At 42.0% G+C, this 144179-nt stretch overlaps 1 protein-coding gene, 2 long non-coding RNA genes and 1 pseudogene across 4 annotated transcripts, besides 4 other annotated features; 3 read left to right on the forward strand and 1 right to left on the reverse strand.

Moving 5' to 3' along the window:
• Positions 1 to 18511: 18511 nt before the first annotated feature.
• On the reverse strand, positions 18512 to 39381 carry LOC105372114 (uncharacterized). The gene is made up of 3 exons (XR_935466.3): positions 39098 to 39381; positions 20361 to 20455; positions 18512 to 18947 (listed from the first exon to the last, which is right to left on the reverse strand). It is a non-coding gene; the product is annotated as an uncharacterized LOC105372114 (long non-coding RNA).
• Positions 38042 to 38336: a silencer, noted in NCBI's record as "tiled region #4563; HepG2 Repressive non-DNase unmatched - State 2:TssF". NCBI's record gives its function as "represses a minimal TATA promoter and a strong SV40 promoter by Sharpr-MPRA in HepG2 cells {active_cell/tissue: HepG2}" and the evidence as "EXISTENCE:reporter gene assay evidence [ECO:0000049][PMID:27701403]".
• A 167-nt stretch (positions 39382 to 39548) lies between the features above and the next one.
• SKA1 (spindle and kinetochore associated complex subunit 1) lies at positions 39549 to 58671 on the forward strand. 2 transcript variants are annotated; one of them, NM_001039535.3, is made up of 7 exons: positions 39549 to 39742; positions 40323 to 40421; positions 44629 to 44753; positions 46632 to 46729; positions 49719 to 49856; positions 55627 to 55796; positions 56602 to 58671. In NM_001039535.3, exons 2-7 carry the CDS (start codon positions 40334 to 40336, stop codon positions 56748 to 56750), a joined length of 768 nt encoding a protein of 255 aa, NP_001034624.1. In that variant the 5' UTR covers positions 39549 to 39742; positions 40323 to 40333; the 3' UTR covers positions 56751 to 58671. The 2 variants fall into 2 exon arrangements, with proteins under 2 accessions (NP_001034624.1, NP_659497.1); NM_145060.4 differs by having other exon boundaries at positions 39549 to 39697.
• Positions 62524 to 63223: an enhancer, noted in NCBI's record as "H3K27ac hESC enhancer chr18:47924391-47925090 (GRCh37/hg19 assembly coordinates)". NCBI's record gives its function as "activates a minimal SCP1, AML or CMV promoter by ChIP-STARR-seq in naive H9 embryonic stem cells {active_cell/tissue: H9 hESC(naive)}" and the evidence as "EXISTENCE:reporter gene assay evidence [ECO:0000049][PMID:30033119]".
• Positions 64830 to 65347: an enhancer, noted in NCBI's record as "NANOG hESC enhancer chr18:47926697-47927214 (GRCh37/hg19 assembly coordinates)". NCBI's record gives its function as "activates a minimal SCP1, AML or CMV promoter by ChIP-STARR-seq in naive H9 embryonic stem cells {active_cell/tissue: H9 hESC(naive)}" and the evidence as "EXISTENCE:reporter gene assay evidence [ECO:0000049][PMID:30033119]".
• On the forward strand, positions 65406 to 73190 carry LOC105372115 (uncharacterized). The gene is made up of 2 exons (XR_007066368.1): positions 65406 to 65718; positions 69678 to 73190. It is a non-coding gene; the product is annotated as an uncharacterized LOC105372115 (long non-coding RNA).
• Positions 89558 to 90178: a transcriptional cis regulatory region, noted in NCBI's record as "candidate enhancer chr18.1136 targeted for multiplex CRISPR interference". NCBI's record gives its function as "positively regulates SKA1 gene expression with high confidence in K562 cells {active_cell/tissue: K562}" and the evidence as "EXISTENCE:mutant phenotype evidence [ECO:0000015][PMID:30612741]".
• RPLP0P11 (ribosomal protein lateral stalk subunit P0 pseudogene 11) lies at positions 122317 to 123371 on the forward strand (annotated as a pseudogene).

Genomic DNA, 144179 nt, shown 5'->3' on the forward strand with positions numbered 1-144179 from the left:
TTTGATTATAATTGAGGGTAGAATTGCAATAGGCTTGTGTTAAAATGCCTAGAAAAGGGCCGGATCCCTCAGATTTTCTGATGCAGAGGTGAACCTTACAGGCCATCTCTGGTGCCTTCCCAATCTGCTCTGTCACGGTGGATGACTGCCACGAGGGATCAATTGGCCTAGGTTCCCCTACTAAACCTGTGTTTTTGGTGTGCGTGTAAATGGTGTAGTTGAATCCAGAGTATCTGGCTTGTTAATAATTTCTTCTGTAGATAGCGGAACTGCTAGGAGTATAATGTTATCCTCGAGTGTCTGTCTGTGTGGGCATATCCAGCAGTTAGTGCTGTGCGTTATGTCAGCAACCTGACATTACTGGGAGGAGTAAGTGCCTGGCTCCAGCCATAGAGGCAACAGTTAGCCGTGGTAGAATAAAAACAGAGCCACATTTAAAGAAAATGACAATATATAGTAAACTCAGGGAGATACGAGAGAAGAAGGGCTAACACCTAGTACCTCAGCACATTGATGTTGTGGTGTGGGAGTAAATGACATTACTAGGATAAATATAAAAAAATTTCATCTGGGTGGTAGTCTTGGAGGTTCCCCTGAAAATATCAATTGTATACTACCTCTCTTATAAAAGCATCAGTATTAAGAGGGTGAAGTTGCTCGAGAGAGACAGGTAAATAATTACTGAGAGCCTGTAGTATTAGCTTGGTGCAAAAGTAACTGCAGCTTTTGCCATTAATTTTAATAGAATTGAATAAAAATAATCAGCTTGAAGAATAAGGTCTAAAAGAAGTATTGGATTTATTTTTATTAACTTTAAGTAAGGTTAAAAAATTCTAAGTTCTTTGGTTTAACAAAACCTCTTTTACCTTTTTTTTAACTTTAAATGAGTTTTTAATGTTTATATTCTAGTTTGACCATAAATAATGTCTTATCTCAGTACCAGCCGCTTAGTAACAGCAGATTTAAAGCAGGGAGAGAAAAAGAGAGGAAGATAGAGAGCTTTAAAAGAGTCTACTTAAGTCTATGGCATAGGTTAACCATTTGAGCTCTGAATTTTTCTTGTAATTTGCCTATCAGTTTAAAATGTACACAAAAATGAGCCATAATATGTAATCAGCTATAGTTTCAAAGGGAACAACAAAATTAGAAGATAGGATGTTCGAAACCGTTTTTTCTTTTCTTTTCTTTTTTTTTTTTTAAATACAGAGATGGGGTTTCACTATGTTGCCCAGGCTGGTCTCAAATTCCTGGGCTCAAGCGATCCACCTACCTTGGCCTCCCAAAGTGCTAGGATTACAGGGATGAGCCAACATGCCCGGCCTGTTTTTCCCTTTAAGTCTGAGCTCCTGGATTGAACAGAAAAAGAGAAAAAGAAAAGAAAGGAATGCAGAGGAAAAGATTAAGCTTTATAGGAGGGCTTGTGAGCCTTTCAGCCACTGCATGATGTGGGGCCAGCACCCCTGCCATCCTTGTTTATCTCGTGTCACAGAGAACCTTAGCACCCCAGACCTACACAGTGTGGAACAAATTCCTTCCACCCCTGCAAGTCACTAGTTAAGGTGAGCTGTTTACAGGGGGAGTAGAGAGCCCCTTCAGCTCAAGGCCATCAGGTGTTGGCATTTTGTCCTGGGGGCCCTTTGGCTCTCATGACAGTCCTATTTCTAGTGGTCAAGCTTGTGGCAGAGGGGCAAGCCATGCAGGGCTTTTTCCATTTCTTTTATTGGGGCAGTTTGCTTTTCAGTGGCCTGGCCTTCTGTACCGATGGCAGTAACCTGGAAGAGTGTTCTTAGGGAAACCTGGAAGGGGCTGGTGCTTGTAAAGCAGCCAACAGTTGAGTCTGTGTTTTGCCTCTGCATTTGTTTTTTTCTTTCTAACCCTGTTCTACTCTTGGTTATAAAAGACTGAGGAGGCTAATTAGAGGATTTTCTGCATAGGAGCCATGCTGTAGTACACAAGAAAAATAGACATTTCTTTTTGAGAGTCTCAGGGTTAAATTTCTCTTAATGTTTTAGGACGCAACCCAGAGGTGAATCTGAAGAAATAGACGGGGTTTGTCTCATGGTAGGACTGGAAAATGAGCCTCTCGTGAGCCTGTCGGGGCTAACTGAACCGCACTTCCACGTGGGGCATCCCGTCAATGAAAAGGGTTCCACTCAGGTCTGCTGAGGGACTCAAGTGCACTTTCTAACGGGGTGTCTCACCTATTAGGAAAGACCTCTCAGTTGCCTGTGGGCCTTACACTGGGTGATCAGCCCACCTATGGGGAAAAAGGGTAAAGGAAGAGGTCTGTCTGGTGCCCGCCCAGGAGATGGGGGTGGGTAAAGGAAGACTCACTGTTCTGAGGCTGTTTGAGACCACTTGATTTAGCAATGCCCAGAACAGTTTGGCTCCACAGGAGAATCCAGAGTGAGAAGGAGAGGGTCTAAGTCACCTAAAACATGTATGAATTTGCCCTTAAGGAGCTTCCACTGTCAGTCATGTCACAGGTAGGGATTAGGGACTTTTTACTAGAAAAGAAAGGGGAGAGTCTTTTTCCCTTTTAGGCAAGGCAGCCAGCCCTGTTCACCCTTTGGCTTCAGGCAACACTGGAGAGTGGCCCTGGCCAGTTATCATTAATTTCCAGAGGGATAATAGAAGCCAGCTGCTGGGAGACTGAAAAGAGAAAATAAACTCAGGTCCCTCACCTGAAAGGGCAGTGGTGGTCAGACACTTCCACACAGATGCCTTTCAGTCCCACCAGAGTGTAGCTCTAGCCAGGGACCTACAGCTGTCTCTGTGTTTAGACACTGTCCACTGAGGATTGCAAGTTGGGAAAGAGGAAGAGAGAGAGGAGAGGGTTCCCCATAAAGAGAGTTCCCCATATGGGCCACCAAAATGTCACGGATGATTAGCGACTATCTGGGGCCAGTGGCATGGGGTTAAGAATTTACCAAGACAACTGTAGGTAAAGAAAAGCAGACATGTTAGAGAAAGTATGAAAATATGTTGTAAGGGTGCAACAGGCAGATTAGCAAGAGAGGAGCTGACAGCAAGGAAACAAAGCCTTGCTGGGGATTTTACAGGATGGTACTTCTGTGTGCTGAAGAGGGCTTTGTGCAGTACTGACAATGCCAAGATTGCAGTGAGCTAACTTGAATTTTTCTATTAGTAGAGAGTCTGGTGATAGCTGGGCACGGGAAGATTGTGAGTTATTTGCGCAGGAGGGCTATGTGTCCTGGACCATGAAGAAAGGCAGACTTATAGCTTATCTGATTTCTCTTTCTGCTTTCCTTTGGTCCTGCCAGCTTGACTCCGTTTCCCTAATTAGGACTCCACACCAGTTGTTTTCACTTTAGATTAGAAGTTCCTTGAAAACAGAGAGGAGGCCCCTAAGGGGTGAAGGGTAAACTATTCAGGGCTCATTGTATTCACTATTCTGCCTCCATGGAGCTCTGCACCGAGCAGGGGCTGGATCAATAACTCTAATTGCCTAAGTGTGGATAGAGGAGTCTGGCCTGTTGGAACTGGTCTGCACTAACAAATGAATCCAGGTCCTTAGGTCAGTAGTTCATGTGACTTGTCTGGACATCAACATTCTTCAGGAGAGGCATCTCCCTGGCCTCCTGCCACCATAGTCCTTTTATGCACCCATCCTTCCCGCCCAGCAGCTGCCTTGGTCTTTCCTAATAGGTGAGACACCCCGTTAGAAAGTGCACCTGAGTGCCTCAGCAGAGCTGAGTGGAACCCTTTTCATTGACGGGATGCCCCACGTGGAAGTGCGGTTCAGTTAGCCCCGACAGGCTCACAAGAGGCTCATTTTCCAGTCCCACCGTGATTGAGGTGATAACTTTAAAGCAGTAATAATATAGAAACCAAAAATGCTCACAGTCCAATCACCTTCCACAGAGGATGGTTCACAATGTAGAGGGAGAGTTCCAGATATCTTAACTGCATAGCCAATTCAAGGCTTGAAGAAAGGCAGACTTATAGCTTATCTGATTTCTCTTATTGCTTTTCCTTGGTACTGCCAGCTTGACTCCTTTTCCCTAATTAGGACTCCACACCAGTTGTTTTCATTTTAGATTAGAAGTTCCTTGAAAACAGGGAGCAGGCCATGGATGTGCTGCATCCCAAACAAGCACCCTTCTGTGACATGCTCCCATCCTCATCTCAGGAGACACTCCAAGGGTTGTCTGGGACAGTGAGAGCCCTTCAAGACCCCAAATTATGGTTGTCCAAATAGAGAACTTATTTATAAGATTGGTCAAGCTGATTATGGTGGATGAGAAAAAGCTTTCCTTATCTTTCAAACAACTCGTACCTAGTCACCCTCTCATGTTAAATGGAACCATGACTGTTGAGCTAGGCTGAGCCTAGGGACCCATGTGTATCCCCAAAGGCATTGTTACTATGAGGACAACATTGAGAGTGGGACCTTTCAGCTTTTGCTGCACAATGCCAAACAGCTGGCTGGACACTTCTGGTCCTTGAAGGACATAACCGTTTGGTTGTCATGGCAGCCCCACGCGGAGAAGGGTAATCCTCTGAGAGGGAAGGCCCACCGGAAATGGGCCCCATCACCATGGGAACCAAAGAGACTAGAACCTGCCATTTTGTCTCATGCAAGTAGCCCATCCTGCACTGTCCCGGGAAGCCCCACAGCCCGGATGGCCCTCAGGGGAGCCTCGCGGCCCTTCACCGTCGCGGGAAAAGCCAAGTTGGTGGCAGGAGGAGCCCACCACCAAGGCGATCTCACTGCGGAAAAACTCGACCCTCCGCCTTCACGTCTAGGGCGGCAGGTGGTAGAGCTGGGCCTCTCAGGCCCATGCCCGAGGGCAGGCGAGACAAGGAGCGCCCCCAAGTGGCCATGCGGTGTCCTCACGGAAGGCAGGGAGGGCGTCACGGGCCTTGGGGACCTTGACACAACCTGGAGCACGAGGCTGAGAAACCCACCACGCAGGCCAGCTGGAGGCTGCCGCCCAGCCGGGAGTCAGAAGCTGGAGCCACTGGGTGCTCCCGAAGCCATCTGGAGCACCTGAGGAACCTTGTGACTACAGTAGTCCCCATAGTCCCCACTGTCTTGTGGGCCTTGAGGACAATCAGAGGAGGAGGAGGGATCCGGTCTACACCATCAGAGTCGTGCTACTCAAGGCTGCTCTTCAATTTTTCCTATTCTCTGCCAGGAGCCACCTATCACACCACAAAAGTTTTCAATCACCATGTGGCAGTTTTTCTTTCCTGGCATTTTATCAAGAGTCTTCCTGCTTTTGTCTTTGTACTTTCAAGACAGTTTGTTATGTATCAGGTGCCATTTATCATCTTGCTTTGTGCTGTATAAAATATGTAATTCTGGCCAGGAGTGGTGGCTCACGCCTGTAATTTCAGCACTTTGGGAGGCCGAGGCGGGTGGATCACTTGAGGTCAATAGTTCGTGACCCGCCTGGCCAACATGGCGAAACCCCATCTCTACTAAAAATACAAAAATCAACCGGGTGTGGTGCCATACGCCTGTAATCCCAGCTACTCGAGAGGCTGAGGCAGGACAGTCACTTGAACCCGGGAGGCGGAAGTTGCAGTGAGCCGAGATTGTGCCACTGCACTCCAGCCTGGGGCACAGAGTGAGACTCTGTCTCAAAGTAAATAAATAAATAAATACACAAAATGTGTAATTCTTCCAGCATTTAAATTACATATATATAAACATAAAATTTAAATTACATCTGCACAAACATGCCCTGACATTTAAATTATATATATGCACACACACACATATATCTGTAAACCACCAGATAAAAATAAAAATGATTGCTTCTGTTTCAATAAAACTTTTTTTCTGCCTGTTAAATTAGAACGGGTGGCAGGTGAGGTAATTTTATTTGAACTATGTCTGCAGCCATTTAAGCCTAGTTAGAACTCTGTCATAATAAGGTAACTGATTTTGATCTCCATCTCTTAAAAAGGAGGGAGCTCAGCCCACTAGAAGAAATGTTGAAAACAAGACTCTGCTTGATAGAATTTTGGGAACCTCTCCATTGAGAAGTGTCAACAATGATGCTGTTTATCAGATTCTAGAAAGTGAGCAACCAAAGAAACATGCCAGAAAGTCTTTCTGCCTTGTATAAATTTGTACAACAAGCATTGCAGACCTGAAGTACTTTGCCCAATTGCTGTGGAGAGCAGCTACAAGTATGCTTAACATTAAGTGAATGTTTCAGTCACTGAGTACAAACTGGCATCAAAAGGTAATTTGGTAATTTAGATAGTTCCTCTGTCTGGACATGGGGACGATGTATGATGCCTCCAGAGGAGAACCAGGGAAACCCATCCGCTTTATGGTGCAGACTGGGAAGTGGGGATGTAAGGAAGCCAGAAAATAGGTTTAAAAAATTGACCATTCTGATGGGACTGAGTTGATAAAATATGGCAACCTGTATTTGTGATCTACATTTTGTATGTGTTTTCTTGTATTTTGTTATTTTGTTTATGTTCTCTCTCCCTTAACACCTAGTGAAATTATGTTTCACCTGAAAATGTCAGGTTGACCAACAGGAAATCCTTGAGCCTCCTCACCTTCTCAGGCCTACCTCTGGCACCCTATAGATGTCCCAGACTTGTCTTTGCTACTACTTTCTGTGATGTTGACAATCTTTTCCCTTCTTGTCTTCAACCCACTTCTCATTATCATTCTATCTTTTTCTTACCCTCCCTTATATCTGTTCAATTTTGTTCAACTGTGCATCTTCACACATATGCACTCTATAGGCTATGCTCTTTTAAAAGTAATAATGAAAATCCTCTTTGTATCTCTGAAAAGCTATCATTTCATTGACAAAAATGAACAGTAAGTGGACTTTAATTTTTTCTGATAAAACTGAAACTCTTACATTCCACTATTTTCTCCACTTATACTTTGAGTATCACAAAGAAACTTTCTGAACACATAGAGATAACAGTTTTTATGAATAGTTTTCCTCAATTGAACATTTTAATCTCTTTTTTCTCTTGAGACTTCCTCTTTGACCCACCCATGTGTTTAAAAGTGTGTTGTTTAATCTCCAAATATTTTGAGATTTTCTGACTTTTCATTATTGAGTTCTAGTTTAATTGTATTATAGTCTGACAGCATACTTTGTATAATTCCTATTCCATTAAATTTGTGAGCTGTCTTTTATGGCCCAGAATACACTCTACATTGGCAAATGTCTGTGTGAGCTTGAGAAGAATGTGTATTCTGCTGTTGTTGGATGCAATATTCTGTAAATGTCAATTAGCAATGGTTGATTAATGGTGCTGTTCAGCTCAACTAAGTCCTTACTGATTTTCTATCTGCTGGATCTGTCAATTACAGATAAAGGGGTATTGAATTCGCCAACATAAGAGTGGATTTGTTTATTTCTCCTTGCAGTTCTATCAGTTTTTACTTCACATATTTTGATGTTTTGTTGTTACCTTCATACACATTAGGAATTGTTATGTCTTCTTGGAAAACCAACATCTTTATCATTAAATAAATAATATTCCTCTTTATCCCTAATAATTTTCCTTGCTCTTAAATCTGCTTTGCCTGAAATTAATACAGTGACTCCAGCTTGGTTTTGATTAGTGTTAGCATGGCATATCTTTCTCCATCCCTTTACTTTTTTATTTTTTTATTTTTATTATTTATTTTTTATTTTTTGAGATGGAGTCTCGCTCTGTTGCCCAGGCTGGAGTGCAGTGGCGCACTCTCGGCTCACTGTAACTTCTGCCTCCCGGGTTCAAGAGATTCTCCTGCCTCAGCCTCCTGAGTAGCTGGGACTACAGGCGCATGGCACCACATCTGGCTAATTTTTGTATTTTTAGTAGAGACAGGGTTTTGCCATGTTGGCTAGGTTGGTCTCAAATTCCTGACCTCAGGTGATCTGCCTGCCTCAGCCTCCCAAAGTGCTGAAATTACAGGTGTGAGCCACCACACCCAGCCAATTTCTTTACTTTTAATCTATGTCCTTATAGTTAAAGTCAGTTTCTTGTAAAAAACATAGTTGGGTCTTGGTTTTTCATTCACTGACACTGTCTTTTTTTTTTTTTGAGATGGAGTCTCACTGTGTCTCCCAGGCTAGAGTGCAGTGGTGCAATCTTGGCTCACTGCAACCTCCGCCTCCCAGGTTCATGCGATTCTCCTATCTCAGCCTCCTGAGTAGCTGGGATTACAGGCGCACACCACCACACCAGCTAATTTTTGTATTTTTGGTAGAGATGGGGTTTTGCCATATTGGCCAGGCTAGTCTCGAACTCCTGACCTCAGGTGATCCACCCAACTCAGGCTCACAAAGTGCTGGGATTACAGGTGTAAGTCACCACGCCTGACCTACTGTCTGTCTTTTAATTGGTATATTTAGACCACTGATGTTTAAAGTGATTTTTTATATAATTGGACCAGTATCTACCATATCTGTTACTGTTTTCTATTTTGCCCTTCTTGTATGTTTTTTTTTTTTTTTTAATTTTTTTTTTTATTATACTCTAAGTTTTAGGGTACATGTGCACATTGTGCAGGTTAGTTACATATGTATACATGTGCCATGCTGGTGCGCTGCACCCACTAACGTGTCATCTAGCATTAGGTATATCTCCCAATGCTATCCCTCCCCCCTCCCCCGACCCCACCACAGTCCCCAGAGTGTGATATTCCCCTTCCTGTGTCCATGTGATCTCATTGTTCAATTCCCACCTATGAGTGAGAATATGCGGTGTTTGGTTTTTTGTTCTTGCGATAGTTTACTGAGAATGATGGTTTCCAATTTCATCCATGTCCCTACAAAGGACATGAACTCATCATTTTTTATGGCTGCATAGTATTCCATGGTGTATATGTGCCACATTTTCTTAATCCAGTCTATCATTGTTGGACATTTGGGTTGGTTCCAAGTCTTTGCTATTGTGAATAGTGCCGCAATAAACATACGTGTGCATGTGTCTTTATAGCAGCATGATTTATAGTCCTTTGGGTATATACCCAGTAATGGGATGGCTGGGTCAAATGGTATTTCTAGTTCTAGATCCCTGAGGAATCGCCACACTGACTTCCACAATGGTTGAACTAGTTTACAGTCCCACCAACAGTGTAAAAGTGTTCCTATTTCTCCACATCCTCTCCAGCACCTGTTGTTTCCTGACTTTTTAATGATTGCCATTCTAACTGGTGTGAGATGATATCTCATAGTGGTTTTGATTTGCATTTCTCTGATGGCCAGTGATGATGAGCATTTCTTCATGTATTTTTCGGCTGCATAAATGTCTTCTTTTGAGAAGTGTCTGTTCATGTCCTTCACCCACTTTTTGATGGGGTTGTTTGTTTTTTTCTTGTAAATTTGTTTGAGTTCATTGTAGATTCTGGATATTAGCCCTTTGTCAGATGAGTAGGTTGCAAAAATTTTCTCCCATGTTGTAGGTGGCCTGTTCACTCTGATGGTAGTTTCTTTTGCTGTGCAGAAGCTCTTTAGTTTAATTAGATCCCATTTGTCAATTTTGGCTTTTGTTGCCATTGCTTTTGGTGTTTTGGACATGAAGTCCTTGCCCACGCCTATGTCCTGAATGGTAATGCCTAGGTTTTCTTCTAGGGTTTTTATGGTTTTAGGTCTAACGTTTAAATCTTTAATCCATCTTGAATTGATTTTTGTATAAGGTGTAAGGAAGGGATCCAGTTTCAGCTTTCTACATATGGCTAGCCAGTTTTCCCAGCACCATTTATTAAATAGTGAATCCTTTCCCCATTGCTTGTTTTTCTCAGGTTTGTCAAAGATCAGATAGTTGTAGATATGCGGCATTATTTCTGAGGGCTCTGTTCTGTTCCATTGATCTATATCTCTGTTTTGGTACCAGTACCATGCTGTTTTGGTTACTGTAGCCTTGTAGTATAGTTTGAAGTCAGGTAGCGTGATGCCTCCAGCTTTGTTCTTTTGGCTTAGGATTGACTTGGCGATGCGGGCTCTTTTTTGGTTCCATATGAACTTTAAAGTAGTTTTTTCCAATTCTGTGAAGAAAGTCATTGGTAGCTTGATGGGGATGGCATTGAATCTGTAAATTACCTTGGGCAGTATGGCCATTTTCACGATATTGATTCTTCCTACCCATGAGCATGGAATGTTCTTCCATTTGTTTGTGTCCTCTTTTATTTCCTTGAGCAGTGGTTTGTAGTTCTCCTTGAAGAGGTCCTTCACATCCCTTGTAAGTTGGATTCCTAGGTATTTTATTCTCTTTGAAGCTATTGTGAATGGGAGTTCACTCATGATTTGGCTCTCTGTTTGTCTGTTGTTGGTGTATAAGAATGCTTGTGATTTTTGTACATTGATTTTGTATCCTGAGACTTTGCTGAAGTTGCTTATCAGCTTAAGGAGATTTTGGGCTGAGACGATGGGGTTTTCTAGATAAACAATCATGTCGTCTGCAAACAGGGACAATTTGACTTCCTCTTTTCCTAATTGAATACCCTTTATTTCCTTCTCCTGCCTGATTGCCCTGGCCAGAACTTCCAACACTATGTTGAATAGGAGCGGTGAGAGAGGGCATCCCTGTCTTGTGCCAGTTTTCAAAGGGAATGCTTCCAGTTTTTGCCCATTCAGTATGATATTGGCTGTGGGTTTGTCATAGATAGCTCTTATTATTTTGAAATACGTCCCATCAATACCTAATTTATTGAGAGTTTTTAGCATGAAGGGTTGTTGAATATTGTCAAAGGCTTTTTCTGCATCTATTGAGATAATCATGTGGTTTTTGTCTTTGGCTCTGTTTATATGCTGGATTACATTTATTGATTTGCGTATATTGAACCAGCCTTGCATCCCAGGGATGAAGCCCACTTGATCATGGTGGATAAGCTTTTTGATGTGCTGCTGGATTCGGTTTGCCAGTATTTTATTGAGGATTTTTGTATCAATGTTCATCAAGGATATTGGTCTAAAATTCTCTTTTTTGGTTGTGTCTCTGCCCGGCTTTGGTATCAGAATGATGCTGGCCTCATAAAATGAGTTAGGGAGGATTCCCTCTTTTTCTATTGATTGGAATAGTTTCAGAAGGAATGGTACCAGTTCCTCCTTGTACCTCTGGTAGAATTCGGCTGTGAGTCCATCTGGTCCTGGACTCTTTTTGGTTGGTAAACTATTGATTATTGCCACAATTTCAGAGCCTGTTATTGGTCTATTCAGAGATTCAACTTCTTCCTGGTTTAGTCTTGGGAGAGTGTATGTGTCGAGGAATGTATCCATTTCTTCTAGATTTTCTAGTTTATTTGCGTAGAGGTGTTTGTAGTATTCTCTGATGGTAGTTTGTATTTCTGTGGGATCGGTGGTGATATCCCCTTTATCGTTTTTTATTGTGTCTATTTGATTCTTCTCTCTTTTTTTCTTTATTAGTCTTGCTAGCGGTCTATCAATTTTGTTGATCCTTTCAAAAAACCAGCTCCTGGATTCATTGATTTTTTGAAGGGTTTTTTGTGTCTCTATTTCCTTCAGTTCTTCTCTGATTTTAGTTATTTCTTGCCTTCTGCTAGCTTTTGAATGTGTTTGCTCTTGCTTTTCTAGTTCTTTTAATTGTGATGTTAGGGTGTCAATTTTGGATCTTTCCTGCTTTCTCTTGTAGGCATTTAGTGCTATAAATTTCCCTCTACACACTGCTTTGAATGCGTCCCAGAGATTCTGGTATGTGGTGTCTTTGTTCTCATTGGTTTCAAAGAACATCTTTATTTCTGCCTTCATTTCGTTATGTACCCAGTAGTCATTCAGGAGCAGGTTGTTCAGTTTCCATGTAGTTGAGCGGCTTTGAGTGAGATTCTTAATCCTGAGTTCTAGTTTGATTGCACTGTGGTCTGAGAGATAGTTTGTTATAATTTCTGTTCTTTTACATTTGCTGAGGAGAGCTTTACTTCCAACTATGTGGTCAATTTTGGAATAGGTGTGGTGTGGTGCTGAAAAAAATGTATATTCTTTTGATTTGGGGTGGAGAGTTCTGTAGATGTCTATTAGGTCCGCTTGGTGCAGAGCTGAGTTCAATTCCTGGGTATCCTTGTTGACTTTCTGTCTCGTTGATCTGTCTAATGTTGACAGTGGGGTGTTAAAGTCTCCCATTATTAATGTGTGGGAGTCTAAGTCTCTTTGTAGGTCACTCAGGACTTGCTTTATGAATCTGGGTGCTCCTGTATTGGGGGCATAAATATTTAGGATAGTTAGCTCCTCTTGTTGAATTGATCCCTTTACCATTATGTAATGGCCTTCTTTGTCTCTTTTGATCTTTGTTGGTTTAAAGTCTGTTTTATCAGAGACTAGGATTGCAACCCCTGCCTTTTTTTGTTTTCCATTGGCTTGGTAGATCTTCCTCCATCCTTTTATTTTGAGCCTATGTGTGTCTCTGCACATGAGATGGGTTTCCTGAATACAGCACACTGATGGGTCTTGACTCTTTATCCAACTTGCCAGTCTGTGTCTTTTAATTGCAGAATTTAGTCCATTTATATTTAAAGTTAATATTGTTATGTGTGAATTTGATCCTGTCATTATGATGTTAGCTGGTGATTTTGCTCATTAGTTGATGCAGTTTCTTCCTAGTCTCGATGGTCTTTACATTTTGGCATGATTGTGCAGCGGCTGGTACCGGTTGTTCCTTTCCATGTTTAGCGCTTCCTTCAGGAGCTCTTTTAGGGCAGGCCTGGTGGTGACAAAATCTCTCAGCATTTGCTTGTCTATAAAGTATTTTATTTCTCCTTCACTTATGAAGCTTAGTTTGGCTGGATATGAAATTCTGGGTTGAAAATTCTTTTCTTTAAGAATGTTGAATATTGGCCCCCACTCTCTTCTGGCTTGTAGGGTTTCTGCCGAGAGATCCGCTGTTAGTCTGATGGGCTTTCCTTTGAGGGTAACCCGACCTTTCTCTCTGGCTGCCCTTAACATTTTTTCCTTCATTTCAACTTTGGTGAATCTGACAATTATGTGTCTTGGAGTTGCTCTTCTCGAGGAGTATCTTTGTGACGTTCTCTGTATTTCCTGAATCTGAACGTTGGCCTGCCTTGCTAGATTGGGGAAGTTCTCCTGGATAATATCCTGCAGAGTGTTTTCCAACTTGGTTCCATTCTCCCCATCACTTTCAGGTACACCAATCAGACGTAGATTTGGTCTTTTCACATAGTCCCATATTTCTTGGAGGCTTTGCTCATTTCTTTTTATTCTTTTTTCTCTAAACTTCCCTTCTCGCTTCATTTCATTCATTTCATCTTCCATTGCTGATACCCTTTCTTCCAGTTGATCGCATCGGCTCCTGAGGCTTCTGCATTCTTCACGTAGTTCTCGAGCCTTGGTTTTCAGCTCCATCAGCTCCTTTAAGCACTTCTCTGTATTGGTTATTCTAGTTATACATTCTTCTAAATTTTTTTCAAAGTTTTCAACTTCTTTGCCTTTGGTTTGAATGTCCTCCCGTAGCTCAGAGTAATTTGATCGTCTGAAGCCTTCTTCTCTCAGCTCGTCAAAATCATTCTCCATACAGCTTTGTTCTGTTGCTGGTGAGGAACTGCGTTCCTTTGGAGGAGGAGAGGCGCTCTGCGTTTTAGAGTTTCCAGTTTTTCTGTTCTGTTTTTTCCCCATCTTTGTGGTTTTATCTACTTTTGGTCTTTGATGATGGTGATGTACAGATGGGTTTTCGGTGTAGATGTCCTTTCTGGTTGTTAGTTTTCCTTCTAACAGACAGGACCCTCAGCTGCAGGTCTGTTGGAATACCCTGCCGTGTGAGGTGTCAGTGTGCCCCTGCTGGGGGGTGCCTCCCAGTTAGGCTGCTCGGGGGTCAGGGGTCAGGGACCCACTTGAGGAGGCAGTCTGCCCGTTCTCAGATCTCCAGCTGCGTGCTGGGAGAACCACTGCCCTCTTCAAAGCTGTCAGACAGGGACACTTAAGTCTGCAGAGGTTACTGCTGTCTTTTTGTTTGTCTGTGCCCTGCCCCCAGAGGTGGAACCTACAGAGGCAGGCAGGCCTCCTTGAGCTGTGGTGGGCTCCACCCAGTTCGAGCTTCCCGGCTGCTTTGTTTACCTAAGCAAGCCTGGGCAATGGCGGGCGCCCCTCCCCCAGCCTCGTTGCCGCCTTGCAGTTTGATCTCAGACTGCTGTGCTAGCAATCAGCGAGATTCCGTGGGCGTAGGACCCTCTGAGCCAGGTGTGGGATATAGTCTCGTGTTGCGCCATTTCTTAAGCCGGTCTGAAAAGCGCAATATTCGGGTGGGAGTGACCCGATTTTCCAGGTGCGTCCGTCACCCCTTTCTTTGACTCGGAAAGGGAACTCCCTGACCCCTTGCACTTCCCAGGTGAGGCAATGCCTCGCCCTGCTTCGGCTCGCGCACGGTATGCACACACACTGGCCTGCGCCCACTGTCTGGCACTCCCTAGTGAGATGAACCCGGTACCTCAGATGGAAATGCAGAAATCACCCATCTTCTGCGTCGCTCACGCTGGGAGCTGTAGACCGGAGCTGTTCCTATTCGGCCATCTTGGCTCCTCCCTTGTATGTTTTTTTTTGTCTGACACTGGTTTTTTGCCTTCTCTGTTTTTAATTGAGAATTTTATACAATTTTATTCTCTCTTTTAACATATTAATTATACTTTTAAAACTTTTAAAAGTGGTTGCCTTAGACTTTGCAATATACATTTACAACTACTCCAAGTCTGCTTTCAAATAATGTACTACTACTTCATGGGTAGTGCAAGTATCTTATAAGAGAGTATTTCCAATTCTTTCCTCACATCCTTTATAACATTGTTATAATTCATTTCATTTATTTATAAGCTATAATTACCAAATATAGCTGTTATTTTGAACAAATTGCTATCTGTTAGATCACTTAAGAATTAAAAAATAAATTTTATTTCTCTTCATTTATTCCTTCTCTAATGTTCTTCTTTTCTTTATGTAGATCTGAGTTTCTCATCTGTAATGTTTTCCTTCTTTCTGAAGAACTTCTTTTAACATTTCTTGCCAATCAGGTCTACTGGCAAAAATTTCCTCAAATTTTGTTTGTCTGAGAAAGGCGTTATTTCTCCTTCACATGGAATGATGATTTTGCTGGGTACAGAATTCTAGATTGTTGATTTTTTTCAACACCTTAAAAATTTCAATTAACTCTCTTCTTGCTTGCACAGTTTCTGAGGAGTGGTCCAGTTTAATTATTTTCCTTATTTCTCTATAGGTAAGGTGTTTTATTCCTCTGGCTTCTTTGAGGAATTTTTTGTCTTTGATTTTCTGCAGTTTGAATATGACATGCCTAGGTGTATATTTTTTTATATTTATCTTACTCGGGCTTTTCTGAGCTTACTGAATCTGTTGTTTTGTATCTGACATTAATTTGAGGAAATTCTGTCACTGTTACTTCAAATATTTATTCTGCTCCTTTCTCTTTTTTTTTCCTGGTATTTCCATTATATGTATGTTACACCTTTTGTAATTCTCCCACAGTTCTTGGATTTTCTTTTCTGACTTTTTCATTCTCTTTTTGTTCTTGGCATTTCCATTTTGGAAGTTTCTACTGACGTATCTTCAAGCACTGATTCTTTCCTTGGCATGTCCAGTCTATTGATGGGCCCATCAAAGCATTCTTCATTTCTGCTACATTGTTTTTCATTTCTGCTGTTTCATTTTGATCCTTAGAGTTTCCCTCTCTCTATTAGAGTACCCATTTGTTCTTGCATGTTGCCTACTTTTCCCATTAGAACCTGAAAACATATTGTAAGATTAATGGTAGCCGTAAAGACCGCTTAATCATGCCACAGGGATGGCACTATGTGTTACTCAGCAGTATGATGCAAACTGACCAGGGATTTCCAACCTGATATGGTGATTTCCAGAAGGCAAGGCCTAGAGCACAAGGGTACCTCTGTACAGATACAACTTTCAGAAGCCTTAAAACAAAACTTACCCTTACAAAAATAGCTTAAACCCCCTTTATGAAAGAATAATCTGGTAATTAACCTGGACTGAACACAGATATGAAAAAAGTGGGAAAGATTCCCTAAACTTTGAAAATGTTGTCTGGACAGAGACCCTCCCAGTCAATCAGTCATCTGACCCTCTGGTTTTATCTAACCCATGCCACTGGCCTGCTTCTGCTATCATCCTTGTAAGAGCTCTACCAGAACAAACTTCTTGAATAGCAGATGGTGTCTAGGGCTCATCATTGGTGCAGATTGAATGGAAGGGGAAACAGTATGCTTCGGAATAAATGGTATGCTTTGAATGGAGCTATTGCATCTTGGTCCCTTGGTAGAATGTGTGGCTGTGTTCAGGGTTGAGATATACAACCTTTATATCAGAATGCATGTCACTGATACATTGTGAATGCCCTGGAGCAATATTTAAGATCAGAAACATCTTGAATGGGATATTGTATTTCCTACAATAGTCTCTTGCCTGCAGAATGAAATAGTCAAAAATTAGTCTTCAAACAATGCAGATGTCACCCAGGCTTCCTTGTTATGATGACAATAATTAGGAAATGTCTGCTTGCTCACATTCTTGGATGCTCTAGAGTTATCTGAGTGTTAGGTTAGAAAAGACTTTAATTTGAACTCCTCAACATTTCCACTCAAAAGCAGAATGCAAAACGGTCTTTGAATGTGCTGAATCCTGGCATTGTCTTGGACTCTTCATAAATGTGTGTATGCTCTGACATATACTCCTAGAACAACCTCATTTCATCAACATTAAATATTGGTTCTGGAAAATATTTCTTGTCTATAATTATCCTGTGCAGCTCTTCCTTAAAAGCTTTAGCACCTTCAGTATTGGCACTTGCTGCCTCACCACTGGCCTCACATTATGAAAATTATGACACTTTTTGAAGCGTTGGAACTACCCATGACTTGCTGTAAACATTTGCATATATCTAGGATCATCTGCATATTCTTTTAATGTGTTGAAAAGACTTCTTGCCTTAGCCTGGATCATCAGTAGGTTAAATGGTATGTTCGTCTCTATCTGGTTTTCCATCCCGATGACAAATAATTTTTTTTCATATAATCAGTTAGCCCAGCTCTTTCCTTTGTGATGAGAGTGGATTTAACCAATATTGATAATTTCACTGCATTAGTTATTTGCTTCTTATCCTTTAAGATGGTTGAGATTGTCAATTGTGAAGGTTCTAACATGTGCAGTGGCCATTACTGGCTTAATGCCTTTATGCTGGGCAATTAAGTAAAATTTTACCTTAAAGAGTAATTGTGGCTGGGCATGGTGGCTCATTCCTGTAATCTCAGTGCTTTGGGAAGCCAAGGTGGGTAGGTCGCTTGAGTCTAGGAGTTCGAGACCAGCCTGGGCAACATGGTGAAACCCTGTCCCTACAAAAAAATTAGCTGGCATGGTGGCATGCACCTGTAGTCTCAGCTACTCTGAAGGTGAGATGGGAGGATCGCTTGTGCCTGGGAGGCAGAGATTGCAGTGAGCCATGATTGCGCCCACCGCACTCCAGCCCGGGCAACAGAGCTAGACCCTGCCTCAAAAAAAAAGGTAATTGCTTTCTTCTTCTTCTTCTTTCTTCTTCTTCTTCCGTCTTCTTCCTTCTTCCTCCTTCCTTCTTTCTTCTTCTTTTCTTCTTTCTTCTTCCTTCTCCTTATCCTTCTTCTTCTTTTTCTTCCTTCTTCTTCTTTCTTCTTCTTCCTCCTCTTCTTCTTCTTCGAAGCAGGAGACACAGATGGACATTTTGTATACATGATGGTTTACAAAAACACAAAATTATTTGCAACACAGTACACCTTAGAGTATCAGTTGTTTACCCTTGTGATCATGTGGCTGACCAGGAGCTGTGGTTTGCTGCCACTGCCCAGCACCAAGAAAGATTATTGTGTCTTATATTGCTAGCCCTGGAAAAGATCAAAACTCAAAATTCAAAATATAATTTCTACTGAATGCATATTGCTTACACACTATCATAAAGTCAAAAAATTATAAGTTGAACCATCCGTAGAATTCTCTGTGTACATTTCAGAATGACTACTTTCTCCTCCCCATGCCAGAAACATGGGGAGATTTTTTTTTAATTCTCATTGTGAGAACTTAGTAGGGATACTGAAGACAAAATGTACGATTGTGTGGGACCCCTTAAGACTTGACCTTTGAGAGGTCAAGTTTGTCCACACTGAAACTCCAGCAATTTATCCATTATAGTTTATGTTTTCCTACCCTGGTACTGGCTCCAGCAATGATTTCACTCCCAACTTGGGAAGCAGTGGTTAGCCCTGTGACCTCAATTATCTGATGGAGCTACAAAAAATGGTTAATTTTCAGTTTTTTCAGCTTTTTACTTGTTGTGAAAATGGGAATGACAACTTCCAACCTCCTTACAAGACAAACTGGCAACTTCAATCTGGGATTTTTATATACTAGAATTTACAACCAATAATAATTATTATTATAGTAATAATAGCAAATTAGTATTTGCCAGATATATAAATTCTTAAATGTATTAACTCAATTAATTCTCACAGCTACCTTGTGAGATTGGTATTATTGTTATTTACATTTGAGGATGAGAAAATTGGGACACAGAGAGGATATGTATTTACTAGAGTTTTGATTAGATCCTTTCAGATTTAGACAGAAGTGATTGACACTAAAAAACAGACACTGATATTTCATAATGGTGTTATATGCCAGGCATTGTTTTAGTTCTCTAAACATAATAACTCAATAAACTTCAACAATATTAAGAGGTAGTGACTTTTGATAAAAAGAAAACATGAGTCCATACATCCAAGTTGCTGAGCAAACTCCACGAAGGATAAACTCAAAGGGATACATACCAAGACATACTATAATAAACCTCTCAAAAGACAAAGACAGACAGAGAATCTTGAAAGCAGCAAGGAATAATTGACTCATGATGTACAAAGGATCCTTGATAAGTTTAACAGCCAATTTATCATCAGAAGCTAGGTCGGCCAAAAGACAGTAGATTACATATTTAAAGTGCTGAAATAAAAAAAAAAAAGCTGTCAACCAAAAATTCTATATGTGGCTAAATTCTACTGCAGAAATGAAGCAAAAATTAAGATATCCCTATTAAAGTTGAGAGAGTTCATCACTAGCCAACCTGCCCTACAAGAACTATTAAAAAGAGTTCTCCAGGATGAAAAGACGTAAGATTGGAGTTAGAAGGCATACAAAGAAATAAAGCTGGGCATGGTGGATCATGCCTATAATCTCAGTATTTTGAGAGGCTGAGGTGGGAGGATCACTTGAGCTCAGGAGTTCAAGACCAGCCTGGGCAACATAGGGAGACCCCATCTCTGCAAAAAATAGAAAAATTAACCAGGCATGGTAGCACATCCCTGTGGTCCCAGCTACTTTGGAGGCTAAAGTGGGAGGATTGCTTGAGCCTGTGAAGTTGAGGCTGCAGTAAGTCAAGATCATGCAATGCTACTGTAGTTCAGCCTGGGTGCAAGTCCTTGCCTAAAAAACAAACAAACAGACAGACAAAAAACCCAATGTAGTTACTTTTACCAGAGTAGTTCTTTCTTTCTTTTTTCTTTTCCTTAAAGAACTACTCTGGTAAAGGTAACTACATTGGTAAATACAAAAGCCACTATTATGTTTTTGCCTTGTAAATTTTCTTTTTGTTTCATATATAATTTAAAAGACAAATGCATAAAATTATTATAAATATGTGTTAATGGGAGACAATGTATAAAGATGTAATTTAGGAAGAGACAGCTGTATAGGAGCAGAGTTTTTGTATATTATTAAAGCTAACCTGATACAAATTTCAATTACAGTATTGAAATTTCTTCATAATGATAATAATTGTAATTATTTCTCAGTACCTGCACATTCTGTACCTGAGGATTTGACCAACCAAAGGTCAAAAATATTTGAAAAAAATCAACACAGATAATATGACTAGAAATCATATGGATTTGAAAAATAGTACAGCATAACCGCTATTCATATAACATTTACATTTTATTAGGCATTGTAAGTAATCTAGAGATGGTTTAAAGTATACAGGAAGATGTGTGTACATTATATGCAAATACTACACCATCTTATATATAGACTTGAGCATCTGAGGATTTGGGGTCCAAGGGAGGTCCTGGAACCAACCTTCCATAGATACAGAGAGATAACTATTGATTATTTTAAAAAAAAGTTAGGATGTTAATTGAAAGTACATGGCAGCTCCTAAGAAAATAATTTTTAAATATTCAGAAAAGAAAATTAGGAGGAAATCCAAACTTTGTATTAGAAAAAAATCAATTAAACAAGAAAGCAATATTGAAAGAATTGGGGGGAAAACATAACAAATATATAAAACTAAGAGCAAAGTAGCAAAAGTAAATCTTTCCTTATCAGTAATCACTTTAAATATAAATAACTGAAACTCACCAGTTAAAAGACAAAAACTGGCAGGATGGATTAAAAAATAAAAGCATGTTGTCTGCCCACAAGAGACTAACTTTAGGTCCAAAGATACAAATAGGCTGAAAATAAACAGACAGAAAATGATATTCCACACAAATAGTTGCCAAAACAGAGCTGGTATAACTACACTAATATCAGATGAAATAGACATGAAGTTAAAATTACAAAAGACAAGCAAATTCACTATTCATTGATAAAGGGTCAATTTATCAAGAAGATGTAACAATAATAAACATATATGCACTGCTATGATTTGGGCATGGTTTTGCTGTTGTTGTTGTTCCTGCCAAAGCTCGTGTTGAAACTTGATTCCCAATGTGGTAGTGTTGGGAGGTGGGGCCTAGTGGGAAGTGTTTGGGTCATAAGGGCAGATCCCTCATGAATGGCTTGGTGCTGTTCTCAAGATAGTCAGTGAGTTCTTCCTATTTTAAGACTGGATCTGGATTAGTTCTCACAGGAATTGATTAGTTTCTACAAGTGTGGTTGTTACAAAGCCAGGTCACCCCTCATGTTTCTCTTTCTTCACACGTCTGCTTCCTCTTTGCCCTTCTCTGTCATGTTGTGACTCAGCACAGAAGCCCTTGCCAGAGCCAGGGTCATGCCATTGAGATCCTCAGCCTGCAGAACCATGAGCTAAATAAAACTCTTTTCTTTATAAATTACCCAGTCTCAGGTATTCTTTTATAGCAACACAAAAGGGACTGAGACATGCACCAAACAACAGAACTCCAAAATGTATGAAGCCAAAAAAATGACAGACTTGAAGGGAGAAATAGACAGTTCTGCAATGCAGTGGGTTGACATCCTGGGACTGCTGCTCCTGGTGGTAGGGGTTGACAGGACAAGCTATCTGCCCACATGGTGCTCACGGACTAGCAGAGGAGGCAGTGACAACTGCTGTGAAATAGTAGTGAGTGTTAAGAAGAAAGATGGGGAGAGGCACGTTAGGCAGAGTGAGGAAGTGAGAGAGATAAGGCAGGAGGGGTGTTGCAGAGCAGGTGAGAGAGGGGTATCCTAAGCAGGTGGCATTGGCAGAGAAGGCTGGGAATGGTCTACACATCCCATGTTTGTTTCTGAGTGGTGGGATAATGAATTTTTTGTTTTATTCTTTATATTTTTCTGTGTGTGTGTGTGTGTGTGTGTGTGTGTGTGTGTGTGTTTGAGACAGGGTCTCTCTTTGTCACTCAGGCTGGAGTGCAGCAGCACAATCTCTACTCACTGCAGCCTCCACCTCCTGGGTTCAAGTGATTCTCGTGCCTCAGCCTCCTGAGTAGCTGGGATTACAGGTGTGTACCACCACAGCTGGCTAATTTTTAAATTTTTTATAAAGTCAGGGTCTCACTATGTTGCCCAGGATAACATTTTCAATTAAAAACATGTGCTACTTTGATTTTCAGAAAAAGGGAGTGCTTAAAAAGAGAGCGAAAGTTCAACTTCATAAACTTGAAGAGCACTGCTGACTTCCTACCTGTGGCCACGTAGTCCTAGCTGCGTTTTTCTGGTGGCTTCCAGAAGAATGGCACTGCCCTGCCACCTTGTGGCCATGTGGCAAGTAAACCTTCCAGCCAGCATTACAATAAAGCCAAAATCTGTTTTCTCACGTTTGAGGAAGATGACAAATATTCAGCATTCTAAGTAAGCTATGATTTGGATGGAGCTTTATTGATAGCACTCAGAGATAACGTGTTCTGCTTTATGGTAATACTTCATCCTTTTGGCATCATCAAGAAACAGCCTCTCTACTCAAAGCTTAACTCTTAAGGACCTACATAAAGATTATCTGAACATTCTTATTCATTTCTTACAGAGTGTATTGAACACAAAAACCTTTCCTTTAGAGCTCATGATTTTTAAAAACAATATCTCCTCAATGCAAAGATAAGTTCAATCCATCACCAGGAAGAGCCCAGGCTTAGCTCATAGGAAATACAAGTGAATCCAGGGATGGTGGAGAATTTTTTTTTTCTTTTTCTTTTGTTATTTATTTATTTGTTTGAGACAGGGTCTTTCTCTGTCAACCAGGCTGGAGTGCAGTGACACCATCATGGCTTACTGCAGCCTCATCCACCTGGGCTCAAGCGATCCTCCCATCTCAGCCTCCTGAGTAGCTGTGACTACAGGTGCGTGCCACCACTCCTGACTAATGTTTGTATTTTTTTTAAGAGACCTGGTTTCACCATGGTCCCCAGGCTGGTCTTGAACTCCTGAGCTCAAGCAATACGCTGGTAGGGCTTTTTCTTATTGTTACCCTCTGTATTGATTTGTTCAGGTTGCCAAAACAAAGTACCACAAACTGAGTGGCTTCTTACACAACAGAACTTTATTGTCCACAGCGCTGGAGGTAAGAAGTTTGAAATCAAGGTATTGGCAGGGGTTGTTTCCTCTGAGGGGAAGGTCTGCTCCAAGCCTCTCTCCTTGGCTTGTATGGCCATCTTCTCCCTGCCTGTTCACATCACCATCCTCTCTGCATGTCTTCATGTCCAAATTTCCTCTTTTTTGTAAAGACAATAGTCATATTGGTTTAGGGCCCAGCAAATGACCTCATTTTAACTTGATTACCTCTGTAAAGATCCTATCTGCAAATAAGTCACATTTTGAGGTATTGGGGGTTAGGACTTTGAAATATGAATGTGGGGTGAGCACAGTTCAACTCCTGACACCCCTCCTGGTGTTGCATTTCAGTAGAAGACCAGTGAGCCTCAGGTAGGAACCTGGAAAGCCCCACCGTCTTGTTTCCTCCCATCTTCCCTTTCTTTTCCCTCAATGGCTTTCAACTCTGATTCACATTAGAATTATCCAAGGAGTTTTTAAATTTCTGATTCTGAACCCCACCCCTAGACCAACTAAATCAGAAGAAAACTCGCAGGGAAACTTAATCCAAGAAGGGATCAAGGAAGGCTTCCAATGGGAGGGGATTCGTTCACTACATTTTGAAAAATGAATGGATGATTGAGATAGAGAATAATGAGAGGTGTAGAAAGAACATCATAACCAAAGACTTAGTGGGGTCAGACAACATGGGTGGGCTGGCAGGGCTTGTGTGTGTCCTGATGGCAGAGGGAGGGGTGGGGGGTCACACACAGGGGCACAGGAGCAACCCTACAGGCAGCTGTTGCTGTGAGATAAACGTCCAAGCAGGAGGTGCTGAAAGATGAAGCTGATGAGGCAGGCAGGGGCCAAATCAAGAGAGGATGTGTGCCTCATGCAAAGAAGCCTGGGTTTCCACATCAGCATTTCAGAAAGGGAGCTGCCATCACCCCCAAGCTCACTACTGACCATAATGTCAGGTGTGGCTGCCCTCCTGTCAACTGCATCACCATTGTGATTCTACTTTCATAAGCAATGACAAGTGTGAGTTCACTGTTACGACAAAGGATGTCGTTGCCAATTCTGAAGCTGCTGTGGATGGCAGTGAGGCAGGATAGAGTGGAAGAGGCAAGACCAGGAGCTGGGCAAGACCAGTGAAGTATAATGGATGGCAGAGAGGTGTAGACCCTAGTCAGGAGGACAGACAGTTAAGAAATGCATTGGGTGGACCGGGCGCGGTGGCTCATGCTCATAATCCTGCACTTTGGGAGGCTGAGGTGGGCAGATCACCTGAGGTCGGGAGTTTGAGACCAGCCTGACCAATGTGCAGAAACCCTGTCTCTACTAAAAATACAAAATTAGCTGAGCATGGTGGCACATGCCTGTAGTCCCAGCTACTCAGGAGGCTGAGGCAGGAGAATCGCTTGAACCTGGAAGGAGGAGGTTGCAGTGAGCCAAGATCCTGCCATTACACTCCAGCCTGGCAAACAAGTGCAAAACTCTGTCTCAAAAAAAAAAAAAAAAAGAAAAAGAAAAAAAAAGAAATGCATTGTGTGGAGTGGGGCTCGGGGGTGAGGTGACCAGCTTGCCTCTTCCACTCTATCCTGCCTTACTGCCATCCACAGCAGCTTCGGAATTGGCAACCACATCCTTTGTCATAACAGTGAACTCACACTTGTCACTGCTTATGAAAGTAGAATCACAGTGGTGATGTTCCTGCCCAGGCACTGAGGTGAAGTGAATGGTTTGGCAACAGGGTACAAGCGAAAATGCAGAGGTGAAAATCTGGGCCTTGGAACAGCTTCATCAAGTCTGGCAAGGGAGACCCAATCCACTCAACTGCAGAATGTGCATGTGACCACTACATGGTGAACAGAGTACTGAGCTTTGCTGCTCTACCAACCATCATGGTAGGGGCACACATTCTACTCCCCTGAATGTAGCCAGGCTCTGGGGAGCTCATTTGCAGCTTTGACTCATTCTGGGCAGCCTCAATTTTTCTCAAACACCAATTGCATCTGGGAAGGTGAATTCACTGTGCCTAGGTTTGTCCCCTCTGCTATAACAGTGATGCAATGTCACGTGAAAGATTCCTATCATAATTTAACCATTTTCTAAATTATCTGGGAAGTTTATTTGGAGGTTTGGGAGTGCTCTAATGATGTATGATAAATCTTTGATGCAAAGATCTACAATCTTGCAATTTACTATAAGCATCTTTGAAGTACATGTTATTAATTTAACCTTATATAAAGGTTATATACAGAATCTGTACCTCAGTATGCTTAGTTGTATCCACATAGAGGACTTCTAAAACACCAAAACTGCCTCATTATACATTATATAGACTTGCACATCATAATGGCAGTTAATAAAATGAAATTCTGTGTTTTCCTTTTTATAGTTAAATTTTTCCTTAAAAAAAATAACTTTCAGGAGATAAGCAAGAAAAATGCCTTGGCCTGGGAGATTAAAACCTATCTGGCAAAATGAAAACATTGATGTAAATGACATGAAAATGGTTCTGTCTGGCTTTGCTGTGGCCCGTTATTAGAGATCAGATTGGCAGCTGCTTCCACAACTAATTGATTCTAGGAAATTTGGCAAGCCTTATACTTCTCTATCTCAGAAACTGGACAACTGCCCACTTTGTAAATACCAACGTAACAATATCCTTTAAAGTGCTTAAAATGCATTGGGAAAAATCCCTATCAAATAAAAGATATACTTATGTAACTTATTATAGTACTTGATTTCAAATATTTATATGTAAAATACTAATGACTGTTCTGATAAATACTTTATCAAATTCACAAAGTATGTCAGTATGTGAACAGCATAATCTAAAGGCTTGTGCTGGTGTCTTCCATTTGCCCCCTAAGATCCACTCTCTGTGGTTTTCCAGCCAGTCCTGGACCCAGTGGGGGAATGTGGGTGCTGACCTAGGGTTTCCTTTGCCTTCTGGCTTCAGGTTGGGTTCAGCCAACCAGTGTAGGGTTATCAGCAAAAGATCCATAGGTGGGAGGAGAATGGAGGCAGGTATTTATTCTCCCCATGAGTGTTCTCTGAATTGATACTGAAGGCCATAGTTCCTGTCAGGTGACCCATTCCATAGACCCCTCACCCCATGACCTTCAATCTTTGTGCTTAGAGGTAATAATAACTGTTCCCTGAGATTGCAAGCCCCAGAGAACTCCATCATCATTTGCTATCTTCTGTAAACTACCCATATATTTTAAATATTTCTTTTTATTAAATTCTCCTCCAGTGATCCAAATTGAATTTTCCACCTTGAATGGTAACAGTGCTTTTACTCTTTTCCTTTGTGTTGAAAAGGAAGCATGGGCAAAAGGTGCTGAAATACAATCTCTGCTTATTAAAACAAACAAATAAACAAAAAAAAAAACAAGCAATTCAGTACCACAAAGCTGCTATGTTAATACATCTCTTTTTCCTTCTTTTTCTTTTTTTTTTTTTTTTTTTGAGACAGTCTCCCTTTGTTGCCTGCGTTGGAGTGAAGTGGCGCGACTCAGCTCACTGCAACATCCACTTCCCAGGTTCAAAGGATTCTCGTGCCTCAGCCTCCGAAGTAGCTGGGACTACAGGCATGCGCCACCAGGCCTGGCTAATTTGTTTTTTTTTTTTTTGTATTTTTAGTACAGATAGGGTTTCACCATGTTGCCCAGGGTGGTCCTGAACTCCTGAGCTCAGGCAATCAGCTTGCCTTGGCCTACTGAAGTGTTAGGATTACAGGTATGAGCCCCACACCCAGCCTCCTTTTCTTTAAACAGAAGGCAGTGCTCCAATTTCCAGTCAGCTCTGAATCACTCTTTATTGTTGTTTTTTAAAATTTTTTTAAAAAATAGAGATGGGGGGTCTCGCTATGCTGGCCAGGCTGGTCTCAAACTCCTGGTCTCAAGCAATCCACCCATCTCAGCCTCCCCGAGTGCTGGAATCACAGGCATGAACCACCATGCCCAGTCTCTAAGTCACTCTTGAGGTCAGTGCACCTATAGCCTGTGAGGGTTTGTGGGATTATTCAGATATTGTTATTGCTTGGGTTGGACATTTTATACCCCCTTATGCAGCAGCCATCCTCTAACGTGAACTAGAAGGAGGAAAGTTTTTCTTTTTTTTTTTTTGAGACAGAGTTTCACTCTTGTTGCCCAGGCTGGAGTGCAATGGCACAATCTCAACTCACTGCAACCTGAAGGAGGAAAGTTTTTCTTACTATAATTGGACATCGTTAAATAAATTTTGTTGTGTGTGTCTTTGTTCCTTCCCCCCTTATTTTATCCTCTTATTCTCTAAACACATTCTGTCACATTAAAATGCTAGACACTAACAGCTGGAGACATAAAAGTTTAGCCTTTCATAGTAAAACAAAAAAATTATATGTATGTGCTATAGACTGAATTGTGTTTCCCAAAAATTCACATGTTGAAGCCCTAACTTCCAACATGACTGACTTTGGAAATACAGCTTTTAGGAGGTAATTAAAGTTAATGAGGTCTCAAGAGTGGGGCTTATAGGATTAGTGGCCTTATATGAAGAGGAAGATCTCTCTCTCTCTCTCTCTCTCTGTTCACCACGTGAAGACACAATGACAGCTACCTGGAAGTCAGGGAGTGGGCCCTTATCAGGAACTCAGTCAGCTGGCACCTTGATCTTGGACTTCCCAGCCTCTAAGACAGTGAGAAATAAATGTTTGTTGTTTAAGCCACCCAGTCTATGATATTTTCTTATAGCAGCCTGAGCTAAGACAGTGTGTGCCTCACTTATGTCTATTGAAAATACAGGCCAGGTGCAGTGGATCATGCCTGTAATCCCAGCACTTTCGGAGGCTGAGGAGGGAGGATCGCTTGAGTACAGGAGTTTGAGACCAGCTTAGGTAACACAGTGAGATCTCGTCTCTATTTATAAAAAATAAAGTAATTAAATAATTTTTAAAAAGGAAAATACAGAAAACATCCTATAATGTCATAGCAATGTGTGTTACCTGATTGGCATATTTACTTCTTGTCCAAACTCCCTTTTTTGTTTGTTTTTTGTTTTTTTCTTTTTAGAGATAAGGTCTTGCTCTGTCACTCAGGCTGGAGTCCAGTGGCACAATCATAGTTCACTGTAACCTTGAACTCTTGGGCTCAAGCAATCCTCCCACCTCAGCCTTCTGAGGTGGGACTGCAGGTGCATGCCACCCAGGTAATTTTTTTTACATCCAGCTAATTATTAAATTTTGTTTTTTGTAGAAATTGGGTCTCACTGTATTGACCAGGCTGGTCTTGAACTGCTAGCCTCAAGTGATCCACTTGCCTCAGCCTCCCAAAGTGCTGGGGTTACAGGTGTGAGCCACTGCACCCAGCCCAAACTTCCTTCTTTATAAAAATTCATGCTGATTTACTTCCTTATTAAAATGATAGATGCTTACAAATAAAAACTCAGAGTGCATAAAAATGCAAAAATGAAAATAAAAATCACACCACATCCCATTGCTGAGAATTAATCGTAGTTATTAGTTGAGCACCATTTGACAGAACATTTTTTAAAATCACGTATGTGATTAAAGAAATACCTAGAGAGGAGGAAATACTTTTGTAAAAATGGGGCCATATGATAACTGTTTCATTGTTTGTTATTTGCCCTGAGGACCATTTTCAGAGGCTTCAAGTCATTGCTTTTTAATACTTTTAATGCTTTTTAATAATTTCACTGGGGATAGAATCAGCAGAGGTCCTCAAGCTGTCATGCCAGAAGTCAATCTGTCAGGCAAATTAAAACAAATTTGAAGTTTGTTTTAATCCCAGGAGGACTATTCTTGGTTATCTCTTGTTTCTCTCTGGTGAACTAGATGGTTTTGTTCTGATTAATTAAGAGGAGATACCAACCTCCTCGTTTGCTTTACACCAAAATCTCCATTGTTTTCAAGGCACCCTTAGGCTTGAACGTCCCTACACCCTGTCTCAAAGTCAGTTCCTTTCTGCAGAACTTCAGGACTCTCTGTTCTTAAATGCTATCTCTCTCCTCATGGGCAGAACGTTTGAACCAGTACTGTGGTGCTGGATGAGGATAGTGGCTGCTGGTCTTTTTAGCTTGCCTATCTTGGCATGGAACCTCTGCTCAATGAGTGAGCTGCAGCAGGGGTGATTGGGACCATGGTAGTCTTGTTCTGCCAAGCCTAGGGTAGAGCCTCTATCCTGCGAGTAGGGGCTAGGTAGACAAGGGAGTCCCCAACCTTTGGCCACACTCAGCAGAAATTTAGCTATCTTATTCCATTCAGGCTGCTGTAACAGAATACCACAGACTGGGGGCATATATACCACATAAATTTATTTTTCACACTTCTGAAGGCTTGGAAGTCAAAGATCAAGGTGCTAGCATATTCAGTGTCTGGTGAGAGCCTGATTCCTGGTTGATAGATGGCTGTATATGGCAGAATGACCTCACATGGCAGAGGGGTGCAGCAGTTCTTTGGGGTACCTTTTATAAGAGCACTAATCCCATTCATAAGGTGTGCCCGCATGACCCAATAACCTCCCAAAGGGCTTGTGTTCTAATAACATCACCTTAGTGGTTAGGTTTCAAAATAAGAATTTGAGGAGGGACATAAACATTCATTCTACAGCATAAGCCTTGAGAAACAAAGTTGAGTGTTCTAATATAAAGAGAGAGGTGTAAGCTGTACCATTTTCTATGAACTAGCCTTGGAATTCACAAAATATTGCTTTTGAAATAGTCTATTCATTGGCAATGATGAACTAAGGCCAGACTTTTTATTTTTATTTATTTATTTTTATTACACTTCAAGTTCTAGGGTACATGTGCACAACGTGCAGGTTTGTTACATATGTATACATGTGCCATGTTGGTGTGCTGCACCCATTAACTCGTCATTTACATTAGGTATATCTCCTAATGCTATCCCTCCCTCCTCCCCCAACCCCACAACAGGCCCTGGTGTGTGATGTTCCCCACCCTGTGTCCAAGTGTTCTCATTGTTCAATTACTACTTATAAGTGAGAACATACGGTGTTTGGTTTTCTGTCCTTGGGATAGTTTGCTCAGAATGATGGTTTCCAGCTTCATCCATGTCTCTACAAAGGACATGAACTCATCATTTTTTATGGCTGCATAGTATTCCATGGTGTATATGTGCCACATTTTCTTAATCCAGTCTATCATTGATGGACATTTGGGTTGGTTCCAAGTCTTTGCTATTGTGAATAATGCCACAGTAAACATACGTGTGCATGTGTCTTTATAGCAGCATGATTTATAATCCCAGTAATGGGATGGCTGGGTCAAATGGTATTTCTGGTTCTAGATCCTTGAGGAATCGCCACACTTGTCTTCTACAACAGTTGAACTAGTTTACAGTCCCACCAACAGTGTAAAAGTGTTCCTATTTCTCCACATCCTCTCCAGCATCTGTTTCCTGACTTTTTAATGATCGCCATTCTAACTGGTGTGAGATGGTATCTCATTGTGGTTTTGATTTGCATTTCTCTGATGGCCAGTGATGATGAGCATTTTTTTATGTGTCTGTTGGCTGCATAAATATCTTCTTTTGAAAAGTGTCTGTTCATATCCTTCACCCACTTTTTGATGGGGTTGATTTTTTCCTATAAATTTGTTTAAGTTCTTTGTAGATTCTGGATATTAGTCCTTTCCAGATGGGTAGATTGTGAAAATTTTCTTCCGTTCTGTAGGTTGCCTGTTCACTCTGATGGTGGTTTCTTTTGCTGTGCAGAAGCTCTTTAGTTTAATTAGATCCCATTTGTCTATTTTGGCTTTTGTTGTCATTGCTTTTGGTGTTTTAGGCAGGAAGTCCTTGCCCATGCCTATGTCCTCAATGGTATTGCCTAGGTTTTCTTCTAGGGTTTTTATGGTTTTAGGTCTAACATTTAAGTCTTTAATTCATCTTGAATTAATTTTTGTATAAGGTGTAAGGAAGGGATCCAGTTTCAGCTTTCTCCATATGGCTAGCCAGTTTTCCCAGCACCATTCATTAAATAGGGAATCCTTTTCCCATTTCTTATTTTTGTCAGGTTTGTCAAAGATCAGATGGTCGTAGATGTGTGATACTATTTCTGAGGGCTCTGTACTGTTCCTTTGGTCTATATCTCTGTTTTAGTACCAGTACCATGCTGTTTTGCTTACTGTAGCCTTGCAGCATAGTTTGAAGTCAGGTCGCGTGATGCCTTCAGCTTTGTTCTTTTGGCTTAGGATTGTCTTGGCAATGCAGGCTCTTTTTTGGTTCCATGTGAATTTTAAAGTAGTTTTTTCCAATTCTGTGAAGAAAGTCATTGGTAGCTTGATGGGGATGGCATTGAATCTATAAATTACCTTGGGCAGTATGGCCATTTTCATGATATTGATTCTTCCTATCCATGAGCATGGAATATTCTTCCATTTGTTTGTGTCCTCTTTTATTTAGTTGAGCAGTAGTTTGTAGTTCTCCTTGAAGAGGTCCTTCACATCCTTTGTAAGTTGGATTCCTAGGTATTTTATTCTCTGAAGCAACTGTGAATGGCAGTTCACTCATGATTTGGCACTCTGTTTGTCTGTTATTGGTGTATAGGAATGTTTGTGATTTTTGCAGATTGATTTTGTATCCTGAGACTTTGCTGAAGTTCCTTACCAGCTTAAGGAGATTTGGGGCTGAGACAATGGGGTTTTCTAAATATACAATCATGTCATCTGCCAACAGGGACAATTTGATGTCCTCTTTTCCTAATTGAATACCCTTTATTTCTTTCTCTTGCCTGATTGTCCTGGCCAGAACTTCCAACACTATGTTGAATAGGAGTGGTGAGAGAGGGCATCCCTGTCTTGTGCCAGTTTTCAAAAGGAATGCTTCCAGTTTTTGCCCATTCAGTATGATATTGGCTGTGGGTTTGTCATAAATAGCTCTTATTATTTTGAGATATGTTCCATCAATACCTAGTTTATTGAGAGTTTTTAGCATGAAGCGCTGCTGAATTTTGTCAAAGGCCTTTTCTGCATCTATTGAGATAATAATGTGGTTTTTGTCTTTGGTTCTGTTAATATGATGGATTACGTTTATTCATTTGCATATGTTGAACCAGCCTTGCATCCCAGGGGTGAAGCCAACATGATTGTGGTGGATAAGCTTTTTGATGTGCTGCTGGATTCGGTTTGCCAGTATTTTATTGAGGATTTCTGCATGGATGTTCATCAGGGATATTGGTCTAAAATTCTCTTTTTTTGTTGTGTCTCTGCCAGGCTTTGGTATCAGGATGATGCTGGCCTCATAAAATGAGTTAGGGAGGATTCCCTCTTTTTCTATTGATTGGAATAGTTTCAGAAGGAATGGTACCAGCTTCTCTTTGTACCTCTGGTAGAATTCAGCTGTGAATCTGCCTGGTCCTAGACTTTTTTTGGTTGGTAGGCTATTAATTATTGCCTTAATTTCAGAGCCTGTTATTTGTCTATTCAGGGATTCAACATCTTCCTGGTTTAGTCTTGGGATGGTGTATGTGTCCAGGAATTTATCCATTTCTTCTAGATTTTCTAGTTTATTTGCATAGAGGTGTTTATAGTATTCTCTGATGGTAGTTTGTATTTCTTTGGGATTGGTAGTGATATCCCCTTTATCATTTTTTATTGCATCTATCTGATTCTTCTTTTCTTCTTTATTAGTCTTGCTGGTGGTCTATCAATTTTGTTGATCCTTTCAAAAAACCAGCTCCTGGATTCATTGATTTTTTGAAGGGTTTTTTGTGTCTGTATCTCCTTCAGTTCTGCTCTGATCTTAGCTATTTCTTGCCTTCTGCTAGCTTTTGAATGTGTTTGCTCTTGCTTCTCTAGTTCTTTTTGTTGTGATGTTAGGGTGTCAATTTTAGATCTTTCCTGCTTTCTTTTGTGGGCATTTAGTGCTATAAATTTCCCTCTACACACAGCTTTAAATGTGTCTGAGAGATTCTGGTATGTTGTGTCTTTGTTTTCATCGGTTTCAAAGAACATCTTTATTTCTGCTTTCATTTCATTATATACCCAGTAGTCATTCAGGAGCAGGTTGTTCAGTTTCCATGTAGTTGAGTGGTTTTGAGTGAGTTTCTTAATCCTGAGTTCTAATTTGATTGCACTGTGGTCTGAAAGACAGTTTGTTATAATTTCTGTTCTTTTACATTTGCTGAGGAGTGCTTTACTTCCAACTATGTGGTCACTTTTGGAATAAGTGTGATGTGGTGCTGAGAAGAATGTATATTCTGTTGATTTGGGGTGGAGAGTTCTGTAGATGTCTATTAGGTCTGCTTGGTGTAGAGCCGAGTTCAATTCCTGGATATCCTTGTTAACTTTCTGTCTCGTTTATCTGTCTAATGTTGACAGTGGGGTGTTAAAGTCTCCCATTATTATTGTGTGGGAGTCTAAGTCTCTTTGTAGGTCTCTAAGGACTTGCTTTATGAATCTGGGTGCTCCTGTACTGGGTGCATATAAATTTAGGATAATTAACTCTTCTTGTTGAATTGATCCCTTTACCATTATGTAATGGCCTTCTTTGTCTCTTTTGATCTTTGTTGGTTTAAAGTGTGTTTTATCAGAGACTAGGATTGCAACCCCTGCTTTTTTTGTTTTCCATTTGCTTGGTAGATCTTCCTCCATCCCTTTATTTTGAGCCTATGTGTGTCTCTGCATGTGAGATGGGTCTCCTGAATACAGCACAGTGATGGGTCTTGACTCTATCCAATTTGCCAATCTGTGTCTTTTAATTGGAGCATTTAGCCCATTTACGTTTAATATTTTTATGTGTAATTTGATCCTGTCATTATGATGTTAGCTGGGTATTTTGCTTGTTAGTTGATGCAGTTTCTTCCTAGCATCGATGGTCTTTACAATTTGGCATGTTTTTGCAGTGGCTGTTACCAATTGTTCCTTTCCATGTTTAGTGCTTCCTTCAGGAAGGCCTGGTGGTGACAAAATCTCTCAGCATTTGCTTGTCTGTAAAGGATTTTATTTCTCCTTCACTTATGAAGCTTAGTTTGGCTGGATATGAAATTCTGGGTTGAAAATTCTTTTCTTTAAGAATGTTGAATATTGGCCCCCACTCTCTTCTGGCTTGTAGAGTTTCTGTTGAGAGATCCGCTGTTAGTCTGATGGGCTTCCCTTTGTGGGTAACCTGACCTTTCTCTCTGAGGGCAGCCTATTTTTAAAGGGAAGGGACTTACACTCTACCTCTTGATGGAAGGGCATCAAATAATTTGTGGACACATTTTTAAACCATGACTACATATGCGTAGATACCTAGGGAGCACAATGTTGCAACATGTTACCATTTGAAAATTTTAAGTGAAAGGTGTATGAATATTTGGTATTCTACTCTTTTCATTTTCCTGTAAGTTTGAAATTTTTCAAAATAAAAAGTTGGGGGGAAAATGTTACTCTGCAGTTGTCCAGCCTGATTTTTTTCCCCATTTATAGCCAATTTGCTTTTTGCCTGGATGCTTAAGTAACTCTTTCTTTAAGTTGTATATTCTAGTTATAAAACCTCTCTTAATAAATTTTCCTGGACTGCAATGTGTGTCTCCATCTAGAGGTTCATTTTTTTTCTTCTATGTAATCCCCTTTATTACATCTTCTGAATTCTTCTGTTCCATATTTTGGGGCACTTTGCATTTAGGACACCAATTATCCTCATGTTGGATCATTTCTACATTCTGATTCTGTGGGCTTTGTTGTATTTGCTTTAATTTATTTTCTTTTCAGCTGCATGTATTGTTATGATCTTAAGATTTTCTTTTAACTTAGCTTCCAGTAGTGTCTTTTCTATTCCTTCCAATTTGTACTTCAGTGTGTTGAATGGTGTTGTTTGGATCCTCACTTTGTATTTTTAAGTGTGATGATCTCCATTTATCTGTTTCTGTTGCTGCTGTTTATGTTCTTCTCTATGAGGTCTTATTTTAAATTAGTTAATGTATATATAACGTATATACACAAATACACAGTTTATTACTATTACTTTAATCATGTATTCTCCCAGGTCAGTTTCTTTATCAATCTTTGCAGGGGGTCTTCCTTTCTTGCCTCCCTCTTCATTTCCTTTCTTTGTTAGATGCCCTGAACCAATGTTCTGCTTTTTCACAATTTCAAGGAGTGGTCCATCCCTTTAGGGAATATGCCTAACCTTTAGGTAATTTTCCCAGAGGGAAACTAGAATGAATTAGAGCCATGGCTATGAAGAGAGAAAAAAGAAAGGCTATTTTCCAGTTGTTAATCTTCAGGGTTTCAATTATCAGATATGGGGCTTTTCAAATGACTTCAGGGGTGGTGTGTGATTAGGAGCCAGGCTACTTATCCTCTGTGCTCCAGAATCCTTCATTTTCCTCCCTGATATCACTTTTTAAAGTTTTGCATTCCACTATCTCCCTTTCCTTGTTGGCAATTATTATTGATTTTTTGGGGAGAGGTTTTCTTTTTTTTAAACTGATTTTGGGTGCATCTTGTTAAGAAGTAGGGGAAGAAAAACTGTGAGGCAGTCTCTATTCTTTTAAACTTAGAAGTCCATCTCTTCTACAGCAACATATTTATATTTTTTAAGCAGGCTACAGGAAGAATGAAATACTTTTCACAAGAAAAAGAACCTAGTGTTTTGAGCTGGAAGTGATCTCAGAAACCATCCACTTTTGGGCTGGGGGCAGCAGCTCATGCCTGTAATCCCAGCAGTTTGAGAGGCTGACGGGGGTGGATGACCTGAGGTCAGGAGTTTGAGACCAGCCTGGCCAACATGGCAAAACCCCGTTTCCACTAAAAATACAAAAATTCACTGGGTGTGGTGGCACATGCCTGTAATCCCAGCTACTCAGGAGACTGAGGCAGCAGAATTGCTTGAAACTAGGAGGCAGAGGTTGCAGTAAGCCGTGGTTGCACCACTGCACTCCAGCCTGGGTGATGAAGCAAGACTCCATCTCAGAAAAAAAACAAAACAAAACAAAACAAAACAAAACAAAAAACCATCCACTTTCCAAGTTCACAGAGCCATTTAATGACTGAGGAGAAGGTCTCCATCTTTTTTTTCCATCTTCCCTTGTCTCATGTATGGGTGTCATTTTCGACATCAGAAAGAGAGACTGAGAAAGAAAGAGAGGGAGCGAGAAGTTTTGCATGTTGAGTACTTTCCTTTCCTGCCTCTATTCATATTACAGAGCACTGGGCCTTTGTTAGGGGTAGCTCTGGTGGCACAGAAATTGGGGCTCTGACTACAATGCTAAAAAAGTATATATTGGATAAAGACTCAATATGGTAAAGAAAGAACACCAGGAAAATTGTAAGACATTTTTCTTCTTCCTCTCTTCTCTGGTTTAAAGCAAATAAATCAACCAACACCACAAGAACTACATATCATTTGAGGACATGAGACATTGAAAAAGGGAAGAGTTTGATTTTCTGAAATGATTTGTCTCAGCTGCTATGACTGCTTGTGAGAATTAAGAAATTATCCCAGTGAGTACTGTGTTACAAGTACATGCAATGGATTTTAATTATGTCAGCTGGAAAAAGACTTAAAAACAAGCCAAAGGACTGTAGATTAATAGGAAATGTAAAAATATAATCTGCCTTGGGTCAATTCTGATCAGTGAGGCATCTCAGAATGCACCCCATCTATTTCAGTGGGCCCTCCCTCTTCTGAATGAAGACTTATCAGCACCAGAGATCTATGAAGCTGCCCCAAAACCTATTGGACCAGCTGGTCACTTGTCATTGGTCAAAACATTAGAATAAATGTTTCCCAAAATGCCCAGAAATGCAATCCTGTTGCTTACAGAGATCCTCAATCCTAATTCTACAATGAGGCTCTTAGTTAATTCTGACTTGGGGACATCCAGAAGTTAACCTTGACACCTAGCTGTAAGAAAAAGCACAAAGTAGAAATACAAAAAATAAAAATAAAATCTTTTCTTTCAAAGTCAGCTGGGTATGAAAAATATGAAATTCATAAATAATCTAGAATTGTTCATGTGATGATATAACATGAGGAAATTATACAGTGACGGATACAATTTTCTTCCACCCTCCTAAGGTCTCTGGCCAGAACTGAAATAGTACAGATTAACAAGAGAAAAGCATACAATATTAATAATTTTTTTTACTTGTACATGGGAATCCTCACAAGAAAAATGAAGACCCAAAGATTCAGTTAGAGCTAAATGCTTATATACCATATTGGACAGAGTAGTAAATTGTGAAAATATGACAAGAAAAAGGGGCTTAGATTTGGGCAATGAATCATGGAGAAGTGACTAGGAAGATACCGGTAAGCACAACAAGTTTTGTTTGTACAGATGTCTCTTGTCTTTGACTTCTCATGTCTAGGGATAAGAATGTTTCTTTCCTCTTGGTGTAGTGAGGACATCTCTCACATGGGACTTCCATCTTCTGCTTTCAGGAAGAAAAAGGAAGGCCAGTGTGCCCTTCTTGCACCTGCTGCTTTTTAAGTGCTTTTCACTCAAAAGAATCAATATGCTACAGTGGCATGTTTTGAGGTGGTGTGTTCTGAACTCCTTCCCTACCCAGTATCTATGCTCTCATTCTCCCTTACAAATAGAACTCCTATAGTCTGTTAAAAGAAAAACTTTAGCCTAATTAAATTTAACAGTGTTTACTTGAACAAAGAATGATTCCACCAATCGGGCAGCCTCCCCAGCCGGAGTAGGTTCAGAGACACTTCAGCACAGCCATGTGGTGGAAGATTTATAGACAGAAAAAGGAAGTGATGTACAGAAAAGGAAGTGAGGTATAGCAACAGCTGGATTGGTTACAGTCAGTGTTTGCCTTATTTGAACACGGTTTGAGCAGCTGGCCCCCTTTCATCGGCCATAACTCAGTGACTGGCACAAGAGTAGATTACAGTCTGTTTACACCTTCATTTAGGTTATAGTTTGCGACTTACAGAGAAAACTTTAGGCACAACTTAAAATATGTATGGAGGCAACTTTAGGCTAAACTTAAGTCTCGAGGATGCAATGTAACTGTCAGGCCTCTGAGCCCAAGCTAAGTCATCATATCCCCTGTGACCTGCACGTATACATCCAGATGGCCTGAAGTAACTGAAGAATCTCAAAAGAAGTGAAAATGGCCTGTTCCTGCCTTAACTGATGACATTACCTTGTGAAATTCCTTCTCCTGGCTCATCCTGGCTCAAAAGCTCCCCCACTGAGCACCTGGTGACCCCCACCCCTGCCTGCCAGAGAACAACCCCCTTTGACTGTAATTTTCCTTTACCTACCCAAATCTTATAAAACGACCCCACCCCTATCTCCCTTAGCTGACTGTCTTTTCGGACTCAGCCCGCCTGCACTCAGGTGAAATAAACAGCCTTGTTGCTCACACAAAGGCCAGTTTGGTGGTCTCTTCATACGGACATGAGTGAAAGTAACTGTCCAGATTACATTTTTTACAAAAGATTTTTTTCAGTCTCCTTCGCAGATGGGAGTGACCAGTGAGAAGCAGATGGAAGCCACTGGGTGTGGCTTCCAGCACAACGCTCTCAAAGTGCTGGTTCTGTTGGCAGTTAAGCCTATTACACATGCCTCTTGCTCGTTTCTGCTGCCTGGGAGAAAGACCTGAGGACAGGGGCTGGCAGCCTGAAGGTCCAAGTGCATAATAATAGCGCAGTGGAGCCAAGGGATGGACAGAACCTGGCGGTGCCACCACTCCAGCCTTGGGTGCTTTTCCCTCCTTTTCAACAGGGAGAATTAAACTTTTGTTTTTCTTATTTTAAATTTATATTTGCTCTTAAGTGGCAGGCCAGGTCTCACTAACAGCTGAACAGACAGGCCTCCGTAACCACTGTTTCAGCACTAGTTAAGTTAAATATTAAAAGCTGAAAGAGCCAGTGTCTTTATAGAAAGGCTGGTATGTAACAAAAGCCCACCAAGAGTTTTGCCCAGGCCTTTCCTGGTCCTTGAAGCATGAGAAAATAAAGAAGGAATTCTTAACAGGACCTGTTCAAGATTAAACAAGTTTTTATTGGGGGTCTGAAGAAACTCCCCCAGACCTCCACAAACAAGTTTATCGGGGGTCTGAAGGAACTGCCCAAACCTTCATGATTTAGCAGGAGACAAGATAAGGGTAATCACCTCTGGCACCTGCAGCCATCTAGATTAAGTAAATTTACTTAAATAAAGACCTTCCTTAGGACTGATCTTAGTTATAGATTAGAAACAGTTAATCATTTACGTCTTTACACACATGCACACTTACATGTAGACAGATAGTTTAGAAGGTATATAAGCTCTGGAAAACTTTGTAATTTTGAATCGATTTGGCGATATTTTCCAGGCCTTTTCCCTGTACCCGGTTACCGAAATAAACTCTTCTTTCCCAGTTCATCATGAGAATAAGCAGCCCAACCCCTGGTTTGGCCCGGGAACACTTACAGAGGCTGTCTAAGACCCAGAAGACAGGGTCACTGTTTCTTCCACACAAACTTAGCTGCTCTTTGGAATTTTCTGGGGTGTTTTTATAAATACTAAGGCTTGTGCCTCATTTCCCCAGTGTCTGATTTCACCGACTTGGGGTGTACTCTAGGCACTGAGACTTGTAATAGCTGCCCCTGGTGACTCTAAGGTGCAGCAAATGTCAAAGACCAGGACTTGGTGACGCCAGGTCCCTGGCTGGGCTGCGGTCAAGACTGCATGACCTGCTGAAATCTCCCCAGACTGGTTAGCGCGGAAAGAGCACCTCCGGGTTACCCTTTCGTCCGGAAGCCCCGCCTTCGCCGTCGCCCCGCCTTTCCCCGGCTCGGCCACCCCTCCTTCCCGCCCAGCTGTGGCCCCGGATGACGCAAACCGGGAACAGCGGCTGAGCCTGCGCTTCGGAAGCATGGATGTGCGCCTGCGCTGCGCTAGGGCGCGGCGGGCGGTTTGAATTTTGCTTACAGAGTCCCGTCTCACCATCCTGGGCTTCCAACGGAGACTGCGGTATCCGCAGCTGGAGACCCAGCGGCGAGTAGCCTTTTGCTCCCGGACGGACTTGAGGTTGGAGTCTGTGTGTTGGGGACCCTGCCTTTGGAAGCGCCCGAGGTAGCTGCTTGGCAGCTGGGGGCCGCGGACCGCGCCGGGCTTGGGGGAGGACGGGGCTGGAGGCTGGGTTGGATGCTTTAGACCCTCCCCTTCTCTCTCACCGGCGGAGTGGGTGGGAAACTGGTTCTTTCCCATTTCTCGGCCTCCTTACCGATCCCAAACTGTAAAGCCCCAACCCCTCACAGCACAGGAAAAATGATTACCTGGGCCCATTTCTTTGACAGTGTAACACATTTTTAAAAAATGTGTCCTTATTTTGCGTGTTTAAAGAAAATACCAATGTTGTCTTTATATACAAATAGTGCGTTTGTCCTCCTGAATCCTTAAGGAAAGGACCCAGGCTTATCCTCTTTCCCCTGGTTTGGGATCCATCGATGGCCTAAGGCTCTAAGACAAGTCAGTACGGTACCGTGGTTAGAAACTGAATGTTGTAGAAATGAAAGAAATTGCTCTTGAATTTTTGTGCTTAACCTTCAAAGACATGTGATTTACTTGACATTGACCATTCTTGGATTTCGAAAGTGAACAGAAATTTGTGTGGCTTTTCTTGTTACGAATATGTTTATGTTTTTTTCTTCAGAGGCTTAAAGGATGGCCTCGTCAGATCTGGAACAATTATGCTCTCATGTTAATGAAAAGATTGGCAATATTAAGAAAACCTTATCATTAAGAAACTGTGGTAAGTAAAACAGATTCCACTGACTTTGTATATACAAAATGCATTTTGATTATTCCACTCTGAATGATATCTTTGCTTGGTTAAGTGACTGCATCTTAGGTAATTTTAGATTTTTGCATAACGATTTTTTAAATAGTCCAATGTCATTTTGAATATTGTGGAGGATACTAAAAATGTAAGGTACATTGAACAATGAACTGAATATTCATTAGAATTATTTACTTATGTTTTTCTGAGACACATAGGCCAATGGTGAGATTTGAAGGTTATGTGGCATCCATGGTTCTACAGCTAAATAGAGATACAGTCATGCGTTCCTTAATGATGGAGATGTGTTCTGACAAAAGCGTTACATGATTTTGTCGTTGTGCAAACATCACATCATAGAATGTACGTAAATGTACACAAACCTAGATGGTATAGCCTACTACATATCTAGGCTATATAGCCTATTGCTCCTAGGCAACAAACCCGTATAGCATGTGACTGTACTGAATACCTTAGGCAAGTGTAACACAATGGTGAGTATTTGTGTATCTAAACATAGAAAAGATACAGTAAAAGATTAAAAATGGAACACCTGTATAGGCCACTTACCATTGATGGAGCTTGCAGAACTGGAAGTTGCTGTGGGTGAGACAGTGACTGTGAGGGCCTAGGACATCACTGTATACTACTGTAGGCTTTATAAGTACTATACACTTATGCTACACTAAATTTATAAAAAATGAAAAACTTTCTTCAATAATACATTAACCTTAGCTTACTATAACTTTTTTACTTAATAAACTTCTTAGTTTGGCTTAGCTTTTTTATTCTTTTCTAATAGCTTAAAACAAATACATTGTACAGGTGTACAAAAATATTTTTATATCTTTATGAGCTTTTTTTCTATTTTTTTTTAACTTTTTAAAATTTTTTTGTCAAAAACGAATACACACACACACACACATTAGCCTAGGCCTATGCAGGGTCAGGATCATCAACATCTGTCTTCCACATTCACATCTTGTTCCACTAGAAGGTCATCGGGGCAGTACCACACATGGAGCAGTCATCTGTGATAACAATGCCTTCTGGAATATCTCCTGAGGGATCTGCCTGAGGCTGTTTTACAGTTAACTTTTTTTTTTTAATAGGTAGAAGGAGTACACTCTAAAATAACAATACAAAGTATTGTATAGTAAATAACATAAACTAGTAACCATTTATTATCAATTATTATGTACTATACATAATTGTATGTGCTGTACTTTTGTAATACTGGCATTAGAGTTTGTTTACACCAGCATCACCACAAACATGTGAATAATGCATTGTACCATGATGTTATGATGGCTCCGATGTCACAAGGCAATAGGAATGTTTCAGCTCCGTTATAATCTTATGGGGCCACTGTCATATTTATGGTCCATTGTTGACTGAATCACTGTTATGTGGCACATTATTAAAAGGCAAGTTAAAAAAACTGATGTAGAGCTCCATAGGGGTAAAAGTAGTTCATAACCCATCTTAGAGCCTGCTTTGGAGGAAGCTTATTACTCTATATCACTGGGAAATAACTAATTGAAAATGAAATAAATTATTTAAGCATCCATGAACTTGGAGATTTTAAGTATATTTGAAAATATTTTGACGTGCTGAAATTGGATGATGCAATGAAAGTTCAGAGAAACAGATGATCCTTGTCAAATCTAAAATGTCTAAAGAATTACATACTCCCTAACCTTATCTGGGAGGGTAACGGTTTATTGGCAGACAGAATTCCATGTGCTGGGAAGGTTGTGTTGAACTTGTATTGTAGTTTGTATTATGAATTGGTAGTTTGAAAACTTTCTCAAATATGAAATTATAATGTTAGATAGGCCATTTCGAATTATACCTCCCCTCTCAGGGACGTTGATATTCTCAGTCCTGTATTGATAACTACTAATAAAGGAGCCTCATACATTTTACAGTTTATGGTTCACATACTCTGGAAAGTTAAAGCTAAAGGGACTGGGTTCATCTTAAGGAGCCCCCTGACCTCACACCTGAGGAAACTGAGACTCTCGGAAGTCAGGTGGCTGGCCCAGGTCCCTCAGCTCATGAGTACTTGGTTGGGCGACAGTTTCTGTTTCTTGATTCCCATGTTAGTACTCTTTCTATTTTGTTGCCATTTTTATTGAAGTAATTTGTAAAAGACTTTTAGATGTTTAATAATGAGTCTTGTTTAAATTCACTTTCTGAGGTTATGATTAGTCATGGATAAACAAATATAATTTGGAGATCTATACAACTATCAAGCCTTGAATTCACATGACCCACCAAAGCATAGGCCTGGCTGAAGCAGTCAGACCCATGAGATCCTTACACAGTTGTCAACTGTCATTTTGTATGGGGGGATAATAATTTGTGTGGCTCCATAGCCTATAAAATAAAGTCTGGTAGTTTGTTTGCTACTTTGGCTTCTGTAACTGACTAGATTACTACATAAAAAACAGTGACCAGACACACACCTGTAATCCCAGCACTTTGGGAGGCCAAGGCAGGCGGATCGCTTGAGCTTAGGAGTTTGAGACCAGCCTAGTAACATAGTAAGACCCTGTCTCTACACAAAATAAAAAATGAGCCAGGTGTGGTGGCGTTTACCTGTAGTCCCAGCTATTCAGGAGGCTGAGGCAGGAGGATTGCTTGAGCCTGGTAGGTTGAGGCTGCAGTGAGCTCCGATGGTGCCACTGAACTCCAGCCTGGGTGACAGAGAAAGACCCTGTCTCAAAAAAAAAAAAAAAAAAAAAAGTGGTAAACAACACCCTAAAATTTAGGTGACTAAAAGTTGAGATACCAGTGTATGGGGAAGAAATACTGTGTTCAACTAATTCTACTGAAATTATTCTCAGAGACATCAGTACTCTCATTTACTTATTAATTAGTTTTACTTGTTATGAGCTGAGTGTCAAATGCAAGTAGTGTTGCTCTATTAGATAGAATGATATACTCATGATGATGATGAATGGCAGTTAGCATTTACTGAGTATTACGTTCTACATGCAGGGCTAAGCCCATCTTATATGTACTTTCACCTATCTTCACAGTAATGAGGTAGGTACTTGGTGTCTCTGACTTCAGGCCTTCTACCTGGTTCACTCTACTGCCTCCTTAATCTACACATATTGCCAAAGTCTGCTTTTACTTATGTGTATGTCATTGTTAGATAGCTGGAAATGCAGATGGGAAGCTTCAATTATGAAGGTAGTTTTTCTTCTGTGCTTTTAATCTGCCCTTAAATTTTTTAAAAAACTACTTCTTTTATTTCTAGGGAGGAAGGGACTCTGATTTTCTCACCTAGAGAGGGGTGCTAGGAGGTGGGATTGGGACCATGAGAATATACTACTTTATAAATGTCTTATGTTTGTTTTTGCCAGGTACCCAGGGTTATCACCAGCTTGTGACTTTTTATGTTACTTTGTCTGCTTAGGGGTGGTTTTGAATAGTGTGGATAGTGTTAATATGAATTCCAAATCCATATTACAAATTCTGAAAGAGAGTTTCACCTCAACCTCACTCCCACCCCTTCCACACACACACTGAAGGGCCTGTCTAAAACATAAGCTTATTTCTCTGGTGAGTGATTACAACTTTCACTGAAAATATATTCATAAAGAAGAGTCCTAGCCTCGTTTGAGATTCTCACTTCCAACACCCTGTGTTTTAAAGCCCCAAAACCTTGGATCTTATCCCTATTAAAATCAAATATATTCAATTGCTGAGATTGACAACCTCCTGTCCAGCATTGCTCCACACTCCTCAGATTAGGGCTGCTGCAGCCTCAGCTCACACACCCTGCCTGGTATGAGGGGGAACCACAGTTCCCTCTTCATATTGGAACCCCTGGAAATTTGCCTTTTTCTCATGAAAGCTTAGCTGTGGACGTAGAAGGATGCTTGTTTTACCTCGCATTTCTAAGTGTTTTAATAAGTGGAAGAATTTGCCAGAAACAAAAGACGCAGGAGAGACATTGTCCTTGCCTCTCGCCTCCTTCTGTTCCATACTACTTAGAAATGAGGTTTCAGGATTGTCCATGGAGTCATTTTCTAGGGGCTAAAGCAGTAGACCTTTTTCCACCCCTCTCTAAGGTACAGCTATCTATTCTAAGAGTTCGCATGAGTACTTATAGCTACTGCTTTTCTATACACTTTGTTTTCTATTTTATTTTTGTTTATAACAGGCCAGGAACCTACCTTGAAAACTGTATTAAATAAAATAGGAGATGAGATCATTGTAATAAATGAACTTCTAAATAAATTGGAATTGGAAATTCAGTATCAAGAACAAACCAACAATTCACTCAAGGTAATGTTTCTCTAATGAGGAAGCAGTAAAAAAGACAATACATACAAACTCCCTAATCATTAAGTAATTTTTAAGGATGCTTTGTTTATAATGTTTTTTGTTTATAAATTATTAATGGTACAGTATGCCATTTATGTTTTATTTTCCTAGTATAGTGGAATTTGGAGCTCCACAGCTGCTACTTTCTGCTGATGGCCAGTGGAATTGAACTTTACTAAAAAGGAGAGTTTGCTAATAATTCTTGGTAGCTTTAATTTAAACAATGATGTTCTAGTAGAGTGGTATGTAAAGAACACCTGCTTTGGGTGAGGAGATATGGATTCTTACCTTGGTGGTCCTTGGTACTCTCTGCCACCCTGAGAAAGCTATTTTACCTGTTGGGGTTTCAAGAACCTCATCTGAAAAAATAATGGATCATATTGAACTGTTTCTTAGCTCCCTTATATGTCTATATTTCTATATTTTTATAAAAGGTAATATAAGGGTTCTCAGGTAAAGAAAAACTTGAGCCTCATTCACATGCACATTTTATTCTAAACAAGCCTTCAAATTGAGTTCAGCTAATAAAAGTGCTGGTGCACTTCCTGAGGGGGAAATAATCTGTACCATAATTACCTCACATTGTTAGAGCTGGGGAATTGCTCAGTGGGATTGAACAAGGGACCTCCCTGACCCCATTCAGCCTTATAATCCTTAAAGTCTGTAAAGATTGTTCAGCTATAGGAATGGGCATGATTATGCCTATCACTCTAATAGTCAAAATGGAATTGGTATCCATGAATGTCATTCACCTCTTCAAGGAAAAGACATTATATAAATTCAAAACAGAAACCAATACCGGCATTTCAGTTCTAACCTGCCCAAGAATGTCCAGGGTTAGGTGTGGGCCTAGAGAATGCTCAACTCAGAACTGAAGGCTATTTGGAATTTCTGTTCACATTGTGATTGGGAGCCAGATGGCGGGAATCCAAAGGCACAAAATATTTTCCTTATTAAAATGTGTATGAGTTCATAGCCTCAAGTTCTAGTAAAAGTTAGAGACCAAAACACCCCAGCTTTCAAGTAGAAATTTTCATTAAGCTGGCATGTAGGTAGCCCACAGTGGAAGTCATCCTAAAGCAGCATCTCATGCTTGCCAGCTGGGTATATTACCATGCTGTGATAATATGGTTGCTGTTACACAGGTAACACTGGGGAGCATTTGGTAAGCCAACAAACGCAATTTATGAGAATGAAAAACATAAGTTCTTTATATATTTCTTAGTTATCTCCCAAGATTAAAGTATTTGAGAAAGACTTAACTTTAGTCCTGCTTTGTAATTGCAATGTGATTATAGTGATTGTTCCCTGAAAAAAATCCAGTAGAGAAAAATATTACCACCATCCAAAAACAGCTCTAGAAACCAATTTTTTATTGCTGGATTCATTGCTTTTTCACTTCATTCTGCATTTTCGGTACTCCAGTCAATGTGGTTTTTTTTTTTTTTTTTTTTTGAGACGAGCCTTTCTCTGTCGCCCAGGCTGGAGTGCAGTGGCGCGATCTCAGCTCACTGCAGCCTCCTCCTCCCAGGTTCAAGCAGTTCTCCCCCCTCAGCCTCCTGAGTAGCTGGGACTATAGGCGCGTGCCACCACGCCCGGCTAAATTTTTGTATTTTTAGTAGAGATGGGGTTTCACAGTGTTAGTGGGGATGGTCTCGATCTCCTGACCTCATGATCCACCCGCCTTAGCCTCCCAAGGTGCTGGGATTACAGGCATGAGCCACCGCGTCCAGCCACAGTCACTGTGATTATGGTTCACTGTTTTCCCTGCTCTTTAGAATATCTTAAAACACACATGGGGAGGACAGAGACTTATTTGTGAGCACTTTTAAATTTTAGGAACTCTGTGAATCTCTTGAAGAAGATTACAAAGACATAGAACATCTTAAAGAAAACGTTCCTTCCCATTTGCCTCAAGTAACAGTAACCCAGAGCTGGTAAGTGTATTTATAATTATTCTTGCTATCTGGATTTATAAACCCATGAAAACAAGTTCTTCAAAGCCTTTTGTTCTTTCATATACTTGCAGTTTTGTCAGCGATGATCTAGTTTTTTGTCACCTATACTAAAAACAGTATTTCCATGTTCACCAGTTTTCTTATCTTGGTGTCTCTGAGGAAAATCTAACACTTCTTTCCCAGTTTGCCAAGGGCAAGTCTCTCTAGCCTCTCTTTTTTCACTCATTTCTTTCCCTGAGAGCAGTTTGTCAACTGACGTTTGTTCCTTGACATTTTAGGCAGGTTAATTTTTTGTTATGAGAATAGGACATTGAGTAGTGTTCTTGATCTCTGCCTACTAGATTCTGGTAGCATCCCTCCATCCCACCCATTCACGACAATGAAAAATGTCTCCAGACATTGCCAAATGCCTCTGAGGGCAAAATCTTCCCCGACCATTGAGAACCACTGCCTTTGGGTAAAAATAAGCTTAAGGAAGTTACCATTTTAAAAATAGCTAAAGAGGCTGGGCACAGTGGCTCACGCCTATAATCCTAGCATTTTGGGAAGCCAAGGCAGGCAGATTGCTTGAGCCCAGGAGTTTGAGACTAGCCTGGGCAACATGGTGAAACCCCATCTCTGCTAAAAATACAAAAAATTAGCCAGACACAGTGGCACACCCCTGTAGTCCCAGCTACTCAGGGAGCTGAGGCGGGAGGATTGCTTGAGTCTGGCAGGTCAAGGCTGCGGTGAGCCCTGATGGTGCTACTGCACTCCAGGCTGGGCGACAGAGTAAGACCCTGCCTCAAAATAAATAAATAAATAAAAGCCAAAGGAACAATAAGCTTAGCTCTTTTTTCCCCTCAAATGTCCATCCTCTCTCTCTTCCCCCTTACAAGGTGTGTCTGTGCTTCTGCTTTTTCCCCGAGGCCCTAACACCTGGCTTTTGGCTGTCATTGCCACCACACCTAGGGTGGTTGAAGGTCATGAAGAGGTCAAAAATCCCTCGTCAGCCCTGGTTCTACTTCTAAGATTTCATTTTGCATACCACCTTTTTGTTTTTGAAATTCTGTTTTCTGCCCTGCCACTGTGCTTTCTTAGTTGTCAGCCCACTTCTCTGACTTGGCTGCCTCCTTTTTCTCTCCCCTTTTTTAAATTATAGATCTCTCCTACCTGCTTTACTCATTCTTACCCAACTCCACTGTTAATGCTCTCAAATGTCCAGCTCTAGCCTTGATATGACATCTAGTTCCAGCGATTTAATGGCCTGCTATTTTCTCCTCAAATTTTCCATCTTGAAGACCTGGCTCTCTTGTTTCTCTTGTTCCCCACATATCCTCCCATCACCTCGGTGAGGACTTGGCATCTTTATCCTGTCTTGCTCTTTCTCAGCCATTACCTGTCATTGGACATCCAGTAAGAATTTGATCAGGGGAATAGGAGGAATTTTCTTCTAAGCTGACTATGGCCTAGCCTCAACTCTCAGGGATAGGTGAGAGCAGAACCTTTCTGTAGTTGAAAATGGTTATTTTCAGCTGATAAACACAGCAGGGCATAAGGGAGCCAATCAGGTGCTTCCTCAACACATGGTCAAGACAAACAAGTACAGGTACGATTCAGCCAGTCTCACAGTGGAATCTCATATGTTAGGATTCACAGAAGGATTATCATGCATTGGGCATCTTTATCTTGACAGCGTGCAGCGTGGCCGAGTCACACCACCTCAGTGAGGCTGGTTGCCATCTGTGTCTGGCATTTGACTGTCATCTTGGGATCTTGCTTCCTGCCTTTCTGGGGATTCCCTTGGCTTGCTCCTGAGGCCATCCTCCCACTCATAATTCCAGGGCTTTGCTTAACTTCTAAGCTTTATATTATGTTACATTTCTTGTTACCTTTTTATTATACAAATAATACATGTTGCTAGAAAGTGTTTGTTGTCAGAAAATAAAACTCATCTGTAATTTACCATTCAGATAAGATAGGGTATAGCTTTCCAGATTTTACTTAACTACACATAATAACAGGTATAAGAAATATTACAGGTATTTCTTATACTTGTTATTATGTGTAGTTATAGCAGCCCCCTACTGTTTCTTATATCTGGTGTCGTCTTTCCTATGTCTTGACTTGCTGCTGGCAACATCCCTGGCAGTTAAGGAACCTAGAAGCTATAGTGTGTTTCTAGACTTTGTTGCTAGTGGGACAGGAGCTATATTAGTCGGCTTCTCACTCGCTGTAAAAATTGGGCAGATTGAATCCAGGGGTGACCCATGATCATTGCTGGCAACTAAAATGACTCCGCAATACACAGGGACTGACATGAGCAACCATCAGGATAAATTAGAATAAATAGAAGTCTAAGATAACTGATGTTTCCAGATTCAGAGTTAGGGACGTCAGGAAGACAAGCTGTTAAGGGGTTAGAACAATGAGATCACATGGACACAGGAAGGGGAATATCACACTCTGGGGACTGTGGTGGGGTCGGGGGAGGGGGGAGGGATAGCATTGGGAGATATACCTAATGCTAGATGACACGTTAGTGGGTGCAGCGCACCAGCATGGCACATGTATACATATGTAACTAACCTGCACAATGTGCACATGTACCCTAAAACTTAGAGTATAATAAAAAAAAAAAAATTAAAAAAAAAAAAAAAAAAAGGAAAAAAAAAAAAAAGAGAAGCTATTAAGCCGTAAAGCTGTTAACTTACTGACTTTGAGGAGCTGGTGGGACAACTGATGAAGATATCATGTTACACGTAAATAAATGTAGCTATATTACTGAAGATTTGGGAACTTAATTTTTCAACATTTCCTTCACCGTTTAATGTTCATGAACAATAGACATAGGGATAGAAAAAAATGTTGGCAATAAGATTATAACAGGATGAGTTACGTATTTAATATTATTTTCAGTTGGGAAAACTGTCAGTATGCTGCTTATTTCTGAAAATTGCCTGTATGTATGTACATCTGTATTCTGTAGTGTTAAGGGATCAGATCTTGATCCTGAAGAACCAATCAAAGTTGAAGAACCTGAACCCGTAAAGAAGCCTCCCAAAGAGCAAAGAAGTATTAAGGAAATGCCATTTATAACTTGTGATGAGTTCAATGGTGTTCCTTCGTAAGTATTTAAGATAAATAATGTTCAACCCCTTAATAAACATAAATGATCGTTTAAATAATAAAGCTTAATTATATTAATTGTAATATGCTATGTTCAAATATTGATCTTTTAAAAAAGTTTCACATTATACTATGAAAATGCAGTAAATTTTTTGAAGATTTTTGTTGTAAAACCCCTTCATAGAGAGATCTAGAGATGGATCAATTCATTGCTTAAGTCCTCTGTTGGACCTTTTTGTGTTACAGATTTACCAATCATATTATAGAAGTAGCCTCAGTTTTGTGGTAATTTTAAGGAAATCGAGTGTGTTGTGTAGAATTGAGAATGAGAATGGACAGTGTTGTGTTTGGTTTCCGTTTGTGCATTGCACCCCGCACTTGTTTGAGCCTGTGCTATATTCCAGGCCCTGGGTCACTCAGAATAGAGGAATGAATAAGACAAAATGCTTCCCCCAAAGAGGGGGGCGGGTCTCCCTTGCCTTTTACATATGGCAATAATGGGGAACCAATGATGAAAATCGACATTTTTAAACTCATAATTCCAGGGCTTTGCTAAACTTCTAAGCTTCATGTTATGTTACATTTCTTGTTACCTTTTTATTATACGAATAATACATGTTACTAGAAAGTGTTTGTTGTCAGAAAGTAAAACTCATCTGTAATTCTACCATTAGATAAGATAGGGTATAGCTTTCCAGATTTTATTTGACTATACATATGTAACAGGTATTTCTTATACCTGTTATTATAGCAATGTAGTTATACTGTAAATACAACTTACTATCCTTTTATTGTGATAATTTTTCTATCATTAATAGTCATATAATATATAGCTATCCAATAACTTGTAGCATTTCCTCATTACATATTTGGGTTGACTTTATTGTTATAAATAATGGTACAATGAAATATCTTTTAGACAAGGCTGTTTTGCAATTTTTTTATTTCCTTGGGATAGTCTTAGGAGGAGAGTCCCTGAGGCAAAGATCATGATTATTTTGCTTCTAGAGAGTTTTTCATACCAGTTCATTTTGGTTGTTGTTTTATTTAATAAAGTATATTTCTTAGAACCTTTGTTAGATTTACAGAAAAATTGAGCAGATAGTACAGTGTTCTCATACCGCTTCTCCCCTGCACACAGTTTTCCCTAGTAATAGAGCATTGGTATGACATATCTGTTACAGTTGTCAAACCAATATTGATACATTACTATTAACTACCATCCTTAGTCTATGTTAGGATTTATTCTGTGTTGTACCATCTATGGGTTTTGACAAACGTATAATGTCATGTGTCTACCATTACGGTATCATACAGAAGAATTTCACTATCCTAAAAAGTTTCACTGTCCTAAAAGTGCCTTGTATCCCACCTCTTTCTATCTCCCACTGAACCCCAGAATGTTATATGGTTAGAGTCATACAGTATGTAGCCTTCTCTGACTGGCTTCTTTTACTTAGAAATAAGGATTTATGATCCCTTGTACCTTTTTGTGGTTTGATAGCTCATTTCTTTTTAACACTAAATAGTACTCCATTGTATGGATGTATTGGTTTGTTTATTCATTCACCTATTGAAGCAATCTTAGTTCCTTCCAGTTTGGTGCAACTATGAATAAAGCGCTAAAAACGTTCATGTGCAGGTTTCGTGTAGACATAAGTTTTCAACTCATTTGGGTAAATACTTAGGAGTGTAACTGCTGAGTCACGTAAGAGTATGTTCAGTTTTGTAAAAACCTGCCAATGGCTATACCATTTTGCATTCCCACCAGCAATGACAGAACATTCCTCTTGCTCCACATACTCTTTATCATTTGGTATTGTCAGTGTTCTGGATTTTAGCCACTCTAATAGGTGTATAGTGGTATCTAATTATTTTACTTTACAATTCCCTAGTGACATTTGACATTGAGCATCTTTTCAGCAAGTACTGCAGTCCTCTGCTCTACCAGCTGAGCTATCGAAGGAAGCACTGAGCATCTTTTCATATTGATATACTTATTTTCCATTTGCATATCTTCTTTGATGAGATATCTGTTCAGGTCTTGAGCCTGTTTTTAAAGTGGGTTGTTTGTTTTCTTGTCATTGAATTTTAAGAGTTCTTTGCATATCTTTCTTCCTCTCCTCTAGTAGTCTCATTACCTGTATGTTATACTTTTTTTGATTGCCTCACAGTTCTTGGGTTTTCTGTTCTTTTTTGTATTTCTCTTTGCATTTTAGTTTGGGAAGTATCTATTGACGTTATCTATTGATGTATCTTCAAGTTCGCTGATTCTTTCTTTAGCTGAGTCTAGTCTGCTGATGGAGCCCATCAAAGGCATTCTTCATTTCTGTTAGAGTTCTTTATTTCTAGCATTTCCTTTTGATTCTTCTGTAGAATTTCCATCTCTGCTTTGTCTGTCTATTCTTGCATTTTATCCTTTTTCCATTAGAGTCCTTAGCATATTAAACATAGTTATTTGAGTTAGTGGTTTGATACTTCCAAAATCTCTGTCATTTCTCAATCTGCTTCTGATGCTTGTGATGCTCTCAGCCTGTATTTTTATCTTATGCCTAGTAATTTTTGTTAAAAGCTGGACAAGATGTGTCTGGATAATAGGAACTGAAGTAAATAGGCTTTTAGTGTGAGATTTTATGTTGATACGTCTAGGAGCTGGGCTATGTTTAATGGTTGCTACGGTTGTAAATGTCAGAAGCTTCAATTTCTTCTAGTTCCCATTTCTTTTGTTTGTTTTGATTTGTTTTGTTTTTGAGATGGAGTCTTGCTCTGTCGCCCAGGCTGGAGTGCATTGGCACGATCTCAGCTCACTGCAAGCTCCGCCTCCCAGGTTCACGCCATTCTCCTGCCTCAGCCTCCAGAGTAGCTAGGACTACAGGCGCCCGCCGCCACCATGCCAGGCTAATTTTTTGTATTTTTAGTAGAGACGGGGTTTCACCATGTTAGCCAGGATGGTCTCCATCTCCTGACCTCGTGATCCACCCGCCTCAGCCTCCCAAAGTGCTGGGATTACAGGCATGAGCCACTGTGCCTGGCCCTAGTTCCCATTTCTTTTGTCTCCTCTGTTGTCTTTGGGTTTCCTTAGAAATTTTTTCTTAATAGATTCTGTGTCTTGTAGCTTGCTAAGTGTTAGTTCACTAATACGTTCCTGTAACCTTGTTGTAGTGGTGGTAAGGTGTTGGAGAGGAGAAGCATTCTATAATCTTATGATTAAATCTCAGGCTTTTTAGGGGTACTGCATCTCTGGCCTGTGACCTTCTAAGGTGTTTCTTAGCTAGACGGGGCTGAAATCATCTAACTACCCTTCCCCTAGGTCAGATAAGGTTCTGGTCAAGTAGTTTTCCTTGAGGGCAGGTCTTTGTTTTGGATAACAGAACTGCTCTACTTTTCCTTGGCCTATTTCAAAATAATTACTTTTTCCTTCCTCTTGCTGATGCTCAAGAGAATTTTTCTCTGATCTTCATTTTAAAAACTTGGGGGGAAGGCAGGGGTGGTTCCTGGAAGTAAAACTCATGGAAGTATGGGGGGGCTCCCTAAACTGGATCCCCAGGAGTTTTTAACTCTCAAGCTAGTTCAAACTGAGCCTTAGCAGTTTGTCCGTTACTATTTAAATGTTCCTACAGTTACTCACTCCAGTGGCTTCTGTCCCTAGGAAGCTGTCATTCTCTGCATTTGTTTGTCTCTCCTGTTTTGGGGGCAGTGTTTGGCCCTGTGACCTCAATTCTCTGAAAAGAGTTACCAGCTTTCAGTTTGCTCCTGTTGTGAGGATGGGAGTGACAGTTTCCAAGCTCTTGACACGTCAGAGTGCTACATACCAGTTTTTACTCCTGTTGGTAGTGTGTGAGAAAGCCCAACCTAATCTCACACCTGCTAGTGTTACCTCCTACTTAAAAATTGCTACCAATTAGCCACTTGAAAAATACCTGGCTCTTTCACAACTCCAAGACTAGTGATGACGTTGACATTGCTCTTTAGTCTTTTTCTGGGGGGGAGAGGGTCATTTTGTCATTTCCTTTACCTTTCTTTTTTTTTTTTTTTTTTTTTTTTTACTTTTTTTGTTTTTGAGACAGTCTCACTCTGTCCCACAGGCTGGAGTGCAGTGGCATGATCTCGGCTCACTGCAACCTCTGCCTCCTGGGCTCAAGCAATTCTCATGGTTCAGCCTCCCAAGTAGCTGGGACCACAGGCGTGTGCCACCACACCCAGCTAATTTTTCTACTTTTAGTAGAGATGGGGTTTCAGCCATGTTGGCCAGGCTGGTCTCAAACTCCTGACCTCAAGTGATCCACCTGCCTCGGCCTCCCAAAGTGCTGAGATTACAGGTGTGAGCCACCACACTAGCAGTCATTTCCTTTATTGACAGCTTTATTTTCATGAAAACTGTTTGATGCTCTGATGCTATTCAGCTTTGATCTTTGTTATTGTTGCTCATTGGCTGAGCTAATGTGAAGAGCTAATGTGGCTGTGAGGAACAGTGGAGTAGAGGATTTTTGGAAAATGCTTCCATAAAGAGCTATTGGAAGGAAATTAGAATGGTCATGGTAGAGTATTCATTTTTCAACTAGGGGTTATTTAATGAATGAGAAATGAAGTTAGAAGATTAGGGTGAAAAAATCATGTTTTCCAAGCATAGAGTTTTTATTTACTTTAAAACAAATGGTGCTGAGAGTAGAGTTAAAGTGGAAAACATTGAAGGAGATTAGGGATGACTATTGAGGAAATCAAGGTGGTAGTTGAGAAGATTTGAAGGAATACATAAGTGCATTGTGGAGAGCTGGGGTATAAGAGTTTGTAGAAATTGTGGTTAGAAAAAACAGGACAGCAAAAATGAATTTAGAAAAGAGAGGAATAATGAAAATGAGTGTTTTTTTGGAAATATGAACATTTTCTTTTAAATAAACTTCCATATCATTGTATCAAGGAAGTTTTGACTAGAAAGCTGCTACTTTGAATAGAAATGAAGGACAGAGCTTAACCTACTGAACTTACAATTTGTTGAAGAGACAAATTGAAGCAGATCATCAAGTTTTGTTTTTGGTGTGTTCAAAACATTCAAAATTGAGAGTCTCCTGTTTTTATATTGTAAGACTCCATGGTGACTGGGAGGACGGACAAGAGGGAGGTTGAAGAGTAGAATTCAGAGTGAAAGAGAGTGCTCTAAGGGAACTTGAGCTAGGGCATAGAAAACATCATGGCTATGCTTTGGTTCTCCTCTGCCCAGGCAGCTTCCAGTCACTCACTCCTATATATCCCCTACCCCATCAGTTCTCCTTTGTCTTAATTTTCATTGTCAACTTTGTTGTGGTCTTCTTTGTTGCCCTTCATCTTCCCTTCCTCCTCCTCCTTTTTTTCTCTTTCTTTCTCTGAACAAGTAATAGTTTTTGTATAGCACTAGAGTGCTATAAGTTGTATAATTTATTAATATTTAAGTTTTTCCTTTGCTCACATTTAAAACTGTTTAAATAAACTGATATGTTGCAGTTAATCAGTCCATTTGAATCAGAATTTGAGAGCTTATTTAAAATTATAATATCAGTTCTCCATAGGTAAACAATAGAGGTTAATAATTAGAGAAGGTAAGCACCAATATGTTGTCATCTCTATTTAATTATTCAGCTGTCTGGTTTATTTGGAAGTTGATATAAGATTGTTTTTATAAAGGGTACTGTAGTTTTACTGTTGTACAAAGTCATCATACTTATGTTTTTCAAGGAAAGTAATTTTGTATGATGATTCTTTAAAACAATAATTAGCCATATACTTTTTTACAGGTACATGAAATCCCGCTTAACCTATAATCAAATTAATGATGTTATTAAAGAAATCAACAAGGCAGTAATTAGTAAATATAAAATCCTACATCAGCCAAAAAAGTCTATGAATTCTGTGACCAGAAATCTCTATCACAGATTTATTGATGAAGAAACGAAGGATACCAAAGGTAAAATGGCAGCATATATGTGTGTACATGTGAACTGTTCAGAGTATAACTAAATCACGAGAAATGTAGCTAGTTCTAGAAAATTCTAAATCTAGAGTGTTAATTCCCAACCAGGAGCAGTTATCCTACCAGGAGACATTTTACCATGTCTGGAGACATTTTTGGTTGTTACAGCTGGGTGCTCCTGGCATCTAGTAGGTAGAGGCCAGGGATGCTGCTATAACAGCCGGCAGTGCACAGGATAGCACCCACAAAATAAATTCTCTGGCTCACAGTGTCTGTAGTGCTGAGCCTGAGAAACATTGCTTTAGAGTCTATTGTGAAACTATGCCCAATGTTTTAGGAAATTGAATAGTAATGATAATAGCTAGTCCTGTTGATATAGCTACTTACTGTATGGCAGAGAGTGTGCCAAGAGCTTCAATCCTTACAACACCCGTATCACTTACTGTTATTACTCCCAATTTGTAGACTAGGCAAAGAGAGCTTAACTTACTTGTCCAAGGTCATCCAGTTAAATGATAACACTGTTACGGGTTTTATTCTTATAACCACTATGTCACATTGCCTCTTGAAAAGTGAATTGTTCAAGCGATACCAACAGATAGCTAGTGACCTAATAAATATCATGCATGCAACTTCTGTTGATAGAATAATTATTATTTTAGCAAGAATACTAGTTCTTGGTTTTATTGGATACTAACAGTAAAAACGACTAATACCATTCATATTCACAACTTAATGTATTAAAGACTCTTTTGCAAGTTGGCCTTATAAAAATTAGCACTAATATCTTTATTTTTAGGTCGTTATTTTATAGTGGAAGCTGACATAAAGGAGTTCACAACTTTGAAAGCTGACAAGAAGTTTCACGTGTTACTGAATATTTTACGACACTGCCGGAGGCTATCAGAGGTCCGAGGGGGAGGACTTACTCGTTATGTTATAACCTGAGTCCCTTGTGAACTTTTGAACATACCAACAGGGTATAGAGTATAGAGGCTATTTCTATAATTTTCTTATATATAATTTTTTTAACTTTTAATCTTTTTTGTTTCCTTTTTTTTTTTTTTGAGACAGGATCTTGCTTTGTCACCCAGGGGCTTGCTTTGTCACGCAGGCTAGAGTGCAGTGGCGCAAACATGGCTCACTGCAGCCTCAACCTCCCAGGCTCAAGTGATCCTCCCACCTCAGCCCCCTGAATGGCTGGGACTACAAGCGTGCGCCACCATGCCTGGCTAATTTTTGTATTTTTTGGAGAGATGGGGTTTCACCATGTTGCCTAGGCTGGTCTTGAGCTCCTGAGCTCAAACAATCCACCCTCCTCAGCCTCCCAAAGTGCTGGGATTACAGGCTTGAGCCACCACACCTGACCTATTCTTGTTTCTTATAAAAATAAAACTTTTTTGGATAAAGCTTATTTCTTGTTTTTTTCTTTTTCTTTTTTTTTTTTTTTGAGACAGTCTCGCTCTTTCACCCAGGCCGGACTGCAGCGGCGCTATCTCGGCTCACTGCAAACTCTGCCTCCCAGGTTCACGCCATCCTCCTGCCTCAGCCTCCTGAGTAGCTGGGACTACAGGCACCTGCCACCACGCCCAGCTAATTTTTTGTATTTTTAGTAGAGATGGGGTTTCACCGTGTTAGCCAGGATGGTCTCGATCTCCTGACCTCATGATCCGCCCACCTCGGCCTCCCAAAGTGCTGGGATTACAGGCGTGAGCCACCGCGCCCGGCCAACTTATATATTTTCAAGATTCACCTCCTCTCACCAAATATTTAACTACCTGCTGAATACGCCTCTGTACTAGGCACATAATGGAACTAAAAAATGCTCATGTCCAGTTTTTGTGTTGAGTGAACAATGCTGCAGACCCTAATAAGATTGGGTACAGATCGGCATGCGCCTGTAGTCCCAGCTACTCAGGAGAATTGCTTGAACCTAGGAGGTGGAGGTTGCAGTGAGCCGAGATCGTGCCACTGCACTCCAGTCTGGGCAACAGAGCGAGACTCCATCTCAGAAAAAAAGAAAAAAAGACTGGGTACAGATGTGATATTGGAAGAAAAAGATCAAGCTGATGAGGTTAGGATACCCAGGCCCTTTGGACTTAAAGATCACTAGTGTCTAAATTCCATCGATGGCATTTCAGTCTATAGGTAAACTTCCTGGAAGCTGGATTTGGAGACAGTTTATCATCTGATTATTGGGCTTTCGTATAGGTCCTTAGGGAGCAGCTTACCTGAAATGCATTTAGTGTACACCAGTCTGTAAACTTCAACCTGTAATGAAAGTGTAATAAATGTACATTGAGTTGATGTGATAATGTGATATAATAAGAAATATATATTTGATCTTCCTATCTAGTTCCTTGTTCAGAGCTCCTAAAACCCTTGTAATTTCCAAAGTGATGGAGTACATCTTTTGTTCTAGTATTTGGTCTTTGACCCCAGTTCCTGACACAAAGCTCCTAAATTCCTTTAAATTTCCCAGTGATAGGAGAATTTTTTGTTCTAATGAGGTCACTCTTGATGGGCACCTGGATAACTCAGGATGGGGGCTGCTCACAAAGACCACATCATGATTGGAAGTTTCAAACTTTCAGTCTCCCACCTCCAGAGAGGGGAGAGGGGCTGGAGATTTGTGTCAATAATCCATCAGGCCTATGTCAACAAGACATAATCCGTTAACTATGGAGTTCAGGGAGCTTCAGGGTTGGCAAACATTTTGATGTGCCAGGAAGGTGACGCACTCCAGCTTTATGAAGTCAGCAAGTCCTGTGCTCAGGATGCTTCTGGACCTTGCCCCAGGTACCCCTTCATGTGGCTGTTGTTCATCTGTATCCTTTGTAGTAGCCTTAAAATAAACTGTTAAACACAAGTAAAGCATTTCCCTGAGTTCTGTATTGCCGTATCAAATTATCAAACCTGAGGAGGGGGTTGTGGGAACCCCCATGTGTAGCCATGTTGGACAGAAGTATGGGCAACCTGGGGACCTGCTAGTTGTGACTGGTGTTTGAAGTTGGGGATGGTTTTATGGGACTGAGCCCTTAAATCTGTGGGGTCTGCATCAACTCTAGGTATTTAGTGTCAGAATTCAATTAAATATAGGATACTCTGTTGGTGTCTAGAGAATTGGAAAATTGGTTGGGATGGGGAAAAAAACTCCACACATTTGGTGTCAGAAATATTATGTGAATGTAGTATAGAAGAAAACAGGCTTTTCCCTTGTTGGTGAAAAACATGATAAAATAATGTGTGGGTAGGTTGATAATAGTCAAGAAAAATGGGTAATGGGATTGTAAGAACTTAGCCATGTTTCTCTCAGGCACCTGGGGAGACTGGTCTGTCTATGTCTGTGCCATCTGCTTGGCAGGCTTGTCCCTGTAGCAGAGAAAAAATGTGTCTCACCAAGCCTGTGGCCTGGTTAACACCATCACTGTGATGAACACACAGACGCTGCATATTTACTGTTATCCTTTTGTTTTCCTTAATTTAAATACAGGCATGTTTAATTTTTCATGCCTCAACTTAAGTGAAAATAATGGCATTATTCTTTATTTTAAGTATTGTTTGATTTTTGATATGGTTTGGCTGTGCCCCTACCCAAATCTCACCTTGAATTGTAATAATCCCTATGTGTCAAGGGCAGGGCCAGGTGGAGATAATTGAATCACGGGGGTGGTTTTCCCCATGCTGTTCTCATGGTGTAATTAATGAGTCTCACGCGATCTGATAGTTTTATAAATGGGACTTCCCCTGCACAAGCTCTCTTGCCTGCTGCCATGTAAGACATGACTTGGCTCCTCATTTGCCTTCCGCCATGATTGTGAGGTCTCCCCAGCCATGAGGAACTGTGAGTCCATTAAACCTCTTTCCTTTATAAATTACCTATTCTTGGGTATGTCTTTATTAGCAGTGTGAGAACAGACTAATACAATTTTTCTTTTTCTCTTCTTCTCCTCCTTTTCCTCCTTCTCTTTCTTCTCCTCCTCCTTCTCTTCCTTTTCCTTCTCCCTCTCCTCTTCCTCCTTCTTCCCCTTCTCCTCCTCCTCCTCCTTCTTCTTCTTCGTCTTTGTCTTCTTCTTTGTCTTTATCTTCTTCTTCTTGCCAGAATCTCACTCTGATGTCCAGGCTGGAGTACAGTGGTGTGATATTGGTTCACTGCCTCCACCTCCCAGGTTGAAGCCATCCTCTCACATCAGCCTCCCAAACAGGTGCATGCCACCATGCCTGGCTTTTTTTTTTATTTTGTATTTTTTGTAGAGACAGAGTCTTGCTATGTTGCCCAGGCTAGTCTTGAACTCCCGGGCTAAAGCAATCACCCTCGGCCTCCCAAAGTGTCGGGATTATAGGCGTGAGCCACTGCACCCAGCCCATAGATGGTTTTAATAAGGATTCTGTGGTTATAAGAGTGTGAGATGTGCTTAGTTAAGTAAAGATAAGCAGATTTTATTATTTCATGACTTCTGAAGTCCTTCATCTTACCCATTTATTTTCTAAATCTCCAACAGAGACAGGCTGTGTAGTGGAGCACACATTCTACTTGTGGAGAGTTACTTCCATTACCTCTTTCGTTATTTCTGAGGAATACGTATTCATATCTCTGGGCATACTAATGCTCCATGAAATATGTTTTGGAAACATAAAGCAATCTGTTTTGCTTTATGACGTAAAGCAACCTGACATAAAGCAATCTGTTTTGAAACCCCACTCGTTTTTATTAATGAAATGTCATTACACAATCTTATTAGTAAATATATGTATGTAAAAGACATTTATTGAGGCAGTGTAATGGACTTTGGGGTGAGAAGGCTAACCAGAGTTCAAATCCTGGTTATGCTACTGACACGCAGTACAAGCTTCAGTTAGTTAATCTCTTAGAACCACAGTCTTCTTATCTTCTGTAACAAGATAATCACGGCAGTCACCTGGTTGCCCTTGCTGACTCCACTTGGGGGTAGGAGGTGAGAGAAGTACTGGTGAAACTTGAGAGTGCAATTAAAGGGAGATGGATATCCTAAAAACCAGCCCAATTGAGGCAGGAAAATAGGGTCTGGAGGCAAGGAACATAAGGCTGATTCACACTTCAGCTATGACAGGAAATATCCTCTCCATAGGGCGTAGGCCAAGTAAATGATTTTATCACTTCATCCTCTTCATTTACATAGGGCATACCCCAAGTAGAGGGTATGTAAACTCCCCAGAATTCTGTTACGGGGCCTTTGAGTCCCTATGCTCAGACCTGCTCCCACACTGTGGAGTGTACTTTCATTTTCAATAAAACTATTCCTTCCTTGCTTTGTGCATTTTGTCCAATTCTTTGTTCAAGATGCCAAGAACCTGGACACCCTCCACCATTAACACGATGCCTCTTCAGCCATCAAGCTTGATACAGTGCCCAGTGACAGTGACACTACAGTGTGATACAGAGGAGAGGAGAGAGGGGAGCTAGTACAAGGACAGTCTGGGCCGGGCGGGGTGGCTCACGCCTGTAATCCCAGCACTTTGGGAGGCCAAGGTGGGCGGATCACCTGAGGTTGGGAGTTCGAGACCAGCCTGACCAACATGGAGAAACCCCGTCTCTACTAAAAAAAAATACAAAAAATTAGCCGGGCGTGGTGGCGCATGCCTGTAATCCCAGCTACTCGGGAGGCTGAGGCAGGAGAATCACTTGAACCTGGGAGGCAGAGGTTGCAATGAGCAGAGATTGCACCATTGCACTCCAGCCTGGGAGACAAGAACGAAACTCTGCCTCAAAAGAAAAAAAAAAAAAAAAAAGGACAGTCTGCATCCCTTTGGCAGGGCAAGTTCCTGCCAGATGTCTGAACAGCACATGGACTTCTCTGCTTAAAGCGCCTTGCTATGGATCCTGTGGACTGGTTTAAACATACTGCCAACCTCCTCCAGGAAGACTGCCTGTTGGGCAAGGGTCCCCTGGGTGTAAGCTGATATGGAAGGGATAAGACGGGGTTTCTTGCCTCAGGGGCTGTGCAAGGGAGGCCGCTGCTTAGAGGGAAGGAGAGGGCTCAAACCTGCTGTTGAGGTAGAGATTTCCTGAAAGAAAAGATGGTAGCAATCACTTCATGAATAGTCACTATGTTCCCAGAAGGTCTGAGTCCTAAGGACCTTCCTCTGGAGCCTCAGTAAATTTACTTAATCTAAATGGGTCCAGGTGCTGGGGTAATTACCCTTATCTTGTCTCCTGCTAAATTAGAGGTTTGGGGAGTTCCTTCACACCCCCAATAAACTTGTTTGTGGAGGCCAGGGGAGTTTCTTCAGACCCACAGTAAAACTTATTTAATCCTAAATGTGTCCTATTAAGAATTGCTTCGTTATTTTGTCATGCTTTAAGGCCCAGGAAAGGCCAAGGCAAAACTCTTGGTGGGCTTTTGTTACATCCCAGCCTTTGTATAAGAGCACTAGCTTTTAATATTCAACTTAACCACTCAGTACTGAAACAGTTATTATGGAGGCCTGCATTAGTGAGACCTGGCCTGCCACAACTTAGGGAGAAAAGATTTTTTTGTCTTTCTACATTTTGATTATGATGTATTTGGATGTTGATGGTCTTGTATTTGTCCTACTTGGAGTTCTCTGAGCTTCTTGATACACGAATTTATGGTTTTTAATTAAATTTTGGAAGTTTTCAGCTATTTCTTTTAATTTGTGTGTGTGTGCGCGTGCTCCTTTTCAGAGGAGGTGCCAGTTGGGCTTCCTGGGTCGACTTGGGGCTCAGAAAGCTGTGAAACTCACTCATTTCCTGCATCAGGACTTACTTTGGTCCTGGATGAATAATACTGAAGATATATGCTTAAAATATTCCTAATATCAGAATTTGTGCCTGTGTTTTCTTCCCCAAGAAAGCTATAAACAGCGAAAATTTTGATGTAAGCTTCCCTGTGTCCTCTCTCCCTCTCTCCCTTCCCCCTCCCCTGAAACTAAAAGGAATGTTAAAAGCCTGTTTTTCTGTGACCCACAGAGGCAGACCGTATCTATGCTCCCAATTCCAATTCCTTTTAAACACAATTTGTAAACTCCCGTGAGATCCTGTCTCTTTTGCCATGTCGCTGCAAGGTCATAAAGTAGATAAAACTTAAGTTACAATTCCAGTTTTCCTCAAGATCTGAGACGTGTTGTCTTTGTTTCTCGCTCTGGTAACATCTTCCTGCGGCACGTATTTCCCGCCTGAAGAGTTTAAAAGGTGATCGAAAAATCTAACACTGGCTACCCGCTTGGGACCCCTTCCACGCTGTGGAAGCTTTATACTGTCACTGCTCAATAAAGCCTACAGCTTTTTTTTTTCTCTCGGTCCGATCCGTGTCTCTCTCTTGCCGCAGGCTGCCACCACACCAATTCTTTGGCGTGGCTAAGGCAAGAACCTTTTGGTGTTACACTTTCTTTCCACTCCTGTACTTGCATTACAAATATGTTGGTGCACTTAATGGTGCCCCACTTTTCTCTGAAGCTCTGCTCATTTGTCTTTATTTTCCCTCCTATTATTTCTGTTCTTTCTCTGTATTCTTCAAATATATGATCTCTATTGATCTATCTTCAAGTTTGCCGATTCTTTCTTTGGTTCCTGTTTTTGTGCTTTTAAATTCCAGAATTTTCATTTGGTTCTTTCTTACAATTTCTATCTTTGTATTGATATTCTATATTTGATGAGACATTGTCATTAGGCTTCCTTTAAACATGGTTCCCTTTAGATCTTTGAACACATGTATAACAGCTGCAGTGATTTGGCTGAGCTAGTTCAATGATTTGACTATCTTCTTTCCTGATCTTCCCATTGAGCTTCTAGCAGGTCTGCCTCTGTTGGTATCTCACATGGCTGTTAGCCTCCATTAATTGCTAGGTGATTGGTCTGTTGTTCTTGACAGTGCCCTGGGGCTTAAATTGCTCTACAGTCTGATTCAGTTGCAGTCAAGCCCCTTCGCAGGGGCAGGGTATTGCTAGTCTTTGAGACTTGCTTCCACCCCCTGTGGACTGAACCTCTGTAGTATGGAGTAGGAGCTGGGGGAAAAGGAGGAACAGTTTTTCACCAGCTGCCCCATCCAGATCCTGTCTATGGAGCAGGAGCCATGGATGCGGGGTAGGGAGTAGCATCAGGAACTGGTATCATCAGCCACCTATTTCTCTGCTGTGATTTGCAAGGAACTAGTTTTTCAGTCTCCCTTACCAAATGGCTTCTGACTGGGTTTAGCCAATAGGAAGTGCTAGTGGAAGATTGGCATGTTGGAGAGGGGGAGAAGCCAGAAATTTCATCCTGTCTCGCTTTGCTTTGGGTTGGTATCCTTGGCAGGCTGTGTCTCCTGTGTGGCACTGACTACTCCAACCAGCCCTCTTTTTGTGGTTCCATTTCCCACTGGGCAATGGGAAACCATGCAGTGTAATTCTCCACTCTGTAGGTTGAAACTATAGTAGCTTTATCTGGATGGCCTGGCAAATAGCCTCTAGTGATACCACTTTCTCCCATAATCCCTTCTGTCTTAGTGTTCCCAGACCACACTGAGGGCCGGGCTCCTATTTCTCGTGGCCCAATAACGAGATGCAGATGGACTGGGGAGGAAGGGAGTTTTTATTTCTGCAACCACTTACAGGGAGAAGGCCTAGAAATTATCACCAGACAAACTCAAAATTACGAAGTTTTCCAGAGCTTATATACCTTCTAAGCTATATGTCTATATGTAAGTGTGCATTCATCTAAAGACCTAAGTGATTAACTTCTTTTAATCTATACCTAAGGTCTGAGTCTTGAAGACCTTCCTCTGGAGCCTCAGTAAATTTGCTTAATCTAAATGGGTCCAGGTGCTGGGGTAATTACCCTTATCTTGTCTCCTGCTAAATCTTGGCGGTTTGGGGAGTTTCTTCAGACCCCCAATAAACTCGTTTGTGGAGGCCTGGGGAGTTTCTTTAGACTCACAATAAAACCTGTTTAATCATGCTTTAAGGTACAGGAAAAGCCTGGGCAAAACTCTTGGTGGGCTTTTGTTACATTCTAGCCTTGTTTTGGGGTACCGGCTCTTTCAGCTTTTAATATTTAATGTAGCCACTCAGTCAGTGCTGAAATAGTTGTTATGGAGGCCTGCGTTAGTGAGACCCGGCCTGCCACATTAGTATAGTAGTAGTGTCTTGCTGTACCCTCTTAGTCACTTCACTATGTGATACCTTACCTTGTTTTAATATGAACAGACTCTCCCTTAGCTGAGAAAGCCAGACAGACTCCATTTGGCTCCTTCATTTGCAAGACATCAAGGGCTCCTTACCCACCCCCTTCCTCAAGGACTCGTGCAAGCTGACTCCCAGCACATCAAAGAGTGCAATTAGCCAATAAGGTACTGTGGCAAGCTATGTCCACAGTTCCCAGAAATTCGCCCAAGTGATAGTACCCTAAGCCCCCGCGTTTGTGTCTGGTAGATAGCAGCCAAAGCCCTCGCACCTATCACCTTGTGATGGATTTAAAGCCCCTGCACCTGGAACTGTTTGTTTTCCTGTAACCATTTGTCTTTTTAACTTTTTTTGCCTGTTTTACTTCTGTAAGATTGCTACAGCTAGGCTTCCCCTCCCCTCTCTAAACCAAAGTATAAAAGAAAATCTAGCCCCTTCGGGGCCGAGAGAATTTTGAGGGCTAGCCATCTCTCGGTCGCCAGCTAATAAAGGACTCCTGAATTAATCTCAAAGTGTAGCGTTTCTCCATAACTCGCTTGGTTACAACATTTGGAGGCCCCAACGAGATATTCACCTCTGGGTGAGAGCTGGACTCATTCCAGGCTCCCCCGGACAGACGGCGGACTTATAGGGGAGGTGCCACCTGAAGACATTCCAGGGCCCCATAAGACCCCGTCTTCCGGAGGGGAATGGATCGACCACCAGTGTGTGCCCACAAAAATTCAACTCCTGATCCTCAGTTTCTGGTCCCGGGAAGGTAAGTCAGATCTGACTCTGTTTCTCTGGGAGGGAAGCGGCCCTGACAAGGGCCCTCCCTTGACTCTGCCTGCGTTGCAGGATGCTGAAGGACAGAGTCCCGGTTTCTGGCAGCCCGGCCTCTCTGTTAAGATTAGTCTCTCTCTCCCTCCCTCTTTCTTTATCTCTTCTGCTTCTCTCGTTCAGGTCTCCCGGAGACCTCTGTTATAGAACGGGAATAAGAAAACTGTTGTAAACTGTGTGAATGAGTGCGTGAATGTGGAGTTCAAGGGCTTGCGCTTGAATTTCCAGTTTGTACCTCCAGGGCGAAAGCTACGGAGTTCGAGTGGGCCCTCACCTGCAGTTCCGTGGTGACCTCATAAGGCTTAAGGCAGCATCGGGCATAGCTCGATCCGAGCCGGGGGTTTATACCGCCTGCCAATGCTAAGAGGAGCCTAAGTCCCCTCGGGAACAGCCAGGCGGGCATCTGACTGATTCCATCATGGGACCCCCTCCCCTTGTCTGTCTATAAAAATTGTCATAATTGTTTATATACCCCAGTGTCTATTGTCCTGTTTAGTGTCTACGGTCCTGTCTTGTGTCTAACTTTCGTATGTCAGGTCGTCGATATTGCCCAAGACAACTGGGCAAGGACTTCAAAGTCCTGAGTGCAGATTTCTAACACAGGAGGTCTCAGGTGTGTCTCTTCGGGTTGCCGGGCCCAGGAGCCAGGCGCTCCTCCTTGGCAGGGGCTCCCAGACCCGAAGGCGAGGAGTGGGAGGGGACCCCCTTCCCCAGAGACCCCTGCAGGCTCCCGGCTCCTGCGCCTTCAGGCGTCAAAGCCCCCGACTTCCCCGAGCACCAGCGTATCTGCACCTGGCTTAGAACGCAGAGGCCCGGCCTGCTGTGGTGACCTTGGCCCCGGGCCAGACTTCTGAGCTGGGCTTGCAGTGCCTGACAGGGCCTGGAGGCGGGGCGGGGTACCGCGGAGTCATCCTGGCAACCCCGTGCTGCTCAGCAGGGCTCCTCCCAGCCTGAAAAGATCTGAGTGGCCCCTTTCCTCCTCATCCCCATCCCTTACCCCGCACATCCCGTTTTCCTGTGCCACAGCAAGTCCAGCGCCTCCAAGACTTGGCTCCGCTCTCCCTCCTAAAATCCTTAAAAGAAAGGGCAAAGTTTGAACTTTTTGCCTTCAAGTCGTGGAGACGCCAAAAATATTTAGACTATAAGTCAGAGAGGAGAGGGGGATCACGTAGGTCCCACTAGCCTCGCACCCATCTCTTGTCCTCTCCCTAAATCTTGGAGCTTAAGGAAACAGACCTTATGTGGCAAGAAGCGCTGGCTATAGCTGTTTTCCTACTTCTTTTGGTTATGATGCTTCTATTCTTCCGATACTCCAGCCCCTCCAGGTCATGAATTTCTCTGTCCATGCTGGGTTTAATATCTCTGCTCAAACTTTGTTAAACTGCCTCCAGAATGGGAAACTCTTCTTCCCAGTCTCATAAAGATTGGAGCCCTCTCCAATGTATGTTACAAAATTTCTCTCTAGGCTTCTCCGAGGATTATGGGGTCCGCCTTAAAAAAGGCAAACTCTGGACACTCTGTGGAGTAGAATGGCCAAAGTTTGGAGCCGGGTCACTGAACCTCGCAATTGTTCAGGCTGTGTGGCGGGTTGTTGCTGGAACTCCTGGTCACCCTGATCAGTTTCCCTACATTGATCAATGGCTGAGTTTGGTCCGGAGCTCTCATCCATGGCTCCACTCATGCGCCATTCCTAATCCTACCTCCAAGGTCATTTTGAGCCAGACCTCACTTTCGCCTCGACCCTCAGCCGGCTCGGCTCCTCCTGTATTGCCTCCTTCTGAAGAAGAGGAAAGTCTCCCTCACCCAGTTCTGCCGCCTTATAACCCTCCTGCTCCCTTAGAATCTTCCCTTGTCTCCTCGACTACATCCCCTGTGGGCTCTCTGCCTATTGCCTCCTGATTGAGGCCACAGCAGGAGGAGGTAGCCCCCCTCCTCCTGCTGAGAGAGGCACAAGTCCCTGCGGGTGATGAGTGCTCAGCTCCATTCTTGGTTTATGTCCCCTTTTCTACTTCTGACCTGTGCAACGGAAGGCTCATAATCCCTCCTTTTCTGAAAAGCCCCAGGTCTTGACCTCACTGATGGAGTCGGTGCTCTGGACCCATCAGCCCACCTGGGATGACTGTCAACAACTCCTTTTAACCCTCTTCACCTCTGAAGAGAGGGATCGTATCCGAAGAGAAGCCAGAAAGTATTTCCTTACATTAGCCGGTAGACCGGAGGGGGAAGCCCAAAACCTCCTTGAGGAGGTTTTTCCCTCTACCCGGCCTGATTGAGATCTGAACTCCTCAGGTGGGAAGAGAGCTTTGGATAATTTTCACCGTTATCTCCTTGCGGGTATCAAGGGAGCCGCTCGAAAACCATGAATCTGTCTAGGACAACTGAAGTTGTCCAGGGGCCTGGTGAGTAACCTGGAGCATTTTTAGAATGCCTCCAGGAGGCCTATCGGACTTACACCCCTTTTGACCCAGCGGCTCCCGAGAAGAGCCGTGTTATTAATTTGGCATTTGTGGCTCAGGCGCCTCTGATATTAGAAAAAAATTACAAAAACTGGAAGGATTTGCTGGAATGAACATTAGCCAGCTTTTAGAAGTAGCCCAGAGAATTTTTGACAGTCAAGAGTTCGAGAAACAAAAACAGGCAGCTGAAAAGGCTGCTGATGAAACATCCAAAAGACAACCGAAAATCTTAGTGGTCGCCATCCGGGAAGCCAGAAAGGAGGGGCCCCCATCACAGAACACTAGCCAGGGGACCCCGGTTCCACAACAGAAAGGCCAGAAAAGTGAGTAGGCTTCCCTACAGAAAAACCAATGCACTTATTGCAAGCAGATAGGACACTGGAAAAAAGAATGCCCATTTAAACCAGAGGGAAAAATAATGCCCATTAAAGCCAGAGGAGAAACCAGAAAAGAAAAAGGTCTGAAGGGGGCCAGCCCCTCCACACCTGTGGGTGTTTCTCATCAGGTGGGTCAAAAGAGTGAGAAAAGAAGACACAGAGACAAAGTATAGAGAAAGAACTGTGGGCCCAGGGGACCAGCGCTTAGCATACAGAGGACCTGCGCCGGCCCTGGTCTCTGAGTTCCATCAGTATTTATTGATCACTATCTCTACCATCTCGGAGAGGGGGATGTGGCAGGACTATAGGGTAATGGTGGGGAGAGGGTCAGCAGGAAAACATGTGAGCAAAGATCTCTGTGTCATAAATAAGTTTGAGGAAAGGTGCTGTGCCTTGATGAGGACGTAGGCCAGATTTATGTTTGACTTTACACAAACATCTCGGTGCATTAAAGAGCAGTATTGCCGCCAGCATGTTTCACCTCCAGCCATAAGACAGTTTTTTCCTATCTCAGTAAATAGAACGTATGATTTTGTTTTACACTGAGACATTCCATTCCCAGGGACGAGCAGGAGACGGATGCCTTCCTCTTAATTGCAAAGAGGGCTTCTTCCTCTTTCACTAATCCTCCTCAGCACAGACCCTTTACGGGTGTTGTGCTGGGGGACGGTCAGGTCTTTCCCTTCCCACGAGGCCATATCTCAGGCTGTCACATGGGGAGAAAGCTTGGACAATACATGGCTTTCCTGGGCAGAGGTCCCTGTGGCCTTCTGCAATGCATTGTGTCCCTGGGTACTCGAGATTAGAGAATGGCAATGACTTACCAAGCATACTGCCTTCAAACACATTTTCAACAAAGCACATCCTGCACAGCCCTAAATCCATTAAACCTTGAGTCAACATAGCACATGTCTCTGCAAGCACAGGGTTGGGGCTAGGGTTACAGATTAACAGCATCTCAAGGCAGAAGAATTTCTCTTAGTACAGAACAAAATGGAGTTTCTTATGTCTACTTCTTTCTACATAGAGTAACAGTCTGATCTCTCTCTATTTTCCCCACAAAGGTCCTCAATCTCCCCGCAGCAGAGGAATCTGATGATTAAAAGGGCCGGGGCTCCCTCTCTCTTGGCCCCCGGAAGCCCATGGAGACCGTCACAGCGGAGGGCCATGGTGATGCCCAGGCATCTATTTGTCTAAAAGACTGGACCCAGTGGCCTCCAGGTGGACAAGTTGTCTGTGGGCCATAGCAGCCACAGCAAGCCTGATTCAGGAGACTGATAAACTGACTCTAAGTCAAAATTTAACTCTTACGGCTCCTCGTGCCATAGAGACTTTGCTGCAAAGTGCTTCTGGCAAATGGATGTCAAATGCTCGCATCCTGCAGTATCAGAGTTTTACTGTTAGATTGGCCTCGTTTAACTTTCTCTCCCACAAGGTGTTTAAATCCAGCTACTTTGCTCCCTGATCCAGACTTCACCACACCTGTCCATGACTGCCAGGAACTGTGAGAGACTACAGAAACTGTCCGACCTGATCTCCAAGATGTGCCTTTAAAGGAGGTGGATGCTACCGTGTTTACAGACAGTAGCAGCCTCCTTAAACAAGGAGTACGAAAGGCTGGTGCGGCTGTTACTATGGAGACGGATAAACTGCAGACTCAGGCATTGCCAGCAGGTACCTCAGCACAAAAAGCTGAATTGGTTGCTCTCATTCAGGCCCTCCGACGGGTAAGGACAAATGTATTAACATTTACACTGACAGCAGGTATGCTTTTTGCTACTGTGCGTGTACATGGAGCCATCTACCAAGTGCGTGGGCTACTCACCTCAGCAGGAAAGGCTATCAAAAACTAAGAAGAAATTTTGGCCCTGCTTGAAGCTGTTTGCCTACCTCAACAGGTGGCTGTAATTCACTGCAAAGGACATCAAAAAGAAGACACGGCCGTTGCCCATGGTAACCAAAGAGCAGACTCTGCAGCCTGGGGGCCAGCTCAACTGCCAGTCGCGCCTCCGACCCTGCTGCCTGCAGTGTCCTTTCCGCAACCTGACTTGTCAGATCACCCAGAATATTCCCCAGAGGAGGAAAAACAGGCTTCGGATCTTCAGGCCAGTAAAAATCAGGAAGGAGGAGTAAAACTGGCCCAGCTTCTAAGGAGCCGTTTCAAGATCCCCAACCTTCAGGACTTAGTTAACCAAGCAGCTCTCTGGTGTACGGCTTGTGCCCAGGTAAACACTAAGCAAGGTCCTAAACCCAGCTCAGGCGACCGCCTCCAGGGAGACTCACCAGGAGAAAGGTGGGAAATTACAGAAATAAAACCACACTGGGCAGGGTACAAATACCTTCAGGTACTAGTAGACACCTTTTCTGGATAGACTGAGGCATTTGCCACCAAAAACGAGACTGCCACCACGGTAGTTAAGTTTTCACTCAATGAAATCATCCCTCAACATGGGCTGCCTGCTGCCATGGGGTCTGATAATAGATCGGCCTTCACCTCGTCCATAGCTCAGTCAGTCAGTAAGGCATTAAACATTCAATGGAAGCTCAGTTGTGCCTATCGACCCCAGAGCTCTGGATGGGTAGAACACATGAATCACACCCTAAAAAATACTCTTACAAAATTGATCTTAGAGACCGGTAAAAATTAGGTAAGACTCCTTCCTTTAACCCTTCTTAAAGTAAGATGCATTCCTTACCGGGCTGGGTTTTCACCTTTTGAAATCACATATAGGAGGGCTCCGCCTATCTTGCCTAAGCTAAAGGATACCCGTTTAGCAGAAATCTCACAAGCTAATTTATTACAGTACCTACAGTCTCTCCAACAGGTACGAGATATCATCCGCCACTTGTCTGGGGAGCTCATCCCAGTCCAGTTCCTGACCAGACGGGGCCCTGCCACTCGTTCCCACCGGGTGACCTGGTGTTAAAAAGTTCCAGGTTAAAGTTTAAAAAAAAAAAAAAAGTTCCAGAAAGAAGGACTCACTCCTGCTTAGAAAGGACCTCATACTGTCATCCTCACCATGCCGACAGCTCTGGAAGTGGCCAGCATTCCTGCTTAGATTCATCACTCACATCAAAAAGGCCAACAGAGCCCAACAAGAAACATAGGTCCCCAAGCATAGGCCAGGCCCCTTAAAACTGTGCCTAAGTCGAGTGAAGCCTTTAGATTAATTCTTTTTATTTATCTCTCTTGTTTATTTCCACCTGTTATGCCCTCCGTGCCTTCCTATTCTTCTCACTTCTTTCACGACAGGACGTGTATTTGCAAACACTACTTGGAAGGCAAGAACCTCCAAGAAAGTCTCTTTTGCAGTCGATTTATGTGCTTTGTTCCCAGAGCCTGCCCATAACCTTGAAGAACAATGCAACCTGCCGCATAGAAGCGGGGAACATCAACCTTGCTACAGGGTTCGGACACACAGGAAGCCGGACTGGATGTAAAAACTCTAAAAGTGAAAAAAAAAGGACTCCAGAGCATTGACTTTTACCTCTGTCCTAAAAATCACCCTGACTCTAGTTGTCACGATTCTTACCAATTTTTCTGCCCTCACTGGTTTTGTGTGACCCTAGCCACTTACCCTAGAGGATCACCTGGTCCTCAACCCTCTCCATAACTCACACTTCCCATCCTAGACTGTGTACTATGAAAAATTGTAACCCTCTTACTATAACTGTCTGTAACCCTGGTTCAGCTCAATGGTATTGTGACCTGTCATAGAGATTAAGGCTTTATATCTCGAGATTTAATGTTAAAACTATGTTCACCATCCAAAAAATCTAGATAAACGCCAGCAAAAATAGGAAAATAGCACCCCTTGGTACCAAAGTATGTTTAACTAGAATCCATGGCTGACTACTTTAATCACTAGGCTAGCTAGCCCCCTTCTCCTCCTACTGTTAGGCTTAGTCTTCAGGCTGTGTATATTAAATTGGTTTCTTAACTTTATAAAGCAACGCATAGCTTCTGTCAAGCTTATATATCTTAAAACCCAATATAACACCCTTGTTATAACTGAGGAATCAATGATTTGATTCCCCAAAAACACAAGTGGGGAATGTATTACCTTACCTTGTTTTAATATGAATAGACCCTCCCTTAGCTGAGAAAGCTGGACGGACTCCATTTGGCTCCTTCATTTGCAAGACATCAAGGGCTCCTTACCCACCCCCTTCCTCAAGGACTTAACTTGTACAAGCTGACTCCCAGCACATCAAAGAGTGCAATTAACCAATAAGGTACTGTGGCAAGTTATGTCCACAGTTCCCAGAAATTCACCCAGGTGATAGTACCCTAAGCCCCCGCGTTTGTGTCTGGTAGATAGCACCCAAAGCCCTCGCACCTATTACCTTGTGATGGATTTAAAGCCCCTGCACCTGGAACTGTTTGTTTTCCTGTAACCATTTGTCTTTTCAACTTTTTTTGCCTGTTTTACTTCTGTAAGATTGCTACAGCTAGGCTTCCCCTCCCCCCTCTAAACCAAAGTATAAAAGAAAATCTAGCCCCTTCTTCGGGGCTGAGAGAATTTTGAGGGCTGGCCGTCTCTCAGTCGCCAGCTAATAAAAGACTCCTAAATTAATCTCAAAGTGTAGCGTTTCTCTATAACTCGCTTGGTTACAACAACTATCCTTTGGCTTCTTTGCTCTTCCATCACCTGTGTATCTAATTTACAGTTTTAAATTCCAACACCCCTCCCCGCCATTGAAATACCTAGAGTGGTTTCTGTTTTCCTGACTAGAACCTGATTCCCACTAGCCAAATTAGGAGCAATTTAAACTTAAACATAAAATAATACCAATTGACTCAAACACATATAAAAATATTTGCATTCCTTATGATTCCCCCCAAAAAGAGAAAGCCCAAATTCCTAGTATTGGTGGACTCTTCTACACCAACTTCTTTCTCTGAACATTGGTAATTAAAGTAAAAGTTATCCTGCTTTTAGAATCATATTTCAGGATAACCAAATAGCCCAAGTGGATAAGGGAAACTGTTCTTTACAGAAGGAGGCCAGCTATATATGTCAAATGAATGGTAAAACTAGAAAATTACTTTTTTGTAACTCCTAATAATTGATTTACATAAGGGTCATCAATGCACGCTAAAATCATAAGGTAAAACACTGGTAGGAAACCATGCCTTTACTTGGTAGTCAGAAGAGGGGAGCGGTAACTTTAAATGGAGAGATTTGGCTTTCACTACTTGGGGCAGATTGCATATTCCAAAGATGGATGGGAGAATTCTATATCCCATTCCCATATGCTCTTTCAGTGTGATGTCAACACTCCTCCATCAAGAGGCAGGTTCTTTTTTCCCTCTGTCTGAATCTGGGCTATCTTTAACTGCTTCAACCTACAGAGTGGAGAAGCGACACTGCATGATTTCTAAGGCTAGCTCTTACAATACGGCTTTCATCTGGTTCACTTTCTCTCTTGGGACGCTTGCCCTTAGAACCCTGCCACCACGTTGTGAGAAAGCCAAGGCCAAATGGAGAGTTCACATAACTGCTATTACTATCTGCCAGTCATGTGAGCAAATGAACCTTCGGATGATTTTAGCTGCCAACCTTCATTTAAGTTATTTTGCTGAGATTCCAGACATCAAGAAGCAAAGACAAGCTGTTCCAGCTATGCTTTGTCCGAATTCAGAACTTGCAGAAATCATGAAAAATACTAAATAATTATGGTGGTTTAAAGACATGTTTTTGCATAATTTGTTATATAAGAGATAATGAATACACTACTCAACTTTGCATCACCAGTAGTGGAACATTCGGACATTATGCACCTCCTAAATGTGATACAATATGAAGTAGACATTCCTCTGTGTACTACCTATGAAGTATTGTTGCAGAATTTTGTTCCTTAGTTCTTGTCACATGACCAGGAAAATTTAGGCACACGAATACATTGAAGGGTGAGTAGGGCAGGATTTTATTGGGTGAAAAGGGAAAAAAAAATATCAGCAAAGTGAGATGGAGTCCTGCTAACAAGCTCCCCACCTCACAGATTGAATCCCAGGCCACCACACAGGATCTGAAGAGGCCAGGCTCCTCCCACCTGCCCATGGCTCCACCCCGTTTCCCCAGTGCACATGTGGGCATGTGCAGAAAAGGCCCTGAGCAGGTTCCCTCATCTGCACAAAAGCATCCGATGTAAACACTTATGGGGCATGTCGGAGATTCTCCAGGGACCCCTTTTTATCTGCCTAGGCATTTGGCTGTCTCTGTGTTACTGCCAAAAACATTAAACCTGAATCTAATTAAGGCTTTAGCTCTATCATCTAGTTGATAGGAAACATAGGGGAAAGAGAAACAAGCTAAATATCACCATGAAGAAATGATCAGGCAAATCTGTGTATAACATAAATAACCTGGTCTCTTAAATGCAAGTCAATGTCATTGAAAAAACAGATCCTCTTTCAGATTAAAAGATTTAAGAGCATAACCAAATATAAACCATGAACCTTGACTGGATTCAGTTTTGAGGGGGAAAAAAAAGATATAGGGACAACTGTTGAAATTTTAAGAAGGATTGTATATTAGGTGTCAAAGGGGAATTGTTTTGTTATGATAATGGCATTGTGGTTATGCAGGAGAATATCCTTATTTTCTGCAGCTGCATGCTGAGATATTTAGTGGTAAAATAATATATGATGTAAATAATATGCTTTAAAATGGGTCCAGCAATATAATTGGAAAGTTACATACATATATAGAACATATAAGGCAACGTGTTAATTGTTCAACCTAGCTGAAGGGCATCTTAGTGTTCATTGTATTATTCTTTCTAACTTTCTGAATGTTTTAAAAAATATTTCCTAATACAATTAATGCCTGTGTGAAACAAATGTACTGATTGGATATTTACATTTTATGAAATGTTCATTGATAAGAACTTGTGGGCTGGTGAAGTTGGGAAAGAAGGGAGAAGTGTTAGTAATCAATTATGAGCTCATATGCTATTTCCAGTACTCTGGTGAAATTCACTGTCCAGTGCTTCCCATCTGCATGCATTCTTCCCGACACTACTCACTGAGCCTAGGCTGAATGTTTGAACTTTTGTATTAGATTAAGGGGGTGAAGATATGAATTTCTTGAGTTATACTGTATATAAATATTATGTCTATACACAAAGCAATGTATTTGGCTTCTGACTTATCCATGGAGAAATGATATGCAGTGTATAAAGCTTGATATCTGAAAACTCTGTCATTTTTAAAGTACTACATTTTCTTCCTTTTTTTTTTTTTTTGAGATGGAGTCTCACTCTTGCCCAGGCTGGAGTGCAGTGGTGCGATCTCAGCTCACTGCAGCCTCCGCCTCCTGGGTTCAAGTGATTCTCCTGCCTCAGCTTCCTGAGCAGTTGGGATTACATGCACACACCACCACGCCAAGCTAGTTTTTGTATTTTTAGTAGAGACAGGGTTTTGCCATGTTGGCCAGGCTGATCTCAAACTCCTGACCTCAGGGGATCTGCCTGCCTCAGCCTCCCAAAGTGTTGGGATTACAGGCGTGAGCCACCGTGCCCAGCTAAAGTACTACATTTTCAAATAAGCTTAGGACTGCAGGTGATTAACATGGACAGATTTTCATTACCAATGCAGGTTTATCTTTATTATCATGAGACTATTATTCTTTGTAACAACTGTAATGCAATTTCAGACTAATATTTTAAATCTAGGATCAGTGAGGCAACTCAAAAAGCTCAGGTAATTACAATTTTATTTCTTCAGATAGTTCAACCTGATAAATGTGGGCTGTTCCAATTACAGATATTTTCTTGGTATAGTGATTGTGAGCTGTGCCTCATTTTCATACAAAAAAATTGCAACTCTGATCCTTAATTGTGACTCAAATTAAATTTTCAGGAATACTCTTTAACTTTAAAAATTATCCAACAACATGTTGTACCAAAGAGAACACATGAAAAAACCTGTGAGCATCAGAAAACCTGGGTCTAGGCCTAGCTCTGCCGTTTACTCACTTTTGGTTCTACCTTCAAAATATAATCCAAATTTGGCTCCTTCTCACAAACTTGGTGTCTACCACACTGGTCCCAAACAATATCATCTCTCCACTGGATTATTAAAAAACCGGTCCTGCTGATTTTGTTCTTGCCCCTACTGTGGAGTCTCCACATGCACCAGAGTTGGATTAGGTCACTCCACTACTGGGGAACCTCTGGTAGCTTCCTTTTTCTCTCAGAGTAGAAGCCTAGTTCTTACCAAGGCCTATAAGGCCCTTCACGGGTCACACCTCAACGCAGGGGCATCATCTTCTAAGCCTCCCTATGCTGACTGCTCCAAAACCTTTTGGCCTCCATTCTGTTTCTGGAACAGGCTAAATATGAGTCTACCTCACACCATTGTGCTGGCTGTTGCCTTGGCCCAGGAAGCTCTCCGCCCCTGCCAGTGACCTCCTCCTTACCTCCCTTACATCTCTGTTCAATGTCATTTGATCCTTTAGGCCAATGGTCCCCAACCTTTTTGGCACCAGGGACCAGTTTCATGGAAGACAATTTTTCCATGGACCGGGGTTGGGGGATGCTTTGGTGATGATTCAAGCACATTACATTTATGGTGTACTTAATTTCTATTATTATTGTATTGTAATATATAATGAAATAATTCTACAACTCACCATAATGTAGACTCAGTGGGAGCCCTGAGCTTGTTTTCCTGCAGCTAGACGGTCCCCTCTGGGAGACAGTGACAGATCATAAGATCATCAGGCATTAGATTCTCATAAGGAGTGTGCAACCTAGATTCCTTGCATGTAGAGTTCACAGTAGGGTTCGTGCTCCTATGAGAATTTAATGCCACTGCTGATCTGACAGGAGGTGAAGCTCAAGCGGTTATGCGAGCAATGGGGAGCAGCTGTAAATACAGGTGAAGCTTTGCTCACTTGCCCACCACTCACCTCCTGCTGTGTGGCCCAGTTCCTAGCAGGTCATGGACCAGTACCAGTCCATGGCCCAGAGGTTGGGGACCCCTGCTTTAGACCTTTTTGGATCACCCTATGTTAAAAATTACAGCTCCATTCTGCAACAGTTTCTCCACACTTACGTCCATCTGATGGTTTATATATTTTATTTGTCTTTCTCTCCCCACTAGAATTCTAATAAATGAAAGCAGGAGTTTTTGTCCCTTCTGTTCACTGCTGTGTCTGAAAGCTGTTCCAATAGGGCTCTACAATAGAGGGCACTAAGTCAACATTTGTTGAATGCATATTAACTGAAAGTTGGTGGCCTTGGGCAAATGACTTCTTTCCATGCTTCAGCTTCCTCCTGTATGTATCAAGATGGTTGCATAAACATCTCTCTAAGGACCTTCTAGTTTTAATATTCTATGATTCTAATATTTCTAGTTACTTCTGGGCAATACATTTATGATGAAATTAAAGGATATTCTCTCTGACTTCTCAAAGGAAGACATACAGGCACCCAACAATCATATGGAAAAATGATCAACATCACTAATCATTAGAGAAATGCAAGTCAAAACCACAATGAGCTACCATTTCACACTTGTCAGAATGGCTATTATTAAAAAGTCAAAAAACAGCAGATGGTGGCAAGGTTATGAAGAAAAGGGAACACTTATACACTGCTGGTAAGATCATAAATTAGTTTAGCCACTATGGAAGACAGTTTGAACATTTCTCAAGGGACTTAGAATTAGCATTCAACCCAGCAATCCCATTACTGGGCATACTCAAAAGATGATAAATTGTTCTACCATAAAGACACATGTACATGTATGTTCATAGTGCCCATCAATGGTAGTCTGGATAAATAAAATGTACATATACACAATAGAACACTATGCAGCCATTAAAAAGAACAAGATCATGTCCTTTGCAGCAACATGGATGGAGCTGGAGGCCATTATCCTAAGCAAATTAACACAGGGACAGAAAACCAAATAGTAAATGTTCTCACTTATAAGTGGGAGCTAAACATTGAGTACACATGGGCACAAAGAAAGGAACAGCAGACACCAGGGCCTACTTGAGGGTGGAGGTTGGGAGGAGGGTGAGGATCAAAAAACTACTTATCAGGTACTATGCTTATTACCTGAGTGACAAAATAATCTGTACATCAAACCCTGCAATATGAAATTTACCCATGTAACAAACCTGCACATGCACCCCCAAATCTGAAATAAAAGGTGGAAAGAGAAAAAAAAGGATATTCCGTCTGGATGGGTCATAAAATATGTAAAAAACATTCTGATAATTACACGCAAGTCTCATCTTTTAAGAAAAGAGTCTCTAAATTAGGCTTCAAGAAATACTGAAATTCTGTTACTAATTACGTAATAAAAACTAAGAAGCTTTCATTGACTAAGGACCTTGATAAAAACGTGGCCTTTTTTTCAGTCAATATTTTTAGTTTTCTAATTTATTTTGCTTATTAAGTATGGCTTTAATATTTTATAATTTATAAGTAAATTATACCTAATCATAAATGAAATGAGTGTAGTGCTTTGAGTAGCATTATATTTGATAGTATGCAGTTTTGTTTCATAATATTAAATGATTGCTTTTATGAAATATCCCATCTCCTAATAAACCATTGCCATTGTTCCACAAATATACTTACTAATATAAGTGGCAAAAGGGAAGAATTACTCAAGATATTGAGGGATCTTCCTGATACATTGCAAAGAATGTGACTCAAACTGGAGCTAAGACTATATATGATTAGAGAGTTGAATATAATTTAATATAATATCAATTTAGCTCTGTTAAAATTAGGTTGACTCAAGTCTCTAAGGAACACACAAAAGTATTTATGAGAAATTATAATGTGACTAGCAGACTGTGCCTCAAATTCTTTATTATGAGTACTCTTTTGCCCTGGTATATTGAAAAGCAGTTAAGTTAGGCAACTTAGAAACAAAATCTTGTTTAAAAAACTAAGATAAAATTTACATACAGTGAAATGTACAGATCTTAAGGATATGGCTCAGTGAGTGTTGACCAGTCCATATAGCCATGTAACCCACACCTCTATCCTTTTTTTAGTCATTTAATAAAATTCTTTTTATTTTGAAATAATTATAGATTCACATGCAGTGGTAAGAAATAACAGAGAGATCCCCTGTACCCTTTATCACAATGGTAACATCTTGCAAATCTGTGTAGTACAGTATCACAACCAGGATATTGACATTGATACAGTGAAGATACAGAACATTTCCATCACCACAAGGATCCTTTTTGTGTGAACATGTCTTCACTTCTCTGGGAGTGCAGTTCCCCAGAGTGTTCTTGCTGGATCCTATGGTAGTTGTTTATTTAGTTTTCTTTTTTTAATTGTCAAATTGTTCCCCAGAGTGGCTGTACTATTTTAAATTTCCCACTAAGCGCTGCTTTTTCTGTACCCCACAAATTTTGATAAGTTGTATCTTCATTTACCTTCTTTCAAAATATTCTAAAATTTCTCAAAACTCCTTTTTTTAACCCATGTGTATTTACAAGTGTGTGGTTTTATTTCCAAATATTTTCAGATTTTTCTATATATCTTTGTGTTATTGATTTTTTTGTTTAATTCCATGTTGTTCTGAGAACATACTTCGTATGATTTCTATTGTATGATTAAGTTGTGATTTCTGGACTGGGATGTGGTTTATCCTAGTGAATATTCCATGTGAGCTTGAGAAGAATGTGTATTCCACTGTTGTTGGATGAAGTATTCTATAAATGTCAATTAAATTCAGTTGACTGATGGTTTATTGTTCAGCTCAACCACATCTATACTGATTTTCTGCCTGCTGCGTCTATCAATTACTGATAGAGGGGTATTGAAGTCTCCAACTATAATAGTGACTTTGTCTATTTCTCTTGCAGTTCCATCAGTTTTTGCCTTATATATTTTGATGCTCTGTTGTTAGGTGTACACACACTAAGGATTATTATGTCTTTTTGGAGAATTTACCCCTTTATCATTAATGTCTCTCTTTTCCTGGTCATTTTCTTTGTTCTAAAGTTGGCTTTGTCTAAAACTTATATATAGGTACACCAGCTTTCTTTCAATTAGTGTTAGCAAGGTGTATATATCTTTTTCCATTCTTTTATTTTTAATCTATTTGCATATTTATATTTATAATGGTTTTCTTTTAGACAGCCTCTACTTGGGTCTTGGTTTTTTTAATCTACTCTGACAGTGTTTGTCCTTTAATTGATATATTTAGAAAATTCACCTCTAAAGTGATTATTGATATATTTAGGTTAATATCCACCATATTTGCTACTGTTTTCTATTTGTGGCACTTGTTTTTGTTTTTGTTTTTGTTTTCAGAAAACATTCCCTTCTTTTTCTGACTTCTCTGTTTTAAGGATTTTATATCATTCCATTTTCTCTCCTCTCTTAGCAATATATATTATCTTCTTTTAAAACATTTTCCTATTGTTTGTCCTAGAGTTTGCAATATATATTTACAATTAATATAAGTCCAATTTCAAATAACAGTATACCAGTTCATGGGTAGTATATGTACCTTGTACAAGAATATGTCGTTTCTTCTTACTGTGCCTTGTAAGATCAATCATTTCACTTACCCACAAATTATAATCACCTAAAACATTGTTGCTATTATTATTTTAAACCAACAATAATCTATTAGAACAATTATGAACATAAAAAATAAAAGATTTTATTTTATCTTCATTTATTCCTTCTCCAAATGCCCTTCCTTTCTGAAAATATATGTCAGATCAAGTTTCTGACATATATCATTTTCCTTCTGCCTGAAGAAATTCTTTTTTTTTTTTTTTTTTTTTTTAGTATTTATTGATTATTCTTGGGTGTTTCTCAGAGAGGGGGATGTGGCAGGGTCATAGGATAATAGTGGAGAGAAGGTCAGCAGATAAACATGTGAACAAAGGTCTCTGGTTTTCCTAGGCAGAGGTCCCTGTGGCCTTCCGCAGTGTTTGTTTCTCTGGGTACTTGAGATTAGGGAGTGGTGATGACTCTTAACAAGCTTGATGCCTTCAAGCATCTGTTTAACAAAGCACATCTTGCACCGCCCTTAATCCATTTAACCCTGAGTTGACACAGCACATGTTTCAGAGAGCACGGGGTTGGGGGTAAGGTTATAGATTAACAACATCCCAAGGCAGAAGAATTTTTCTTAGTACAGAACAAAATGGAGTCTCCTATGTCTACTTCTTTCTACACAGACACAGTAACAATCTGATCTCTCTTTCTTTTCCCCACATTTCCCCATTTTCTTTTCGACAAAACCGCCATCGTCATCATGGCCCATTCTCAATGGTCGCTGTCTCTTCGGAGCTGTTGGGTACACCTGCAGAAAGGCTGTCACTTCACACTTGGAAGATTGCACAGCAGCCATGCAGAGGCGCTCCTCACTTCCCAGATGGGGTGGCCGGGTAGAGACGCTCCTCACCTCCCAGACGGGGCGGCCAGGCAGAGGTGCTCCTCACCTCCCAGACGGGGCGGCCGGGCAGAGGAGCTCCTCACCTCCCAGACGGGGCGGCCGGGCAGAGGCGCTCCTCACTTCCCAGACGGGGCGGCCGGGCAGAGGCGCTCCTCACATCCCAGACGGGGCGGCCGGGCAGAGGCGCTCCTCACTTCCCAGATGGGGCGGCCGGGCAGAGGCGCTCCTCACTTCCCAGACGGGGCGGCCGGGCAGAGGAGCTCCTCAACTCCCAGACGGGGTGGCGGCCGGGCAGAGGTGCTCCTCACATCCCAGACAATGGGCGGCCGGGCAGAGGCGCTCCTCACTTCCCAGATGATGGGTGGCTGGGCAGTGATGCTCCTCACTTCCTAGATGGGGTGGCGGCCAGGCAGAGAGGCTCCTCACTTCCTAGACGGGGTGGCGGCTGGGCAGAGACGCTCCTCACCTCCCAGACAGGGTGGCGGCCGGGCAGAGGCACTCCTCACCTCCCAGACGGGGTGGCGGCTGGGCAGAGGCTGTAATCTTAGCACTTTGGGAGGCCAAGGCAGGCGGCTGGGAGGTGGAGGTTGTAGCGAGCTGAGATCACGCCACTGCACTCCAGCCTGGGCAACATTGAGCACTGAGTGAGCGAGACTCCGTCTGCAATCCCAGCACCTTGGGGGGCCAAGGCGGGCAGATCACTTGAGGTCAGGAGCTGGAGACCAGCACGGCCAACATGGCGAAACCCCGTCTCCACCAAAAATACAAAAACCAGTCAGGCATGGCGGCACGTGCCTGCAATCCCAGGTACTCGGCAGGCCGAGGCAGGAGAATCAGGGGAGCCCGAGGCAGGGAGGTTGCAGCGAGCCGAGATCACGACAGTACAGTCCAGCCTCAGCAACAGAGGGAGACTGTAGAAAGAAAGAAAGAGAGAGAGAGAGAGAGAGGAAGGAAGGAAGGAAGGAAGGAAGGAAGGAGAAATTCTTTTAACATTTCTTGCAAAGCAGGTCAACTGACAACAAACTCCCTCAGATTTATTTGTCTGAAAAGTCTTCATTTTTCTTTCACTCTTGAAGGATACTTTTCTGTTTTTTTTCCTTTCAACATCTTAAATCTATCACTTTATTGTCTTCTTGTTTGCATAGTTATTGATGAGAAGTCTGATGTGATTCTTATTCTTGTTGCTGTTATAGGTGAAGTGGGGTTCTTTCTTTTTTGCCCTGACTTCTTCCAAGATTTTCTCTTTTTCTTTGGCTTTCTGTAGTTTTAATACAATATGCTCTGGTATAGGTTTTTTGGTATTTATCTTTGGTGTTTTCTAAGATTCTTAGATCTGTGGTTCGTATCTGTCATTAATTTTGGGAAATTCTCCGGCACTATTGCTTCAAATATTTCTTTCTCTCCATCCTCTCTTTCCACTCCTTGTATTTCTATTACATGTATGTTTCCCAGCTGTTCACTCATTAGTCCTGGGTCACAGGTTATTTACTCCTAAGGCCCTTCTGTTGTTTCCATAGAAAGCCAAAGCTGTTTAAAAAGCCCCTCTAACTTAGCAGGATTCAGTATCCAAACTTTGTCTCCCTTTTTGTAGGTAGCAGCTGATATCATTACTCAACTTTTTTGCCTTCCAGCTGTTGCTTTCCAATGTACTCCTTGGAGGCCCCTCTTCTGGATGGAATGTGTAAGTAGATTTGGGGGCTTCTCCCTCTGTGGCTCCTTCTTCTCTAGAATTTTGCCCTCCATTATCAGCCATTCTGGAACTTCCCAGTCCTCCCATTGACACCTCAAGCCAGTAAGACTGCTTTCTATTTTTAGTTGTAGGGCTAGCGACTGAGAAATACCCTCAGGGAAAAATACCTGTCTACATGTAGATCTTACCCAGTTTAATTCCTTTCTTTCTGGAGACATATTCTTTTTATTTTTTTACTTTTTATGTTTGGGGTACACATGAAGGTTTGTAACATAGGTAAACTCGTGTCATGGCGGTTTGTTCTACAGATTATTTCATCACCCAGGTATTAAGCCCAGTATCCAATAGCTATCTTTTCTGCTTCTCTCCCTCTTCCCACCCTCCCTACTCAAGTAGACGCCAGTGTCTGTTGTTTGCTTCTTTGTGTTCATGAGTTCCCATCATTTAGCTCCCACTTATAAGTGAGAACATGCGGTATTTGGTTTTCTGTTTCTGCATTGGTTTGCTAAGGACAATAGCCTCTAGCTCCAACCACGTTCCCAGAAAAGACATGATCTCGTTCTACTTTATGGCTGTAGAGTATTCCATGATGTATATGTACCACATTTTCTTTACCTAATCTGTCATTGATACGCATTTAGGTTGATTCCATATCTCTGCTACTGTGAATAGTGCTGCAACAAACATTCGTGTGCATGTGTCTTTAATGGTAGAATAATCTATATTACTCTGGGTATATGCCCAGTAATGGGATTGCTGGGTCAAATGGTAGTTCTGCATTTAGCTCTTTGAGGAATTGCCATACTGCTTTCCAAAATTATTCAAACTAATTTACACTCACCCAAACAGCAAAGATAGAAGACTGCCCCTCCCTCTGGGAGCTCCCACACAGGAAGGTTTCAAATCTGTTTGCTGGAGAATACCAGCAAAGGTGAGTGGAGACCCGGGTTGGGAGGTCCCACCCAGTGAGGAGGAATGGGATCGTGCACCTGCTTTAAGAAAAGCAGTTTGGGCCGGGCGAGGTGGCTCACGCCTGTAATCCCAGCACTTTGGGAGGCCGAGGCGGGCAGATCACAAGGTCAGGAGATCGAGACCATCCTGGCTAACATGGTGAAACCCCGTCTCTACCAAAAATACAAAAAATTAGCCGGGCTTGGTGGCGGGAACCTGTAGTCCCAGCTGCTGGGGAAGCTGAGGCAGGAGAATGGCGTGAACCCGGGAGGCGGAGCTTGCAGTGAGCCGAGATCGCGCCACTGCACTCCAGCCTGGGTGACAGAGCGAGACTCCATCTCAAAAAAAAAACAGTTTGGCCATATTTTCATAGAGCAGCTTTGCTGTGCTGGGGAACCACTTCTACCACCACTGGGCTTGGAATGGCTAAGTCATCCAAACAGCAAAGATGGCAACGCATCCCTTCCTCTGGGAGCTCTGTCCCAGGGAGCTTTCAAATCTCTGTTGGCCAGAAAACACCGGCAGGGGTGGGTGGAGACCCCGGTTGGGAGGTCCTGACGGTGAGGAGGAATGGAGTCGGGGACCCACTTTAAAAAGCAGTCTGGCCACGTTTTTGTAGACCAGCTATGCTGTGCTGGGGTATCCCTTCCACCGCTGGTCGCCTTGGATTCTCCAAAGCCCCAAGGCTGAAATGGCTAAGTTGCCCAAACAGCCAAGATGGCAGCCTGCCTTTCACCCTGGGAGCTTCCTCTCAGGGAGGTGCAATGCTGCTGCCAGGGACTGGCTGGAATTCTAAGCCAGTGGGTCTTATCCTGTTAGATGCTGTGGAAGTGGGGCCTGCAGACTTTCACTTCTCAGCCTCCTGGATTCAGCCTCATTCCTAGGGGTATATAGGAGGGTCTAACCTCCTGCTTTGTCAGAGTTGCAGCTACTTTTGCCAGGAAGCCCAGAAAGCCTGGGTATTGATGGCTCCCAGATTTCCACAGGTGTCTGAGTGGCTGCTCTGCCAAGACCCCACGTAGCTCTGTGCATCAGAATGAAGGCCCTGGTGGGGGGGGTTCACAAGGGGATCTCCTGACCCAAGATCCGTGGGAGAAGCATGGGTTCCTGGGGTCACACATTCACTCACGGCTTCCCTGAGCAGGGGAGGTTCCCCCGGCTCCATGTTGCTCCTGGGTGGGCTGTCATCCTGCCTTGCTTTTCTCCATTCTCCATGGGTCGAGTTGTTTCCTTGATTGGTTCCAATCTAAGTACCTGGATGTTTCCGTTGAAGGTTCTGTATTTACTCGCTCCTTTTATTCCTCTCCATGAGAGCCACGCACAGTAGCTGCTTCTTGTCAGCCATCTTGGCCACCTCCCTCAGAGACATACTCTCATTTCCAGTTCTGCCTGCTTTGGTCATTTTCAAAAGCCTTCAAATAGTTGGTTTTTTAAACATTTTGAACAGAATTTACAATTGTTATCTATGGGAGAATTAGTACATTTTAAGCTACTCCGTTACTGGAACCAGAACCTAGGAAGCTGTCTCTTTACCTTTTTGACCAGAGCAGCAAAGTATTCTTTTAGACTGTAGATATTACCCCTCATCTCCCTTGGTTACTGGTAATCCAAAAGGTTATGTGCCTGCTGTATTTTCTGCAGGGTCCATTAATATTTTTCTACTGAGAGTAGAGGGTAAGGAGAGCCACATTTTTCTGTTTTGAACATTTGTATTTTGGATTTAAGATTTTCTTCAGGAAAGACACATGTATAGTGGGCCCTCCATATCTGTAGGTTCTACATCCAGGAGGGGATTCAACCAACCATGGATGGAAAATATTTTTTAAAAATGATAAAAAATAACAACACAACAAATTTAAAAGTTAAAAATACAACATAACTATTTACATAGCATTTACATTGTATTAGGTCTTATAGGTAATCTAGAGATGATTTAAAGTATACAGGAGGATGTGCATAGGGTGCGTAGGTTATATGTAAATACTTTGCCATTTTGTAAAAGAAACTTGGGCATCCTTGGATTTTGGGTATCTTCAGAGGGTCCTGGAACCAATCTCCCGCAGATATTGAGGGACAACTGTATAGCTACACTTAATTCTGGCCTGTTTCCACAGCTTGGATGAATGTTGAGAGAATTGTGTCTCTATTTATATTTTTATTATCAAAGATAATAATTAAGGTAAATACTTCTGCCAGCTGTCTTTTTTCATGTCCTTCATTTTATCAGAAGCAGCTTTTAGTATTCGTAATCTAGAAATAAATGACTCACTTCTGGTAAGCATTTCCAAGTTAGAGAGCATGATAAATCATACCAATAATTTGTTTCCCTGAATTGAACACCCAAACCTCTGCTGTTCCATATGCAGGGCATGGAGGTAGGTGTTCTCTTCTATTCTGAGGATTTCCTTGGAGGTGGGATTGGATTCAGAGATGTATATTCACAAACACCAATGCCATTATGAGCATAAGCTGGCTTCTACCTTAGAGAGAACAGCTCTTGCTGCTTTCCTAACTTGCTCTGAGACGAGACTCCTGGATTTGCAGCAGCCCTGTCATGTAAACTGCCAGATTCCCAGTTCTGGAGCCCAGTTTGTCCTTTTAAGATTAGAAAGCAGCAGTGTTCTAACCCTGTAGCCTAGGAGTTCATGTGGCAGATGTGATTTGCTGCTTGTGTATGCCATAAGGGCAGAGACAGAATGATTTTTAAAAATCATGTTTTTATAATAGTCATTTGCAACATTAAGAGATTGGGCCCCAAGAGTCTAATGGCTAATTTTATAAGGGGTTAAATCTCATGTGATGTTGACAGTCCTCCTCTGGATGGCTATAATCTCAAATAGCGAGAGTCTGTTCCCTGCCGTAAAAGATCACATGGATTACTTATAAGGATGAAAAGCAACTATCCCAGTCTCCTTAGCCTTTAATTTATCTTCCTTATCTGATTCGACCTCCTATGTTGGCCATTTCTCAATAATCTTTTCCATCTACTCTTTGGTTCATCCTGTATCTATTCGTAAACCCAGCCCTATCCTCAGCCTCTCCTGGCTGCATGTGGTCTGAACATTTGGTCCCCTGAAATATACTCTTTCATGCCCTTTTTAGTCAGTGGCTTCTGGGGAAGATCTTGAGAGAAACTTTCCCATAGTGGCTTTTCATCTTTTTTCCCCTACTCTAATAGACAAGATAGATCTGTTTGTCCACTTGACAAATATCTATTGAGCATCTACTTGGATTCAGGCATGGTCTTAGGGACTGAGGATCAGTGATCTCAAGAAAGATATAAGTTTTTTCTTCCACGAAGCTCACATTCTAGGAAGGATTACAGCTAAGTAAATGAAAAATAGTAGTGTGATAAATGCTTTGATATGGGCATAGAGGATATTACAGGGACATGTGAAAGCACCTAATATAAATGTATAGGGATGATATGGTTTGAATATTTGTACTCGCCAAATTTCATGCTGAAATTGCAATCCCTAATGTTGGAGGTGGGGCCTGAGGGGAGGTATTTGGGTCATTGGGGTGGATCCCTCATGGCTTGATGCTGTCCCCCTGATAGTGAGTTCTCATGAGATCTGGTTGTTTGAAAGTGTGTGGCACCTCTGCCTGTCTCTCTTGCTCTGGCTATCCCCATGTGACACACCTGCTCCCCCAGTCCCTCTTTACCTTCTGCCATGATTGGAAGATTCCTGAGACCCTCACCAGAAGCAGATGCTGGAGCCATGCTGATACAGCCTGCAGAACCATGAGCCAATTAAATCTCTTTTCTTTATACATTACCCAGCCTCAGGTGTTTCTTTATAGCAATGCAAGAATAGCCTAACACAAGGGATCAAGGAAAATTTCCGGGGGAAGTTGCACTTATGCTTAGACCTGAGAGTGATTAGGAAGAGATGGGTTCCAAGTAGAAGGAACAGCATCTAACATAGCCATAAATGACACATATACAGGTGAGAATCCAGGAGTATGCCCAACCTTCAAGTGTATCTTATACTTACCCTTTTCTTCCCTGCTTAAGAGAGCATGTAGAAGAATATAAAGTGAGCAATAAGTCATTGTAGGGATAAATATGAATCTGCTCTAACTTTTTAAAAAGATAAATCGTAAATTATTTACAAGTTTTCTGTTAACTGAGAGTCCAGATATGATCCCACAGACATGCACTTTCAAGATGATTTAATGTTCCAGACAGTGTCTTATGCATAGACATTCATAAGGAAACAAAAAAGTCATAAGGGGCCAGGTGTGGTGGCTCATGCCTGCAATGCCAGCACTTTGGGAGGCCGAGGCAGGCAGATCACCTGAGGTCAGGAGTTCGAGACCAGCCTGGCTAACATGGTGAAACCCTGTCTTTACTAAAAATACAAACAATTAGCCAGGCATGGTGGTGGGTGCCTGTAATCCCAGCTACTGGGGAGGCTGAGGCAAGAGAATCACTTGAACCCGGGATGCAGAGGTTGCAGTGAGCTGAGATCACACCACTGCACTCCAGCTTGGGTGGCAGAGCAAGATACCTTCTCAAAAAAAAAAAAAAAAAAAAAAAAAAAAGGCCAGGTGCGGTGGCTCACGCCTGTAATACTAGCACTTTGGGAGGCTGAGGCGGGTGGATCACGAGGTCAGGAGATCGAAACCATCCTGGCTAATATGGTGAAACTCTGCCTCTACTAAAAAATACAAAAAATTAGCCAAGCGTGGTGGCAGGCACCTGTAGTCCCAGCTACTTGGGAGGCTGAGGCAGGAGAATGGTGTGAACCCAGGAGGAGGAGCTTGCAGTGAGCTGAGATCACGCCACTGCACTCCAGCCTGGGTGACACAGTGAGATTTCATCTCAAAAAAAAAAAAAAAAAAGAAAGAAAGAAAGAAAGAAAGAGAAAAAGTCATTAGAGAATGCACTGAAGCAGGAAATGTGAAAAAGAAAAACAAATTTTCCTCTCTCCTTTGGTATGAGTAAACGTCCCCCACAAAATTCCTCCCCACTCCATGTGGTTGTACTCTGCTCTGCAAGTTTTATGAGTTTATGGATTCCTATTTTCTGTAACTAGTGACTGTAAATTTCTGTTTTTCATCTGAGTAGCACAGTGAAGGTCATGAGACATGCCTGAGCAGGACTGGACTGCAGCCATCTAGGCACCATAGTGAAGGATATGAGATAAGCTTGTGCAAGGCTCTTGAGCAAGCTGAGATAACAGCCATCTGGGCCGCATAGCAAGAGTCACATGAAAGCCTGAGTTATGAACCTGTCACAGTTTGATTAACTGCCTTTGTTCTGCTTCCGTACACTTGCTTTCATGCCACTGCACTCCACGCCACTGTAAACTTGTTTCAAACTAGCCAACCACCTTTCAGAAGTGTGTATAAAAGTCAAGCCCTGTCTTTGTTCAGAGCCCAGCCTTTGGATGTTAATCCACGGGGCCTAAGTGCATTCAATAAAATCTTCCTGTTCCACCCAGAGGTCTCTCCAGTCTCCTGATTCCCGCAACAGCACCATCTCCCCAAAGGTAATCACCATTAAGAGTGAAAACAAATTCTTCTAGTGTTTTTCCTTTCCAAAAAGATACACATTATCAAATTTACAAAAAGAGCCTTATGTAATACATGTATGACTGGCTTTTAACATGTGATAGATTATAAACATTTTCATGTTAATAAATACTGTTTTATAATATAGTTTAAATACCTACAGGCTGGGTGCAGTTGCTCACACCTGTAATTCCAGCACTTTGGGAGGCCAAGGCAGGCAGATCACCCGAATCAGGCATTTGAGACCAGCCTGGCCAACTTGGTGAAACCCCATCTCTACAAAACACAAAATTAGCCAGGCGTGGTAGCACACTCCTGTAGTCCCAGCTACTCTGGAGGCTGAGGCAGGAGAATTGCTTGAATGCAGGAGGCAGAGTTTGCAATGAGCCAAGATCATGCCACTGCACTCCAACCTCCTGGTTTGATCCCAGGGATCAAAGCCTGGGCAGTAAAGTGAGACTCTGTCTCAAAAAAAATAAATAAATAAATAAAATAAAAAAATAAATACATACTTTCTCATGTGATATATTTAATTAGTTCTGTATTGTTAGGCATTTTGGGTTCTTCCAAATTTTTATAAACATTATATCTCAAAAAAGTCTGTAAGTTGTGTAGATAAATCTTTCTAGCTTTAGAACTTCTATAAGCATTTCTTCCTTTTCTTAGGCTGAATCTGAGACCCACTCATCATACTTTGATTAGGTGATACAACAAAGAAAAATTTGGTTGTGAAAGCAGCAAGAGTAGAAAAAGCATTATGACTTCATTTTTATAAATAAGGCTTTCAATTTATATTTCCATGATAACTTTATCATTTGTTGATATTTATTTACCAAAGTGCTACAGAACTCTTCAAAATATGAAAAGCCATGGGATTTAACCATACAACAAAAATAATAATATTTTAAAATAATGTTTACCATTATATCAGAATGGAATGATTTTAGGTCTGAAAAAAGATGTTTACCATTACAAAACAAAGGAGGGTAATTTTAAAACTTGCTTTCATAATTTGTAATCAAATTTGGTAAAAAACTAATACTTCATGTAAATTCAGGGGGAGGTTGATTCATTCCAAGTTCAGGTTATTTAAAGCATTTAAAACTACACAAATGGCAAACCATTAATCATAATTAAAATAAACATAAATGGGATTGTTTATGGTCTTATGATACCGATTTTAGTTTGGAGCGTCATAAACCATCAGTCTAAATTTACTGTGTCCAAGTAGACTTGACTTGTTGGATTAGAATGTGTAAACTGCTTAAAAACATAATATATTGCCCTCAGGAATTTCAATATTTTTGATGCATATTTTAAAATTGAAATAACTTGTCAGTCTTCTATTTACTGTTGAAAAGTATTTAAATCTTTTTCTATTGTCTTCCTAATTGAAGTCAACCATCATTTAATTTTTCTCCTTAGTGTTTCTGCTTCCCTTACCTTATTCAGTAATAAACTTATTACTGCTGTCCTTATTATAATATTATCACTGATAAGATGAATTTATGGGTGTTGTGGAATTCTCAGTTGATTTCATAAAAGTTTATGACTCCTTTAAAATTTTAGTGAAAAATCCCAAAATATTGTTGTCTTGTTGATGTCCATCTGATTTAGAATTTCTTAATCTCTAGTGCTTTAAGAACTAATGTTTATGCTACTTTGGGATCATTAGTAGTTAGCTCAAAGATGATTTCTTGTACTAGAGATTCTTGATCATCTAGAAGCATCCTTTAAGAAGGATGTTTTAGAAACATACTTAATCTTGAGGGATGTGCTAAACTTTTCTTCATTCCATCTGGGTCCATTCTTGCTGTAGTTAATTGTACTGTTTGGGCAGTTATTGTTGGCTTAGAGCAAATTGGTTCTTGTCATTCTTCTGCTTACCTCTCTGGGCCTCACTTCCCAGGACTCCTTACTCTCTCCACCTGCAGTAAGGCTGAGTCTCAGAATTCAGCTTGAAGGCTGCCCCCAATTCCCTGAAAGCTGGGCCAATTGTCAGTGACCTATGTTCCCAAAGGACACTTTCCTGGTGCTTAGCTCCCTGTGGCTATTGCCCCAGGGGGCCAGGGAGGAGGTGGCAGAGTATTCATCCTGGGGACATAGTGGGAGGCAGGACCACGTCTGAGTTGAGGCTCCAAGTCCCTGGCATGTGCCTCATTGGCTCATCAGACCTCACTTATAAAACACAGATTCCAAGAGAAAATTAGGAAAAATTTTAAGACAGCAACCAGAGAGCATTACTCCAAAAAAGAGGCCCTCTGAGGAGGAGCCAGGGGCTGAGACTGCATTGGCCACTCTCTGAGGAAGCTGGCCCCACACATATTAATTCATTTCATCCTCCCAACAACCCACTTGTACAGATGTGGAAAATGTTACACTGAAAGTAACCAACCAAACATCCTGTTAACCAATAAATGAGTGACTGAGGCAAATGTCTCAATCAGTAGAGGTTTATTGAGCCAAAGTTTGAGGACATGCCCAGGAAAAACACAAGCCACAGAAACATCTGTGACCTGTGCTGTTTCCAAAGAGGGTTTCGGGAACTCAGTATTTAAGGGGACAGAGCAAGCAAAGGGAGGGAGGGTAGGCAGTGAGGCAAATGATTATATTCTGGTAAGGCTCTCCTTCATGCTCAGTAAGTCTACGTTTTATGTAAGATAAGGTGAATATCTGAAAAGAGGGAGTAGAGGCAAGAGTCAATTACACACACATCTCAGGGGAGGCAGAGGAGTGATTGATCTCAGCTTGTCCTTGTTCTACACCTGGGAAGATAAGTTTGTAATCGACATTGTCAGTGTGAGATTTAACAGAACTTGGTTGTAGGAGTTAAACTTAGATTGCAGACCCAAGGTTACCATGGGCATGTGCTTGTTTTATAGGGGGGATATGTCATCTGAAATATTTAGGGGCTAGCAAGGAATTTCCTTGTAATTTGTGAGGGAGGCCATCCAGAGAGTTATATGGCCTTTTGTCATTGTGAGAACCTGGCTTATTTCACAACACAGGGCTGTGAAATTACAGCTATCTGTTCGGGGGGAAAACGAATGGCTGTGTTGTATGACTCAGTTCCCAGGCTTAATTGTCCCTTGGGCATAACAAGTTTAGGGATCCTGAGGTTTTATTTTCTTTTACAATCCCATGTCTTCTAAGTGGCATAGCCAGGATTTGAACTTGGGTAGTAGTACACCCCTATGGTCTCTGCTCTTAAACTTTCTGCTAGCTCACTCCTCCTGTGCTACGTAAGTGAATGCTAGAATTCATAGCTCTAGGAGGCTGGAAGCAAAGGGAAGAAAACCATCTGTTTGTGCTTCTCCTCCATGTGTAACTACCTAGGTGGAGTCTAAGTTACTCAGGTCTTAGGTCTCTGCTGAGGACTGATGGTGTCTCCTGTTTACATCTAACAATGTTAACAATCAGCATGGCCTGGCACATAGCATTGTTCTCCTCATCATCATCAAAAAGAAAAAGTCTTCCCTGTATATATGTGCACATAAAAATATATAATATATATTTATATAAATTACTCACATATTTAAGAACGTGTAACATTTAAAAAAAAAAACAAAAACCTTTGCTGTATTTTAAAAAAATAGATCTGTATTGCCCTCTAGTGGCCATGAAAATTTAAACGGTGGGTAACCCTAAAAGAGAATAGCAGCTGTTCAAGTGCCAACCATAAAAACATCAACCCTACTACCTCCATATATTGCTGGGGTGCAAACAGGCATGCTCACAGCGACCAGGTAGGTGATGTCACAGGGAAGTGGGCTGGGACAACATGGAAATGGTCCAACACTTCCCTCTCCAAAGGGGGAACCTCTACTGAGTTCCAGCTTATGGCTGCCCTGAAGAAGACGGGCCAGTTGCTAAAGAGAAGCTCCAGAACCAGGTATTTATGTAAGAGTGCCCAATGTTTCAGTGTAGGAAATCAACTAATTTTTAATTCCCAGTCTCTGGGTGTGTCATTCACATTTCTGTGGGTTAGATTTAGGCTGCAAGTCTAGCCACTTGCTCATATGTGCTGGACAAAACTTACAGGAGGCCTTTGTTTTGGATTAGGCCCCAGCAGACCAAACCAAAATGGAGTCACTCATGCTAAGGTTACATATCACCAAGCTGAAAATAAGTTGTTTATCTGACCTTCTGAGAAATCAGGAGAGAGAGAGAGAATGGCCAAATCCCCAAACAGACCAGTCCCAGCCAGCATAAGGAAGTCCCCTCTGCTTTAACATTTTTTTTTTACAAGGAAAGTCGCTTTGAAATGACCAATTTGCTTTTTGTTTTGTTTCTGCTTTCCTCAGCCTTTCTTTGTCTATAAACCAATCTCCTCTGCTCAGCTCAGCAGAACAATTATTCTATTTTATGGAATGAAGTGTTGCCTGATTCTAAAATTGCAAATAAAGCCAATTAAAATATTTAAAAATTTGTGGTAATTTTGTTTTTTGACACTTCTGACCTTTGGTTAATTGCTACTTACTGTCTAATGGGCACTGTGCTCAGGGATTTACGTACAGTATCCCCTTTAGCCTGCAAAACAACCCTGTTACAGTTTAGCCCCCTTTCATAGATGAGGCTGAGAGAAGTTACCTGAATTGCCTAAGGTCATGTGGTCTGTGAAAATCAGAGGTGGAATTTGAACACAGCTCTTCCTAACTCCAAAACCCACGATTTTAAGCCCCGCACTTATTGCCCACCATGTGATGTATACGGTCTATTCAGTTAAGAAATATATATGGAGTTCTTAACATATGCCAGAGACTATTCTAGGTGACAAAGATACAGCAGTGAAGAATGCAGCGACTGCCCTCGTTCTAGTGTGGTTTTTGTGTGTGAAGTTGGGGGAGAGGGCCAGTTGTGATACAGGGGAGTAAGAGATGATAAATAAATACATGCCGATGCTGGATAGTGGAAACTGCCGTGGAAACATCAAGTGCTGTGAGAAGATGCAGAATGATGGTGGCTTGTGGTGACAGGGTGGTCAGGTAAGACCTCCTTGGTGAGGTGTCACTGGACCAGAGTGAAGCGAGGAGCAAAGTCATTGATCCTTGGATGGCATGTGGTGGGTGGGGGTGGCATAGAGACCAAAGGGAACAGCGGCTGCCCAGGTCTCCGGGGGATGTGTGCTTGGTGGGTTCCAGCAGCAGCTGAGAGGTCAGTGTGGCTGGAGTGAACATATGAGTGATGGGGGAGGCAGGCAGGGCCAGAGGGTGCAGGCAGGGCCAGAGGGTGCAGGCAGGCCATGGCATGGAGGATGAATTTCCTTCTGAGTATGATGGAAAGCCTTTGAGAGTTTTTGGCAAGGAAGTTGACATAATAAAAAGGAGCCAAGAATAAAATATCCTCCCCAATGTGACACTCTCCTTATGGCCTTACCTTACATGTTCTCTGCAAGTGCATGCTCCCAGGCATAGCCCCTCTTTCCGCTGTGATAAACACCTTGTGTTTTGTTAAAAGTGACATCTTCTCTTGTCCCTCTGCTTCGGGTATGTATGTGGCTCCTATACCCAGGTATCCCAACCAGACCTCATTAGTTAACCTATAGAACTATTTATGTATCCTTCTAAGCTCAACCTAGATGCCAGAGGTCAATTTTAGCTTAAAGTTTCCTGGCCAGGGTTAGTAAATTCCTTCCTCTGAGCTTCTATGCAATAACTATCATGCTAAAATTGAAATACTTGCTTTTTTCTCCAATTATAAAAAAGTTCATAATACTAAAAATTGAGAAATGCATCAATTATGAAAAAAATAAAACAAAATGCCCATAATTGTCTCACAGCATGGCCATCCAGAGGCAATCACATATTGCCCTGTTGTCTTCTTTTTTACTATGTGTATATTATATAAGTTATTCTGATTATTTTTTCTCCATTTAACCTTATGCCATAAACATTTTCCTGCTATTGAAAACCTTTTATTGTGGAAAATTTCAAAGACATAAAAAGTATAGAGAGTAGTGTAGTGAATCCTCATGTACCCATCACTAAGTTTCAACAACTAACAACTCATGGCCAACCTTGTTTTCTTTATACCCCCAGCTACTTCTTCCCTTGGGATTATTTTGAAGCAAATTTCTGATATGTCATTTCAATTGTAAACTTTTCAATATATATGTTTAAAACAATGGCTCTGAACTAATGGTGATTTGCCACCCAGGGGATATATGGCAATAGATAGAGACATTTTTGGTTTTTACAACTGGGAATGAAGTGGGGGTTGCTCCTGGCATCTAGTGGGCAGAGGCCAGGTATGCTGCTAAACATTCTATAATGCACAGCAGGGATCCCCAACCTGTCCATGGCCTCTTAGGAACTAGGCTGCACAGCAGGAGGTGAACGGTGGTCAGCAATTGAAGCTTCATCTGTATTTACATCCCCTCCCGACTGCTGGCATTGCTGCCTGAGCTCCACTTCCTGTCAGATCAGCAGTGGTGGCATTAGATTCTCACAGGAATGTGAACCCTATTATGCAAACCCTGTTAAACTGCACATGTGAGGGATCTAGGTTGCATGCTCCTTATGAGAATCTAATGCCTGATGATCTGTCACTGTCTCCCATCACTTCCAGATGGGACCATCTAGTTGTAGGAAAACAAGCTCAGGGCTCCCAATGATTCTACATTATGGTGAGTTGTATAATTATTTCATTATATATTACAATGTAATGATAATAAAGTACATAATAAATGTAATGTTCTTGAGTCATCCCCAAACCATTCCCCTCCTGGTCTGTAGAAAAATTGTCTTCCATGAAACCTGTCCCTGGTGCCAAAAAGGTTAGGGACCAATGGTGCACAGGACAGCTCCACAACAAGGAACTATCTAGCCCAAAATGTCATAAGTGCCAGGGTTGAGAAATAACCACTCTAAAAGGGTTCTGTTTAAAAACTTTTAGTATTATATGGATACAGAAAATTCGCAGATCAGAAGTGAGCAGCTCAATTCATGTCCATGAACTGCACACATCCAGATCAAGATACAGAACACGGTCAGCATTCCAGAAGCCACACTGATGTCTCGTTCCCGTCACTGCCTGCCCCGAGGGTGGCTGTTATTTTGATTTCCAATAGCATATTGCCCAGTAAAGGATTCACTCAGCAGGTCTGTGTGGTCTAAACCCTGCACATTCCAAGGAAAAGTTTGTCTCTTGCCCATTTCCTAGGAGATAACCTGTAAACCTTTGGAATATTGGGCCTGATAAGAGTGTCTTTTTATATCAGAGGCTTTGGGCCACACTAGATATTTATGCTAACAATGTGATTTGTAGTGGGGCCTTGGGCCACAGGGTATCAACTTGACCTCTGGAAGGGCTAGAAACTGAAGACCGGCCAAGTGGAGAATTCAGCCATACCTATGTGATCAACTTCCAATAAAAGTCTTCAATACCAAGGCTTGGATGAGTTTCCCTGGATGACAGTACTCTGTGTGAGTCATCACGCATCCCTGCTAGGAGGAGTAAGCACTCTCTCTGCTACCGCACTGATAAAGACAATGGAAGCTTGTGCCTGGTCTCTCCTGGACTCCTCCCCATGCACCTTTTTCCTTTGCTGATTTGATTATTATTATTATTTTAGTAGAGACAGGGTCTTGCCATGTTGCTCAGGCTGGTCTCAAACTCCTGGGTTTAAGTGATCCTCCTGCCTAAGCCTCTAAAGTGCTAGGATTACAGGTGTGAGCCCCCATGCCCCGCTCCTGATTTTAATCTATATATTTTCAGTGCAATAAACTGTAACTCTGAGTAAACAGCTTTCCTGAGTTGTGAGTCCTTCTAGTGAAACTTTGACTCCGAGGGTGTCTTAGGGGACCCTCAAATACACACATTAATTTTGAAGGCCTTTATTTTGAAGCTTAAGCACAATACCATTATTGCACCTAAAAACTTAATAATTTCTTAATATTATCAGATATCCAGTCAGCATTCTCCAGTCAGATTTCTCTAACTTGTGATTTTTAGGAAAAGTTTGTGAGTCACGATTCAAATAAGACCCCTACATTATATTTAATTTACATATTTTTAAGACTGCTTTAATCTATACATTACCCTTCTATCTAATTTTTCCTTTTTGCAATTTGCTTGTTGAAGACTTTTTTTTTTGTAGCTCTCCCAGTCTGGATTTTGTAGAAGATTGCATCCCCATGGTGATGTTGACATATCCTGTTTTTTTGTTTGTTTGTTTTTTTGTTTGTTTGTTTTTGTTTTTGAGACAGGGTCTCACTCTGTTGCCCAGGCTGGAGTGCAGTAGTGTGATCTCAGCTCATTGCAATCTCTGCCTCCCAGGTTCAAGCAATTCTCCTGCCTCCGGAGTAGCTGGGATTACAGGCACACGCCACCACACCTGGCTAATTTTTGTATTTTTTGGTAGAGACAGGGTTTCACCAGGCTGGTCTCAAACTCCTGACCTCAAGTGTTCTGCCCACCTCAGCCTCCCTAAGTGCTGAGATTACAGGTATGAACCACTGTGCCTGGCCTACATATCCTGTTTTCTGTATTTCCTGTTTGATCTAGAGGCATAATCAAATTCAGATTCAACTTTTTTGGCAAATACTTAGTCATTTTTGGCTACCCTTCCTATTTTAGGGGACACATTTCTAGTTTTGTCCCCGCCTTTCATTCCAGAACCTGAAAAGGGAGCAGATGTTCCAGGGAAGCCAATTCCTGGACGTATGTCCTTGGCTGGGCCAATCCGACACTCCCTCCAGTCTCTGAATCTGAAATGAGTGGCACAAAGAAACAGGCAAGAGCTGAAGACTCATTCCCGGGTGGCAGCAGTGGCCAGACGAGCAACAGTATCCTGACCTACTCTTCTTGTGATGTGATTTTGAACTTTTGACTGTGATTCCAGCTGCCCAGACTCCCCTGACCCTGCCCATGCCCCAGTCCTATCTGTCCAGTCAGAGGTGGATTCTGTTGTTTGCAACCAAATCTGACCCCTGATGAGTCTACCTTCCAATGTGATGGTTCTGAAGAGAGCTGTACTATTTTGATGTATAACTTCTGGTATGTTTTGTCCAAAGATCTGTCTCTCTACCTTATGGCCACAACTCTGAGATTTCCATATGTTTTTTGACTGATGATAACCTGTTTATTTTGCATATAGTAGAATCTCACCGCTGTAACTCAAAATGCTGGTGGCAAAGGCAGTCTGACTCAGTGAGATGACAGGAAAATCAAAGACATTGAAAAGCATATATATGAGAATAAATTCTCTCTCTATAGAGAGAGTATACATATGTGCGTACATATACTTTATACAGACTTGTATGTGTATGCACAGGCATGTATTTATATATAGTAATAAGAGGATACATTCTAGTATATATCAGAGTACTTATTGTAAATGCCAATAAAAGGGCATATTGATAAAGGAAGTTGACAAAGAATGAGGATTCATAATAGGCTTACATTTTATATTAAGGCGTCATGCATTGTATTTAAAGTACTTTTCTAAATTAAAACAACTCATCGCTAGACGTAGTGATGGTATATTTAAAAATTTGCATCTTACTATGCCTCTAGTTTAAAGGTGTTGTAAGATTGCAGATAAGTGGTAAAATATCTGAAAAAAAGTTACAGAAGAGGGTGGCTGGCAAGATGGCCAAATAGGAACAGCTCCAGTCTGCAGCTCCCAGCAAGATCCAATGCAGCAGGCGGGTGATTTCTGAATTTCCACCTGAGGTACCTGGCTCATCTCATTGGGACTGGTTAGACAGTGGGTGCAGCCCACCGAGGGTGAGGTGAAGCAGGGTGGGGCGTCGCCTTAGAAAACCCCATCATCTCATCCCAAAATCTCCTTAAGCTGATAAACAACTTCAGCAAAGTCGCATGATACAAAATCAATGTGCAAAAATCACAAGCATTCCTATATACCAATAATAGACAGAGAGCCAAATCATGAATGAACTCCCATTCACAATTGCTACAAAAAGAATAAAATACCTAGGAATACAACTTACAAGGGATGTGAAGGACCTTTTAAAGGAGAACTACAAACCACTGCTCAAGGAAATAAGAGGAGACACAAACAAATGGAAAAACATTCCATGCTCATGGATAGGAAGAATCACTGACTTTCTTCACAGAATTAGAAAAAACTACTTTAAATTTCATATGGAACCAAAAAAGAGCCTGTATAGCCAAGAGAATCCTAAGCAAAAAGAACAAAGCTGGAGGCATCATGCTACCTGACTTCAAACTATACTACGAGGCTATAGTAACCAAAACAGCATGCTACTGGTACCAAAACAGAGATATAGACCAATGGAGCAGAACAGAGGCCTTAGAAATAACACCACACATCTACAACCATCTGATCTTTGACAAACCTGACAAAAACAAGCGATGGGGAAAGGATTCTCTATTTAATAAATCGTGTTGGGAAAACTGGCTAGCACTATGCAGAAAACTGAAACTGGACCCCTTCCTTACACCTTATACAAAAATTAACTCAAGATGGATTAAAGACTTAAATGTTAGACCTAAAATCATAAAAACCCTAGAAGAAAACCCAGGAAATACCATTCAGGACATAGGCATGGGCAAAGACTTCATAACTAAAAACACCAAAAGCAATGGCAACAAAAGCCAAAATTGACAAATGGGATCTAATTAAACTAAAGAACTTCTGCACAGCAAAAGAAACTATCATCAGAGTGAACAGCAACCTACAGAATGGGAGAAAATTTTTGCAATCTATCCATCTGACAAAGGGCTAACATCCAGAATCTACAAGAAACTTAAACAAATTTACAAGAAAGAAAACCCCATCAAAAAGTGGGCATAGGATATGAACAGACACGTCTCAGAAGAAGACATTTATGTGACCAACAAACATGAAAAAAAGCTCATCATCACTGGTCATTAGAGAAATGCAAATCAAAACCACATGAGATACCATCTCATGCGAGTTAGAATGACAATCATTAAAAAGTCAGGAAACAACAGATGCTGGAGAGGATATGGAGAAATAGGAATGCTTTTACACTGTTGGTGGGAGTGTAAATTAGTTCAACCATGTGGACGACAGTGTGGTGATTCCTCCAGGATCTAGAACCAGAAATACCATTTGACCCAGCAATCCCATTACTGGGTATATACCCAAAGGATTATAAATTATTCTACTATAAAGACACATGCACATGTATGTTTATTGCAACACTATTCACAATAGCAAAGACTTGGAACCAACCCAAATGCATATCAATGACAGATTGGATAAAGAAAATGTGGCACATATATAACATGGAATACTATGCAGCCATAAAAAAGCATGAGTTCATGTCCTTGGCAGGGGCATGGATGAAGCTGGAAACCATCATTCCTAGTAAACTAACACAGGAACAGAAAACCAAACACCGCATGTTCTCACTCATAAATGGGAGTTGAACAATGAGAACACATGGACACAGGGAGGGGAACATCACACACCAGGGCCTGTGAGGGAGTGGGGGGCTAAGGGAGGGATAGCATTAGGAGAAATACCTAATGTAGATGATGGGTTGATGGCATGTGTATACCTATGTAACAAACTTGCACATTCTGCACATGTATCCCAGAACTTAAAGTATAATTTAAAAAATTACAGAAGAAAAAATGTGTAATTTTTTAGGCAGTAAGAAACAAATACCCAAAAGCTGAATTGTTAAAAATTCCAAATTTAGTGGGATTTTAATTCATGTGCTACACTCCCCATCTATTCAGGTTATCCTTGTATGGGAAGAGTCACATTAAAGATACTTGAATGGAATTAAGTAGAGACTTAAAGGTGCAGAGATTTGTTTTGAGTGACGGGATTCCTTGGTTTCCACACCTTTAGAGCACAGGCCCATGTGTGGCCTCTCAGGGTATTCTGCCAGTTTCCTTTGCTTCTGCCCGTCTCAATCTTAGCATCCACATTTCTCTGTGTTTCTGTCCAGTCTCCTAGCCCACTGCTTTCCTTCCCACTATCCAGCTCAGAATTTATCTCCAACTTTTTGCCCCATGCATTTGGCCTGACACAAAGTGGTGTGGCCTTTGACTTGGCCTGGGGACATGCACATCATTCCCTGTTTCCACCCATTCTCAGACGCTGCCCTGGCAAGGGAATGTCATGCAAGATGTCTTGCTTATTAATCTTAGGGACACTTATGCCATAAAAAAAAAGGTGATTTCATCACACGCAACTTTTGTTCTATCTAGAAAGTCATGAAATAGCCTTACATGCTAAGTTTTGGAGTTTTATTATTTCACCTTTAATTGTACTTTTTCTGTTTTTGTTTTTTTTTTTTTTTTTGATTTTTGTTTTTTGGTAATTCACGTTTATAGAGGTATAATTTAAATACAGTAAAATTCTTCTAAGGTGTTACTTTTTTGCATTTTGACAAACACATACAATCATGTAACCTCCACCATAATCAAAATTTCTATCACCCCAAAGTTCCTTCCTACCTGAGAAATAAAAATAAAATTCTAAGCCCCATCTGACTGAATGGACCCCCTATTGGAAAGGGGGATTGCAGAGAAACTTTGGAAGCTGAGTTCCCAGCAATGACAGAATAGGGAGGTTGGGGAGGCCTCATTATACCATCTCCCACCCTAACCACCATTAGACTTTCTTCCCTAAGGGCCACACAGAAACCAGCCCTTTCAGAACCCTCCACACTGATAATGTCCATTACCAGCTTATCTTCCCAGGTACAGAATAAAGACAAGAGGAGATTAATTGTTCCTTCACCCCTCCCTGAGATGTCCACATCCTCTCTTCCCTTTTTCTTCCAATGTTCAGCTTGTCTTATGTAACATGTAGATTTAGTGGCACTAACTAAAGTCTCACAAGCATGTAACCATTTGTCTCACTGCCACCTCCACTTTTTTTTTTAAAGGAAAATGTATAAAATACTAAGCCTCCTGAGAATCTCTTTGGGAAAAAACAGACACAGATGCATCTGTGACTCTCCTTCTTCTCTGGGCCTACCCTCAAGCTGGCTCGATAAACCTCAATGGCTGAGACTTACATCTGTCACTCATTTTGGTTTTGTCATACCCTTTGCAGTCAATCCCCTTCCCCTATCCCCAGTCACCAGTGATCTGTTTTCTGTCCCTATGGTTTTGTCATATACATGGAGTCATACAGTTTATTACCTTTTTATTGCTGAATAGTATTCTTTTATTTTTTATTTATTTTATTTTTTTAAGACAGTCTCATTTTGTAACCCAGGCTGGAGTGCAGTGGCACCCTCTGCTCACTGCAACCTCCACTCACTGCAACCTCTGCCAACCAGGTTAAAGTGATTTTCCCACCTCAGCCTCCTGAGTAACTAGGACTGCAGGCACCCGCCAGTATGCCGGCCTAATTTTTATATTTTTTGGTGGAGACAGGATTTTACCATGTTGGCCAGGCTGGTCTCAAACTCCTGACCTCAAGTGATCCACCCACCTCGGCTTCCCAAAGTGCTGGGATTACAGGCATGAGCCACAGCACCCAGCCTGAATAGTGTTCTTAATTGTCTTTAAGACAATTATTTTTCTCAGTGGCAACATTAGCTTTGAAATTCTAATGGAAACCAATGGGAAATGTTGATTCAGGCTAGAAACATTTGCCTTAGAGACCACTTTCAAGAACATATCAATTTCATTATGTGAAAGCATACCTGAATTCAATATTATTTATTGGTCTATACATATTATTCATCAATGTGAGAGACCAGGCCTAGCCAAACTAATAATATCCCTTGGGAATTTTTGCCATACTACTCCCCTCATTCCCAGCCCAGGTGGAGAACTACAGACATAAATGTTTCAATGCTATGCTTACTGCTAGTGTTTAATCAGTGCTGCTGCTTGTGGGTGGGGATAAGACCAAGGACAATTGGATCTGCATAGAAAATTAGTGTTTCTAGGGCACCTGTAGCATAGGTTGATTGGATTCACCTCACCCATATGAATCAGTAGCCATTAGTTTGGTGAAGAGAGGAAAGTAATCATTCCAGGCAGGCATGTGCAAAGGTCCTGTGGCATTATGCTGCACCAGATTAGAGTGGTCTCAGGGCTGACATTCAACTGTTTGCACTGGTCAGACCATCAGGATGTCCAGTATTTACTCTGATAGAGCATGTGCCTTGCCAATTGTTAAATATTTTCAAATATCCCTGCTGAAGGTACTCTATGGCCAGCTAGCCTCAGGCAGTTAGGCTATTGCATACTTGAGTCCTGCTAGAAGCAAGGGTCAGAGGGAAGGCACTCGAACTCAGAGATCCTGTCCCTCAAGTGCATACTGGACTGAGCTATCCGGTAAGACTTCCTAGAGAAGCTAGGCCTTCACAGCTTAGCAGTAGTAAGTGCCATGGACAAAATTTGAGTCCCCAGAGTCCTTTTCCTGGAACCACCAAGAAAACAAGCTGAACCCAGACCACTTCTGAAAGTGCCTAGCATAAAGCAGGTGGTCATTAAATATTCATTGACCTGCTGACTGGCAGAGGACACTCAGACATCCCTTTTATTTACTTTTCTTCTGAAGTTGTATCTCTAGTTAATGCCTGTTTTACTTAACAGTCTAGGTTTGGCTCAACGGAATTCCATCTGGATTTCAAATATTTAGAGATTATCTAATCCAATGCTAATTTTACCAATGAGAAAGAAAGTAATTTGGCTAAAATAGACAACTAGTCCGTGGGCATATGATATGGTTTGGCTCTGTGTCCCCATCCAAATCTCATCTTGAATTGTAATACCCCGTGTCGAGGGAGGGACCTGGTGGGAGGTGATTGGATTATGGGGGTGATTTCCCCCATGCTGTTCTCATGATAGTGAGTTCTTATAAGATCTGATGGTTTTAAAGTGTTTGGCAGTTCCCCGCCACTGCCCCTACCACTCTGCCCCTGCCGTCTTGTGAAGAAGGTACTTCCTTCACCTCTCCAATGATTGTAATTTTCCTGAGGCCTCCCCAGTCATGTGAGTCAATTAAACCTCTGTCCTTTATAAATTACCCAGTTTCAGGCAGTTCTTTATAGCAGTGTGAAAATGGACTAATACAGCACACCTGACTAGAACTCAAGTTTACCAATTCAAAGTTAATGCACTCTCCTGTTTTAATAAAAACAAACACTCCTTCTGCCCCCCCACCCCCCAAAAGAGAAAAATGTGTTTACGTTCTTGGAAGCAAGACTGATTAAATTGCTGGGTTTGGATTTCAGTTCAGTAAGGTCATGGTTTGGCCTATAGCAGCAAGTTAATATTTCAGATAAAGCAGATATAAAATGTAAGAGCCCACACACCTCTGGAAACTTCAGTACAACTTCGCAGAGCAGGCTGATGTCCAATAATTTTATGATGCCACTGTTGGGGCAGGCCCTCAGTCTATTGCCAGGAGCTCCCCTGGATCTGGGAGGATGTGCAGAAGGGTCCTGATGCAGCTCACTGATTTTCTAGGATAAAGAAATTGAAATAGGATTAGGCTGGGAGAGGCTTATCTCAGTGCTGCTAGAATGTTCTTTCCTGCATAAACGACTTCCTTTTATTATATTTTCCTCCTACACTGGTAGAATAATTTACAGAATGTTATGTGTCTAGTTTTTGTGACAGAAAAATGGGCGACAGCTCTAATTTCAGCGGGTGGGGAGAAAGGCTTCAGAGTGCTTCCCGGATTCCTTGCTGAGAATTTTTGCAGTCTAATTAGGGTAAATTACATAAAATGCAATTTGGACTGGGCTGCCTTCTCACTAAGGTAACTTAGACTTTCAAAATGGAGAACTAGAAATGAACAGATTTTTTAAAAAGCTTTTACCATTTTTGAATTAACAAAACATTAAGTGAATGAGGATCGGCCCTTAAAATCCTCTGAATGGAAAGTGCCTCCCTCTGATGTCTTTGATGAACCCATCCTCTTAACTGGTGGCTTTGTGTTCAGTTCGACCAAAAGTGAATAGTAAAATAGTTAGGGGCCTTGTTTTGTCATCTGACATTTAAACAGAATTTGCAGGTGCTGGAGAATCTCTAGAAGAACAATAGCATTCAGGCAGGGAGTCTTGCTCATTGTTGAAGAAATGCCATGGCAACATCTCTGTGAAGTTGCTTGTGGGTGGATGGGACTGTGCCAACCTCCAAGTTCATGCTGTGTGTGTGTGTGTGTGTGTTTCACATGGATCACCCTGTCTTGTAAATCCTCATGTAAGGATATATATTTAGTTATATATCCTTATATCAGCCACCCAAAGAAGCTTCTAATTTGTACTTCAAGCTAAGAACAAAAAGTAAAATCAAATAAATTAATCAGTGAGGGGGACCGAAAAGAGCCTGCACTCAAGCCTATGCCATACAAATGAAGCTAAGAACGAAAAAGCAGTTCATAGCTTGGAGAGCTCTAGAGGCATATAATTTAGGTGGAGGTATTAGGAACAGGAAGAGCTCTAACAAGCCAGAATTTTGAGAGAGATTTGGATTCTTTCTGCAGGTAGAACAAAATTTAAGTCTTTTTTCAATTTGGTAATTTAGTTTTGATTACCAAAGAGTCAAAGTAACTAAAATGTTCACAATGTAGTGGTGCCAGTATGCGCCATTGACTGTGTTCTGAGAATTTATAAAATATCCTTTACCTGTTTGGCTGAAGACCAAGAAAGGGTTGAAGATGAGCTGGGGATGGTGGGTGAACAAAACTAGGAAGAATGGAATAAACATTTACTAGTCTGCTTCTCTATGCCCAAAATTCTGATGTCTGCTTTACATATATGCTTATTTTATTCTTCGCTACCAGTCCTTGAATAGTTGGAGAAAGAACTTTTCTGTCACACATTTATTAGACAAATGTGCTTATAATGCCCCAGGCACAGGAGTAGTCTCTGAAAATAAAATGTTGACCCAAACAGGTATGGCTCTTGCAGTCAGGGAGCTTATATGCTAGAGGGGATATCTTCATTGATAAAATAGTCACACAAACATGATTAGTAATGGGAATGGGAGGTAAATGGCACTATGAGAATACTTAGAGATGGATCAGGGAAGGCTTCCTTAAGAAGCACAATTGAGCCAAGATTGTAAGAATGAATAGAAAATAAGTAAATAAAGTGAGAAGAAAGCATGTTTTAGGCAGATGGAGGAAAGAATATGTGTAAAGGCATGTAGCAGAAAGAAACGTAGCTGATATGAGAGAATAAATGATAGCTAATTTGTTACTCTGGGTTCCAAACTGGAAAAAAAAACAGAAAAAATTCTGGCCAATTTTTGCTGAAAAGGAATTTATTAAAAGATTGGATAGTATACAGAGATCTTGGAGTACTGAAGAAGCAAGTCCAGTAACCATGTCTGAAATAATTTCATGGAGCATGTGCCATGAAGTTATCATTAAAACTGGCATCATTGGTACCACCAATTTAGGCCTACTTCTAGCCCCAAGTGGAAGATTTTAGCCATAACTCTGAAGAGTCTTGAAGTAAAATCACACTCTCCTTAGAAAGTAACTATTCTCCTTTTGAAAAATCATTCCTGGATTGCTACTAGATGTCAATAGAGATTGAGTTCCTAGTCACCAAGTGACATAGCGTGTGAGTTTCTCTTCACTGACTGGGTATTTCTGATATTCCAAGCAATAAGGCAGATGTGCCCAATAGCACTCCATCAGCAAGAAGAAACAATATGTGATAGTAAATCTCCAAGACAGCTCCCAATGATCTTCGCCTCCCAGTATCCATGCTTCATGTAGTCCCCATCTCCCACATTGTATCAGAACTGGTCTGGGTGACCAATAGAATACAGCAGCAGTGATGGTATGTAGCTCCAGAAACTAGGTTATAAAAACACTACGGTTTCTGCCTTGCTTTCTCTCTTGGATCACATGTTCTGGCACAAGCCGGTTTGCCATGTTATGATGACACTCAAACAGGCTATGGAGAGGCTGAACTGAAGATCTTGCCAGTAGCCAAGGAGGAACCAAAGCCTCCTACCAGCAGCTATGTGAGTGAACCACCTTGGAAGTGGATCTTCCAGCACCAGTCAAGCCTTCAGATGATTACAGCCTTGACTGACACCTTGATTACAGCTTTGTAGAGAAACCCTGAGCCACAACCACCCAGCTAACCCACTCCTAGATTTCTATCTTTGTTTTCTGCTGCTACAATAATACTACAGACTGTGAGGGTGGTGACAATAAGATTAGCTGTGCTCAGTTTCCAGCAGTTGCAACAATAATTTATAAACAATAAAAGGTTATTTGACTCATGATTCTAGAAGCTGGGAAGTCCAAGAGCAAGGTGGTGGCATCTGGTGAGGGTCATCCCATGGTGGAAGGTGGAAGGCAGAAGTGAGTGCACAAGACAGAGAAAATAGGACCAAATTCATTATTTTTATCAAGAACCCAACTCGTAACTAATCCACTTCCATGACAATGGCATTAATCCATTCATGAGGGTGGAGCCCTCATGGCCTAATCACTTCTTAAAGGTTCCGCCTCTTAATACTGTTACAACAGAAATTAAATTTCAAGTTTTGAGTTTTGAAGGGGACACTCAAACCATGGTAGTGACTCTTAAAAAGTATGTGAAATAATAAATGTTTGTTGCTTTAAGATACTACGTTTTGGGGTAGTTTGTTATGCAGCACCCCCTCCTGGAAGCTTTCACAGCTGGCGTTGAGTGTCTGCAGGCTTTCCACGTGCATGGTTTAAGCTTTTGGCAGATCTACCATTCTGGAGTCTGAAGGATGGTGGCCCTCCTCTCACAGTTCCACTAGGCAGTACCCCAGTGGGGACTTGGTGGAGGGGGGTGAGGCTCTTACCCCACATCTCTATTCTGAACTGCCTTAGCAGAGGTTCTTCATGAGGGCTCTGCCCCTGTAGCAAACTTCTGTCTGGACATCCAGGCATTTCCATACATCCTCTGAAATCTAGACAGAGGTTCCCAAACCCCAATTCTTGATTTCTCTGCACTCACAGGCTCAACACCACATGTAAGCCACCAAGGCTTGGAGCTTGCACCCTCTGAAGTAATGGCCCAAACTGTACCTTGGCCCCTTTTAGCCCCAGCTAAAGCTGAAGCAGCTGGAATGGAGGGTACCATATCCCAAGGCTACATAGAGCAGGGGGCCCTGAGCTTGGCCCCAGGAAACCATTTTTCCCTCCTAGGCCTCTGGGCCTGTAATGGGAGGGACTGCCATGAAGGTCTCTGACACGGCCTGGAGATATTTTCCCCCATTGTCTTGGTGTTTAACACTCGTCTCCTTGTTGCTTATGCAAATTTCTGCAGAGGGCTTGAATTTCTCCCCAGAAAATGGTTTTTTTTTTCTGTTGCATCATCAAGCTGCAAATTTTCCAAACTTTTATGCTCTGCTTCCTCTTGACCCTTTGCTGCTTAGAAATTTCTGCCAGATACCCTAAATCATCTCTCTCAAGTTCAAAGTTCCACAGATCTCTAGGGCAGCAGCAAAATGCTGCCGGTCTCTTTGCTAAAGCATAGCAAGAATCACCTTTATTCCAGTTGCTAACACGTTCCTCATTTTCAATGAGACCACCTCAGCCTGGACTTCATTATTGATATTATTATCAGCATTTTTGCCAAAGCCATTCAACAAGCCTCTAGGAAGTTCTAAACTTTCTCCCACATCTTCCTGTCTTCTGAGACCTCCAAGTCTCTGGGAAGTTCCAAACTTTCCCACATTTTCCTGTCTTCTTCTAAGCCCCCCAAACTCTTCCAACCTCTGCCTGTTACCTAAAGTTACTTCCAAATTTCTGGGTATCCTTATAGCAGCATCCCACTCTACCAATACCAACTTACTGTATTAGTTCCTTTTCAAGCAGCTATAAAGAAATGCCTGACACTGAGTAATTTATAAAGGAAAGAGGTTTAATTGACTCACAGTTCTGCAGGGCTGGGGAGACCTCAGGAAACTTACAGTCATGGCAGAACGGGAGGCAAACACATCCTTCTTTACATGGCGGCAGGAAGGAAAAGTGCTGAGCAAAGAGGGAAAAGCCCCTTATAAGACCATCAGATCTTGTGAGGACTCACGCACTATCATGAGAACAGCATGGGGGTACCTGCCCCCATGATTCAATTACCTCCCACTGGGTCCCTTCCATGACATGTGGGAATTATGGAACTACAATTCAAGATGAGATTTGGATGGGTGGGGACACAGCCAAACCATATCAGGGAAGTTCCAGGGGCTTCCTCTCATTTCTTCCTATTACAATAACCTCTCTTCCTCAGATCAGGAGGCCAATGTAGGATTTTTGACCATTGTAGACTATATCTACTCCAACTCTACATCCAGGAATGGGTGAATAACCTTGAATTAGTGTTAAAGCCTCAGTAAACCCACCATGAGATGGATTCACGCCAAACTTCAAACATCACCTGATTATCACCTGACAAGTCTAAAAGGAATATTTACAGCATATACTTGGGGTGATCCACAGGATATTTCACTTGCAATGCCTCTTCATTCAGGTCACTCTAGGTCTTTGAATTAACTAAGCCTGGGATGGGGTATTATAGTAGACATTCTCTGCCCATCCATAGCCCCTTGGGTCTTTTTTACCATTTCTGTGCACCCCTTCCCCTTGTTTGGGGTTCTTTTGCTTCTAATATCTTATACTTGTAACTCTTTTCAGAGCTGTGTCCTGTAACTATTGGAGGCACTTTGGCCACATGCAGAGAGCTGGATGTGCCTAGGAATTCATGACCTCTTTCCCTCCTGGGGCTTCTACTCAAAGACTGATTGGTCCAGCTTCCTTGTCTGGAGTTGGGTCAAACTCAAGCATAATTTAAACTCGAGTTCCCATGTGGGATCAGGCCAAAGCTAGGGCTTGGCCTGAAACTGCAACCTTTCTTGGCTTCTCTCCCTTTCCTATCATGCTTCCTCTTTCCTTACCGGTTTCTCCTGGGAACACTTTCTTAGTCAATTACTTGCATAGAAATCTTCATTTCAGGGTTTACTTCAAAGAACTTGACCCAAGACAGGAGCCATAACTATGTGGTGTCTCTGGCCTCTGTTCATCAGATTTAGATTTTGTTTACTTATTTGTTATTTTGGCCAAGAAGGAATTAAGTGGACTGGATGTCTATTTCAGTCTAAGGAGGTCACAGTCAATGACCATTGCCAAAGATCCCTGTGGTAAATCAATCATCCTGTTACTCTAGTCCCACATCCTATTCAATAACAACCCCCATCTTGCCTCAGGGAGGTAAATGCAGATTCTAGGCTTTATGTGCCCTGGAATCCCAGCATTGTCATTGAAATCAGAAAACCCATTTCCATCTCAGTTTCTCTCACCAGCATCCTCAACCTATAGAGAAAAGCTCGTGCCATTACTTTTGAAGACGATGGCAATAATTTCACCATTGTAATTTCTGGGGGTGATAAAAGGAGCATCTTCTGGGCTGTCTTGCAATATATAGAAGATGGGTAAATGGGATGCCCATAATAAGTCCTCAACATTCCTATATCCCTAGGGCACTGGATCCTTTCCTGTATATTTGCTGCTCATAAGGTATGAGGACCAGGAATACTGGGATCCTCTGGGAGCTTGTTAGAAATTCTGAATCTTGGACTCTACCAAAGACCCTACTGAATCAGAATTTTAACAAGACTCTCATGCTATTCATGTGCACGTTAAAGTTTGAAAAGCACCAACCTAAATTTGCTGTGCCAGCGAATTTCTGGCATTTCAACATCTTGCAGTTAGGCCACCCCTGAGCCCAGGTATCGGTCAATTAATTGGAACCAACTAAAGTCACTTCCAGCTGCTCAAGCTAGCATATTGAATTTAGATGTTCTGGTCCACAGAGGGGCTAGTAAATTCAGCCGGATCTAAAATTATGTTTCTCCCTCTTTGGTCTAGACCAATACTCTGCAAGTGTTTGAAAATGAAAATGAGCAATAGCTTGCATATCCTTTGGCATGTACATCTCCTACTGGGCTTGTCTTTGTAATTACAGGTCATAAATTCCAGCCATAAGACTGGAATCTAGCCATGAGCCTGGAAACTATAAGGGTGGCAGGGCTAAATCGTGAGGTGAATTGGCTCACTTGGCAAGATACCTGTCTCAGCCATGATCTTTGGGGTCCTCAAAAAGGGAGAGCTTCATCAGAAGTGAAAGGAAAGACTCCTTCAGCTGGGGTTTGAAAGCTTGGGAGGCATTTGAATTCTCCTTTCATATCCCATTCCATTCCAATCTACTGTTTCTTAATCCATGTCCAAACTTCTACATAGGAATAAATGATGCTATGCATTAACCTGATATTGTAATTCAGCAATCCATAGGATCAAATTTCCAGTTCAGTTTTTGCCTATCTCTGCCTGCAGCTTCACACTATGACATATTAATTCAGCAGTCATTACTTCTGTTCCTGTCTTGAACTGAGTATTTAGGACTTAGAGCTTGTCATTCTTATTTCTTTAATCTCTTCAGTGTCACTAAGAAACAACCACCTCCCCAGCTGGTCCTTGAATTAAAAAGCTGGTCCTTGTGCTTTTGATAACTCTTCTATGGCAGATGCCACTTAATTCCCCCAAGCCCTACCTTTAGTGGACACTCTGTTCCAGATAATACAGTTAATAATTTACCTAACAGTTTAATCACTGGATACCATACTGTGTGGATTTGCTGCATTTTACTCACTGCACCCTCAACTGTACCAGATAATCAAGTTCAGATTCATCCTATTATCTTAAGGGTCTATTCGTTGTCATCACTTCTGGAACAAATTAGAAGTCAGGGTTTTTACCTTGCAAATAGGTCCACTCTGGCTAATTTAAGCACAAAAAGAATTGATTACAGGATATTGAGCAGTTCCCAAACTCTCCGGAAAGACAGGAGAAACACACCCAAGAGGAACATTCAAAATCCTGCTATAGACCTGGCCTCAGGAAGCCCCCCTAGTGCTGCTTTTATGGGGCACAGACTCTTCTGCTGGCTCTGCTTACCTAACCACTACCAGCAGTGGCTGTTGCTGTGTCTGCTTCCCCTGCTGTCTCTGCACACTCATGACAGCAATCATAACTTCCATGCTCATTTCAACAGATTGTACTATTTTGCATTCTTTTGTGTCATAAGTGCCAGAGTCTGGTGTGGGGACAGCTGATGGCTGGAGTGTCACAGGCCAGTGCCTTAGCTGCAAGGGACACCATGAAAGCACAGCTTTAATAGTGGGAGAAACTGTTGCCTGCAAAGATTCATAAGTTGGGAAATCCTCCAAAGGAAGGGCATTCAGATATTGCCTCTGTCATAGCTCATGTGATTGAGTATAGACATCAAGGGTGAGTGTGGCTGAGATGAGGCTAGAGAGGTAAGCAGGGACCAGATTAGCAGAGCTTCAAGGCTTATTTTAAGGATGGATTCTTCTAAAATTGGTAAGATTTTTAAAGGGCCTCAAATTGAGAAGAGGCTGTCACATGATCAATTTTTAACATTACAGTAAGAACATCCCTCTGGAGAGCTTATTGGATGCAGCAAGAGAGGCTGTGAGTGCACCTGTTAGGCTATTTCACTTATTCAGATGAGAGATGATGGTAGTGTTACCGGGGGAGTCCTTGCTCCCAGAGCTCCCAAGATGGCGGCAGGCCACTTCCAAAATGGTGGCAAGCCTCATGTTCTCTGACCTGGGGTTCTTGGCCTCATGGATTCCAAGGAATGGAATCTTGGGCCATGCAGTGAGTGTTATAGCTCTATTAGAAGCCATGGGTCACGGAAAAGAACTGTGAACCCAGTGACTAGTGTTCAGCTCAATTAGGACGAACCTGGGCACTTAGCCATGCAGGAACAATGGCAAGACTTTAGCCCGATCAGGAGCAGCAATGGGTGCCTTGCTGGATCAGGGGCACAGAGGACACCCTGCCGAATCCGAAGGGATGGAAGTCAGTGGCAGGTCTGCGGCGGCAGCAAACAGCAGTGGTGGACAGTGAACAAAAGCTCAGCTAGAGCCGAGCCATAGCAAACATGCACCAGAAGAGAGCGCAGTTGCAAGATTTAATAGAGCGAAAACAGAGCTCCCATACAAAGGGAGGGGACCCAAAGAGGGTAGCCATTGCCGGCTTGAAGGCCTGGGTTTATATCCCGATCATTGTCCCCCTCACTGTACTCTCAGGCAATAGATGATTGGCTATTTCTTTACCTCCTGTTTTTGCCTAATTAGCATTTTAGTGAGCTCTCTTTATTACCTGGTTGGTCGGTGTGAGCTAAGTTGCAAGCCCCATGTTTAAAGGTGGATGTGGTCACCTTCCCAGCTAGGCTTAGGGATTCTTAGTCAGCCTAGGAAATCCAGCTTGTCCTGTCTCTCAGTAGCATGAGCAATATTGGTGACAGAGAGGAAGAGCTGAATTCAGTAGACCTGATGATGGTTGGATAGAAGCAGGTGAGGGAGAAGGAAGTGTCTAGGATGGCTTCAGGTTTCAGGCTACTGTCCCTGGATGAATGATGTTGCCACTCACTGGGATAGAGGAGACTGTGCATGGTTCTGGTTGGGGCAGAGATGTGGGTTGTTTGTGTTGCGGGGGGTATCGAAGATCCTCTATCTGCTTTTAAACAAGCTGAACTTGAAGTGCCTTTGGGATATCCAAAAGAAGATTTCAAGAAGGCCGTTTGATATACAGATCTGGATCCCAGTAAAAAGGTCTGGGCTGAAAATATGAATTTATAAGCCAACAGCTCATAAGCTGACACTTGAAATGTAGCTGTGAGTGAGATCATTTGGTGGGAGTGTGTAGGGCAGAACAAAATAGTTCTAGAAAGGTGTTTGGAAGGATGAAACATTTTTTTCTCTTTTCTTTTTTTCTTAGTCCATGACCTGTGTAAGGGATGAAACATTTTAGTGGCCAGTTTAGTGGGCTCTCTTGGTTGCTTTCTCAGAATTGGCATCCTCCGTTTCTCTTCCTAATCCCAATTTTGTTCAGATATTTCCTTTTTCCTTTTGCAGCTCTGTTCCTCTGCAGAATTTGACTTCATCTTCAATTCTACATGCGGCATGATTAGCATACAGGCAATCCTATTCCTCTTTCCAATGAATGGTTCAACAATGGCCATGTGACCTGCTAATGAGAGAGGAGAGAAGACCAGTTGTTAGGCTTTGGGAAAGTTTGTCCTTGATCCCAAGAGGGTACCAGAAGGAAATCAGTTTAAGTCTTTTGAACATCTTTGAGTCTAGATGTGTTGTCTGGCACTGCTGCATCTTTCCTGCTATCAGTTTGAGCATGCAGACATCACTGAGAGTGGCAGGAAGAGAGAGAGGTGCTAGAAACCCGGGGCCTTGGAGTCTTTTAATCTGCTAACCCTGAAATCCTGTTTCTCTTCCTTACTTCCTTCTATATGAGATGACACTTTTTATAATCTTTTTAGTTGGTTTGAGTTGAGATATCTGTTACTTGCAGCAGAGGAAAATGAGGCTGCACATTTACACCAGATCCCACAGCTAGTAAGAAAGACACCTGGAATTTGACCTTAAGTTGGTCTGAAGGCAGAGCCCATATGCTAGAACTATCGCCCTGCCCATTAAAGAAACATTTGCGTTTTCATTAGTTATTTTTTGTTAATTCCAGGACAGGAGATGGCAAAGGGGAGATAGTAAATATTTTAGGCTTTGCAGGCCATATGGTCTCTGTCCCAATTATCCAACTCTGCTGTTGTAGCAAAAGTAGTAATAGAAAATATGTAAACGAGTAGGTGTGGCTGTGCTCCAATAAAACTTTATTTACAAAAACAGGGGGTGGGCCTGTGGGTTGTAGTTTGCCAACGCTTGTTCTATTGTAAAAGACTAAGAAAATAAATTCTGAATTAAGACCCCGTGTTTTAATTACAAGTGTCATTGTAGGAAATAGTGACTGAATCCAGTTTAAGCACAGTCATGTGCCATTTAACGATATTTTAGCCAAGACAGACTGCATATACAATTGTGGTCTTGTAAGATGATAATGGAGCTGAGAAATTCCTATCACCTGGACACATCATGCTGATCCTGACTCTGTGGAGGTGGCTAATGTGTGTGTTTGTGTCTTAGTGTGGCAGGCCAATTCTCCCTGACAATTGCCCAGACAGGCCTGCATGCCAGGCACACAGACAGGCCTGCATAGCTCTCCAGTTACACAGACAAATTTCCACAGCACTGCCTTAACATTGAGCAAATCGTTAAACCTGGGGAAATTGGTGCCCAGACATCAAAGCTAGAAGTGAAACATATGGTCAGTAGGAGCCTTGCATGGACTTTTCCCTAACCTGGAGCAAGTCAAAGTAATAGAGACAGCCTTACATTCCTAGTGCCGGGACCCATCTTGGGTCGATGGAAACTGAGACAAGTCAAGGTAACAGAGGCAGCTGTTTGAATAGATTCATTGGAGAGCATAACACAGCTCTCCAGACCAAGCTGTAAAGGAGATAAGATAGAAATAATCACCCTGGTACCACAGTGGACAGGCCTGAAGGTACTGAGCCCTTTTAATCAAACTAAGCATTTTTTGCCTCTGATCTTCTAGTTGAAACAAAATTAGTTATCAACAGACTTAGGCGAATGCTATACGGCTTATAGGCACATAACCCCAGTCTATATAAGCACTAAGAAAATTGTAACACTTTGAGTTGGTCTGGTGGAATTATCTCGGGCCTTCTCCCTGTATCCAGTTACAGCAATGAATTCCCTTATTTCCTAGTTTGTCTGCTTCTTGTTATCGGGCAAATGCAGCTGGACCCGGCTTTGTTCTGAGAATATTAGTTTTTTAAAGAATTAAAAATGTAGACCGAGTGCAGTGGTTCACGCTTGTAATCCCAGCACTTTGGAAGGCCGAGGCAGGCGGATCACGAGGTCAGCAGTTCGAGACCAGCCTGGCCAACACAGTGAAACCCCTTCTCTACTAAAACTACAAAAATTAGCTGAATGTGATGGTGGGCACCTGTAATCCCAGCTACTCGGGAGGCTGAGACAGGAGAATCGCTTGAACCCGGGAGGCGGAGGTTGCAGTGAGCTGAGATTGTGCCACTGCACTCCAGCCTGGGTGAAAGAGCTAGACTCCGTCTCAAAAAAAAAAAAAAAAGGAAAAACCTTACAGAATAAAGATATAAGGAAAGAAAATATTTTTGTACAGCTGTGCAATGTGTGTTTTAAACTATTATTATAAGAGTCAAAAAGTGTTCAAAATGTTAAGTTTATAAAGTAAAAAAGTTACAGTAAGCTAAAGTTATGATTGAAGAGAATTTTTTATAAATTTAATGTAGCCTAAGTGTACGGTGTGTATAAAATCTGCAGTAGTGTCCAGTAATGTCCTAGGCCTTCACATTCACTCACCACTCACTCACTGACTCACCCAGAACAACTTCCAGTCCTGCAAGCTTCATTCATGTTAAGTACCCTGTACAGGTGTACAATTAAGAAAATATATTTTAAACTGTACTTATACTGTGCCTTTTCTATGTTTAGATGTGTTTAGAGACACCAATACTTGCCATTGTGTTACAATTGCCTACAGTTTTCAATACAGTAACATGATGTACAGGTTTGTAGCTTAGGAGCAATAGGGTATCCCATAGAGCCTAGGTGTGTGGCAGGCTGTACCATCTAAGTTTGTGGAAGTGCACTCTGTGATGTTCAAACAATGATGAAATCACCTAATGATACATTTCTCAGAATACATCCCTGTTGTACTTGCTGCAACCTGTGAAATTTCAACACACAGCCAAATTCTATTTTGCTTTTTTAAAGTTTTTTTTTTTAATCTATGTCCCAGAATAGCAAGATTTGGATCAACATAACACAAATTGGTCTCTAAATATTGAGTAATTAAGAATGATTCACAAATATAGCATTATAACCAAGTGCCCTAGGGCATTTGCAAAGCTGGGAGGCTGAATGGGTTATGGTGGCTGCCTGAGGATTCTGGGAGATGAGGTTGTCTTTCCTTCTCTGACTCTATCGCTGCTTCCTCCTCACTTCCCTAAGGCAGCAAGGGGTGCTGGATCCTTCCCAACTAGAAGTGCCTATTGTACAAGGCATATGGGTGTAGTTAGGAGTGGGGTGGGGCTGAAGCAGTTAGGATCCCACACCTGTCTATTCCTAGTGCATGTTCACATAATTTTGGACAACCAGAACTTTCGACTTGTTCTACAGCAACCAACAGAGAATTATTAATAAATGCTCTTTTTTGGGGAGCTTGTAAGGTCTTTGATCTGTGGGAAGAGAAACACTTACTCTTTATTTTGTTTCTATCCTAGAGCTTGGAACAATAGTCAAAGTGTGAGCCAGTGAGGGTCTGTTGGCCAGAGTTGGCAAAAAGAAAGGTGAGCTGAAAACCTGAAGAAATCAATAACAGAACTGAATGATGTTGCAATGGCTGGGGGTAGTGAAAAAATTTTAAATGCTTCCACTTTCTGCACAGCGGGACATTCTCGGGGAAAGCACATTTTACGATGGACTCTCCACAGAGCAGAATATTTAATATTTCAACGTAGCAATAATACAGTCAAGGGCAATCAATAACAACTGCCACTTTTCTACCTGCCTTGATGAATGAAGGTGGGCTCTGGCCTCTCTCCAGTTGGTGCATTTCTGCCTGGCCTGTGCTTGTCAGCCAGGGAAGCATTCGTGGCCCCTGGATCCTGCTCCAGGCTGACTTCCCAGCACCCACCTCTGAGTTGGCCTGTCTTGTCTGTCACTACCAGAGAGAGGCCCCCTCAGGCTGCAGGGCTGAGCAGAAAGATACAGCAAGGCCAGCTTAAACTCCACCATCCCCAAACACTGGATCAGGCTCCCATTGGCACAGGTTAATTCCAGCCATAGCGTCCTGCACAGGTGGCTCAGGAGGGAGAGCCACAAAGCCGAACGTGACAAGCGTTTCATTTTACAGGACGCTTGCTGAAGACTGGGCTGGAAGAAGAGGAGATTTCAAAACACAACACAATTAGCCCCACGTCACAGGTGTGTACTAAGCAAAACCACAGCCCCAGAGCAGTCTTGGCTCTGAGTTGCACCACAAAGCTGAGGGCCTGGCTGGGAGCACAGGCTGTCAATTTCAAAAGAGATCCTTAGACAGAAAGTCATCACTTATTCATGCTTCATAAGCACACACAGACATTCAAATCCCTTAAAGACAGGATGCTGCATCACTTCAATTAACAGCAAAGTGAGGCCATTTGCAGCTCAAATTCTGCCAGCTGCTGATGGTAGGCGAGCTTCCGCAAGGAGGCAGTAAGCTGTCAAGCCCAATGCTACAGTGGCCAATTGAAATACAGGAAAAGGCCAGACGCAGTGGCTCACGCCTGTAATCCTAGCACTTTGGGAAGCCAAGGCAGGCAGATCACTTGAGCTCAGGAGTTTGAGACCAGCCTAGGCAACATGGTGAAACCCCATCTCTATATAAAGTACAATTAGCTGGGCGTGGTGGTGTGTGCCTGTAGTCCTAGCTATTTGGAGGGCTGAGGTGGGAGGATGGCTTGAGCCTGTGAGGCAGAGGTTGCAGCGAACCAAGATCACACCACTGCCCTCCAGCCTGGGTGGCAGACCCAGACCCTGTTTTCAAAACAAAACAAAACAAAACAAAAAGAAAAACAAATAAATCTAGGAAAGACTAACGTCCTCAGCTCTAGGAAAGATATTTGGGCATTTTTATGTTTTTCTTAATTTGTGGTACAAAACCAGAAAGTCTTAGTATTTGACTGTGAAAGCTGTCATAATCAAAATGGAGTCACTAATGTGAAGAAAACTGTAACAAATAGAGCTAGGGAAGGCAATGGGAAGAGTGTTCTCACACATGTATGCCTGAGTTTAAAAACTCAACAAAACCACAATCTTGCACAAAGGCCATCACAACCTTACACAAAAAATACTTCTGCAAGGACATTTGCCCTGCAACTGCCTGTTCAACATCAGACTGGTGGTGACCCTCATAGCCAAAGATAATTATTTCAAAACAATTGTGTAAAGTATTGTACAATTGTGTAGTTTTATTTGGCATGCATATTCCCATTGCCATGCCTAGGCGCAAATAAATCTCTTTTCTTTTAGAGATCCTCTCTCTGTTATTTAGGTTGACATGAGCTTTACTTGATAGGTAAGAAGAGGTACAAATTAGAAATAGCAGACCTGTTGGAGAAGGTGAAGCAGCAGCAAACTCATTATCACATGAATGGATGTTCTGTGTAGTTGGAATAAAAAGCTGGGACATTTTACTGGGACCTAAATGGCTTCAAATCAATGCCTCATACAAATGTAGGCATTAGATGGAACAAAACAAAACACCAGCAGCAAAACACACAATACTGCAGGAATCATGATAACCAAGTAGGTCTCTACTGATAAAACTTTTACAAAGCCATTGTTGACACAGTGTACCTCAAGTATTGGAGGGAGATGGCCTCGGTATAACTCTTTGTCCTAACATTTATTGATAAGAATCATCTGGTTGGAAGGCCCTTGTAGAGACTACTTAGTTCAATAATTCTTAACCAGGTGACATTACCCACCCCATCTCCTGTCATGGGGCTTTTGGAAATGTTTGGGTGTGGTTCTGGTTTTCATAATAACTGAGGATGGGCAGCTTTATAACTGAGAATTAGAGACCAGATGTCAAGGAGCGTTAAACATCCTTAACCCCTATATATGAGCAGTTCCACATAAGAATGATCCCAACTGAAAAGTCAGTAGTGCCTCTATGTTAGTCTGTTCTCATTCTGCTAATAAAGACGTACCTGAGACGGTAGTTTATAAAGGAAAGAGGTTTAATTGACTCACAGTTCCATATGGCTGGGGAGGCCTCACAATCATACCAGAAGGTGAATGAAGAGCGAAGTCACATCTTGCATGTTGGCAGGCAAGAGAGTTTGTGCAAGGGAACACCCATCTATAAAACCATCAGATCTCATGAGACTTATTCACTACCACGAGAATGGTATAGGGGAAACCACCACATGATTCAATTGTCTCCACCTGGCCCTACCCTTGACATGTGGGGATTATTACAATTCAAAGTGAGAGTCAGGTGGGGACACAGCCAAATCATATCAGCCTCCATTGGGAAACACTAACTTAGACCAATCACCCCATTATACAGATGAGAAAGCTGAAGCTTCAGGTTATGAAGTTTTTTTATCTAAGATCGCCCAGGTCAGTGACAAAGCTGGGCCCAGGACCCAAGATTCCTGACTCCCACTTCAGGGTATCCTTCCTTAAGTTTCCAGTGACCACCTTTCATAAACTTAGGACTGAGTTTGACAAGTGGGAGGGCACACCTGCCTAAACTAAAAGTATCTGAGACAGGTCTTAGTCAATTTAGAAAGTTTATTTTGCTAAGGTTAAGGAAGAACCATGACACAGCCTCAGGAGGTCCGAACAACATGTGCCCAAGGGGGTTGGGGTACAGCTTGGTTTCATACATTTCAGGGAGATATGAGACATCAATCAATACATGTAAGATGTACAATGGTTTGGTCTAGAAAGGTGGGACAACTCATGGGTGGGGGGCTTCCAGGTTATGGTAGATTTAAAGATTTTTTGATTGGCTATTCGTTAAAAGTTATTATCAATAGAAAGGAATGTCTGGGTTATGATAAAGGGTTGTGGAGACCAAGTATTTATCAGGCAGATGAAGCCCCCAGGTAGCAGGCTTCAGAGAGAATGGATTGCAAATGTTTCTTATCAGACGTAAAGAGTCTGTTCTGTCAGTAATTCAAAAGGGAGGAGGGTATAATGAGGCATGTCCAGCTCCCCATTCCCATCATGGCCTGAACTAACTAGTTGTTCAGGTTAACTTTGAAATGCCCTTGGCCCCGAGGAGGGGTCTATTCAGATGGCTGAGGGGGCTTAGAATTTTATTTTTGGTTTATACCTGGGACAACAGGATAGCATTTTAAATCAGGACTGCCCTGAGAGTGTCTCCCAGCTCTGTATTAGGCTGACCTGGTGCCTGTGCTCCAAAGCCTCACCTGCTGAGATCTACTAACAAGGCAGTCTTGGTGAGCGGACCAGATGGTGGAGAACTGTTGTTTTATCACAGGGAGGAGGAGACACTGAAACTCTGGGTCCTCCAGGAGAGGTGCCATGGTCATAGCAGGCCCTGCACCCTTTTTGCTTCTTGCTCCTCTCTGGGGGTAGAACTTTCTGCACTCCACACAAATGGATAAGGCATAAAACAGTAGGTTCACCTGCAGCCATCAGACAACAGGCATTTGATTTTTAACATGTTTTTTTGAAAAGACACAAGCAACTCTCTCCAGGCATCCTTTGAGAATGACATCATCTTTAAAACTCTGCATGGCAATCCCTGACACACTACTGTGATGCCCAGGGAAGACAGGGCAACCTGGAAGTCCAACTACTTCCTTAAGGTCATCGAACATTTGGATGATTATCCAAAATGCTTCATTGTGGGAGTGAACAATGTGGGCTCCGAGCAGATGAAGCAGATCCAAATGTCCCTGCAAGGGAAGGCTGGTGGACAAGAGCACCATGATGCATGAGGCTATCCAAGGACATCTGGAAAACAACACAGCTCTGGAGAAACCATTGCCTCATTTCATTTCTGGGGGTATGTAGGTTTTGTGTTCACCAAGTAGGACCTCACTGAGATCAGGGACTTGCTGCCACTTATGCTGGTGCTATTGCCCCATGTGAAGTCACTATGCTCACCTGGAACCCTGGTCTGGGGCCCAAGAAGACCTTTCTTACAGGTTTTCGGCATCAGGAACTAAGATGTTCAGGGGCTCCGTTGAAATCCTGAGTGAGGTGCCACTGATTAAGACTGGAGACAAAGCGGGAGCCAGTGAAGCCACACTGGTGAACATGTGGAACATCTCCCCCTCCTCCTTTGAGCTGATCATCCAGCCGGTGTTTGACAACTGCAGCATCTACAACCCTGAAGTGCTTGACATGGCAGAGGAAACTGCATCCTTGCTTCCTGGAGGGTGTCTGTAATGTTCCCAGTGTCTGTCTGCAGATTGGTTACCCAACTGTTGCATCAGTTCCCTATCCTATCATCAGCAGGTACAAATGGGTGCTGGCTTTGTCTGTGGAGACTGATTACGCCTTCCTGCTTGCTGGAAAGGCCAAGGCCATCTTTGCTGCTCCATCTGCATTTTGTGGCTGCTGCTCCTGTGGACGCTCCTGCTACTACTGCTGCTGCAGCCCCAAACAAAGTTGAAGCCAAGGAAGAGTCAGAGGAGGATATGGAATTTGGTCTCTTTGACTAATCACTGAAAAGCAACAAACTCAGCTAACTTTATTTGCAAAACAAGGAAATCAAGGCTTGCTTCTCTTAAAAAGAAAAAAGACACATGCAAACAAAAAGAAAGAAATGACCCCCTGAGTTGAGGTAGTGTCAGTTTTTCCACTGAAACAGAGAACAAAAGTTATTTAAATAGCTTGCAACTTTCTGATGATGACTCCTGCTTGAAACGCTGGGCCTGTCCTGAATTCCCTGTACTTTGTACCTTCCATGGCATGGATCATGTTCTGTTCTTCCTCTGTAATAATTTATGCACACTTAGCTGCTCCTGGTGTTAGATCCCAAGCTCTGCAGTGCAGACTCTATTTTAGTCAACTTAAGCCAACACGTGCCTCACATAGGCATACAGTAGACTTTTCAAAAATGCTTGTTGCATAAACAAGTGCAGACCAACTAACTCAGAACTGAGTCTTTTTCTTTCTGCTGCTGATATGCTGGGGCACTCACAGACTTGGGGACCATGTCACTCTCCTTTCATTCCTTAAGGTTTCGCATATGGTTTGGATATTTGTCCATTCTAAAACCTCATGTTGAATTGTTATCCCCAATGTTGGAGGTGAGGCCTCATGGGAGGTGTTTGGGTCATGGAAGAGGGTCCTTCATGAATGGCTGGGTATGGTCCTGTTGGTAATGAGAGTGAGTTCTCACTCTATTAATTCACTTGAGATTTGATTGTTTAAAAAATCTGGCACCTCCCCTCTCTTGCCATGTGATATGCTGGCTCCCCTTCCCTTCCACCATGATTGTAAGCTTCCTGAGTCCTCACCATAAGCCAGGCAGATGCTGGTGCCATGCTCATATAGCCTGCAGAACTATAAGCTGAATAAACCTCTTTTCTTCATAAATTACCCAGTCTCAGGTATTCCTTTATAGCAACACAAATGGACTAATATAGTATCAAATAGGTCTAGAGTCAGATGGTTGGAGTTGAATCCTGCCTGTACTGTTGACTGTTTGACCTTGAAGAAGCTACTTAATCTCTTTGGGCTTCAGGGTCCATATCTGTACAATGACCATGATGACTATACTTATAAGACTGCTGAGAGGATTCAGTATGGGATAATACATGTGTCATTCCAGAGTATTTTCCAATACCAAAAACCAATTCTCCAATTCTCTGGACACCAACTGGGTGTCCTACAATTTGATTCAATTCTGACACTAACTCTAAGTAGTTAGTGTCGGATTCCACAGATTTAAGGGTTCGGTCCCACAAGACTGCCTCAACTGCAGATACCAGTCACAAGTCCAGGGTCACTGAACTTCTGACCAACTGGCTATAAATGTGCAGTTCCCACAACCCTCTCCTCAAGTTCGATAATCTGCTAGAATGCATTTCAGATCTCAGAAAAATATTTTTGTTTACTGGTTTATTATAAAGGATACAACTCAGGAACAGCCAAACAGAAAAGGTGCATAGGGCAAGGTCTGGGGAGTGCAGAGTGTTTCTGTGCCCTCTCTGGGTGCACTACTCTCCCAGCACCTCCATGTGTTTGCCAACCTGAAAGCTCTCCAAATCTCATTTTTCAATAGTTTTTATACAGCTCAATCTCCAGCCCTCCCCCAGAAGGTAGTAGGTGGGGCTGAAGGTTCCCACTCTCTAATCGCTCCGTCTTTCTGGTGATCAACCACTTCCTGAGGCTACTTAGGAGTCCTACCTAAGTCACTGCATTAGCATAAACTCAGATGTGACTGAAAGGGGTTCCTTATGAATAACAATTCATTACTCAGAAAATTCCAATAGTTTTGGGAGCACTGTGTTGGCAACTGGAGACAAAGACCAAATATATTTCTTGTTATACTTAGCACAGTGCCTGGCTGGTGTCATAAACCGTTAGTGGATGAATGTTATCTGTTGTCATCAACATCACCATTACCTTCCTCAGATAAGTCTACTGTCTTGCAATTGAGGTTTTCTAAGGTGTAGATTGAAGATATGAATCACAGCTTTTCATTAAAACAGGAAAGCACTCAGAACAATACAAGGGTCAGGACACTGAGCCTGACATTCAAAATCTGTTAATTTCAAACAAAATGTCTCAGCCTGAAAGGCTGCACTCAGGACAAAGGACCATATGGCGGCTTGGTTGGTGGCATCAGGCAGAGTACTGGAAGAATAATTCTTAGGCCAAACTGTTTTTAATTTAAATGATCTGGAAAGGAGAGTAAGCCACACATTATGTATACCCAGAGGTGTGTTAAGCATTAAAGACAACTCAGAAATAACACGACGTTAAAAAATACTTGTCTCCAAGATGAAAAATAAAGTACCATTTGACAGAGAATGTTGAGAATGACAATCCATGTTAATTAGCATGGGTTTCTGAGTCCCTGGCTTGACAGCAATAATTTTCAGGCAGGCTAAGATTTTAATTAAAATGGAAGAAGAATTACTGAAGTCTCTTGAGTGCTGACAATCAACAAGAAACTTATCAGGTTGGAAGAAGCTGGTGAGAATTTGCAGGTGGTTGGAATAATGTCAGGTGGAACTTCCTATGGTTCTAGGAGTCCTTAGAAATTATTTAGTTTAAGACTATTATTTTACAGGAAAAGAAATGAAACTCTTGGGAGGTGATGTGATTTGCCCACATCCTACACAGTAAGTTAGTGACATAATTCAGTCAGCCAACCTCCACCCAGCACTCCCCTCACTTACACCATTTTAAGGAACCTTGTATAAGTTGGAGTTGGCTCCTCCTGTCTCTCAGCTTTTTTCTATTTCCAGTCTTAAAAGAGGAGATTTTTTCAGATGCAGATAATTTTTGATATGCTCATTATATTTCCTGAGTTTTGAATGCTTTGAACATTTTTATATAATAAAGTGATCTCCCATTATGGGAAATATGTAATTCTTTTCTTCCAGAGTCTCTCTATGCAACTTTCTTGATAGACATTTACCTATAAAGGTAGATTTTTTTAATCACTAAAGGAGATTTCAGGCATCCATGTCCCATCAGATCCTGCTGGCACCTCGAAGTCAAGGCCTCTATTTCCTTCTTCACCCAGAAAAGACACATTGGTTGCGGGCCTGGCATCAGACTGGCTCTGACCTTCTGTGATACACATTACCCTTCTTGGCCTCAGTTTTCCCCTCTGCAAAGAAGAGTTTGGGAAAGTTGAAGGCCAAGGTCTATCCTAGTCTCACAGCTGGTGTCCCACACTTACTTTGTTTAAAAGCCAGCTCTGCCTTTGCAAACGTACCAAACTGACTGGGGTCATATGGATTTTGCAGCAGAATGAAATGTGAAATTAATGTTTTTCCCATTAATAAATTATACAAGACTCAGAGGCATCTTCCCCCAAAGGCCCTTACTTGGAAAAATTTCTCCCCCTCTGTTAAATATATCAGAAACTAAACTGTAAAGAAGTTATATGGACTCATATATGAGTGAAGGAAACATTCACTCCTGCAGGAAGATGGGAGGAAGAACAACTTGAAACAGATACAATGGAAACAAATCCATTCCCTGCTATTCCTTGAAATGCAGAAAGGAAAACATAAATGGCACTCATTAGAGGGGAGGAAAGAGCACAGTCAGGAAGCTGTGTTGGGGAAACTACTCCACGTCTTTTTGCATCCCCAACTTTGAGCTCGGCCTTTATTTGTTGTATTATTAATAACAAAGATAATTTTTTTGAATTTCCACCATAAGGTAGGTCCAAATGCTTTTCAAATGTCAAGATCTATTATTATGATCACTACCACCATCTTTATTATCATCATCAACATCACGTAGGGTCCATCTCTGCATTCCCTGAACATAAATGGGGACAACGTTGTGCTTTTCACTCTAATCTTGTGGTTGGAGTTAGAGTAGGGGTCATGCAAGCCACTGATGGTAATGAGATGGACTCTTGCTATGAAAATTCAAGTCCAAAAAAAGTAGAGAAGATCTTCCTTCTCTCCCTAAGTTGCCCAGGTCTAAATATACTGACAAAGACGCTGTCTAAAATATAGCATTAGCCACAAGGAGGAAGTTGCAAAATAGCATGTACATGTATGATAGCATTTTTGTTAAAAACATCAGCAAATCTCCATGTTAGGATATGCATAGAAAAAGATTTTGAAGAATAGATACAAAACCTTTTACAGTGATTACTTTTATGGGGATGGAATTATGGAAGATGTTAGCTTTCTAGTTTCTGTATTTCCAAAATTTTTTAGTAACAAATCATATTTAATTAGAAAACTAAAGTTTAAAACAAAACTTCTTCAGGAAAGCAATCTTCCCCTCTTTATTATCACAAGAGACTCTTTCCTTCATACAATGATTTAAAACTTTACCAGGCATAAGTGATGAGTGTGGGGGTTTATTATACTTTTCTTTGTATTTTTATATTGTTTGAAAATATCCATAAGCTTTTGCACACACACAGAGAATAAAAATGCTGAAGACATTCCTGAGCTTTATATTAAGAGAGATATCTATAATTTTTCTGAATACAAAAGTGAATTTTAAATTCAAATATCGCTGGTGATTATGAAAGTCCCTCATTGTTTTAGTCCATTCAGGCCACGGCAATAAAATATCATAGTGGGTGACTTATAAGCAACAGAACTTTATTGCACACACTTCTAGAGGCACATTGGGTTGGGGGCCTGGCATCAGACTGGCTCTGGATCTAGGAAGTCCAAGATCAAGGTGCTAACAGATTCAGTGTCTGGCAAGGGCCTGATTTCTTGTTCATAAATGGTGACTTTTCTGTTTGTCCTCACATGGTAGAAGGAGCAAGAGGTCTCTCTCAGGCCCCTTTTATAAGGGCATAATCCCATTCATGAGAGTTCTGTCCCCATGAGCTAATCACCTCCCAAAGGCCCTGCCCTTAACCTTGGGGGTTAGGGTTTCAATATGTGAATATTGAAGAGACACAAATATTCAAACCATAGCACTCATTAATCTATGCCCCCATAATGACTGACAACATGGTGACATGTAGTATAAATGTAAACATATAGCTATATAGAGATATTTAGTTAGTTTTTATTTGAAATGAGAACATACTACAAAAAATAAAATATTTATTGGGATTAGTGGTTTCCTAGGGCTGAGAGGGGGATATGGGGATATTATAGCCTGAGCTGAGGAGTGAATACTGGTGGGTACTGGGCTCTTTTTCAGGTGATGAAAATGTTCTAAAATTATATTGTGATAATGACTGCATAGCTCTGTGATTATACTTAAAACATTAGATTGCACACTTTAGGTAAATTGTATGTATGTGAATTATATTGCAATAAAGCTATTTAAAAAAACCCCAAATTCTTGGGGCTCTTGTTTCTTCTGGCTGTGTACTAAACAGAGGCATCTGAGAATATATAAGGATACATCTCTGCCAGGTGCGGTGGCTAATGCCTGTAATCCCAGCACTTTGGGAGGCCGAGGCAGGCAGATCACTCGAGGCCAGGAGTTCAAGACCGGTCTGGACAACATAGCAAAACCCCGTCTCTACTCAAAGTACAAAAATTAGCTGGACATGGTGGTACATGCCTGTAATCCCAGCTACTCGGATGCTGAAGCAGGAGAATCACTTGAATCCGGGAGGCAGAGGTTGCGGTGGGCTGAGATTGCGCCAGTTCACTGCAGCCTGTGACAGAACAAGAATCCCTCTTAAAAAAAAAAAAAGATACATCTGATAAATAGGGAATAACCATCTTTATGGTCAGAAACAAACTATAATGAGCATGATAAAATGAGGCATATTGGCCACCTACATTCGCATGAGTATTATATTTCATAAGTAGAGAGAGTCCAGATCCAGGCTGGCTAACTTAGCCAAGCCAATCACATAGGCAAGGGAGTGATGTGTAGGAGAACAGATCACACTGATCCTAATGGACCAAGGTAGAACCATCCTGGCCACAGTCAGGCCAGCCATGTTCCCAGCTGCACAGGGTGGGGAAGGCCCCAGAGTCAGCAAGACTTTAGGGACTCAAGGGGGACCATTTGAGGTGTGTGTGGTGGCTCCAGCAAAGTTCTTACACAATTGCAAGCTTCACTCTCCAAGGTCTTGAATGGTTCCACCAAACATTAAAGAGCAGGCCTGGTTGTTATAGGCCTGGCTTATAGAGATTAAGGTCCATCCTCACATCTCAGGGGTGGGTTCCTGCTCCTCCAAGGCTCTGGTGTAGAGAGGAGGGCAAATAATAAATTGGCTGAGATTAAATTCTGCTGCCCCCATCTTCGTCACAACTGTGACTGGAGAGAGATTGAATTATGGAATAATAAGAGAAGTACTATTTCCTGCATATCTGAGTTTGGGGACTGAAATTTATCCATGCTATATATGAAGGGAACACTTTGATGGTCAGAAACAGACCATAATGAATGTGACCGCATAAAGATGAGTGTAATTGGGGCTCAAGGTGAATACCACATTTTAGGAATTCCTGGATTCTAGTTCTAATCTCTCCTCTAAAAAAAAACCTTCACCAGTGTCACAGACATATTAACCAACATTTGCTAAGTTTTGTAATCTATGAATGAGAAAATTCTGTAACGGTAACATCTCTTTGCCACCAACAAGTGACATGCAGAGGCCAGAGGAACTTGCCTGGAGGAAGAGGGCAAGACTATGAGTCACCAGATGGAATAGGAACATGGTGGTTTTAGAACATGTCCATAAACACTTTGAGACTCTTCCCAACAAAACCTGGAGTCTAATTCCCTTCCCCTTAAGTATGGGGCAACTTGAGTGATTTGCTTCTAAGTGGTAGAAGGCAGTAGAAAAGGTGCTGCATGACTCCAAGGCTAGGTCATAAAAGGGTGTGCATGGGCACATTTGCCCTTGGAATCCAGCCACCAAGCTGTGAAGAAACCCAGGTCACCTTGGAAGGCTGTCAGCAGGTGTTCTGGCCAGCAGCCCCTGCTGAGTTTCCAGCGACAGGCAGCATCCACCATCACACATGGGAATAGGAAAGCCTTTGAGATGACCCCAGCCTCAGCCATCATTTAACGGCAACTGCACGAGAGACCCTGAGTAAGGACCACTTCACTGATCCCAGTAACCCGCAAAACTAGAAGAGATAACAATAAAAGGTGTTTGTTCATATTTTATGCTACAAAGTTTGAGTTGATTTGTTACACAGCAACATATAAGCAGGGTGAAGAATGTGCTGACTGGTCTACTTTTCAGCAAGCCAATGTAACAAGGGGACAGGACACTGAATTGGCAGTAAGGAATGTACTGTGCTTTGCTCCCGCCTCAGTCAAAGCTGACTATGTGCTTAGGACAAGTAACTCTGCCTCTTCTCGGCCTCATTTCCCTCAAGTGCAACACAAGGATTCACTGTCTCAGCTTGGATATCCACATTCCTCACAGCAGAAGGCAGAAGGAGCTGACTTTTAGGGCTATAGAATTTTAGATCATATACTACAAGACTTCCTGAGGTATTTTCCAACCTTGAGAAATTAACAGATATTATTTCATCATTGAGTTCATTTTTAACACATAAACGTGAGATGTGTTGGATTGAACTATTAGGCAGGTTTCTTTACTGCAGGACTTCTCGTGGTCTTCAATGTGTTCAGGTGCTCTGTGGCTCTCTAAGAAAGGGAAATGGGAAGAAGCACTCCTCAAACCTCCTTCACTATGTAACCTTTTTTCTTTGTTGAGCTTTTCATGGGACTAGGATTCTGCTTAATGTACTCTGAGATTGCTTTCAATTATTCATAGTAAAATAATCAAAACCAATATTTATCTCCCTAGAACTGTCCATAAATTATGAAACGGCTGTGGGGTTCGGTACAAGTGGGCATTTGTATCTCCCAGTGCCTGTTTGTTTACTTTAGAGGCATGTCTCGTTGATTTCCTCTGAGAAATCCTAAGAGGAAGGACATTCCAAGGCCTCAGACCCTGGGGATATCTGAGGGATGCTGGAGAGGAACAAAGCTAGGCTGGAGGGAGCTGTGGCTCCCAGCCTTGGTTACTGCAGTTACCATATGCCAGACATTGTGCCAGGCACTGGGGAGATAAGGATGAACAAGGCAATGGCTTCCCTCAAGGGTCTCACAGGCCAGTGAGGCAAACAGACAAGTAAACAGACAGCATCTTAGTCAGCTTGAGCTGCTGTAACCAAATACCATCTCCTGGATGACTTAAACCACAGAAATTTATTCTTCACAGTTCTGGAGGCTGGAAGTCCAAGATCAAGGTGACAGCATGGTTGGGTTCTGGTGAGGGCTCTCTTCTTGGCTTGTTGACAGCCGCCTTCTCATCATGTTCTCACATTGCACAAAAAGAACCCAGGTGTGCCTTCCTTTTATAAAAACACTGATTCCATGGCATCCAAATCTAACTATCTCCCAAAGGCCCCATCTCCATATATATCACATTGGGAGTTAGGGCTCCAATTATGAATTTTGCAGGGGATACCATTCAGTCCATAGCAGGTGACATGTTAACAAATAAGCCCCAGCTACAGGGGGAGCCTGGGACTACACAGGGGGTGGCCCATTCCACCTGGCAGAGTCAAGTAAATCTTACAGGAGATAATTCTTGAGCTGAATCTTGAAACATCAGGAAGAGTTCTTATTGGTGTATAATTAATTACCAAAAACACAGCAGCTTAAAACAATGCATATTTATTATCTCATGGTTTCCATGGTTCAGGAGTCCAGGTGAGGCTTAGCCGTGTTCTCCACTCAGGGTCTCACAAGGTAGAAATTCAGGTGTCAGGCAGCTGTGGTTCTCATCTAGAGCTTGGGGACCTCTTCCAAACTCATTGGGATTCTTGGCAGAATTCTGTTGCATGTCACTGTAGGATTGAAGTCCCTACTTCCTTGCTGGCTGTTGATCAGAGACTCTCTCCACTCCTTGAGTCTACTCTCACATGGCTTCTCACAATATGGAAGCTTAAGTCTCCAAAGCCAGCAGGGCCACATCTTTCTGATGTGTCACCATCTATTAAAAGCTCTTCCAATTAAGTCAGGCCCACCCAGGATACTCTCCCTTTTGATTAACTCAAAGTCAGCTAAACAGTAAACCAATTATGATGACATTCCATCATATTAATTGATTTGGCCCATATTCAAGAGGGGGAGATTATATAAAGGCAAAAGTCATTGGGAGTCATCTTTGGATTCCGCTGACCTCAGCAGTGAAGGTTGGGGAGAACATTCGAGGCAGAGAAAGCAGGATGCACAAAGGAATGGCAGAAGGAAGCAACTCAGGACTTTTGGTGTCCTCAAGTGGTTCCATGTGAATGGAACATAAGGCAAGGACAGAAATGGAGATGCACAGGGTCATAGACAGACAGAAAGCGTATTGCATGGGAAACTCACCAGACTAGCCTAGGGAGCTTAGATTTTATTCTGTAGGTGAAGGAGATTCATTGAAGAATCATAACAAGGGGCCATGAGGATGAGAAATATGCTTTAGACAGAACATTCAGGAAGCATTAGTAGTGATGAATTGGAGTGGAATAAACCTGAAGGCTGGGAGGCCATTGTGCTTATCTAGGTTGCAAACAGGATCTCAATGCTCATTAATTTCTGCCCTGGCAGCACAGCTCTTTGGGAGTCACTGAGATCTAGCCTTACACGCAAATCCAGAACAAGGCTGCCATTATATCAAAATGCTCTGAGCTACTAATGAGGGAGGGTCTGGAGTTAATCCTGTTGCTAATAGCTTAGTATCTGGGGTATGTGAAATGAACCCAAAAGTTCAAGCCTTCCTCTGGTCACATCTCCTTTTGCCTTGTCTCCACGACTGTATGTAGCTCTGTGTTGAGTTCCAGATATGTGTTACAGGTACCCCAAAGGAGAGCTGTGCTGAGGAATCTACTGTGTAAACCGCAGCCTGAACTAGGCCAGGCCATTCTGCCATGAAGACAAGACCACCCTTTTCCACTTTCACTTTTGGACATGGTTCTGCTCTTCACAGAAGGAGCTCTGGATCCACGAATTCTGCCATTCACCCAACTCCAAACTCCCAGCACTGTTCAGAGAAGAACAGTGCCCAACAGAGCACACTCTCTCTCTTCCCTAGACCCATGCAAACAGTGCCAATGAGCCCGTCAATCTTTCCCACCAGTCATGGGTGCAACCTCAGGGTCCTCTTCTACATAGGACCCCAGACAGTCACTCTTATGCATTAGAGTTGGTCATCAAGATGAAAGCCATCCATCATTCACGGCTGGAGGGCCCCACCCCTTGGATGCCAATAACATCCAAGATGATGTCACTTTACCATGATCCTCTAGTTTAAATTGCTGGCATGCTTGAGGCTTCATCTGGCATCAGGCCCATGTACTCCTGGCTTTTCCCTTCTCTCTTCAACTTGGGTATTTTGAGGCCAAGAGGCCAAGACCACCTGAATCACAACAATTCCAAGATACAAATTATGGAGACAGTGCTTCTGGGAATTTTGAAATCTTTAACACCTCAAGCAAGGTTTTGGTCAGCTAATATGAAGGGACATCGACCTGGTTCCCCAAAAGCTTACTATCTAGTTGGAGAGATAGGATATGGTGCTGCGAAATGAACCTAAAATTTCAGCCATCAGAGGCAAAATGCTAAATAAGCAGAGGGTTGACAAATGCCAGAGAAATTCAAACCACACAGGGGTAGATATTTTTGGAAATAGCAAATAGGGCTCTGCTCCCGATTCATGACCCAGTCCCTGGCACTGGTCCTACAAGTGCCAGATGATGGGGAGGCAGAGCCAGGTGTTGTGCAATGAGCAGGCAGGAGGAGGGGGTGCCCCGCTGGCCCGGCTGGGCCCATGGAGCTTGGTGATGCCTCCTGGTGCTGGCTGAGGCCATGAGAGGAGGCAGAAGTGGGAGAGGAGAGCAGCAGGAGCCCTTATCACCAGGAACACACACGTGGGTCCCTTGTCATTTTCTGAACTTAAACTCATCTCTGCCCACAGAGCCCCCACAACCCGGGAGAAGCAGCAGGCAGAGGAGCCATGCGCAGGTGGAGGAGGCTGGTGCATGCTCTGTGAGATTTCTGTTGGTGACTTCACAGCTGACACACTCAGGATAGAAAAATGGAGAAAGACAAAAGGCTGAGTTAGTAAGAGCAGAGAGTCCCAGGTTCTCACACACTGGGCCCCAGCTGTGGACTATTCTAGGGCTTTGGAGGCCTAAGCACAGACATCATTCTCTTACCACTTTCTTATAACTGCTGATGGCCGTAGTGGGGCTGTGTGATGGGAGTGGGCTCAGGTTCTAGTGGACTCCAGGAGCCCTGAAGATTTACCACTGACCAGTCAGGGCAAAACCATTTTGGGGTGAAAGAGAAAGATGCCAACAGCACGCAGTGAAACACATTATACAGAATTCCACCTCCCCACCATATTTGTATATAGTGGTTAATCAGGCAAATCTGAGAAGGGGGAAAGAGGAGCTGGGGAAGAGGCACAGGTAACTGGAGGACATGCTTAGGAGAAGAAAGAGGCAATGCCACCTCTTCACCATGGGGATCCCTCTCCTTTCCTTCAAGAAAGTTCCATAGTGCCAGATTTGGAAAAGACTTAAGGAAAGTATAGAGGCTGGGCATGGTTCACACCTGTAATCCTAGCACCTTGGGAGGTGGGAGGATCATTTGAGGCCAGGAGTTTGAGACCAGCCTGGAAAACATGGCAAGACCAGACCATCTCTACCAAAAAAAAAAAAAGTTTAGAATATCCTCAGAAGGTGTAACTATGAAAAAAACAAGTGAGCAAGACACACCATACCTACCTACTGTAGAAACCTAGGCTTTTGTTCTCTCACTTCTTCCCAATAATCCCCCCCGACTTGTGGCCAGACATTGAGGGAGGTGTGTGGGGCACCATCTAAGGATCTCTCAAATCAGCCCCTTCTCCACCTCTATTGCCCCGCCCTAATCAGAGTCATGGCCATCTCTTGCCTGCACTCCTAAAATTGCCCCCTAACTCAACTCCCTGATTCTAATATTGTTCCATAAATAAATAACATAGATTTTATATTTCCCTTCTGGGGAATTGTTCAAAAGCAATCTGTTAGAAATGCAAAGCTGTTTGTCACTCTCCTGTTTAAATCCAAACTCCTGACCACAGGTTGCAAACCTCTGAATGACCTGAAAGACTCTGAATGACCTCCAAGTCTTCCTATTGATAAGGTTGCACACATGGCTCTCTTTTCATTTCCCTGGCGCAGTTTGTAATTCTGCATTTATTTCTGCTCATTGGCTGCCTCCCTACCCTATGGAAGGGGTCCCGAGGCCAGACCTGCTACATATTCTTCGAGGCAATCGTGGGAACTCCATCCTCACTCCAGCTACCCTGGTCTCCACTGGGCTCCTTTTTGCCTTTGGCATTTCTCACATGCTGATCCCATTGTCTGAAATGTTCCTTCCCCTTCTCCTGGCATAGCTGGCTCCTTCTCAGCCTCCAGGACTTGGTTTAGATGAACAAAGGTCTTCTCTGACTGCTTTATCAACTCTCTATTATTGACCTAAGATACCATCAACTGTAAGATGTCTCAGAAAGTAAAAGTACCACTCAATAGCATCCCAGGCTGCATCTATTATAAGTTGCATCTTGGTTTCAGAAATAGCAAAATGTTTTTAAAAATGTATGCTGCCCAGAATTAAGGAAGTATGGCAAATAGGATTTTCCTGTTATTCTCCGTCATTGTCCCTTGTTCACTTCCATCACAACACTTCTCACAATTGTTAATGATATGTGTACTAATGTATGTATAATGCATATAAGATCTGGCTGTTAACTCAAAGGCCCATTGTCTGAGGAGGGTATCTGCCTTGTTCATGACTCTATAACCAGCAGCCACTGCAGTTCCTGGTTCAAAGCAAATGCCTCATGAGTGGCTGTTGACTACATGGATGCGTGGAAAGAGCAGTGGTCTGGAAAGTAAGACATGTGGACTTGAATCTGGCTCTGTCCTTAACCAACTGGGTGACCCTGAGCCAATCACTCTTCTTTCCTGGGTTCCACTTCATCGTCTACACAGTGAGAAGATGGAAACTGAACAGGTCCAAGGCTTTCCCAGCTCTAACACTTCAGGAACTAAGTGATGAAATCTTTTCCAATTGTTTAGGGAAAGTGTCTCATTCCCATAAACGTGGAAGAATTTGCACACTTGCTGCCCCTTAGCCCAATTATCATGTTAGTTGATTTCTTAAAATTCAGAGAAACCAAATGCAGGCTGGCAGAGAAGGCTACATGCATGCTGCCTGGAGCTTGCTTGAGCTTTGCCCACCTCTGCTCTCCAGCAGCATCAATAATAAGTGAGGACCATTCAGCATTGCAGGCAGGTGCCTGCTCTTTGTTCTGTGAAACTGAGACAGGGCAGAGTTTCTGTAGAAAGATGCTCCTTAGCTCACCAAGGTATGATGGTGCTCTTACATGGTATCTTATTTCAAAAGCAGTCGATAATTAGTTAGTCCCTATAGCACGTGGGCTTTGCTGATAAGAAAAACTACATGTAGGGACTAGGATTCCAAGATGAACAGGAGTCAGTGCATGAGCCTAGAACAAGGTGTGCCAGATTGTTTCTATAAAGGGCCAGGTAATAAATATGTCCAGCTGTGCAAGTCATACAGTCGCTGCAGCAAACATTCAACTCTGCCATTGTAGCATGAAATAATATGTGACTGAAAAAGCGTGGCTGTGTTCCAATACAATTTTCTTGTCAAAAATGGGTGGTGGAGGTGGATTTGGCCTGTGGGCCCTAGTGTGCCAACCCCTGCTCTAGGACTGCATATTCAGAGTCCTTCAGGACTATGCGTTGACTTATTGGGCCACCCCATAGATTACCTGTAGCAAATGTGCACCGTGGCTTACCCAAGGTCACACCACTGGAAAACGAAGCTGGGAGCCAAATTCAGGTCCCCTCGTCCAGTGCATTTTCACTACAGGGTACAATGCTACCTCTTACTGTTCTCATAACATCATTGACAATCCCAGTAAACTTAATTCTTCCCAATCAATGGGGAAATGTGTATTCCTCAGGCACAGAGAAAAGGAAGAGGATTAATGAAAATAAGTCACTTTCTTCCCGTTTTCATAAGAAAATCTAGAAAAGAAAGATTTATCAGTCACCGCGAGCTACCCTGCTTCATAAAGTCAAGCCCACAGAGGCTCTAGGCAAGGCTGAGGGTCACTTTTTTGTTGTTTCCTGGATCAAACTGGACAGCAGCAAACTGGTATTTTATGGGAAAAGTCTCCCTGGTTCTTTTCTAAGTCTAGCTTTCCTGGCAGGGATGCATTTTACTACAATTAGCCAAACCATTGCTCTCATCAGAGCAGAGCAGGCCACACTGTGGCTTGTGTTTGGGGAACTAACTTTAGTTTGCCATGTGCTGTTTGTTTCTATCTGCTTGACCATAAATGTGCAAAGGTTTTAATCTAATTCCGCCCTCAGGGTTTCTACAATCTAGTTGGAGAGATAAGACATAAACATATGAGAGGGTGAAAAAAGTGAAAGAGTTGGAAAACATTTCAATGCAATAAGAAAAATGCACACACATCTATTCTCTCCCTCTCTCACCTCCAGTGAGCAAGGAGTAATTATTGAACACTGTATAGTATTAAGCTGCTTTGGGAATGAGAAACTCATTTTTTCTTGAACATAGCATAACCTGTCCTAATCTCTCTTTCTCCTAATGCCCATTCTATTACTATGCAGAACATTTCTTTCCCACTTACAGACAACGCCCAGAGGTTCAGAGGTGCCTAAAAATCAAGGGCCACTTCCCTACCTTGCCAGACAGAACCATCAATCCCTGTTGGACGCCTTTAGTTACCTAAAACACATAAAAGGATTGGAAATGAGGCCTTTCGTTGGTAATGAAATTCTAGCTTTTAGGTAAAGACAGTTTATTGGGCAGGGTATCCTCCCATACCCAAGACAGTCATTTCAAATCCTCCTAGACACAAAAAGGAGAAGGGACAAATTCTTGCTCTTACACACTGGATGTTTCATTTGTTTATTCAACAAAGTAGGTGTTGAGGGCTTTTTCTGTGGAAGTCACTGCATGTGTTTTTGTCTGAGATGAGCTTGGAAGACAGATGTTGCCAAGGACAGGGTAATAGTAAGAATACATGTACACAGTGCTCTCATAATTAAAATGAAAAATGAAATCTGTGAAGAGAGAAAATCAAGACTCCTTTGATTTTCACCTGACATTTAACATTTTTCAGTTAGCCATGGAAAAGGAATTACTAACCTTCCCCTAAGGAAGCAGCAGAGCAGAAATGGCCATGGATCCTATTGCTCCAGGTCATTTCCGTAGGGAATTGGACTGGCAGGTGTGTTCCGGTTCAGGGAGCAGCAGCTGCCAGGGATCTGCCCTGCTCCCCAGCCGCCCAACTTGGGAATACTCCTGCAGGCTCTCCACTGCCCACAGAAAGAGCCTCTCCTACAAAATGACCAGTGGGTGGATGGAAACGCCATAGGGGCTTCAGGAGATCGTCTGGTCCCATCCCTCTCTGAGCTGCTGCACAAGGTCAGGAGTTCCTGGAGCTGGGGCTGCTGTAAGGATCAGAGGGCGGGGGCCAGAGCCCAGGGCTAGCATTATAACTGCTGGAGAGTGCTGCTGCTCTGGCCCAGCCTGACCCCACTCCTTGCACCTGCACCTGCATCCTGGCTGCAGGAGGCTGTGCTCATTTCTAATTCTTCTCCTGGCTCTTTGGTGTGGGGTGTCCTTGGCTTCCTTCTCTGGCTCCCTGTCTGCCGCATTAACTTCCAGCTCTCCACAAACAGCTCTCCTGGCAACTCCAACTCCAGTTGCTTCTTTTCTAAATCTGGTAACTAGGGAACATGGAGGGAAGACTGCAGCACCCACAACCCCCAGTCCCTTGGCCCCTTTCACCTGGGCCCCAGCTCGGCATTATTAGCAATCACTTTTCTGGGGCAAGACTGGGACTGAGCCTTCTGGCAACTCTATGTAAACAACTGTCACACTCAGGAGCAACCAGGAAAAACAGCTTTGATGCCGTAAAAGTCAGGACCCCCAAAAGTGAATGCCACTGACTTAATCTGTTATTTTCAAAGCAGGTGAAATTACTCATTAGCATTCAAAATTCTTATAATTCAGATGTCTTATTTGTTAATAAACATGATATAATTGAACAGATATTATAGTGAAATTCCTAAATTAGGCTGGAATCACAATGTTTTTGCCATTACATCTCATGGCTCATATTTTATTGTATATCCTAACAAGCTGTTTAAACAGGGTGGCGCTATATTTGAAAAGTGACTTCTTTAGCCCAGAGATATAGAAAGGCACTGACTTAATGGGAGAGACCCTGGTTTTTTCTTCTGACTCTCCTTAATTTGTACTTGTCATTTCTAAGGGAGAGGATCTGCTAAGATGGTGCAGAAACATGGTCTGCATGCACCTGGTTATTCCTAGATTTGCACCATGGATTCAGGCTTCCCAGATGAATCAAACTGAATTTGATCAGGGTCTTGGCTCTTCCCCTGTCCTTGGCATAACAACCAGCAAATACGTGTCAGCTCCCACCTTCCTCGTTACCTCCCATTCTCATATTTCTGATAGATGTCCAATCTTTTCTCTGGTTTGCTTCTGGATTTTATCAACCTGTGTTCCTGAGTAAGAATTAGTCTTGGAATTCACTCTGGACTGTGATCCTTCCCAATTTTGATATATCCTCATGAAATGAATTCAAATAATGCAAAAAAGTACTTAGAAAAAAGGTACTCCTCAGGTAGGAGGTACCTGACCTCCTACCACCCGGAGAAAAACACTATTAACTTTTGGGTAAACATTCTTTCAGGCATCTGCCTAAATGTATTATATCTATTTACAGCCTGCTTTCTTCTCTCAACCATATGTTCTTGTTGGGAGAGAGAGTTCTCTATGGGTCTCTTGTGCTTGTACACATTTTGCTGAGTATGCTAAGATTACAAGGTCATTTCTCGGGGTTATGTTTGCAGTGGGCAACTTTGAGGGACGAGGCAACGTCTCCCTCCTGGACAAAGGGCAAGTTTGCTTACCACTTGCAATAAAATGGTGAGTTCCCAAGCTCATGGCACAAAAAGCATGTTTATATCCCTTTCCAGAGAATGTGATACAAACCCACCTGTACACAGCATTCATCTGGGTTGGTAGCATTGCCCCCATGTTAGCTGATGCAAACATACTGATAATTATTCTGCTCCAGTGCCATAGTTTTTAAAAAGTCCCTTGTCTCTGATCCAGGAGTTTCATGTCTTCTGCCAATATCCACGAAACAGTAACAGACTAATTATTAGTTTTAGTTAAGGTAAAATCAACAGACCCAATACTCATCTATGTCTTTCCACTTTAAATATAGATCTAATTATTTTTCATGTGGCTGCATGGTATCACATTGTGAGTGTGTGTGTGTATATGTGTGTGTGTTTGTATCACAGTATATTTAATTAATCCTCTATTTTTGGGCATTAGGTTTCTACCAGTTTTTTCTTCCTTTTTTTCTTTTGTATTTCATACAATGTTGCAATAAATATTATTGTACAAATATCCCTTTATACCTACACAATTTTCTCTTTATGGTGAACTTCTAGAAATAGAATTGCTGGGTCAAAGAATATGCCCATTTCTATACAGTACTTCAGTTAGAAACTATGGTGGCATATTTTCCTAACGGCATCTAAAAGGAATCTGTCCTTGGTACAACACAAGTACCATAACTCTTTGATCTTTCCTTTTGGTTACTAGTCACACTGTTATGCCTGAATTTTGAACTGATCTACTCCTTCATTAATATCCCAAATTTAGGTAACAGTCTGTAGAGTGTGCCAGTTAGTACAGCCTGTTACCTATATTTGGGATATGAATATATTATCCAAGGAGTAGAACAGTGTAGTTAGTTATATATGGAGGAAGTGAGGCCCAAAAGTGAAATCACTTGACCAAGATAACACACAATACCAACACTGAGCCAGAGGTTTGATTCATTCCCATGCATAGTCCATTGGTTCATGGTATACACAGAAGAATAATAGCCTATGATATTTGCTGTTTCTTTGAGTGGCAAACATATACTATTAGTATTATTGTTATCATGGTCATGTTTCTGAACACTAAAACTTAAGTTATAAGTATTCTTATTAAAATCAAGATAAAGACAATTTCTATTTTTCAGAGTAATAAAATGTAAGTGGCTGGGCATGGTGGCTCACGCCTGTAATCCCAACATTTTGGGAGGCTGGGGTATGTGGATCACCTGAGGTCAGGAGTTTGTGACCAGCCTGGCCAATGTGATGGAACCCCATCTCTACTAAAAATACAAAAATTAGCTAGGCATGGTGGCGGGCACCTGTAATCCCAGCTACTTGAGAGGCTGAGGCGAGGGAATCGCTTGAACCCAGGAGGCAGAGGTTGCAGTGAGCCAAGGTCACGCCATTGCACTCCAGCCTGGGTGACAACAGTGAAACTCCATCTCAAAAAAAAATTAAAGTAAAACTGTTTGCCAAGTTACATATATATGTGTATGTGTGTGTGTGTGTGTGTAAGAGAGAGAGAGAGAGTGTGTGTGTGTGTGTGTGTGTATTTAAAAGTTGGCTGGGCACAGTGGCTCAAGCCTGTAATCCCAGCACTTTGGGAGACTGAGGCTGGAGGATCACTTGAGGCCAGGAGTTCGAGACCAGCCTGGCCAACATGGTGAAACCCCCATCTCAATTAAAAATACAAAAATTAGCCAGGTGTGGTGGTGTGTGCCTGTAATTCCAGCTACTCAGGTGGCTGAGACATGAGAATCACTTGAGCCTGGGAGGCAGAAGTTGCAGTGAGCAGAGATCATGCCACTGCACTCCAGCCTGCGTGATAAACTGAGACTGCCTCAAAAAAAAAAAAAAAAAAAGCATTTTAACAAACTCGTTGACCCAGAAACTCCAATTTTAGGAATATATTCAATAGAAAAAAATTAAAAAGTACAAAAATATATACAGCTAGAGCTATTCACATAACACTGTATGAGTGGAAACAACCAATAGGGGACTGGTTCAATAAATTATGGTGTATTAATACAACTGAATTTTATGAAAAAGAATGAGGTGTGTCTTCATATGCTGATATAGAATGATTTTCAAGTGCATTGTTAAGTTAATTTTGCTGTCATGTAAATAAAAACGGGAACATAAGTATATAGATTATTTATAGAAGAATAATGAAAAGCTGATGATAATGTTTATTTCTGGGGGAGGAGAACAGGAAAAAGATTTAGTCTTTGTATTTGATTTTTCAAAATATCACGTACTGTCATGCATTTTTTCCATTTTTAAAAGCAGTAATGTTATAGGTAGAGAGGTAGTGCTTCAAAGCAATGCTTACTAGCCCGGGTCCAGGTCAGAATTTCTGAAGGGGCCTTGGCATCATTAAGCTCCTCCCCTCTGGACTGGATGCAGGTGGCCCACAGAGGGGTGTTTGTTATTGCCGCTTTACAGCAACTTAGGTACATGAACAAATCCCTGTCATATACACTGGAGCTTTTCCCATTCACTTTTCACTTATCATTTGTCAGCCAATTTCAGCCCTACCTGTACCCACAGATGTTGCTTCTCCTGTTACAGAGCCCCTGCATTCCCGGGTCTGCACCCACCACCGGGTGTCTTCTGTCTGGGAGCCTTTGTGTTGCTTACTCCTGCTGCCAGTGGCTCATATCCTCCCATCCTCTGCTTTTCTGATCTCCTGAGGTGGACCTGTGCCCATGGCTAAAGACAGACACCCCTCCGCTTCCAGGTTTCTTTTCTTGTCCACATTCTGGAAAGAAGAACTATTCACTTTATAGAGTACTTTCATCTCCAGCCCAGCTAGAATCTTTCCCATTTCTAAACCAGAGGGAGGCAACTATCTTTTTCACTCCTCCGTCTTCCTGTCAAGTACTGGCATATTTAGCAAGATGTAGGTAGAATTTATTGAGATAAATTTTCATACGTATTTCCTGGGTATGTTGCTCTAACCCCTCTTAGTCACCCAAGCCTTATAAAAAGTGTCTCCATAAAAGAGTCTTTCAGCAACTGTCCACCAAAGAGAAGTGATGTCCACCAAACTGAATAGTACATTGTGATGATAATAAACATGGTTCTCTAAAAGCGCTTACCTGGTTTTTATGATGCACAAACTCCAGCTGTCTCTTTGCACTCTTTTTCTGCTGTGACCATGTAAACCTAAAGTAACAATAGAGAGACTCTCCAAAGATAATGAATTTATGCAGGAGTGGGCATTGCAATGCAGAAGGCATGTGCCTTGGTACCCTATGGGCATATTCAGAAAGGCAAGGATTTTAAAGGTAAAATGAGGAAGGTTACAGAAGTTGTTTTGAAACAATTATCCTTGCCTATTCACATCAATAACAAGGGTAACATTAGTTCCAGGTTGGACAGGCAGTTGCTATGCAGATGTCCTCCCAAAAATATTTTTTGTGTGAAGATGCAATGGCCTTTGTGCAAGGTTGTGGTTTTGGCAGTCTTTTGTGATAGCTTATTATCAGGCAACCTCGTGTGAGAACCCTGCTTCATGGCCTTCCCTAACTCCATTTTGTCAGAGTTCAACACAAGTGACTCCATTTTGATTCAGACAACTTTCACAACCATATTAATTTTTACCACACAGTCCTCAAGATGGTATCTCTTCCTTTGTCCTCCATTATCCCATATCATTAACCCCCTTTCCTTGAAATATGTTCCTCATTTTAAGCAAACTAGGTATTTTAAAGGCAATATTTAGAAACAAGGGAAAAGAAAAGAGCTAAGAACTGTTCGTTATAAAAAGATTCTTCTCTTTATATATTATTTCATCATGGCATTCTTTAAAAGCATGCCAGAGTCACAATTTTGATGTGGTTTAATGTACGATAGCTCTCTGTTATATAAGCCTGTCACTTCACTGATGTTACGTTCTTACTATATA

Source organism: Homo sapiens, chromosome 18 (genome assembly GCF_000001405.40).
Source record: "Homo sapiens chromosome 18, GRCh38.p14 Primary Assembly".
Classification (NCBI taxonomy): domain Eukaryota; kingdom Metazoa; phylum Chordata; class Mammalia; order Primates; family Hominidae; genus Homo; species Homo sapiens.

Bases quoted from the DNA above. Each gene is read 5' to 3' on its own strand.
- SKA1 (NM_001039535.3), top strand. From the start codon at position 40,334: ATGGCCTCGTCAGATCTGGAACAATTATGCTCTCATGTTAATGAAAAG. The intron at 46,730-49,718 runs GTAAGTGTATTT...TGTATTCTGTAG, and splicing joins GTAACAGTAACCCAGAGCTG to TGTTAAGGGATCAGATCTTG. The intron at 55,797-56,601 runs GTAAAATGGCAG...CTTTATTTTTAG, and splicing joins AGAAACGAAGGATACCAAAG to GTCGTTATTTTATAGTGGAA.